A 144179-nucleotide genomic window follows, 5' to 3' on the forward strand; every position below is an offset into this window, starting at 1 on the left:
CCTTTAAAGCAGTCATTTGGTAATAACTGTTTGTTTAGTTACAATGTAGGCCAGAAAGCCGGTAAAACGATACACATAACACAAAGATAACTGCTCCATGTCCGTATTTTTGTAGTAGATGATTTTTTAGCACCACCTGGCCGCTGGGGTCGCTGTGGGCTCACGTGGCTCTCCGAGGCGCTCCGGAAATAGTCTATAAGACCCGGAAGTAGTACACAATGGCCGTTGCAAACAGCATGTAGCAGAAGTCATCCACAGCAAGTCTCGTGTTTTAATTCAGCTATTTTATCAGTTTCGTACGAGTTCACATTTTATATAAGCTAAAAGAGAAATAACTATTCACCGGAGATGGGAGTTCCGGCGTTTTTCCGTTGGCTTAGCCGAAAATATCCGTCAATTATTGTGCATTGTGTTGAGGAGAAGGTAAGTGAATAGCATGTTAGCTAGCAGCCTGCACGGTAAACGTTAGCTGGGAGATTTGAACGCATTTACATCTGAATTCATCTTTTTTAGCGGCCAGTCAAGTGTCTGTTTAACCGTGGAAGTCTCGTCGACCTTTGGATTTTTCTAAGGTTTTTGTTCTTAACGCACCAATTGACACGAGCAATGTTGAAAACAACGGAACTCTGTGTTTACTTCTCATCAGACTGTAAACAAAACAGCGCGCGTTTTCCGTAACTTCAGTCTGCAAACTAAACACTCCAACTCCAGGGCATTTTTACTTTTGCAAAACACGCGTTTCACCGTTAACGACTAAAAACGAGTTTGGAGTTCACATTGTAGTTAAAATGAGTTCCATTGTGATTTCCATTTCTTATCTTCCTATATCTTATGTGAATATTGTAATTTTTATATTTTGTGCAAACTCTGCACATCGGCTCAGTGGTCGTTACTGTCGCCTTTCAGCTAGAATATCATCGGTTCGCGGCCTGGCCTGGTATCTGTCTGCATGGAGTTTGCATGTTCATCTTGTGCATGCGTGGTTTTTTTTTAGGTGTCCCGGCTTCCTCCCACAGTACAAAAATGTACCTCTAAATTGTTTATAGGTGTGAATGTGAGTGTGATTGTTTGTCTCTATATGTAGCCCTATGATAGACTGGTGACCTGTCTTCACCCTAAGTCAGCTGGGATAGACTCCAGTCCCTGCGACCATAATGAGGATTAAGTGGTGTGATGGATGGAATACTCAAACTACGTTAAAAAAAAAAACTTTTACACTATAGCCTAATACAATGTATCCTTTTGTGTTTTCAGTGTTTTTCTTATGTCTTGGTCTGCATCAGTTTCCCAAATGATATTTAATCATTCTGTCCATTTGTCAGAAACTTGTAATGTGCTTTGAACTGTGTTCTATTTGCTCCAAGAGTAAAGTTTGATTTAATGAAGATGTAAAACGTAATGTACTATTCTAAAATTATTACCTCCGCCAAGGAGGTTATGTGACACCTGGCGTATGTCTGTTAACAAGATAACTCAAAAACGCCTGGGCAGATTCACATGAAATTTTGAGGGGATGTAGACTATGGTCAGAGGAAGAGCTGATTTAATTTTAGTGGCAATCCGGAAAGGATTCTGGATCACTTTGAATTTTTTAGTATGTTTTAGTATGTGGTCCAAAATATGACAAAAAAAACATCATAGGTTAGTATGTCGTCCAACAAATTGGAGCAAGGTGTCCAGACAGCTCAACTGGTTAAGAAGGTGATTTGTAAACAGAACTGTGTCAGAGATGCAGGTTTGATTCCAGCTCATGATCCTTTACTGCATGGGTTTCCTGTTTTCCTCTCTATCCTTGGCAGAGGTCTGCACTCTCTGAGTGCTTTTCTAGCTCTAAAATTAGAGTACTGAAAGAGTAGAGGTGTTGTGATTTTAGTAATTTGCCACAGATGCGTCTTCGTACGGCTTGTTTTGCTTATATACAGTTTAAAACCCAGACAATAAATTTACTGTCATGTATGACCAAGGAAAGCAAGCTCTGAACAGCAAGAAATCGAATGCGTGTGCTTAGAAATAACTTCAAACGGTTAGGGGATTGCCAAAAATAATTAGTCGATGGACTCACAGCTTTAATACAGTGTCTTCAAACAAAGTGATTTTTTTGTGCTCTGTTTTGTTTTCACAGGGCAAAGAGTGTAATGGAGTACGTATTCCTGTTGACACAACCAAACCAAACCCCAACGAGGTGGAATTTGACAATTTGTACTTGGACATGAATGGGATCATTCACCCTTGTACACATCCAGAAGACAAGTAAGAAGCCTTGAGTTTGGACAATCAAGACATTGTCTTCTGTTTTTTCAGCCATGACTGATTCTTTGTTTACAGCTCAGTAGTGTGTCTCAGGCTTCTGTTAAAGCAGAGGTGCTGTTTTCTCTTTCGTGCAAAGAAACCCAGCACAAATTCCGTTTAGAAATGGGCTGTTTTTTACTGGCTAACCCTCTCTGTACGTTAACTTAAATTTTCTGTCAATGTCAGAAATTTGATGTATGATTAAACATCCCGACAGTTTCAATGAAGTTTCAAATTGAATGTGTAATTTTACACTGGTTACGTTAATTCTTTAGATTCACTTAAGCGTCCCAGAACTTTTAAATTGAATTTTCCATGACATATTCTCATACAGGGTGACACAAAAAAACGGAACTTTTTAACAATCCAATAAAACCAAGAGTGATGGAAGAAAAATATTTTATTCATAGTAATTGAAACCTTAAAACACATTCGTACATTTAAGAAACAATGATGAAATTTTCATTTTTTTAAAGTTGCTTCCTGTAGATGGGGTCCTCCTGTACGAATGCATTCTTGAAATTTACATGGGGCTATCTCAAGAGTAAAGTGTACACGACTCGACCAAGAACTCTGGATGAGTTAAAACAGAGAAATCAGGATGAAATTCACAGTATCCTAGCTGAGATGTTGCAGCGATCAATGAGGAATCTCAACAGCAGATGTCAAGAATGCATTCGTACAGGAGGACGCCATCTCCAGGAAGTAATTTTAAAAAAATGAAAATTCCATCATTGTTTTTTAAATGGCATGTTTTAAGGTTTCAATTACTATGAATGAAATATTTTTCTTCCATCACTCTTGGTTTTATTGGATTGTTAAAAAGTTCCATTTTTTTGTGTCGCCCCGTGTATAACAGCAAAATGAATCGATGCTTTAAACAATTAAACCTCTGTAATCCCACCCTCCCTCTTCCACTGCAGACCTGCTCCCAAAAATGAAGATGAGATGATGGTCGCCATTTTTGAGTACATCGACCGCCTGTACAACATTGTGCGCCCCAGAAAAGTTCTCTACATGGCTATCGATGGTGTGGTAAGTTGCTGTCATTAGCAGAAAAATACAATCTAACCAAAGTTTGAGTTCAGCAACATTTACGGTGCATTTAAATGACTGTTTATGTAATCAGCCAAAATCTGTATCTAGCTCAAATGTAGCAGTAGCTTTTTTTTTGTCAGCCATTATTCTTCAATGTTTTTAGTGTTGCTTTTGATGTAACTGATATTTTATTCGTCTGTTAATCTGTAGATTTTTTTAAAAATAAATTGTTAGTGTCATCAAATCTGTCCTAACAATATTCCAAAATCCAAAGATATTAATCCTAAAATCGTGCAAGAAAAAGCGTCATATCTGCAAATGACAAGAAAGAAGAAGAAGCATGTCTCGCTTTCTGGCAAAATACTATTTGGCATTTATCTGAATCATGATATTTAAAGTAAGTGCCAGGTGATTTTTCTGTCAATTCATTAATTGACTGATTTTTTTTGTGTCTCTAAAATGGCAACGTAGTTTTAAATGTATTAATCAGCCTCTGACTAAGTGCTGATTTCCTATTTATGTTTTAATTCTGTTTAACTGAGTGTAAAGCTGTCTAGCCTTGTATCATGTTTACACCGGTAGAGAATGAAGCTGTTTTCATGCTGTTGTGTTCACAATAACACAGCGTCTTAAAGTTATAATAGATTTGACAGTAATTGTGATGCATAATGTTTGACAAACATGTTTGCCTTTGCCCAGGCTCCTCGTGCCAAAATGAACCAACAGCGCTCTCGGCGGTTTCGCGCCTCCAAAGAAGGAGTAGAGCTGACTGAAGAGAAGCAGCGCATAAGGGAGGAGATCATCCAGAGAGGTGTGTGATTGTAGAAGCTAAGCCGATGCTTGAAGCCCCTGAGATGCTTCACCAGGACTTAAATAATTGACATGTTGAGTAACTTTACCACATCTGATAAAGAGAGCCCGAGACAATACCTTGCGTTTCAATAATATGTGTATTTTTTGCTCCAAAGCAATTGCAATCCAACATTCTTCATCTCAAACAAACAATTCACCATGACCGGCTTCTTCAGCAGACAGATCTCTTTTTACCTTCCAGGCGGAACACCTGCCCAGATGTTCAAAGATTGGTTCCTATTTATAACGTAGCACCCATTGGCTCCTGCAGTGATGTTTACCTCTTTACACTGCTGGATGTATATTCATGTTTATTTCCATATTCTTCACATTTCAGTGTTTACAAACCTCACATGGTACAGAAACTTATGAGACATTTTCCTCCCGTCAGGACAGCATCGTGTCTGTGTTGTTATGCCTCCTTAGCTGTGGCCAGAGGCATTCCATTTTTGCGTAGTTCATGCAACGCATTCTCATGAACTCCTTACCTTGAACATCCTAAAGGTTTTTTTTTAATAATTTGACAATAAATGTTCAGTTGGACTTTTGTTGGTCAAAGGTTAAGATCATTTTGATCTCATGCCCATCCCATACATGTGAATGTGATACGTCAGGAACGTGTGAAGACAGTTTCATTACATCTGGCACAAATGTTCACTTGGACTCGAGACTGAACTGACTAGCAGGGGATGATCAAAGAGCGCTGACCTCACAAAATATGTTTCTGGCCACAGCTTCAGAATTTATAAATATGAAGTTTACAAATAGAAAAATGTAAATATTATGCATTAGTGAAATGACAAGAAAATCTGGACCGACGTGGACAATAAACCACAGCCTGTCTGGTTTGTTGAGATGAAGTGTTTTTTTTGCAAATCTCCTTTTGCCTGATTGTGTTTCATGTATCTGAAGTATAGTTTACACACACTGAGACACAGGACTACAGTCAGTGGCAAGTGGATGGAAAGTCCTGAAGTAGCCAGTTTATACAGTGACAGTTGTGTCAGTGTGTCTTTTTTCTACACTAAAATTCATTCATTTCCCCTACAGGAGGTTATCTTCCACCTGAGGAGATTAAAGAGAGGTTCGACAGCAACTGTATCACTCCGGTAAGTGTTGCTGCATTCATTGAAGTTTTAGTCAGTTCTAGATCACTTTGACTTGGAACAACAGAATTATAAGATTTGTCTTTCAGTAAATGATTTGACGCTCTATGAATAACGGTGACTTGACTTTTTTTCTGTAGGGAACAGAGTTCATGGACAACCTGGCACAGTGTCTTCGATACTACGTGGCAGACAGACTGAGCAACGATCCAGGATGGAAGAATGTTGTTGTGAGTGTAGCTCTGCTGCTTATAGACAAATATACCCAGCTTTTCTTTTAACTTTCTATATTAAAGCTGCTGTCCGGACACTGTTGGTCCCTCCCTCTGATTTCGCCCCTTTATTTGTGCATGCGCGCAGTACATGAGAGAAGTGCCCGGAGTGCTGCAGCATCTCGCCTGTTTTGCTGTTTTCCACTCTTCTACATTTAGTACATTTAGTAAATAATAAAGGAATTACGTTAGAATGCTGTATTGAGTCTAACTTGTCCTAATACCAAAATAACATGAATCTGCTAGGACGAACGAGTAAAGTTTCAATATGTGATTACACTCGTGTATCCCTCTCAATGACGTTGTTTATCAAACTTAGTGCATTTACGCGTGTATATGTGTTACATTGTTTATTTATTTCTATCTAGAGTTCACAATTGCATGACTCCTCTGACGAAGAGTATGTCCCAGACGCCCCAACATCTTCCTCCAGAGGTCGGGCATCTAAACGAAGCCGTCAGGCGGGCTATGGAGGGCCGTGGTCGGGGAGCGACGCGAGCACCCCGAGCCAAAAAACGTCCTGCAGTCTCTTGGCCTGACAAGCCGTGGGATTGGTAACTTTTCTGGAAGTTGCTGATCCCTGATGCTCTCTCCTCCACAAGCAAAACAAATGTGCGCGCGGTTGCGTAGTGCGTAGCTCGCCCACCTCTGCATGGGCTTGCTTGCTGTGCGAGTAAACGGTGATTGACAGCATGACAAAGCTGAAGCTCGAACTTGATTGGTCGGCAGCGACCGGCGCTTTTTGGAAAAACATGGGGGTCTATGAGAGGAAGGCGGAGCTCAGGAATAAATTTTCATATCGCGTTATACTAACTTTATATTATAGTATCGAACTAGACTAACACATTTAAGCTTTGTTAAAAAATGATACATAAATTGAAAACAAACGGAAACTCTGGACAGCAGCTTTAACTGAAAAAACATCACAATTTCTTCCTTTTTACTCCACACTACATTTTGTAATTCAGCTCTCGCCAGTTGACATATTTGGTATTCAGAGTCAGTAATCTTTATTTTTTGGTTTATCCAAAGGTCTTTCTGTCTGATGCCAGTGTTCCAGGTGAAGGTGAACACAAGATTATGGACTTCATCAGGAGACAGAGAGGTACAGCTGCTACACACTGTTTAACTTCAGCAGTATTTGCAGCACAAAAGATTTTCTTAAAGCACTCACTTCTAAAGGACACATGGCATTCGATGCTTCATAACAGACTAAACATTCAAAGGACAACAAAATATAGGTTTACAAGCAAATAAGAGATGTGTGTACCATGCACAGAAATAATGCAAAGTGGGTACATATAAAGTACACAAGATCGCTTCTGATGTGTATGACACACAGTTCAGTCAGATTTGATTGGCTGAACACAGAAAACCAGAAGTGCTGTTGAATGTCATGTTGATTCTAATCTTCAGGTCAGACTAATGATTTGTCACCTTTGATGAACACAAGTCAAGTATAAACCTTCACTATTCACAAACACACCGTCTGATATTTTGTTGACTCACTGTTAACGCTCTGCTCTGACAGCTCAACCCAACCATGACCCCAACACACATCACTGTCTGTGCGGAGCCGACGGTAAGCCTTTAAATCCTCCGTCTGAAATCGAGAATAGGAATCCAATAAGTGCACTCGATGGAAACCACTCACTTCATTTCACCTGATCATCAGTAACCTTGTTTTGCTGTCTGATGGACTCATTTGCATCTTACAAAGCCGACATCACTTTCAGCCCTAACGTGTTTCCTTTTTGTGCCAGCTGACCTGATCATGCTGGGCCTGGCGACACACGAGCCAAACTTCACCATCATCAGAGAAGAGTTTAAGCCCAACAAGCCCCGACCCTGCGCTCTCTGTGGACAGATGGGTCATGAAATCAAAGACTGTCAGGGAGTGGCCAGAGAGAAGAAGGGCCAGGTTAGAAACCTTTCTTGTATTTTGGGAATTTAGGTTCCTTTATAGTGTAAAATTTGTTGCATGGCTTTTGCATTTGGTAAACCATCATAAACTACTGCAGGAAGGACTGCCAGAATTATGGTTTAAATATTAAGTTTAATTATACATCAATTATCTAAAAATCACTTTTCAATACTGTAATGAAAACACAAAGCAAATATGAGAACCTTGACAACACCACTAACATAATTTTATGTGTTTATTTACATTTACCTGAAGCATTTTGCGATCATGCTGCTCACAGTGACAAGCAAGAATTTTAACTTATCGTGACACAAATTTCACTGTGGCTCATTTATTGACCTTATCTTGTGATATTTAAAGACATTATGTATTTAAAGTGTGGGTCTGACTCTTTCTAAGCATAAGAGTGCTTATGTTTTAACCCTCTGACTGTTTTCTTCTTCACTTTTAGCATGACGAGTTTGCGGACACGGTTCCCGTATCTGAGCAGGAGTTCATATTCATCAGACTCTGTGTCCTGCGGGAGGTTGGTTCTTCGTGTTCACTTTGTTAAATTTCTGTTCCTGTGAACAGAAGCTTGTCTTATTACTCATTTTCCCATCAAAAAAAAAGTAAAAACTGTTGAGTTGGTTGTGAAGTAATTTAAGTTTACAAAACTCCGATACAATTAGTGTGAATTTAGAAAATGACAGTTGTTGGATTGAGACCACTGAAATTTCAGTGTTCTTTTACACTTACTCAGAATGGTCAATCAACTGTCTCAAAAACCCTTGTGGAAATATAAGAAGAGATATAAAAGCTTTTGTGAATGCTACTTTTCTTACAAGTTGTACAGAAGTTCTTTATTTTTTTTTCTTTCTGTATAAAATAATTCAAACAAAGGACCATCCTTGAACTGAAATAACTACAGAAGTCAGTTTCGGCTTTAGTTCCAAACTTACTGAATAATCCCCATTATTTTGCTGTCTTTACATGCTTTCAGTACCTTGCACGGGAGCTGACTATGGCCAGCCTGCCATTTCCCTTCGACTTTGAAAGGAGCGTCGACGACTGGGTCTTCATGTGCTTCTTTGTTGGGAATGACTTCCTTCCACATCTTCCGTCCTTAGAAATCAGGTGAGCTTCAATTCATCCATCAAAAGCTGCTTCTATTGTTGAAAGTTTTTTCAGCAAAATAGTGGATCATTTATAAAGACATTCAGGATTTTAAAAGGTCCTTTTAAAAACACTGAAGCAGCGCTGTTAAATTCATTCAAAAAGTTCTAAACTCCACAAAAGCGTTATAAGTTTACTGATCAACTTTCATTTTTACATCGTATATCTGACACTTCTGTCACTTCACATCAAGAAAAGTAAGTATCTGTTTCAGTGGGACAGTCCAAAGCTTTTTTTCAAGCTAGTCTCCATTCAACAGCTTTGATTAATGGCTGTTATTATCTTTTATTAATTGGCTGAATACTGAATTTTTTAACCATTCAGTTTATATCAGGGCTTCTCAAAGTCTGACTTCAACAACAAATCAATCCAGACAAAGATGCAAGTATTGTTATGAACACAATACATTACGTCATTAAATTGTTAATGACGTTAAAAGCACGATGTAGATGGAAAATAATGGCACCAACTTTACCCCAGATCAATGGGGTTTTAGTGTAGCTATATGTCCTCATCACTGTTATGGTGACATTAACTGCTGGAAAGGATGGCTAGCCTGAATGTAAGAATTTGTCTGAGTCTGAAATGAAAGTGGACTGACGTGTGCTTCGTACCGGCCCAATCAGAAGAGATGTGACATTTGTGGTGAATCACAGACTCAGGGGTCACACTGATGCAACTGTTTGCAGCCGAGCATGCTGTTTCTCTCACTGTGCTGGAATGTATTTGACTAACTTTACTGTCTTGAACTTGAATGTTTGTTGCTTCAAATTGTTCAGTGAGTTTGTCACAGACCTTTAAATAGAAGTCAAATGTGGCTCTTAAAGTGATACGTTTGAGAGATCCAGGTCTATATAATGTCAGAATAGAGTTCAAAATTCCTGACACATTACCAGAGGCAACATTTGGTCCTTTAAAGTGCTCATGTCTAATTTACAAGTCATAACCCAGAGTTGACTTTATGATCTTACATCACTTGAGAGACTGAAACCAGGAAAGATTTGGCATTTTTCCTACAATTGTTCAATAATTAAGGAATTAGGAAAAGTAATTGGATATAAAATTTTCAGCTGATTAGCCAGTTAATCAACTCACTTTCAGTTTTGCTCCAATCCATTACATATCCCTTAGCAGCATGTTTCAGTTTATGAAAAAGACTGATGACAGAAATGCACTTTTTATCCCCCGCCGGCCGTATGCACGGAGGGGGGTATTGGCCTGGGTACGTACGTACGTCCGCATTTCGTTTCCGGAGCATATGTCAGAAACTACTTGAGGGATTTCATTCATATTGCACCCAGGCCATCTCTATGTAGTATAGATGTGCCTTTTGGGGTGCATGACCTTGACCTGATTTTCAAGGTCATAGTGAGGCACTCCAAATCCTTTTTTGTTTCCGGATCATAGCTCAGAAACTACTTGAGGGATTTCATTCATATTGCGCACACTAAGCCTGTTGGTAATGTAGATGTGCCTTTTGGGGTGTATGACCTTGACCTTTTTTTTTTATTGTAGTGAAGATGTATCATTTTGTAGGTGTATCGTCCAGGATATAATATTATGTCTTGCACTTAGCGGTACTATATATAAGGCGGGGGATGTTTTAAGCAGAGCGTGTTTATTATCTGAGTGATATCAGTATATTACACATAACTGCAGCATCTGTTGACTTCTTTCATTTTCCTTGTTTTCTATCTGTCTTCAATAAGTGTTCAAAAAAAGCAGAAAATCTTTACGAAAGTGAACAAAAAATAAAATAAACAGAGGTTTTGCTGTTTATAAGCTAAAATATGGCCATTTTCAGGACTCTGCAGATACCTCTCTCCATATTAGCTGTAGCTGTGCCGCTACCCCAATTTAGCCTCCAGCACTGGTCAGCCTACAAACTGCTGGAAAAGCTCAGACTTGTCCTCTTCTGTTTTGCTACTCATTAGTCTTTTTTTTTTTTTTTTTTGCACACAAGATAAAGCAGGAGTAATTATGTTGTTTGGTGAGAGCAGTCACACATGATGAAATATTTGGTGAGATTTGTCTAATGTCCCTTCCAGATTGTTATTGAAATCAATGTGAATAGCTAATTTTCGACTCATTATCAACTTGTTCTGTGTCTGTTTTCTTTTAGAGAGGGAGCGATAGATCGACTGGTCAACATCTACAAAGACGTTGTGCACAAAACTGGAGTGAGTATCGTCAATCATCTGATCACTGCCAGAAACACACACACGGAGACAATGAATTCTGGGAAATGCCCTTCATGCGTACACCTCAAAAATAGGTTGCTTGACGTGCTGAAAATCAGTGTTTCCTGTTATTTTTGCCTTTGAAACTGCGTTGAGTTGACGAGATCTGTCCTGTGTTTCTCTGTAGGGCTACCTGACGCAGAACGGCTTCGTCAACCTGGAGAGAGTTGAGATGATCATGCAAGCTGTGGGCGTGGCTGAGGACAACATCTTCAAGAAACGAAAAGAGGATGATGTAAGATTTCGCTGTTTCCACAGAAATCTTTACAGTTAGTCATGTTAAGGGCACATGCAACCAACCTAGTTTAGATGAACAGCAATGAAAACTTTTAATGCTTTTGCCATTAATACATTTTGCAATCATAATGTCACATTTCCCTTCTTGTAGGAAAACTTCAAGAGGAGAAATAAAGAGAAAAGAAGAAGGTTGAAAGTGAGTAAAGCAAATGGATGACGATACTGACATCTTTTCCTGGTACACTTTTTTTCGTTGGCATGTCCCAACAGTCCAACTGATCCTGTTCCAGATTTGCCGTTGTTTTGTTTTTGAGTTGTGGATACAGCGGCTGAAGATCACAGTGACAAATTGTCCCAGTCATGATGCCGTCCACTGAGCTTTGTTTTTTTGTCTCTGTGTTACTGCAGGCGGAGCAGCAGGGTCCAGCCTACCTGACCACGGGCCAGTTCGCCCCTCATGCCCTGGGTAGAAGAGACCGACCTGACGTCGTCCACAATGCTCGCCACCAGGCCTACGACATGAGGATGCAGCACAATAAGGTACCAGTAGTTATTTACAGTTAAATAGAGGATTCCAGATGTGAAAAATTTTGCATTTAGTGAGGAAGTGTAAAACTGAGGATGCTTTGATGTCATAGTTCTGCAGTGCTCTCAAAAATGTCTGAAACTTTGGGAAATACCGTAAAAAGAAGTTTATAGTCATACTTTTTAGATACGCTTTTAAAATGATCTGTCTAAAGAGAGAGCAGTCATGATGAAGTATTGTTTTTTCTTTTTTATTCTCCAGGATGCTGCTCAGTCCCTGAAAGCCATGATGAAGAATGGTGGCAATGTAAGTTGTGACAGTTGTGTTTTTTTTTCTGCATGCAAGCGAATGTGAAAGAAAGTTGTAGCTTACATGTAAAGTGGCTAAGGTCCAAAATATAAACCTTTTATAACATATATTTTCTGTACCATTCTAGACCTCTACTTGATAAACACGGTATAAATACATTTCAGTAACTAGGTTCTTGTGTAGTTTTCTGTCTGATTTTCAAGATCAAAAAAAGAAAATCGCGCAGTATGAAGCTAAAACATTTTGATCAGTGTAATATGTCCAAACTTTAATGCAACTGTTCTTAAGCAGTAAATCTTTCCATCAGCAAACCATAAAAAAAATGATTGTTTTCTTGGACAAAAATCCCTAGATTGTTTAAATGTCAGACTGTCAGCCAATCTGAAGCAGTGTCACTCTTTCATTTGGATATTTCCTCCTCGATATTATCTCTGCTAGGAATGAACAGCAGTCTGCTTTGAACATGGATATGCTGCCTTTGGTTGAGTTCACGGCTGGGTTTCTGTTTAAAGTGTTTCTCAGGCTGTTAAATTTCCTGTCCTTGTGCAGCAATAAAATTTATTAACTTACAATAGCTGGCCATACATTAGCACATGAATGAAAATAGTACAAAAGACCCAGAAAAACAGGAAGGCTAAGTAGCTATGGTAGTGATTTTTTTTTTCCTCTCTGCATCAGCGTCCTTCACACAGCTCAGAAAATACACATATTTATGTACAGCGCCTTTACCAGCATTGCTGCAGATAGTTTACATAACTCATTATCAGGAAAAGTTTTATCCCCTTTGTGCCCTCCAAGTTGTGTCCTTTTCTACAGTGTTAGCTGATCTGTTCCAACCCACAGTGTTTGGAATAGCATCCATGTGACGTTGACATAACAATACATTTGTTAGTAACTTTTAAAATGCACATTCCACTGAAAAAACATTCTTGAATTCAGGCATTTATTTAATGTGCTTTGAAATTTCTCCTTCATATATTATATTTGCCACAAATCAGGTTCATTATGAATTTAAATCTAGTAACATTCAGTAACTATTATCTGTCTTTATGGCAACGTGTAATCAAGTTTTTAGTTGTCATTATTAACAAGTAGCCAAATCATCACTCTTCAGTCTAATTAGCATCAGTTTTGACAAATTATTCCAGCTTCAGTGTTGGTAGGTTTTACTGCATTTATTGACGTAGACTGAGCTAAAACTAAATATTGCATCACAAGGTACATGGACAAAATTAGACATTAAAGGATATTTTGAGAATTAAGACACATTAGTGCTATTACCTGAATAAGGCTGTATTTTCACATATATGTCCTTCAAATGACCTAGCCAATCAGACTGATTCTTTTTTCTCTAAAAATAATCTCTGCAATGTTATATGTACTATTTTGAAACGTGATGTAAATGAAATACCAATAGCCAAAATGGCAAGAGAGATTTGAATTATAATCCATATTGATAGTTGAACTAAAAGAGACATTCACTTTTTAATTATTTGTTGGATCATTGCCTAATGAAGCACATCTCAGAAAGCTGGTGTAATTTGTTGTATACATTGTAAAACCCTCTGAATGTTATATTTGAAATACTGTGTTTTTTCCAACCACACAGGCCTTTAAAAAGAAGATGTTGCAGTTTTTTGTTCAGTGAATTTGAAGCTGTTTGTCCTTACAGGCGAAACGGTCGAAGCTTTTCACAGCTTTTTGTCAGTTTAAACACCACATTACTGCTGCTGCTCAAAGAGCTCAGCCTGTCATGTACAGCTGAGGTTTACAGTCTCTGAAAATGCTACAGCGCACAGTTTTATCCGCTCATGCTGAAATGGGAAAGTCTATGTTTAGTCATGTTTCCTTTTACGCCTGATATAGTGGAAGTCAATTTAAATCCTTAAACGAAGGCCCTTGAAGTTTATTAGATCAGACGTTGCACTGATAAAAAACTAATGAAAACCTTTGCGATTTATTTTCCTCCTTTGGGTATATTCTGATATTTCCCTCGTGTTTTTCTATTTTATTTATTCGTTATTTATTTTTGTCTCGTCAGTCATCAGCAGGCCCCAGTGACAGCACAGAAAGCCGGGGAGTGAAGAGGAAAGCCGAGGACAGTGACAGCGAGCCGGAGCCTGAAGACAACGTGAGGTAAACCTTCACAAGCCGGGGCAGAAGGGCCTGTACAGAGGGCGGACTGCTGCAGTAGTGTGGACACTTCTAGAGTTTCGATTTTCATTTGATACAAGTCATCGTCTGAGGAAGCAACTATGGAAACTCATGGTTATGTTTGTTTTTCAGTGGTGATTACAAGATGCACCTGAACAAAATTAGACCCCTTAATGTCTCCATATTAAAATAGTATTGATGAATTGTGGAAGTAGGTTCAGACAAGTGGCTGATAAGTACCCCATAAACTGTCTCTTTAACTTGGGCTCCCACGATATTGTCAGGACATTTGCTAAAATTTGCAATTGCAAAACGGATCAAAATCGATGCACCAGAACTGAATTTCTTTACACAACGCATTCTGTTTTCCAGTCAAAACATGACCGTCTGCATTAAACACAATGCAGCTTTTCTACAGACAGTTCAGTCACAGATTCAGGTCGTCTTCACACCCAAGTAAGGCTTAACATAAAATATATCAAAGTAGTTTTCCATAAAGAGTAAGAATTAAATTAAATATCGCCCAGAAATAGTTCTTTTTCTGAGTCTGAAATTAACCGCAGCAGCACATAGAGAAAAATTAAATCTGTTTTGTTCTGCTGCTTTAAGAACACTACTGTGAACTTGGCATTCAGTAATCAAGAAACTTAAATCTATTTAATGATGCACAATACACACAGTCAGTGTAAAATTTTCAATTGAAGAGATAATTCTTATTTTAGTCAGTTTTTTCACATTACGGTAAGATGCTGAAGAGGGAAGCAAACTAGACATTGCAAGTCTATAACAAAAGATTAATAGATGCATTGGTAGCATCACTATTGAACCGCCTGCTGCATTGAAGGCCTCAGCAACACAGTATTTAAGTAGTTGGAAATCTTCTCGTTACTGACCACCATAAGCCAACCAAATGAAAAAAAAATTGTTGGATCAGAGAGGCTACTGATTAGCTGCCTTCTCTACACACAATTATAATAAGGTTGTGTGGTTAACAGCTCCACTGTCACTACATTATAAATACAGAAAACGGGCAAAAACAAAAATTTGTGTTTGAAATTTATCAGTTTTAACAGTAATATCCCAAATATGCGGTCATGTTCTGAGATACTATGAAACCATTTATCATAACACTTCACCGGCTTTTCCATCTTAGCCAGAAATAACCTTTAAATTAAGTGCCAAGTTTGCATGTAGTCAGTAAAATACCTTTAAAATAAATCTACACAGATAAGCCTCCTTCAGCAAAAGTTGTGTTAACAAACAGAACTAGAGAGATGCACTCATTAATGCCATCGTACTGCAACACACACACACACACACACACACACACACACACACACACACACACACACACACACACACACACACACACACACACACACACACACAGAGTCCTCTGCTGAGCAGCTCCCACTTCCCTCTGCACGTGATTAATATGGAAAGCAGGAACGTTCGAGTGAATTCCTCTGTGACGCACTCGTCAAAGCTGCTAAATCCATTGGGCTAAATTGGTATTCATGGAGGCTTTCCTCTCAGGAGTCGGCGCTCCCTGCGGGCCGCTCTGAGGATCCACAGCACAGATGCTAGACAACCTTGATTATGTGTGCAGAACGGCATCACCGGCCCAAATCTACCAAGAAGTCAAAGCCATTAAACTATTCCTGGAGCTTTTTTAGCCTATAGATGAACAGAGGAGCATCCTGAAAACCATTTGCTTTAATGTGTTGCTTAGATTGACTTGTATTGCAAACATCTGATTGTGTCATCCAATAACCAACAAAGGATTTACAATTCTTGGCCACCAACTGCGTTAACAATGAGGAAAGATAGTGGTGTTTCTTGAGCGACAGCATCCAGACGGTTTATTTCCAACAATATTAACACATATTATCAGTCAAGGAGGGAGCAATTTTTAACAAATAGTTGGTTATTGAAGACACTTGGATTCAGATAGAAATTGTACTAGATTATAGTAATGTGGTCACTCAGAATTTAACTTGTGTCCAAATGTGTGTTTAACATCTGGAATATTGAGCTGTGGCCATCAGTCTGTACAGATCAGTCTAGATCTCAACCCTGCTTTGGTCGCATGCAATAAACTTCTGACTCGGACAGAATTTCTCCTGCCGTTGTGTGATGGACCATATTGAGGTGTCTTTATGTATTATTAATTCCACATCGAGTGTTGTGTAGCAAAGATGATCAGCTGTCTGATTGCAGTAGTAAAACAGATTGTCTGAATGATCAAACTGTACAGTGTCAGTCAGTGTAATATACAGGGCTAACAGAGTTCTACAGTGTCTACAGTTCATGTATTTCTTCATCAGTAATTGAATACTAGTCCACTCATCTCAGAGACTATAACTACACCTGTGTGCTGCAGGTTGTGGGAGGAGGGCTGGAAACAGAGATACTACAAGACCAAGTTTGACGTGGACGCGATGGATGACGTTTTCAGACGGAAGGTAGTTCAGTCGTATGTGGAGGGTCTCTGCTGGGTGCTGCGCTACTATTACCAGGTAAAACTGAAATCACACCATGAACTCACAAGTCTGTACACATAAAATGTATGTATGTGTTTTCTTGCTAATGGTTTTCATTGACACAGTGTGACGAAGGTTCTCCCATGAACTACCAAATACCAGCATCATCAACTTTTAAATGGCTTTGTTTGGACATTTCACTCTTCGTTGTAGTAACATCTCCCAATCCTACCAAAATGTTTTAGTTTACTTGAGAAAATGAAGCACCACACATTTGATGCACCTTTCCAGCATATTTATTCTGTGTTTCCACAGCACCACTGAGGCTTTTATTTTGCTGCTGGTATTTATTTACCATCAAGGTCTCACCTTCAACATGGAAAAAAGATGAATCATTATGTATAATAAGTTTGCACTTCAAAGGTTAACAGTAGCTCCAGGAAAAGCGAGGCCCGTCACGATTTATACATAATTTCCTGCCCTCAGTTATTGGATCATTTTGTGTAATGATTACAGTCTTTTACACTCAGCTGTAAAAAAAACAGGTGGATGAAACTGACAGAGAATTTCATATTTTAATACATTATAGACATCGTTTGGTCCCTCTTCTTCCGCTCTTGTTAAATGTTGAGGTGCTTAAATTCTAATATTTGACTGACCGTTGTTTCAATGAGCATTTGCTGACATCAACATGGATTTAGCTGCAAAGGAAAACACCACACCACTGCTGTGGGCGGATTTTGGGTTTAAGCCAAATGAAAAAGGGAAGCTGCAACTTTGGAAGTAATTTGTAAGATTTGCTGCAAAAATCAGTGTTCAAACTTGCCAATGCCACTAATCTAAAACTAGTGCAGACAAATAAATCAAATATAGGCTTCTTCATCCGAGTAATTTAAGCTGAACTTGTAGGTAATGGGCGTAGCTTTCACGGCGACAAGTAAAAATCCAAGTTGAAAAGCAATATAGAGCCATAATGAACCTGCTTGAAATCAACCAACTACTCACAGTTGCACAAGTTGTTTGGTAAAAACTCTATTCCAGGGTGTTGTGGTGGCTTTGTGGTTAAGATGCTTGCACTGTTCTTGTAATTAGCCTCATTCCATAACCCTCTCCGTCTGTACTTTCTATACAGCTGCTGTTCTATTAACTAGTTTAAAATAATCTTATCACACAAGATATATTGTCAGACAGTTTGTGCCATCCAAACTTTTGGCTGATTGGTAAGGACATAGACAAGAAACAGTGGTTGCCGTTGAGATGGAATTAAGAGAAAAGCTAAAATACTTACACAGAACACCTTTAAAAGTTTGATACAAGGTCCTTATTTGTACTTCAGAAACTTCACAGTACATAATTGTGACCCTTTTCTTGATTAACCCTCCAAGTTAGACTTTTGGTGTCATTTTTAATCACATTTGGACGTAAATGGGACTGACAGGACAAACATTCATTTTGAAAACAAGCATAAAAGACATAAACAAAAATGGAGAATCCCAGTGACTCCCAACAATTTTTCGCCGAATTGTAGCAGATGCTCTTCAGAATTGAGGCAGCAGCAAAACGCTCTTCAATCTTCACCTTCCAAAGAAGTGATGCAGAGCAGATTTTAAGTAAAAGCCATAATGAGAAGTTGGACCACTTGTCCTTCCTGAGCAAACATGCCTCACACCTCAAGAACATGCTTTGCTTTCCAAAGTCTGCTTCTGACAAAACAGCATTCACTGAGGAATCCACTGGTCCTCATATCTCAGCCAGCCTCTCTTCAACTCTCTGAACCTCAAGTAGTTTCTGGGCAATTTTTGGTCCCGACGCATTTTTGCTCGTCGTGGGTTCATTCTTCACTGCTCCTGTATGGTAACAGCACAGCCATGACGGAGAAAAGAGAGCTTTAAACAGTTTGATGAGCAGCATGAGCCTTTATTATGCCATAAATAATCATTTTAAAAATCAACAGCATAAAGTTGAATTTCTTGAACTATTTATTTTTCAAAAACTGAATCAGCATGTGTAACATTTGTCCCACAGCTGTTACCAACAATGGAAAACATGGCGCTACATGTTCTATTGAAGCTGTTTGTCATGGCTTATTTACATTTTTACAACCTCTACAAACTTGATGGTTTTCACACTGTGCACAACAGCTCTAGAAACATATCCCACCATGCTGAATGTTTCTTCCAACAACTTGCTCTACCGCATGCTGTTTTTGATAGTTTTGCTTCCCCAATTTGTTTGTTCTTGTCATCTCCTGTCTGCCCCGTGTAAACAGCATGCAGTGCTACCAGATAGTCCCTGAATTTTTCCTCAGGTGATCGTTGGTTGTCGTTGAGTTATTCATGACGTCTCGGTTGTGCAGAAGAGCACAGATTCATTTATTTTTTTTGACACAATCTAGTGTAAACTGCTTACTTCTGGCAGTTTAAAAAAAAAGACAGAATGAATAAAGCAATTTTGATTCATTATCAGAATTTTATGGTTGGATTTATTGATTTTTTTTGGAACCACATGTCACTTGATACATTTGTGGAATAGTTGAAAATGTGATCTGTTTTTTTTTTGTTTTTGTTTTGTGGGATTAGACTTTCAAACCTGCCGGTGAGTTTTGAGGTCAGAGTTAAAGCCCACCACTTGAAAGCTCAATCAGAAAGTTGAATTGACAAGGCACTCCATGAACTACTGAAAAATGTGCCCATCACTGTTCTTGTAATTAAAAAGATTGATGAATCTAATACTAATATAGATGATTTCTTTTCAAAGATTTAGTTCATAGCAAAGACCTGTAATGGGTGATCAGTGTTTTTAGTAGCACAGCAGTTCTTTTAGTCGTTTTTAAAACCAAGAACAATAACCCCTCATACAGCAGTCTCTCACATCTCCAGGTGTTGTTTGCAGTGTGATTATACACTACATTATTTTACTATTGTAAAATATTAATCTTTATCTCGAAATGAAATAATCAGCTGTGGGCCCTCTCCAGAATAGACGGGGCGCTTCAGGCTGAGCCGGGGGGGATTTGTCCGAGCTGATTGTGCTCTCTGTGTGCGCACACTGTGTTGACTCCACATGCTCGCCAATCCAAAGCCCGTCTCAGGAGGCCGTTCTGAATGAATTCATTAGCGGGCCCTCAGCGGACGTGGACGTGTCTGCTCTCTGCTGCCACACATTCACGGTTCTGTACACAGAGTTATGATCACGCACACCCCGCCAAATGATCGGGGGAAGACGGAGCTGGGTTTATCCAAAACACAAAAGACGAGATTCACACTTTGTTCTGTGTTTCGGTTTTCCGCAGCCGTTGCGTTTTCAGAGGGGTAGCTCTCCTGCAGGCAGCGTTTCTCATGCAGACAGTTTATCTATACATTATTTCCTTCAAATATCAAATAGATGTACAAGTAAACAAGTACCCTTTGTCATAAATTATTTTATTTTCGACAGTTTGCCACAAGGCAGAGCTTTCTAACCCAGTAGAAATCGAGAAATTATTTTAATTGACTTGATCCAAAACTGAATCTTCACGTCCCACCCCCCGTCATTCTCTTTGTGAATTTTCTCTATGAATATGCCAGCTGCGGCTCCTTGCTAGCAATGGTACACTTTTATTTCCTTGATTTCCTGTGACCAATTTCACAAAACACTGAAATGTCTTTATGGACTTGGTTGCCAGTTTATCGGCTCCACTTAGCAAAACCTCGTTTGTAGTTCAGCAGCTCTGCTCTCAAAGTTATCAGTTTCAGTTTTATGTTGAGGTTTTGTTGAAAGAGAACTTTTGATTCATTTTAACAGTCATGTTGAAGTCTGTGGTACCTGTAATGCGTTACTCAGACAATCGTAGTATTTAGCCCAGCCTCACTGCCGTTAATGGCCTGGACAAAATATCAACGATTTCATGGTTGTTAGTGAGATGTACCTAAAACACTGGCAGCTAATGCTCTCAGAACACAATCTTTAAAATGTTTTCATTTCTCTACAGCTTTTGTCTACATCTGGTTTACTTGAATGTTAAAGAATTCAATCTAATTTGATCAAACCAAGTTTAATCAGGATTATATCTTTGTAATTGAATATAATTGATAAGATCAATTCCCTAACAAGTTTAAATCTAGTTTAATGGATATCCTAGATTTTGGTTATTAATGACAGTAGAAGAAGCATTTACGGTACCTTTTTTTTTTTTTTCAATTATTTTTTATTAAAGGCAGTTTGATTTCATTTTAAACAGAAATAATCACCCATAAAAGTTCCAAATCTTCTAATTTTCATAATAGTTAGACGGGCAAACATTTCAGAGTGATTATTGTCGTGTTCCTGCTTAATTTCTTCTACGTGTAACTAGAAGTTGTCAAATTTGGCTAAGCTCAATATGAGGTTACTGGTTTATAATATTTAAAGTTAATCTTCTGTTCTGTATTTGCAACACAAAGTATAATTTAACCTGTAAAGAATATTCAGGACACTAAATGTTTTCACTACTGTTTTATGGAACTCCGTATCGACAGAAACTAAATTGACAAAAATCTGAATTAATCATTTTAGTCCTCTATCAAGATATGCTGTTTTTTATTGTTGTCATAATTTGACATAAAACTGGGCTTTGTACATTATTTTAAATACAAATTTGTAGATTAGTCAGTTTTTACAAGTGTTAAACTAATTTTATCTTTTTTTAATAATTGCAGTGATGTCATAAATAGTTCAGATATATTTACTCTGAAAGCCAAGAAATGGCATTTAATCACTGTCTGCTCTTTACCTTACATCTTTATTTTCTTTGACAAAACGGTGGTTTAACTTTTATTTCTTTTTATCGGTTGCTCAGAAACAGGACAGTATATGATTTTTTTTCTTGCTCGTTGTTGTGGTTTGTGGTCTTTGACCCTGCCAGCTTCAGTCACAAATGAATTTCTCCTCGAGACAAAACATTTTGTCATATTACCATAAATGATCTGTGCGATTATTTGAAAGTGGAGATCGGAGCCTCCTCTGCCTTTTATTATGGTAAAGGCCCATATTATCATTTGAATGACCATCTTTAATAATAGAGTGGTGGGCTTTAAAGCGAGATTGGCTGAGATGTGAGGATTGGTGGATTTATCAGAGGACCTCGTTTTCTCAGAGGTGGATTGTGGGAAGTGAAGGTCGTTCTTTGGTGTGAGGCGTGTTTGCTCAGGAAGGATAAGTGGTCCAAATGCTAGATCTGCAGGATTAGATTTTTTTTGCTCGCCTCCGTCGTCTTTGTCCATAAACATTTCTAAAACACAGAGCTGAGGAAGGGAATTATTTTTGAGTTTCGAGACTCCCACAGCAGGTGTGGGAGAATACTTTGTCTCCTGAGGGCTTCAGGGTTCACGGTACAGTCTGTTTTTCCAACAGCTGGAAGGAATTTTGCTCTACTGTACTTCAAAAAACTACAGTCAGCCCCTACAAACCAATGTAGCGACAATGAATGGAAATTTAATTCTGGGAGTTGGAGCCCCGGAGCAGACATTACACATGAATAAAAGACATACTCTCTGATCAGGATTCAGACTCGTGAAGGTTTTTAAATGTCATCTCAGCCATCTTAGTCTGGTCAGATTGGATTTTAAGCTTTTTGCCGCTGTGAAACTTTTATGGAAAAAGGGCAAAGAAAAGCTTTTTCGCTCTATTTTCTAGACCTGCTGCTTTTTTTCCCCCCTCTCATTTTGTCCTGCCAAGACTTTACCTCAAGTCTAACACCTTTGCAGCCAAAAGAAGAACGACGAATCAGCATCAGCCAACAATTAAACAGAAAATGGATCAACTGTTTCGAGAACTCCTGATTTATTAAAACTTTTTCTGGTTTCAGCTCCTCAGATGCGATGATTTCCAGCTTTTGCTTTTTTTGTGTCATTGCCACCTAAACGTGAATTGGATTTTGGGCTGCTATTGAATTGTAAAGGCTATTTCCCTCTATTTTGTCACGTGATTTGATTTTAAGTGATTTACTCCTCTGGGTAGAATGTGCACTCCAATATCAGGTCAAGATTTAGAGATTGTCATTTATTCTAAACCCGGAGAAAAAGCACAGCACAGTCAAACAACTTTTAAAGTGTGGATTCTGGTTTATAAATCATCTTGCAGCTTAGAGCAAAAAAAAAAAAAGTTTCTATCTGCTTACAGAATATAAACCCAGCAGGTTTCTTCAGATCTTTAGCACCTCAGTTGATAATACTGTGAATCAGAATTTAACATCTGGAAACTGCTTTTAGCTGCGATGCTGCTCAAACCAAACAAGCTATGGAGTTATGTTTTGGCTGCTATCTTTGTGTGCCGTACCAGACAAACTTTTAGAGGTTGTGCTGTTTATTTGATAAAATATGAGCAGCACTTAACCTTTATGTAGCAGATGTGTAATTTCATCTGAAATATAAACTCTTATTAAAGTCTGTTTGTTTGCATGTTGATTTTCAGGGCTGTGCCTCCTGGAAGTGGTACTTCCCGTTCCACTATGCCCCGTTCGCCTCAGACTTCAAAGACATCAAAGGGATGTTCACCGAGTTTGAGAAGGAAACCAAACCAGTGAGATGGATCTTATTTCTCTTCTCTTTGTTGTCTCAGATTTTCGTGGTTTGGTTTTCAGTGAGCGCTGTAACAAAGTACATTTGTTTTTTGGCAGTTGAATCATGTTAAATATGTCTCTAAAATCAAATCCTAATACGCTCACCACTGCTTCAGGTCATTGCCATCTACATCAGATTGAATTATTATATAAGTTCCTTTAAATGCCCGACAGTTTTAGATTTCTTATATTTATAAAGATGATCAGATGGAGTTAGAGCTTGTTTTTCGTATCAGTACTTAGTTTTTAATAGAAACTTAGCTCCTGGCACACAAAACATCCTGAGCTCAATTATGTTCCATTTCATGTTTTAGAATAAGCAAAAGGGTTGCAAACATGTAAACATCTAGTCATTTGATCCCCTGCTTTTTACCTATCTGTGTAAATAATCTGCAGTAGACCGAAATTCAGTAAAAGCTTAATAGTTTCATATACTGCAAAGTAAACATGAGTGTGTAAATAACTTTTATGTTGGATGTTCTGTGCAGTTTAAACCACTGGAGCAGCTGATGGGAGTATTTCCTGCTGCCAGCGGCAACTTCCTGCCAACAACATGGAGGAACCTCATGAGCAATCCGGTAAGTTTTAGAGACCTGAACGAGGTGCAGAGAAACAACAAAACAGCTCAGCAGTCTTTAGTCTGCAACAGAGTGAAGACTTTGTGTCAATTTACATTTAATCTGAAATTAAAATTCACTGCAGTCATCTTTTTACAAGTTGTTATAGTTGTGCTTTTGTGCTCAGTTTCTTTCAAACTCTTTCTTTGATGCAGGACTCTTCCATCATTGATTTTTATCCCGATGACTTCGCCATCGATCTCAACGGCAAGAAGTATGCCTGGCAGGGTGAGTCTGTCCCTTTAAATTATGTAGATTTGAAGTGGAGATGATTTTGACAATATCATTCCAGCAGTCATTGTTTGCTTCTATAAGGGCATACAGTTGCATTACATTTATATTAAGATATTCCTTCCCACTGCTGAAATGATAGTAAAACAGGTGGTTTATTTAAAGGTTGTTTCCAGTGGATGCGTTGAATTTGTTGAATGAGAAGTCAGGATGAGCAACTACTACCCACAGTGCTGGATGTTAAGCTATTGGGCTCGACATAAATGTTGAAAAAAATAACAGAAAAACGTGGATTGTTGGTTGCACTCACTCCATGTCTGTCCCTCTAAGGTGTTGCCTTGCTGCCTTTTGTGGATGAACGTCGGCTGAGAGCAGCTCTGGCTGACGTTTACCCAGACCTCACGCCCGAGGAAGGTGAGCAAAAGCCCACAGTGTGAAACTTGACGATTCATTTTCTTTTTCTGTGAACCGATATTTGACATTGATCAATCTTCTATATTTCAAATTTCTATATTTCTGATTGTCACCGATATATCAACACAATTCTGAGTCATTAAATGTGGCATTAAAACATAGCAGTGGAACAGGAATGATATGAGAGGCCTCACTGACAGAAAGAAAATTATATTACAAGTTGGCCTTTTTCATATTACAATGATTTTGCTTTATATAAATCAAAAGAGATTGTTCTCATCGGTGTTATTTCATCTGCAAAAACTATGAGTAAAATATTTGTTGATGTCCTGTTTTTTTTTTACTACAAAATCACAGTTGCATTTAAATAATTACTTATTTCAAGACAAGATCTGTGACTACATGGTGTAAAAAAATTTCAGCCAAATCAAATTAAGTGAAAATGTTCATTATAGACGTACCAACAAATAAACTAAATGCTTGTTTATGTGAAGTCTTACAGACTGCAACATCTGTAAAATCTACACTGCAGTTACTCCTCACATCAGTAACGTTATGGGTCTGTCAGTAATGCTGTCTGACGTTAGTGGTTCTTGGAAGGAATGAATTTATCAGAAGTAGAGGAGACAAACTGAACATTTATGCAGCCACTGAGGTAATCCAATGCAAAATGATCAGGTGATGTGAATGTAATAGTTTCAGGATTAAGTTTCTTTCAAATATTCGCTAAAGAAATACTGTTGTCCAACCATTCAAGGTCTATTTCCAAGCTGAAGTCAAGACAGTAAAAATGATTTTTAGGAGCAAGTGAAGGAATCATCTACTGAAAGATGTTGCTGCTCGAAAGTAGTGAGAAGCAATACCTTTGGAAATGTTTATACCTTAAGCTGCGTTTTCTATCTAGATACAAACCTCAACACTAAATTCTGGCAAAATGGAGAGAAAACAATTCTGCCTTTTAGTTTTTTTGTGTGTGATGAATGAATAGAGAAAGGTTACATGGGTCAAACTCAAAAGAGCTCACCATTAAAATATTTAATGTACTTTTATTGTACCAGCTGCTGTTAGCAGTTTAGTTCACAGGAATCCTGATTATCCAAACAGAATACATTTTTCTCTCTGTTTTTGAATATCCTCATCATCCAGCTAACAAATTTTTCAGGATGCTCCGTGTTCCATTTTCTTCATCGTTCCTTCTCCTCCTGACATCCAGTCCATTATTGTTTTCTTGCGTCTTTATTTTTCAGTGTTTTCCTTTTCCATTTGTCAGCCCTCTTATCCCCTCATTTTACCCTTTTACCATCTAGTCCAGTACAGTCAGAGCAGTGAGCACTTTGTTTTTCCTCCCTGACCACAGTGTCTGTTTGTTCTCTATTTCAGTGAAAAGAAACAGCCTGGGGAGCGACTTGTTGTTTCTCTCGAGATCTCACCCGCTCTTTGACTTCATCCATGAACTCTACCGTACTGAATCTCACGAGGTAACAAAACTAATGTCACTGATAACAACCCATTAGCTTTTTTTTTTTTTTTTTAGCAGCCTTTGTTTGTACCTATAAACAGACAAAATGTGTGAACACATGAAGCATCTGAGAAGTTTAACTGTAAACTTTAGAATTCGATAATTATCTCATAGTCTTGCTTTGTAAAAGATCCTAACTGTAGGATGAGACACACACACACACATTCAGCTGCTCTTTGTCTGTAATAAGAGTCGTCTTCTGTGAATCAAACTATGATATGTGCTTCGTCATTCTGCTGCAGATGTGCCATGAAGCTGTGCAGGTGCCGCCTGCATTGGGTTTGCTCTAGTTGATTATTTGTAAACTGAAGCAGTTGTTTTTTAGACTTATAGTTTAGTCGGTTTGTGAATACTTCTTAATGGGCATGTCTGAATAATGAAGCGAATGCAACAAAAGTACAGCAGAATGTAAAACTGCACACATTGACCTGAGTTCCAGTTTGGTTCAGGCAACATGAGATCAGATACATTAGTGAACCTTTTTATTGACTGTCTCTAGTCTCTCAGAAATTTTATATTCAAAGGCATTTTTTAATAGAAAGCATAGTCTGTCTTTTAGTAAAGTGTAGTTCTAAAAAAGATAAAAATCAGAAGCGGTTTAGCCAACTGCTCAATGGTAATTACTGCATTGACTTGAATGTATGATAACAGTTTTTCCTTCACTTGAATTATGTTCATTTTGTCGTGTATAAGGTAGCGTTGTCTTTTTCTACACCAACAAATCAGTAAAAAACCATTTCAGCAAGGTGAAGCATCTTTTTTTTCTGATTTGTCGGTGTAGAAAAACAGCGTTCCCTTATAGTTTTTCCTTCAGATTATTGTTTTAGGCAGTTCTTGTGTTTTGCATTACCACAATATGCAGTTACATTAACCTAGGAACATTAACACCAGCTTTAATGTCGCTCCCTAGTTTTCTATTCATGGCTGGTTGGCATAGTTTACCCTGCAGGACTTTCTGAAGGCTTCTGTATTATTGCTGTCACTGAGGAAATACATTCATGACAAATAGAAATTTCTCCCAGCGTCTTTCAGAAAAGGATTCAGAGCTTTGAGAGCCTGCCTGGAGAAAGTTTGCGTCTGTAAATGATGGAGGAATGTGTAAAACCCACATTAGTGCATCTTTTCTATTTTCATGTTGCACTTATAAAGGCTTCAGTGATGAGGACTCTCTTCTCCTTGGATTAATGGTATCTCACAGAAACGCTTGCAGTGAAACATGAGGCGTTGGACGGCCTGTCTAGACGACAGTATTGATTCAAATAAAAGTGTATCTGTTATGTCAGATAAAGGCGGGACAAACTTCTGAAAAACACTTTAGAAACACCTCCTGTGTAGACGCATATTATTGCTATTTTCTGTGCAAAGCTGACACATTGTTGAGAGGAGAAATATGTATATCTTTTGGAAAAGATAAATGTGATCACTAAACTTCATGGCCATTTTGCACATGTTCCCTTCAACAACATTTTGACATTATTACGTTCAGCCATGAAGTTCTGAGGGTTCTAAGTGTTGCAGTAAATATGCTTAGTTATTTGACAGATCAGTAAATGCTGTTGCTCCATGCCTGCTGCATTGACACTTTGAATCGATCACTGTTAATACCGAATAAAAACCACAACTTTGTCTCTTTCAGAGCACTGAGATCCCTGCAGAGCTATGCCATGGAATCCAAGGTGCAATAAATCTCGATGACGACCCTATTCTACCAGATAAGTAAGGAACGCCTGCTTTGCTTTCACTTCTCTACATTTTGTCCCGTGTTTCAGTCTAACCCAATAGAGAAGAACTGGTCAGGTGTGACGACTGCTTCATTTATTCATTTTTGTTTGACGTTTTTCCTTCAGGACAGTGAAGTCGCCTATTCCAATGCTGCGTGACATTTCACAGAACATCTCCATCGGGTAAGTCTCTCATCAACACAAACTGACTAATAACAGAAGGAGGAAACACTAAGAGTGGATCGTTTGTTGTGGTTGTACCTACATGCTTAAGCTGCATATCTCCATCTGTAAGGCTCAGTTGATGAGGTGGACAAAATAAATGGAACACCTGGACTTTAATGCAATCAAATTAGGTAGCCTAGCAGCAAATCTTTCCCATTTAAATCCTATAATTAGGTTTACAATTAATGATTAGAGCAGTCATGTAATCTTTGCACTGTTCATTTTTGAAAACAATCGTCCCAGTGTGCTTGAGCCCGAGATGATTTTTCCTTTCTGACCAGCTGTCCAAACCCCCACAATTTTAGATGAAACTGAGAAAAATGATAAATGCTCAGATTGGAACCTAATAATGTGACATTTTTTGCTTGACTAATGACTGAAATGACACTTTGTTGTTCAAATAATTATTTGTTCAGGAGTCACTGAAAATATAGTTTTGTTGAGTGTGCCGTTGATTGTTCAGCTCTTTAGTTATTTCTTGGCTGTAATTTGCAGTGAAGGTATATCTAATTATATTTGGTTAGCTGCTCCTGTATTTTGTTCAGTAAGAGACCTGCAGTTTGGACACAATTGTAGCATCACAACGTCTTGCACGCTGTTCAAAATCACAGTAGCATGCCCAGTATTCTGTCTAAATATACGATCTCAGACAAATATATTTCTTTCCTGTATGTTTAGTCTGTCTCAGAGATTTGCTGATGTACTTGCGTCCCATCATTTCCAGTTCAGCTCCAAAACGATTTGAAACCGATTCTTTTTAGACACATCACAGTTTTGAGCTGTGTGTACCGGTACTCCTCCCTTTCATTGCTGTGATAAAGTGTTCAGCCATGCTGTGAGGGTGAAAAGACGGTCAGGAACATGTTGAAAATGACAGTGACGTAGACGAGTCAGGTTGAGAAGAAAATTACAACACTTGACATGAACATCACAAACTCAGGTCTCTGTTCTGAAGGGGAGATATTTTTTCTTTGAAAAATTTCTTTTTTAAAAAGTATGAGCTAATGGAACCCTTCTTGTCCTCAATTGAAAAATGGTTTTCTTCTACTTTCCAGAGTGAAGTTCAAGGATCCTCAGTATGCAGATGGATTTGTGTTCAAGGCGGTCCTCCTGCCTGATGCAAAGTGAGGATTTTTCTTTTTTTAGATTTATTTTATATCATAAATTCTTTACAGAACATTAAAGACTTTCATTTCAGGTGTGAAAGTATTTTTTTTTTTCATTTTGCCCTCGTCATTAATACAATATATGACGGGTATACTCTTATGTTATTTTATGTATCAGTCATCCTTTGAGAAGACCCAAACCAGCAGTGAGTTAGTCTGTCTCACAAAGCTTTGTGACGTTCTGCTGTGTCTGTCACTCTCTGCTTCTAACCAGTTTGTTCCAACTAATGGCAGAAGTCCTGAACACTGGTTCACGAACATATTTTTGGTTTTACAAAATACTCGGAAATTTCCTGAAACATTTGGTAGCTACATGTTTTAGCAAATGTTGCTCAAAAAGCAAGAAATGGAGCATTTCTTGGACTGCTTTGAGCACCGGACTAAATCCGCATTTAGTGCTGTATTTATGAGTTATTTGGGGCATCAGGATGTTCTGTGTGGCTGATCAAAAATAAGCTTCATAAAATTGACCAAAGCCCATAGTGATGTCTTTAAAATGCTCATTTTGTTAAATCTCCCCGAAATGCCCATAGTCTACTTTTTACGTCTTATAAAAAACACAAGTAATTCTTTTGTGGGGCGGAATTATTTTTCTCTTTCAATTATTTATATGTGAATGAAGAAACAACTAAACCAAACCAGAGGTTCTGGTGAGTTTTATGTAGACATGATTGTACTTTTTGCTCAGTTATGTCAACAAAAGTCTAAAATATTTTACATAAACTCTTTAGCTGAAGCAACTTTAACTGGGATTGCTTTTTTTTTTTTTTAAAGGATTCCCAGTAAGGTCTTAAAACCAGGGGACTGGGAGAAAGGGAACAGGGAACCATGGAGACCCCAGCTGGGCTTCAACCCAAACAGGCAGCAGGCTCACCTGGACCAGTCTGGCTTCAGGGCCCTGGGGTAAGTTTCTGTTTTCATTTCAGCTGTAATAGCCAGTGCCAGAATTTTAAAAATCACATCTGTCCTTCTCAAGAACTTTCCCCCTACGTATAAGAAAATACACAAAATGGAGATAATTTGTATAAAAACTTTTTCTAACCAGTCCGTGTGTCAAGATTTGATGATCCTGTAGGCTGAGTTACTACAATACATTTCTCTATAGGTCTCTAATTCACCCAACATTTATGTAGAAATGTGTCCCGAAATATCAGATTTTTAAGCGTAATTCTGATCAGTCTGCTTAAAGTAGTCGCACATTTAAGTCTAACAGGTCACTACACTGTTTAAGGCTTATTCATCCTTTTGAGTACAGAAAAATATCCACCAGAAGCACAACAAAGCTTTTACATCCGTAGCTTCAAATTAAAATCACGGTTTGTAAAATCCTCTGGTCTTTCTCAGTTCTTTTTTCATTTTCAAACACCTTGAAAAAACTCTACAAGCACACACCTGCCTCTAAAGCATCTTGTACGGTGTGATGATATTTCATAGCATCAAACAATGACTGCTGATTCTGCAGTGACTCAGTACAGTATTTTAAAATGAAAAATGTGTTTAAATGTTTGTATCCCCTCTAACGGTCCCCATTAACCAGCCGTCCTTGATTATGATCTAAGCTCTCTTCTCCACACATTGATATTATCATTAAGGAAATGTGAATAATTGAACATCTGGCTCGGTCCGACTGTAGCGTGTTTGGGAATTAATTATGCACAGATTTGAAGAAACAAAATGCAATCCCTTTTTTTCTCTCTTTTGCCCACTAAACTAAGTCATTAATTCAGTAATTTAGGCAGTTATGTGCCTTGATGGGGCCAAACGGGCAGGTGCTCAGAGGATGGTGAGCAGAAAAACCAGGAGAAAATTGTAGGAAAAAAAAAGAATTTTGTGTTGCTGTGATTTTAAATCATTGACTGTTCTGTGTTCAGTTCAGTCTGAGGCAAGAGGCCAGTGCTGGACTTAATCCAGTCAGTGTTACATATCTGTGATGTGGCAGAGGCTCCTGTGTGAGAACAGATAAAGATAAATAAAACAGTAAGGAGAGACCGGGTGTTCCTTAATAAATCAGACATTCCTCGTGAGACAGCTGCTTTTGGACCGTTTCTTTTTCCTGTGAGATGTGATGTGCCGTAATTAGTGACTGTGCTTGTCTTTATCTCTGTCTATATCTGTATCACCATGCCTTATATGCCTCTATATATATGCTTCTACCCTTTCATCCTTAAGCAGGTGCTAAACCTAAAAATAGTTTCAGTGATACTGTTACAGCTGTTACAGCAACAAAACAGGGAGACAACAGTGTGGTGGCTAAAAAATGGTTTTACTATGACAGAAAACAACCCAAAAGATGCACTACAGACCACAAGCTGTAACTCAAAACCATGCTGCTGGAGCTCCAGAAAGAAGCAGCTTCTGTCAGAGAGAGAGACTGACTGGAGTGAGGGAGGTTTTATTCATTTGAGCCACTTGATCCTTGGTGTGACTCAATCAGCTGATGACCCTCACTCAGCTCTGGAGGATAAAACAGGGACACCTGGTGTCCAGGTGGAGGGTCGTCACAGAACAGATCTAGAGGCTTTCTATCCTGAAATGACAAGAATTTCAGACAAACTCTAAATACCTGGAATGTCAGAGCATTTTAGAATGGTTGTTTGTAGAGATTATTGTGCTTTTTTCAGTTGTTTTTTTACAGCACAACCTCTTCTCTTCCTTCAGTCACAGTATGAACAGAAACCGTGGCGGGGGACAGTACAGCAGCGCCCCACCGCCAAGCAACTACCACCAAGGAAGCTACCGTCCTCCACATGCTGGCAGCCACCAACCTTTCCAACGTAAGATACACATATACACGTTTACATCTTTCTGAGGGTTATGACTGACATTAGGCTTCCTGCAGCTGAGTCTAACCTCAGCCCTGATATGAGAGAGAGAGAGAGAGAGAGACAGAGACAGAGACAGAGAGAGAGAGAGAGAGAGAGATTTCATTGATTTCACATGGATCATGATGAAAATCATCCTTGAAAGAAAATTTTCTCTATAAACAGCTGTGTTTGACTGGTGAAAACAAACACAGGCAAGGCTTCAGTTTTTTTTACATTGATTGCTCAGGTGCATCTAACTTTGTCATTTAGGTGCACACAAACTTTGTCATCACACCTTCTGGCGTAACACTAACCACACTATGAGCTGTAATTATTCTGACAGCAGCAAGTGATAAAGAAAAACATCACCATCTAATAAACTGCTCATTCACAGCAGGACAGTACAAAAGGGCTGACAGTGTGCTTGGCAGTGGGTGTGAGGTTAACAACAGGGACTACTAGTGGGTTTATTCCTGACAGATAACAATGTATTACAGAGGACTAGTTGCCCACCTCTCACAATGAAGACATTTGGTCACCCTCTGGACCCCTGTGAGGGTAACATGACACTGTTATGTCTCGCTGTGATATCTGTCAGCTACTGGCGTTTGCAGAACATATGGACACGTGACAAATTCTTAAAGAAAATAATATTGCAAATTTGATTTCAAATACAGCTTTGATCCAGAGTGCTGAATACAGTCAACTGGCCTGAAACAGAACTATTTTCTTTGATATAGATATAATATTGTATCGCCCAGCTACAGCAGTGTCACACTGGTACAGTTTCAGCACCACACAAAAGAGAGTTTTAAAAATGTTGTTTTTTTCATAGTTAAGATACATGGCGTGTGTCATCTTCCCTCTTTATATTAACGGTCTTTAACTCTGTCGCTATCAAAATCCATCAAAGGATGACGGTAAACGATAAACTTTCACTTGAAAAACTTAAATTTTTGAGACTGCGTGACCTTGTTAGTCTGAGTGGTGTATATAACTGAAATATAACAGAAAAATGCTGGCATTATCTCAGTTCGTCAGACAGACAATCCAACAAACTAGATGAAAGTTTTGTAAAAAAGTAACTGGACCTCTTCATATTACTGTCTCCAGGGTCATGAATGAACTTTAAAATTGGATGATTTGTTACATTCACTGCTGTAACCTTGGATTGAACAATGTAGGATGATTTTTCATATTATTGGACCCCTAACCATAATACCAGCTCCTTTCAATTCGACTAAAGTTTTCTTTTGGCCCACAATTTCTTCTCTGGGCTTTTTTCCTTTTCTCTTCACTTCACAAAGACTTCTTTGTGAGTCTGTGGCCATTGTGAGGCTGACATGTGCATTGGACGTATTTTGCCTCCTTAAGCAGAGTAAGAAATGGTAAAATGTGAGACTGATTTGATTGGATAGAGTGCTTTCTACTAATTCTGTGTCATCCCTGTCAATAATTTTCCCATTAACTGCTGAAGTCTGATGTACAACTGAAACTCTTGTAGTGAAATGACATTTTATGTCCCTTTTTGAGTGTCCCATTCTCACACTGAGTTTTTGCATAAATGCATTATCTTTTAAACTCTTCTGTTCCACGATGTTCCATAAAAGAAGTATATACGTGCAGTAAACCTAGTTTAAGATCTCAAGTTTCTTTATGAATTGTAGAACTCCAGCTGAGTGAGAAGTCTTCTGTGCTGCTTGTTGCAACAAATCACTTTTCAAATCACATTTTTTTTCTAAAACCACAAAGACTAATGGAGAAAAGTAGTTGTGAATACAGTTAGCATTTCACTTTTTTGCTTTAAAATGTACTAAAATAGTTCATCTATTATGAAAATGGCCGACATTTTCTCTTCATATTTTTATTGATTATTGTTTAGTCACTTCACATCTAAAACAGTTATTGTGACGAAGGGGAAATTGGAGCCTGTATAAACCCAGCTGCCAAACTGAGGCACAAATAATTGTGTTACATGATTATGTTTGTCACATGAGGGACAGTCGAACAACTCATCACATATGGAGGCAGAATCTCTTTCCCAGCTCCTAATCACGATCTGTGCTCGGCCCCGGCCTCAGCCCCACGGTCCTCTGCCAGCTCTTCTCCAGTTTGACTTTGATGTGCCAATTTGCAAATAGATGAATAATCTCATCTGCCCACTGATAGCATGCGGGGGAGTCGCAGCTATTCTGGTGGCACTTGATGCAAATGGGGGCTTTTGGCTTCTCCGGATTGCGGTAGCACCTCCCCTGGCCTCTGCTGCTCGTTCTTCGTGTTAAACTTGCCAATTAGCGGTCCAGGACATTCTTTTTTTAATTTCAGTCGCCTGTATTTTTTCCGTCGTTCATGGAGAAATTGTTGTTTTAATAAAAGGGGATTATTGTAAGTCTTCAGCATGGTTCTTCTGTGATTCCTGGCCTGTTTCTGGTGATTTTTATCACATCAGCTGAAGTACCTGGAACAGAAATGTGTCATTGTTGAAAGCGGCATTTTTATATTATTTGATTTTCACTGTTTTTTCCTGAAGTGCCAAACCTTTGACTTTTTTATTTAGCAATGACATTTTGCTGCTCAGTTTTGGTGTAAAATTAGAATAATTTATGAACTATTGAAATAATTTAACATTTTTAAATGACAAAGGGAAATTGTGTGATTCTGTGTATAAATAATGATAAAAACTGGACTGAATGTGGAGCAGCTATAATATTGGCGACTCCAGGAATGTGATTATCCACACAAGTAGGCCTTATTCTGCAGCAGGAGGCCAGAGGCTTGCTTTTGTCCAGATAACACTTTCTCAGGACCAACCCTCTGCTTCGCCAGTAATCACTGTAGGCTTTCCTGCACTGGGCTTTTGTGAGTTCTTTTTTTTATTATTTATTTTTGGAAGGGGGGGTTGCCTGCTGATTAGCGTTGTGGGAGACCGGGGCCAGTAATGAGACTGTCGAGTGGCTGCGCTGGACACAGTGGCCCCCTCTGATAAAAGCATCCGGGAGGATCCCGTTTGATTGGGTGTGTGATGCGCTCTGAAGAGGGTTGAAACCAAAGTTAACTTCCCCCTTTGACGGTGCTGCTACCTCCTGCGGTGATGTGTCAACACGCTGCCTCTGAAACATGCTGCCGGGCTTTGTGCAGTGCAGCCGGACCAGCTGGTGTTTAATAAGCAGCCGGGGAGTCTCTGCTGGTGGCCATTATTGTCTTGACACACAGTGACACCAAATTTTAACCAGGGCAGCAAAGTAACATTTGATCCAGCAGCCACAGTGGCTGATAAGCCTGCAAACTCTCCTTCCACTTCAGAGTTACAACTGCACATAATAGCTGCTCACACTGACTTCTGGACCAACTTCTGTTTCAATAAATTCACATAGCGTTGGTCATTATGACATTTTCTTGTTTATATTCTCACAAATGTTTCTATGATATCGCAGAAAGGTTTGTAAAATGTATTTTTAATGAAAATAGCATTTTTCCTTAAGGGCTTCTTCATACTTGAACACTGCTGTAGATGGTACAGGGCGTTGTTGTAGTAGTCTGCAGTAGTCGAAACCTCGCTCGAAGATAGATCGGTTTGGTCTTGATGTTTATGTTCATTTAACCTTTACAGCCTCGGATGTAACCAGAAGCATCGAGCGTCATATCTTAGAAGCTGTCGGAGGAATAAGACATTATCATTAATCACCTTTTAGTGGATTTATTTGCAATCATGGCCTCATCTTGTTTTATCATTTCAGACATTTCCAGTTCTGTTTATTCTATTGAAATTACTGGGAAATTGGGTGTGATTTTAGCATTCATTTTGGCAATAGTCCAGGCCTTGTGATTCTTCATATATGTCAATTTCAGGAAAAAAAATCTTATTTTAATTTAAGCCATGTCCCTCTCAGACATCTGTTGTTTGGGTTTTTTTTCTTTTGAAATTAATTCTTGGTTTGCGAAGCAGCAGCAGCAGCAGGAGGGACTGCTGAAGTTTTGGAAGTCTGTCAGCGTGCTTTGTTCAGCGGATAGGAAAGTTACTGTCCTGCTTCTGTTGTTAGAGCTGAGCCTGCTGGACGGGATCTGAGTCAAATAGTCGCTGAACTAATTGAAAAGAGGTGGAGAGAGACGTTTAGTTGTGTAGCACGGTTGTAATCCCTGCATTAATACAGTGGACACAGCGTGTTTTAAGGATTTAAAGCGTAATCCTTTGTTGGCCTTTGTCTGGCGCAGACTGGAGGTCTATACACTTTCAGATCATTGTTAATTAAGGAGATTGACAGGTGTCCACTTGTAATTCTCTCTTTTGAGTCATCGGTGGTGATGAGAAAAAGAAAACCAGAGCGTTGTGGAGTTATAATTGGAGCCCAACTGGGTGGTCCACTTAAAGTTTGTTGGCCAAGCAGATAATCAAACATGAAAACTGAACGACAAAAACAAAATGATAACGTTCCAACAGCAGTCTGCCTGCTGGCTGGTAATTGTGCGTTTCACTACTTTTTGCAGTGGTCAGCAGAAAACTGATGTAGTATTTCCCACTTGACTTTCCTTTAATTTATTTGGTAATACAGAATGTATGTTAGCTTTTTTATCCATCTGTTGGTGAGGTGCTTTTCAGCAGCCTGTGAATGCACCACAGTTTTACCCTTTTTCCTTTGGGCTTCAAATCACACATCAGTCATCAGATGGTTCCTCTTTCAGCATGATCAGGGTTCCCTTATAGACAAATGATCCTCTATCCTACAACCTGTTCTTATTATTGTTTTTAATTCAGTTTCTGATTGATTTGAGTTGTAAATGTATGGTAGGACACTGGGTTTTACTTTGAGTATGTGATATTGGTAGATTTTTCAAAATCAGACACAAAATGAACAGCTCTTGTCCAAATGTTAATCATCACACTAACATGCTCATCCTCATCATAGTGCTACCTGTGTCATGTTAGCCATCTTAGCTTAGCATATTAGCATGTTTTCTTTTGCTTATTTCCACCAAACACAAAGTATAGCACAGGCTGATGGGAATGCCACTTGTTTTTAATATATTTAGTTACAGACTAAAATTTAAACCAGTATGACTGCATCTAGATGTTTTATTTAAAGCTGATCCAGTCGCACTTGAAGTTAGCAGGCCTCCAATTCTGACGTTATCAGCGCATTAAATTGCCCATTATCAGCCCACGTTATTCTCATACATGTGTGTCAGTAAGGATCTCCTCCACCTTCTAGTGAGCTCAGCATTGGAGTTGTCCTCCATCCAGATCATTAATAAACATAAAGTAGCCCTAGTCGTCTCAATAAGTGCATGTAAAATCACAGATGTGCAATTTATATGCACTGAAAAAAATGGAGCTTTGTAGTATGTGGTAAATGTAACGTCGGTGTGTTTTATACCAAAGCAAGATCCTTTTCTTAACCCAACAAAATGGTTTTGATGCCTCAACTTAATCAACTGAACATGAGTAAAAGTTAAAACAAGACTTAAGTCCAAAAAAATTATATATATAATTATGATCCAAAATGGGACTCAGACTCAATAAATCTGATTGCTTACCTCCCCTCCATCTTTCAAATATGGACTTTTGTTCCTCTTAGTAAAATGCTACTCTGCCATTAAAGCTGGAAGATGGAGGAGGTCCCTACCTGCCAATATGTACGGGAATCACGATAATTGTTGTGGAGTGGTATACTATCAGGTGGCAAGGTGAGAAGAAGTGAAATCCTTTACTTAATTTAGGGAGTATCATTTACAGACAGGAGGGTACAGCTGCAGATATCAAAGCAAGAATAGGCGAAACATGGAAAGCCAGGGCGTCCCGGTAGCTCCACTGGTTGAGCGGCGACCCATAAACAGGAGCTATAATCCCAGACGCAGCGGCCTGGGTTCAGTTCCAGCTCAAGGCCATTTGCTGCAGGTCTCCCTCCGTTCTTCTCCCTACTTTCCTGTCTGACTCTCAACTTACTTGTCAAATGAAGCCAAAAAATAACTTGAAACAAAATTTGAAAAGCCTTTTTACAGCTCAAGACCTTCTGACGCCTGAGTAATGCAGCAACAAACAGCAAAAAGGAATTGTCAACTCCAGTGTGAAATGAATGCTCCTTTATGGCCCTGAGATGTGAAGAATGACAAGTACTACAATCAAGAAGGATTATTAAAGTGCAACGTTTGAAGAACTGCCAAAGAAAAATTGTTAATCACTGCTGACCAAACAAGATCTGCAATAACGATTTGGAGATGAGGACATGACAATTGGTGACGCACACTGCTAGAACCACTGTGAAACACCGGCAGCTAAGCTTTAACATGACAAGACTCAGATCTGCTATCGATATAAAAGCATGCGCTCGGCAGAACTCTTTGTCGAAGGCCTCTACTCCAGGTTAGGTGTTAGGCACAAGTAAACAAGTCTTACACCATCGCTGTGTCCCACATACAACACACCATTAGCAAAAGACTTAGAAGAAGCCAGCAAGGTGGGGAAGTGGAAGACTCATGAAAAATACTGGTTATCTTTCACAGGGAGCAATTGTGAGCCTATGTGCCAGAAAAGTTTCAAACTGGGGTTGTCTAGACTTCAAAAATTGAGTGGCATGTAAAATCTGAGAAGCACAGACGCTGTGCTGGCAAAATTTGGGAAATATGGCAGTGTCACGGAGTGCTATGAGTGCCAGCATGTTGTTCTGCGTGTCGAAACACTTAATACAAGTCAAACAATGAAATTCACACACTTTCCAAGTGGGTGTTCCCTTGCTCAGAATGTTTGCTTGAAGGAAATATGAAGCATTACACAAAAAAAGTCACCTGATTACCAAAGTAAACGCCATAATGTTAACCAAAAGCACAGCTACGACCGAATAAACAAATAAAAGAACATACCTTTACTTTATACTAAATTATGTCATTGTATTTTATCTTCCAACAAAACTAATTTCCTTCAGCTTTTTATCTTATTTTGGTTTTATTTAGGTCTTTGAAAAAGTCTTGAAGGTGATTTAAGTGTACAACAACCCTGAATTTGAGATCAGATCTGCAAAGGTGCATAACTAACCAAGGTCCAGCACTACAAAAGCACATACTTTACAAATATGTAGAAGTGAAAATGGCATTTGTTAGTTGAATCCTAAACAGATACAATATTGTATTGTTTGCTACTTTAAGGTATTTCAGTTTGAGATCAAAACACTGAGACTAAAATAGAGACAGGATTTTGAGTCATTCCATCTCATTTCAACAAATCTGAGGAAATTTTGTTGCATGACCTCCTCTGATCATCTCCAAACTTTTTTTTTAACTATCCCAACATAAGAATAGATTACTTGCAAAGTTTTAACATCATATGATTGCTATTTGCTAAGTTATAAAATATTTAAATCCCTATTTTTCCACTCGGAAATTGATATGTTAGGTAGAAAGGCTTGATTTAGGAAGATAATACTGGGAACTGACTGATGATATAGACTTACAAGTGATCTGAAGGGTTCAAACACCTTAACAATAGAGCAGGAAAAAAAAATTTGGAATGAATATACCCATTTCTCTGTGGTACAGGGCAATTTAAAAATTTGGCGAAAATGGCATTTTTCAAGAATTTAGGCATTTTTTTCACAAATTTTAATAAGTAACAAGGTTCATATGTTATAAAAATCTCAAAGTACCTTAAAAGTTCTCTCTAACCTAAAAATATCCAAGAGCTAGCTAGTCTCCTTAGACCTCAAAACGATGCCTATTTATGAAACAGACTGAAAAACACCATACATATATTGGCACAGAAACCAATGTGGGACATGGAGTAGAAACATGAAACTTTGTCTGTATAACAATAAACATCCGAATAATTGATATCTGAAGTATCAACATTGTTTCTTGAATCCTTCATGGCCAATTTAACCAAGAAATGCACTATGTTTTATAGGCGTTTTTTTAGGAATTCTAACTAATATATTGCAGTTAAAATGAGTTATATTGCCTTAGGTCCCATGTAAAACATGTAATTTGTCCCCAACTTATCACACCACTATTTCTGTCCTTTGAACTGCTTGAATTTCTCTGAAATCAGGCCATCATCTGCACCAGATATGTGGTACTGTCCACCACGGCGTGTTGAAGGAGCAGTGATTGGACAGAGGATGTGGGCTGTAGGCACCCACACTACGTCATCCTTTCTAGGCCATGTGAACTTCTTGCTGGGACCTTTTGGGTGCATGAATTTCACTTGCAAATCTTCAAATTCAGCTGATAAGTCAAATACGATACCGAGGCTGTCCTGAGAATGCAGTCTGGGAGTGATGCCATTTCTTCTTATTCAGTTACTGTATGAAAGAAAAAACAATGTCTATATAATAATTAACTTCAGATATGCCCTTTGTAACTTATACTACGATGCTGATGCTTCAGATTCATCTTTCATCTTTAGTTGGTCATGTAAATGGTTCCTAAAAACAAAAACGAGGATCAAAATGTATAGTAAATTGATTCAGCAGTTGCTCATCTTTGGCACAAGAAACAAATATGAAAGTAAGTTCACACATACTTCACACATACTAGTTCCTCCAAAAAAAATTTGAACCGCGTACCATGTATCCCACATGCACTTTTTAATGCCTAAAGTTAGGCTATTTTGGGTCTACACCTGAGTTCAACAGCCTATAAATCAATAAATAAGCTTTATTTTAATGTTTTAAAACTTTTACCTTATGCAACTTTCATTAGTAAAGAAGAAAATTCATTCTTTCAATGTCTTTTCACAAGAATAAGTCCTAAAATAGAGGCATGAAAAACCCAAAATAAAGTCGCCCATGAAATAATAAGGATATTTTGGGAAATTCCACAGTCCAGTATTTTTTTATTTTCATTCATTTCTATACTTTTCTCACCAGAAGGGTAAAAGTTTTGGAAGGGGAAAAAATTCTGACCATGTAAAAGGAGTATAAATTGCTTTTTTTAGTAGTTTAAAACCCTAAAATCATAGGCGAGGATTAAGTTTGGACTGACTATGGGTATTAGATTAGATCATTACTGCTTATACTGTATGTTTATAACCATAATACTTTGCATTTGTTCATAAAATTACCCAAATAAAGCCCAAAAAAAATTTTGGGAGGATCTGAGAAAGTGGTGCAACAAGCATTTGTTGAATTGACATGGAATGACTCTTTTACTTTATGCTGTTTATGTAATTATAACTTTTATACAGCATATATGTGTGTGTGTGTTATATAAGTTTGTAAGTGCCGTCTGCAGCTCCAGGTGTAAATATGTAAAACTGTTGTGATCCCTATTTGCCATCACAACGCTCAGCTCATTCATAAACAAACATTATTATCCTGCCCACATCTAGTGTCCACACAGTGTTTGTTTTCACCATCTCTGATCCAGACACATCCCTACTGGCTTCTGTAAACTCGTAGCGGTGTATCATTTTTATAGCGGCTCCTTCCAGGTTTGTAAATTTGAGCCTCTAGGTCCTTTTCACAGCACCCTTCACCCACCCCGGGCTGAGCCACTCAGCAGGCCTGCCCCTATAAACAAACAAGTCCGCGGCTCACAGCTCGTCATCGCCTTGGCAACAGTGAATCTGGAAGAAGCCCTTTGCTTCTTTTTTTTTTAAGTGTGTCTTTGTGAAGGGCTTGCAGCGATGGAACCAGGGTACTTGAGGCGTCCACAATGCTGCCGGCTGAATGCTTATTTCATTTTCTGAACAAAAAATGCAAATGTGGCGCTCCTCGTCTGCATTCCCCCCCGCCCTCCACCACCACAGCCCGGTGCGATTCCACGTTTGAAATATCTTAATTTTATCATGACAACTGATTCGTTCTGTGTCCGTGACCAAAAAAAAGAAGTCGTTGGCATTTTTCTTTCTTTATATTTAATCTTTGAGGTTGAAGCTGACATGAGGTGGGTTAATTAGCGTCCGTGTTTAATGTCAAATTGTTCTGCATTTGGCCTCTAAACAGTCAAACTGGAGGGTTTTCTCAGGTTTCACCACAGTTTGACACAGTGAGAGTCGACTGTTGATGTAAATGTGACACATTTTGCTGGTTTTTATGTTACTGAAGCTGTTTATTTCAACTGAAGCACTTGTCAACACAAAGGAATGACAAATATCAACTACTGGCCTCTCACTCATGAGCTGTGTTATGCTAACAGCCTTCAGATGCAGGTAGAAATTCCTCTGCTTGTGGCAAAACTTCAAACTTATCTCTGTAGAGCTCACCTCTGAACATGCCTTTTGTTCTCTGCAGATTCCAGGCAGAACAGTTTGCTGGGAGCGCCTCCCTCCTTCCACCAGCCACAGTTTCCAAGGTGAGTGTCAGCTTTTAGTAAACCTGCATTAGCCGCTTGTTGTGGGGAGTACAGTTCACACTAAACATGCCAGCTGTTCCTGTAGAGATAGGTTAGGTAGTTGGGTATAAACACTTTTGCACTTTCTCCACCATGGTTTTCATTTTGGGCCTTTTCTAAGGTCAGAAATGTGATTTAGCAGGACAACTCTTTTCCTCAAAGTTGTGTTTGTGGTTCATTGGTATCAATTGTAGGTGAACTGGTGTGAACGAAGCGTGTCAGGGCCGGTGTGGTCTGTGGTTATTGTCACTTGTGTCTGTCTAAATCCCCACACAGATTTCCAGCCTTTCCACACCAGTGCTCTGCCTTCCCTCCATCGGGGGGCTTTGCTGCTGCTGAATTAAGATTTTTTCCCGTCGCTCTAAAACAAATTTCTCTCGAGGAGGTTTGTGCAACTTAATGAGGCATCACTAATGCTGTTGGTGGCTGCGTCGTTCCCTGCACCGCGGCCGGCGAGTCCGCACAGACCGCCTATTGATTCTGGCTCTAGACCTCTCCAAAGTCCTAATCAGGTTCTCTGGTTCAACTTTTCAGGCCCATTGTGGCTCTGTGTCACCTCAGGTCAGTAGTTATTAGCGGCGACTGAAAACAGTTTCTTTAACTACTCAGGACCGGACCAAATGAAATGCAGGAGGAACTTGGAGAGAGGGGATTATGGATTCCAGCGCTCGGTTAAGTCCGGCGCTGGCCAGAGTGTGACATGGTTCAGTAATGAGGGATGGGGCTTCTGCTCTTAGTTTCTTCTCTCCTCATTGTTCCTCAGAAGAGACTTTAATATCACTGCTGGATTGACACATTGTCCGGTGGCCGTTTTGGAGGGCCGCGGTGTGCCAGCTCTGCACTCAGTCCCACGGACGCAATGTGGCCGCCTCATTTCAGGGATGAGGGCGATTCAGCCATATGTGAATATGCTTCATTTCATTTCATGTTCATCGATGCTCCTCTTCTCTGAAGAGAGGTTGGTTTTGTCCCTTTGACAGCTCGATCCTTCAGCAAACGCCAGTCGATGGGGATTTCAGGAACGTCACTTCAAAGCACAATTAAAACGGTGCTTCATTTTGAATCGATTGGCGGTCAGATCCCCAAACATTACTCATTAGGAACTTCTAAAGTTTATAAAGTTGTAAAATAAAAGTTTGTTTTATTTTAAAATAATGAGTATAATATTAAGCCACCAGGCAGCTACTAAAAACTATTTTTATTATTACTTAATAAAAAAAAGTAAAACTGTTAAGTGAAATAAAAGTCTGGAAAAAGGTTAAAAAAAATTACATCTTTAAACGTCTTTTTTCTGATCGACAAACCAAACCCCCAAATATTCAGTTTCCACTCAAATAAGAGAGAAATCCAAAAAGTCTCACATTGAAAAAATTGCTTTTTGTGTGGAAAAAATACAAAGCAGATTAATCAGTTGTCAAAAAACTAGTATGTTTTTGTCTATTCTAATGATTAATTTCTAGAGTTTTATGTTTTGTTTTCAGATCTGTTTTTATCATTATTAAATACAAAATTGAAGTGTCTATTTTACGTGAAAATATGTATAAAAAAAGACCAAAAAGTATCACCAGACCAACCTAATAGTGTCACTGGTTTTGATTATTTTCATTGCGGTCATTTCATCCAGTTCAGAAACGTTTAACTTTAGAGTGAATGTTCACATTCATCAGAAATCAATTAAAAGGTGATCATGTGGACCTGCTCTGACAGTTATAATGGACTTCCTGTCATGAATTGACCTGTTTTAACCTGTAAAACTGTCTTTCCAACTTTCCACAGTGATTACCTCCAAGTATTACTTCCTAACCACTGATGAAGTGATTTAACTGCATTAACGGTTCAGGGATGTTTCGCGTCATGTTGAGCTCAGGTGCCTCTCGTTGCTCGGTCGCTGGACCCACTTCATACGAAAACACAACTTGGAGCTCTGCATGTTCCTGAAATATCTGCTTCAAAGTAAGACCTGCTCAGTGATCCTAACAGATCTGATGTGTCTCCAGGCAGCAGCAGCAGCAGCAGTACAGAGGCGGAGGTCACGGCTGGGATCGGGCCATGCAGTCGCAGCAGTCGGCGTACCAGCAGAACATGAACCGTGACCGAGGAGGGGCGGGACCAGGAGGCTACCAGCAGCGCTACGATCAGCGCAGAGACGACTGGCACGACCGCCGGGACGACCGCCGGGACAACCGGGGGCCGCAGCACCAGGTAAACACTTTACATGTGCAAGCTGGCTGCAGACGCTGCTTTGTTCAAGCTGTGGGTGGAGCTGAGACTTCCAAAAGAAAGTTTAGTAAAGTGGCTTGAAAACTTCATGTTATGACTTTAAAAGTGACATAACTGAAGTTTCATCAGCCTGGATTTAAGTTCTGGTGCTTTTTTTGTCAGATCCATGAAACAAATGGGAAGTTAGTTGAACATTGATCTTCACAGTCGGTTCTACAGAACTCTGAAAACTGAATTTTAAGAAACTGTGTTGTTTGTGATCTTACAAGTGGATTTGCTTTTGTTTGGCCACATTTAAGTCATGATTTATTGTCTTCTGTGTGTTTAAAATCTTTAGGTCCAGTTGGTATTAAGTACTTTTAGATGTTCGGTCTTCTTTTGTTATGTACGCTACATCTATTTATGTTTTTTTATTTTTATACAGATCAATAAAATGCAAACAATACTGTAGACACATGATCATAATTTTTAGACTGATTTAATCAATGATCAGAAACGGATCATTTTGTTGTTTGAGGAATCAGTGAATCGGCTACGTTTGAGCATGTTGGGTTTTCTAGGTTTTTCTTTTCCGTTCCTCTGAAAGCTGATCAGATGAGGACAGAATCCAACAGCAGACCCGTTGATCTAAACATTCTGAGTTAACATCCATTCATTGTCACTGACGACTTTAAACAGATTTACTGCAGGTTGTTTTCCAGCCACATGCTTCAGTAAAAGGTTCCTATTAGGAAACTGATGCATCAAATCATTTGTGTCAGGAGGCTTTTATTCTCTAATGAAATAAAACGCTGCAGTCATTCAGACTACAGGAATATAAAAACGTGCATATTCTCTTCAAATCACATGGAAGTTCAGTGTTTGCACTATAAAAAACTAAATGTAATGATCAGGTTTGTGGGTTTTCTGCGACTCCAACTTAATCTATTTGATTTTTTTGCTTGTTTGTTGCAGAGCTGTAATTTGAACTTACTGTATCAAAGTGTCGCTTCATATATTTCCACAAATGATGTGTTTTTTCGGTAACTTTTGGTTTCATCTGTTCATGCAGACAGTTTCTGTTCAAAGAGTTACATGTCTTTGTAGAAGAGATTTCCATTTTCCACTAAATGATAGTAGAATTATTCTTCTATAGAAAATATCTTCACTGACAGTTTTTTGTTTGGACATTCCTGGTGGGTTGTTTAGTAAATTTAGTGTGTGTTTAGAGAACTTATTGACATATTTTGAATTTTTTTAAAACCTGTGATTTAACAAATGTTATTGACGACAAAAAATTAGATAAAAATAAAACTCCTGAATTTTCTAATTTATTTTCTCGCCCATATCTGAGCAGAAACAGTAAATTCAAGTTCTTAATCGTTTGGCAAACTGACTGCATTTAACTGTTTAGTCCGTAAAGATAAAAGTTTCCAGTGACAGAAGAAGCTTCTCAGATTCGGGTAAAAATGAAATCACTTCTCTGATCATAGAACATGTGTGTTTTATTGTATTGTTGGTGCTTTTCATGGTTTCAGTCGAGCCTAGAGTGTCTAAAACCTCTTCATGTTTATTTTTGTCTTTCAGGGCTACAGCTCTGGCAGAGGCTACCCTCCTCCTCCTCCATCCAGAAGATATAACTGGAATTAAACTCAAAGTAATGTTGGACTTTGGGATTTTATTGGACGGGCAACTATTTTTAGGGGAACCATGTCATCAGCTGACATCTTTTTCATTTTATTGTCTTCTTGTATAATGATTTATTTTTTCCCTTTTGTCCTACTTCAACAAAATATGTAATCTGTGATTTTTATGATGAAGCGCCTGTTAAACTTGTCAAATACAAGTGAGTCAAGGACAAAGTGTCCCGCTGTGTTTATTTTGGAGAGAAATCTCTTCAGTGTGGTTCATGTTTTGTTTTGTTTTTTTAAAGAAGGAAAAAAAAACAGATGGAATAGAAGACCATGTGATTCTGGTATTGTTCTTCTCAATATCAATTTAAATCCTGTTTTGGTTTGTTTTTCCAACTTCAAAGGATTAAAACAGTATTTTAAATTTGAATACATTCACCAACAAAATGCGAAGTGTTCAGTTTGCTAATTTTACTGCGGATTAATTGAGATTTTTTGGTTCATTCAGATGTATTTAATGTTGCCAAAAAAACGTAGTGATTCTATTGCTATTGCCGTCTTTGTTTTAAATACTATTTAAAACCACTGAAATCTCTTACATGTTTGCTTCAGGATTCACAGAAAAATAAAGAAGAATGTCCAAAATGAAAATATCATTTATTCAAAACTGGAAACAAATTAAAATCAGCTGTAACAAAGGATTTTTAATGACTTTCTTCCAGTGGAAATACCGGTCATTCCGTTGACTTCCGAGCTGTAGAGAGACTGTTTGTGTTTCAGACCTGCTTCTATTGCTTCACTTTGTTAAACCTGTAATAATTTAATTCGTAGCGGAAGTGAAAAGGAAGCACGGGCAGCGTGCCTCATCCTGAATCTCCTTAAATTAGATTTTTGTGGTTTTGTTTCTTGAGCTTCAAAGCAGCAGCAATCTGTCATTTACAAAACAAAACAGGAAAAAAGACTAACAAATATTTCGTTTAGAAGCGAGAGAAAATACATTATTATTATCAACATTCAGTCCGTGTTCGAGGCTCTAATATACAGTTTATTTTTGCACCGTGTTGCTCAAAACCACCGAGTGTCTTTTGAGTCCCTGCGTGCGTAAAGGAACCAGAACTTTACGCACGGAAAGAGGAAAAAAAAATGTGGTGCGCGTTTTTGTCCAGCAGCCGGTTCTCCAAAAACCAAAAAAAAAAAGCATCCATCCCGGGACAGATGCCCCGCAGGCCGGATCCTGGTCCCTTCAGCTCGGCATCCCTACCAAGTTCTCCCGTACAGTAAATTGGAGCCGATCATGCTGTTGGTGTACTCAATGAGTGCCGCGTCCGTCTGCGTCATGTTGATCTGACCATGCAGTCCGAGCGGCGGACTGGGCGACAAATCCTCCAGCTCCTCTGTGGACGACAGCTGGTTCACCTGCTGCTGCTGCGGGGTCGCCGTCATGGCCTCACCCGAGCTGCTCTGTCGGTTCCCGTTATGATTGGAGCTGCTGGAATCGGTCCGGCAGCTTTTCCCGTTCTTGGAGAGCACCGGCGACACAGAGGAAGACCGGCGAGTTGTTGCGCACAGGCCTCCTCCTCCTCCGCCACCGCCGCTACCGTCCTGCTGCAGCTGCTGCGCGGCCTTGTCCTTGGCCTGCCGCTTCAGCTTGTACCGGTGATTCTGGAACCAGATCTTGACCTGGTTCGGGGTGAGGTGGATGAGTCCGGCCAGGTGCTCCCTCTCTGGGGCGGACAGGTATTTCTGCTGCTTGAAGCGCCGCTCCAGCTCGTACACCTGCGCCTGCGAGAAGAGAACCCGCCGCTTCCTGCGCGGCGCGGCATGAAGCGTCACCATGGACTTAGCCGTGGAGTCCATCCCGGCCAGGCTGCCCACCATCCCGGGCATGTTCATCCCGGCGGAGGGACCCATGAATCTGGAAACTTCAAGAAACTACAATCAACGTTTGACTAAAAAAAAAAAAAAAAAAAAAAAAAAAAGGCATCTAAAATTCAAATCCAAAATTCAATCTGTTGAATTTTTCCATTAATAAAACACTCAAACATCAATTATTCACATCCACAAATCACGATCCTCTAAATGCACATTAATATATACACTTATTCATTTAAAAAATATATTGGATTAAAAAATTCCAATAAGAGTTTAACAGCAAATTCACTTTTGCGTAAAAAACACCATAATTTTGGGACTTTGATATGTTTAATAATATAAAAGAGTTTGCATGAATATTAATTTAACTGATTAAATTAATTAAGGCCACTGTGGAGAATCACAAACGCATTAAAGTCAACATAATAGCATCAATAATGCAGTTATTTGCAGTAAAGTTATTTAAAAAATAGTTTTGGGCGCAACGAACACTCAAACAAGTACAATAAATTCAATCAAACTGTTTTAAAGTGAATTCTGAGAAGTTAGGTCTGTACTAAACAAACAAAAAAGGCATTCTAGAATCTTGCAACAGCATTCTAGAATACTATAGGACAACATTGTAGAATAGTTTACTTTGAATAGTTTACTACTAGAAAGACATTCTAGAATAATAAATACAGTCTAGACAAAAATATCAGTCTTGAGAAACATCCCAGTGTGTGCAGCTGATATGTTCTCTTTTTTCTTTAACTTTTGCATTTAAAAGTAGAAGAAACAAAAACTTTCCAGTGAAGCTGCTCTTACTTGTCGGGTACCGGGGCTCCGGGTTGCTGTACCACGCCGCCGCCGCCCCTCCGCCCCTCACCGTCTCCTGGTAGGACGGCAGGTCTCCCACGTTCCCGATCCCTCCGTTGCAGAAGCCCCCGACTGCCCCGGAGAACTGCGGCACCCCGTGGGACACATGGTAGGGCCCGCCGGGTCCCAGAGCGGCGGCTGCTGCTGCGGTGGCCGAGGCTGAGGAAGAGGAGGAGGAGGAGGATGAAGAGGAGGACAGGTGGTGATGATGGTGGTGGTGGTGATGGTGGTGGAGGTGAGGCGGCTGATGCTGCTGCTGCTGCTGCTGCTGCTGATGCTGCATACCGGGCTGGGAGACTTGCGGCTGCCGGTAGGCGCCCAGCGGGGATCCGAGGCTCCCCGCCGGGGGCTCCATCCCTCCGAACCTGCGGTAGCTGTCCTCCATGGGGCTCAAGATGTCTGTGACTGAGAAGGGAGTGGAGTGCTTTGGGCTCAAGGACATGGTGCGGCCACCCCCGTGCCCTCCGGTCCGCTCCGCTCTGCCTCTGGCTGGATGTGCTGTCTCTGCCTGCGTCCCCCTCCCTCCCTCCGGCTTCTTGCTTCTGGCGTGTCGCTGGGAAGAAGTCCAGCTGATCGGCTGCAGGAGGAGACCAGTTGCCCTTATCCCGCCGGACCCACATGGAGGGGCGGAGCGACGCGGACACAGCAGCCAACAATGGCAATTGACATTACAGAGGTAAGTAGAGAAAATGGTTTGGACCGACTTTCTCCTGCTGCGGAGGATGTTTGGCTGAAGATGAGAGTCAAACCCAGAGTTCCTCTGAAGGCACAGGCCAGGGCCACTGCCTGCTTTACTTCATGACTGAAACGTTTAGTTGATATGATGAATAATAATCACCAAACCAATTACTGATCACCTGTCAGGTCATTAATGATGATTATCAGTAGCATCTACTAAAATCACGTTTCTCTTCTATTTACTTTGTAGGAGCTTCAGTGTTGGAAACTCATCTTTTACTTTTATGTTTTCAGTGTTAAACTGCAGAATTTTCCCTCTACTCTGTGACTCCTGCCTGTATTAAGACTTTTATTACTTTACCAGTTACTCTCCGACTGGCAGCTGCAGGTTTCTATCTGAAGGTTCAACATTTAGTGACTTTCATTAGGTTTCAACATGTTTCTTCCTGCGCTGCAAACTGAGACTAACCCTAATAGCTGGTGCAGTTATTTAACAGGAGGCTGAAACAAACAGTTCAAATAGACTTTAAATCTGAGCCAAAGTTCATTTTCTGCAAATTAACTTTTATCACAATGATTTTGAACAATATCATTGTTTTGCTTTTTGCACATTATAAAGTTAAATTATTATAAAGACAATAAAAAAGCTCAATACTGACAATGGAAATTAATAGTTTATTTAATCTGTCCCCTCTGAGTGTTACTAGAACTTATATTTGGAACATTTTATAATTTATGACAGTTCTAAAACTCACATAATATTTATTTATCCTGTATTTATTGGTGACGGTGCACAGATGTCAATAATTGTTTACACCTTTTTAAAATATTAAATTGAACAATTTGCTGCCATTCATGTAGGTTTTATTTACTTGATCATGCAGATAAATCACGAACTTATATGAATTTATTAGTTAATTTTAAAATGAGTAGTTTTTCATGCCAACATGTGTGTCTAAAAATAACGAATATTTAACTTCAAATTAATCAAAAATAAAAATACAGAAGAGGAATTTCTCTACTTTTAGAAATTATTAGATTTTTTTTTTAATTTAAACCAAAATACTTTGAGGTTGCAGTTTGGTAAGTCACAGAAGAAATAACGAAATTATATTTTAAAACTACACTATTCTAAAAAGAAAACAGACCAAAAAAAACCCCTCGGATTTTCTCTGATTTCTGATTTGAATGTGTGAATTAATTCAGACCACTTTATTCTCCAGAAATGTGACTTTGTGCTGTATTTTTTTCTTTTTTTTTTTAACTTCACTCTAACGTTTTCCCTCCTGCTGCTGTTGACCTTTTCTTCTCTCTGCAGGTTCCTCATTAACCAACAACAATCCACCTTTCAGCCTGTAAACAGTCCGAGCAGCCAATCACCTGCTGACCTGCGGCATCGCGTCACTTGTCGTCCTCTCCGCGGTTTGGTCACATCTCGGCTGCTGCTGCTCTTCTCCGGTGATCCGCTGCAGGAGACCGGCAGAGAGAGGCGGGAGGACCGGGACCGGAGCTGGAGCTGCATCCCGACGGTCAGAGGAAACCGGAGAGAAAGTCCTGCTTCCAGATGTTTCCAGCTGCTGCTCCGCCTCATAACGGTGAATGAATTATTGTAATTATTAGTGATTATGATATCACTGTAATATTTATGTCTCACTGCGTTATTAAACAGGTTTATCTGCTGATATTTAGTGACTTTATGGTTACTTAAAGGTTGCTCTACTGCAACAAAGTGTCTGCGACCATTTATTATCAGATTTAGTTGAATTAATCATTTATCTTTTATCCTTTCATAAGACTATTATATTGCAGGCATTGATTTATTATGTATTGTTCAATAGTTCATTGAATTACAGTGCATTAAAGGTCAATATAACAGGCTTTTTCAACTCTTATAATATCCATTTCAAGGTGAGTTTCACACCCTTAAATTTATCATTTAATCACTGCATTAAACAGAGCCATGGTGTGTCTGTTTAATTACTTTAGAGCAATTTAAAAAGTGTTTATTTCTAAAAGTAGTATAACAACATAAAGTTCCCGGTTATTTAGAATGACATTAACATGCATGCTTTCTATTTAAATGGTGGTTTCGTTTAAATTCAGCTATTTATTGACAAAAATGTGAGCCTCAACAACCTTTACATACCTATAATATCGTAATATTCCAACAGAGACTCTTAATATCTGTGTGGTTTTAGGGTCAATTTAACATGTAAATATGCTGAAAAGTGTTTTAAAGTCTTCATAGTAATATCTTAGCAAATAAAGATGCCGCAGTAGTCAATCCTCCATTTAGTTTTTCTGTTTATTGCTTTAAAAAGAGATATTTCCAAATACTATAACGTCAAAATCTGGAGTAAACTAGCTGTTTTAACCCTTATATATATTAGTATATCGCTATAATATTACAGGCCTCTGGTGCTCTCATTTCTGACTGTTTTTAACTTCATGGAAACATAGAAGAGCTTTTTTTTTTTTAAATGTTACAATATCATAATCTTCCGACATGGACTTTTAATGTGTTTAAGATGGTTAACGATGCATTCAGGGTCAAAATAAAATGCTTTAAAGACATTTTGATCTCATAATATCTTCAAACATGTCAGGGTGAGTTTAGTGTTCTTAAGTTGGAGACTTTCAGTGCTTCTGTTCGACTGTCCAGCTGCTTTATAACTATTTAAATGTCATTTTTAAAACACTGCGTTGCCATGGGGATTTCCAATGTGTCTGTGGTTGAATAATTCATACTCAGAGGGTGTTTTATAACTCTTGTTTCTATTCTACTATTGACTGATTTTATTGCAGCCTTAAAGCATTTTTTTTCTTAACGTTATAATATTCTAGCATTCCAACAGGGACTATTAATGTGTCTGAGGTGGTTTATGATGCATTTAAGCTCAATACAACTCTTAACGTCTTCTTAATAATAATAATATCTTAATATATGAGGAAATCATGGGACTAACTACAGTATTCTACAGACTTTTATCAATTCTCTGCTACTTGAATGGCCTTTTAAGAGCAGTTTTAAATAAGGTTTTGCTGGTTTTGATGCTCCTATTCTACAGTTTATAGACTATATGGAGCCCTAAAAGAGGCCTTTTGAACAATATTCCTCCAGGCACTGCTAAAATGTCTGAGGTGGTTTCTGACGCATTTAAGGTCAGTATATTGTATGTAAATACAGTGAATGTTTTCACTTATAACATCCAAGGAGTTTGTGTTGATTTATTACTGTTAAGTGTTTTAATTCTTCAACTTTAATTCCCACAGGCATTTCAAATGAAGCAGTTTTTAATGAGTTCAATGCCAATAAATGGCTCCTAATTACACTGATGGGTATATTTTATAATCTAAAGATTTCATGCACTAACCTCTATAGTATGATATCAGACTGACACTGTTAAAGAACATCATGATGGGATAATTGCACTAAAAGGCATTTAAAGTCTCTTTTTTATACACATGATGTTACTTTAGTTTCTAATGCAAACACTGCAGTGGGTGATGGAGCCTCAATCTACTGAATCATGTTACTGTCTGTTAATTGATAATATGTCTGTTAGAATATATTAAAACATTCAGTCATTGGTGAAAAAGTAAATAGAAGTGCAGAATTTTCATAATAGTCAAGTACAGATAAAAATCCTGCATCCAAATGAGTAAAAGTACAGAAGTATTACCAGCAACATTTATGTAAAGCTGAAAAAGAAAAGTAGTCATTTTTGGAGATGGCCCCTAAACTGATATATTATTTTGTTCCAACAAAATCACAGATAAATCTGAGCAGTTGTGAGCAGAATACAGCAGGAGGAGCATTTTATTTGAGGCAAAATTTAGCATAATTGCTGTTACTTAAAAGAAGCCCTCGTCCAGCTTTCGGGGTTTAGTCATTCATCTCATCCATATCTGAGACTATGGGCCCCAACTGTGTTTTATTTTAAACAAGGAGTTGTATTTTATGAGCTTATGATGTGTTTAATAAAAAATTGAAATGTTAAATAATTAATCTAAAGTATCTCGAACCTGACAAATAAAGTAATCAGAGTAAAAACTGAAAGCAATTTCCTCAAAACTGTGGAGCCACTCCAGCTGGTTTTTCTCTTTTGTTACTGGTGAAGTAGATGAGAGAGAGGCTGGGGTTGTGTGGGGAAAGTTTGCACTTTTCTGTATTTAAATTCCTGTAGCATCATCGCAAAAAAATGTCTTAGAGCAGCTGATAAACTCTGACATATTATAAAACGGCATTACATTAAGTGTCTGAAAATAATTCAAAAATGAGAATATATTTAGATTGCACTTCTTGTCTATCTGTTGATTCTGTAGCTTATGGAGACTTTATTGCCCAAAATGTTTTAGTGTTATAATATTTCTGACTTTCCAATTTTCTCAGGATTCAGGACATCAAGGGGACGTTTTCTGTCATCTTACTTTTGTTCTGGGTTTGTGGTGAATTTAGGGATTTGACAGAGCTGCAGCGTGTGTACTTGTAATTCAAAACCATCCACATTGCATAGAAATTACATTTCTATTCAATTAAATCTTTATTTCAGTATAATCACTGGCTGGACCGTGATCAGAGTGAATGGTTTTGGCAGGAGGATGTCGGGGTGGATGGAGGACACACAAACCTCGCACTCCTCACATCAGAAACCAGGGTTACATGTAAAAAAAATTATTTTTGTTATTTTTATATGTGAAATTCTGGCCGCTATGGTTGCCTGAGCGCTACTGTAAGATTACAGTAAAACATTTTCTACATTTATGCTAAAGTAATGTATTGATATTGTTAATTTTATTGTGAAAAAATGTGCTTCATTAATATTTTTCTAAAAAAAAAGTTCTAGCCTTTAAAAACTTGTCCATGTAACTTATTATAAATATTATAGCGTTTTCCATTATTAGCACAACAGTTGCTGCATTTAACATTTAATATATGTATTTTAAGCAAAAATTGCAGTTCTAGCTGTCATAGATATTAATGCATATGTTATTAACACAAAAGGACATTAATTTGAAAGGTACAAACTTTATTTTACATGTAATAAATGCAACAGTTGCGGGTTACTTGTTATAAAAACTACAGCATGTTTACATTATCAGTACAACCATATGTACATTTAACTGCAAAAGTTACAGTATTGATGTATATAAAAAGTAAAATAAAAACTATGCAGGAGTCAGGAAATGTAGTTTTTCAAGATAATTTTTGAAACTTATTTATGGTGATTCAGTAGTTATATAAACAACATCAAACTGTTTTAGAGTTTACAGATTTTTATATGTCCATTTTTTACAGTGTAATTTCCACGCTCTTATTGTGGTTTTAGTAACAAAGGACATTGGTTAAGGTTGATAGGAGGTAAATGAAGAGCTCAATCCAGACTTTTTCTTTATTAAAGCAACTTTATAAACAGAAATGCTTTTATGCAAACAAAATAATACACTAATAAAATAATTCACAGAAAAAAACAACAAATAAACAACCTGAACCTCCACTTGTCCCTTTGGAGCCAAGTATTTTACCCTGCAGTCTGGTTTTATTTAAAAAAAAAAAAAAAAAGAGATAAAAACTGCAAATAAGAAACAGATTGTGAACAAAGGAGTGAAATCTTTGTCTGTTTGCAGACAAACATTTGTGTCTTTCTTCCCTCTCAGTGGCTCCGAGTTCTGATTTGCATCAGCCTGAAGCTACTTAACTCGACTCTGCAGAGATTATTGTCATCAGTCTCTGAAGGTGAGTGAACTCCTTTCTAATCATTTAAAACAGTCTTCCCACAAATCAAAAAGGAAAAAAAAGCTTCTTCATGTCTGTTTTTCTCTGCGATAAAGCGCCCTCGACCTCAGACTGTCTTCTGAATAAGATAATTTAAGAAAAAACACGAGAGAGTAACTTCACCAAGCCCTTCAAAGTATTTAAGTGGGTTAATTTCCAGCTGAATCGAGAAGAAAACAGCAGGCATCAGTGAGGACACTGCGTTGATGCCTCCCTCAGTTAAAACTTACCTATAAAGTAGATATTCCATTTTACTTCAATATTCCAGCTTTTAAAAACTTGTGTCCAAAATCTGAAAACCACAAAGAAATATTTTGAATTTGGTTTTGTTTCTGAGTGTGCAGCCCAACACAAAGGATGTGCAGATCTCAAACCTGCACTAGTTCATGTGTTAAAATTTCACTCCGTTCATATTTCCATAACACACAGATTTACACGTTTTTGAGATTGATAAAGTTGCTTAACAATAAAATGTCATTTTGGGTCATAGTAAGCTGCTACACAATCATTAACCGTGTAACTCGTTCATCCATACTCTAGATATGACCTCTCAGAGCATAAATAGCTCAGATATTTTCCACTCTGATTGAAAAACAAGAACAGGTTGAAGGAAATTTCAGATTTGAAGTAAAATAGATGACATTTGTTATCACGGCCGCACTTTCAAACACACGGTAAAGGTCTTGTAATTGGGGAAATGACCATTTCATCCACCCCGACCTCCTCCTCAGGCTGCCTTTGCAGACAACAAAGTTAGAAATTAGTTTCATTTAACATTTTACTGTCAAATGTGACGGATGACAGTAGTCATATTTCTATAACATATTTGTAGTGTCACATGAACAAAGTTAATGGAAAAAAGTCACAAAATGTTTTTCAAGGAGTTAATCCACTTAATGGGAGATGGAAACATGTTTTACAAATAAATTCTGACAGATTTATGTCACATGACTGATCGGCTGTTAGCTCAAAACTGCATGAAACAAGAAAACAATTCCTGGAGGCTTCTCTACATTCCCCCCATAACGAGCCAGAGTTTCGTTTGTCTGTTCTTCTTCTTTGTTTTTTATCTAACAGTTGGTTTTGTGTCTGACCTCTTCTACTCTGTTTCTCACAGTCATGTGTAATGTAGCGTTCACTGACATCTAGTTAACCAGCCTATTTCACATTTTCTTGTTTCACTTTTTGAGACTTTCCAAAAGTTTGCTTGGCAATTCTGTGAAAACACAGCTATGGACATTTGTCACCTTTTTATCTACACTTACAAAACAAGAAAATAAGCATAAAAAAAAGACAGGCTGGACGTTGGTGACTCTTGTTATTTTACAATCGCACTGAACTTCCCAAAGAGAAGGAAGTGAAGTCAGTTCACAGTCAGAACAAGTTGCATCCTGTTTCACATGGACATGAAAGGAAAGCGAATGTTGGTCAGGCTGCAAACAGCACTTCATCTTTACCACTCTGTCAGCATGTACAGTGTACTGATCATCAGCAAACACCGAGTAAACACACAACCTTCTCCAACAACTGACAGTGACACTCTGCTGAACATTGTAGCGGTTTTGTTAGTCTATGTGAGTGTGAGGGCAGGCACATAGAAAAGACTAGTCATGATTCTTCTTCTCCACATTCATCCACAGCAGGTGAAGACTTAAAAGTGTTCATGACCCTCTCATAGTGTGCCTGACTCCGACAGAGATGTGACAAACCAACCATCTGGTCTTTATCCTACAACTGTTTCTCTTGTGTTATTGAAAAATCTGTTTCATCTGTTCATACGTTCAGTGAACAGCTGTGGCCTTGAAGTCATAACAGCAGACTTGCAAACGCCTCTCTACGTTCTACATTTGACATTATGTGTCCATGGACGTGTCCCACAGATGTGCACCTGAAAACGTGGTGACTCCTGACAGCAAGAAGAACAGCTGATTAGTGTAGTGGGTTTAACTGGACAAAACAAGAAAACTGTAGAACACATGAGGTGTGCAGAACAGTTTTGCTGTGTGGATGGTTTCGCATCTGGGCTGTACATGGACAGAGGGGCTGGTATGGATGCATGACGAAATGGACATCATGAGGATGGGAGAACCATTAATCAGCCTAGACTGGTTGGTTTGGCAGATGTAGGTCAAGTTAGCTTTCCTTACATTTCCTTACAGTGCACAACTATCTCAGTCAATATTTGTGCTTTACTTCCTGCAGCTGGAAGTATGTGAGGATCCACAAAAGTCTAAGTGGCATAAATTTTGTCATGAGAGAGTGTACATGAGGCCCTGTGCAGACATTAATGTACCCTTTATTTTTTTAAGAGCCTCTGAAATGGCACAAATGGCACAGACACTGGAATACATCGATGATTCCAGTCTACTCCTACACATGTATGAAACGTGTCCTCCAAGCAGACAAGAAAGAAGAAATACAAGTCTGTGGTGTGCAAAGGAGTATAACTGAACCATAAACCTGACTCATTTGATGTAGACTGTGGGTATAAGCCCTGTCATTGGCCGCATATTTCACACAGCTTTCGCCATATGTTACGTTAGCTGTGTGTTAGCTTTTCTCAAAACGCCCTTCGCAACAGCCGAGCATTCAAACTGTTTCCATAAAGATTTTGACTCTGGCAGTAGTATGTACCAGTGACACTGACTTGACAAACATAGCGATCTGTTCCACTTTAGCCAAGCTTCTGTGATTTTTGGTTTAAGATTAATACATTTTTGAAAGAGTTGCAGACAGTTTAAAAAGTCTTCGGTGTTTTTTTCGGTCCAATGAGCTCCTGCAAGACTAAAGCTTTCATAAAATTATAAAATTGTTCCACCAAACCAACTCCCCCGATGCTATTTTGCAGGGGCACCATCACTACATTCTGGGCTTAGCACCACCTAAGATGACTGTGATTGCTTTAAAGAAATGCAAACAAGCCAGTGAGTTTTTCCATGATGACGAGGTGCAGTCAGACCATTCTCCAGCGCTGACACAATGTGCAGATACTGTAATAGCGGCTATGTGAGACCAGGAAAGACTAAACTCACTGACTAAACAGCTGCATATCGTCATTGTCTAAATGTTGGATAAAAGTCAGTGTAACCTGCAGGTGAATTTCATGCTTAGTTATTTGCAATGTGATGAAAAAAAACCTGTCCTTTGTTTGTGCTGTTGGTCACTAGACTAACACCAGAATGACTGGTTCTGGTGATTCAAAGCTCTGGAACAAGATGAGGACTTTTTTTTGTATGTGTCTTCCATGAATGTTTTTGTTTAAAAAAAAAAAAAAAACAGAAAGAAATTGCGTGGACTCTGGCTTCTACTTTACTTCTCTAGAAAATTCTCAACCAGCATACTTGACAAGTCATGACTACAACACACTGATTCATACGTTTCTCTTCTCCATGTTTTTCTTGAACATAAGGAAATGTTCTGGAGGAAGATGACAGTGAAACTTTACCAACTGTCATTTACTTTCTAATTCTTTGTTTCTCTGCAGACCTGGTCCTCGGCGCTGCTCGGAGCCAAACCACCTGTGGTGTCGACTCATGTCTCTGACCGAGGCTGAAGGTGGGGGCGACACTTAACTACAACCTCTATTTGTACCAATCTTTTTTTCTCTCCCCTCCACCCCCCCCCCCCCCCCTCCTTTTTTTTTTAAAACATTTCCTGCCTCATCGTTTCCTTTCATTTCCCCTCTGCAGACTCTGCCTGCCTCTCTGTCCGTCTCCCCTCAGTTTAATCCTCGGCTCTCTGGAGGAGCATTAGGCCAAGCAGCTGGGGCCCCTGAACGCCTCTTGAAAAGGCAGCCCACTCCATCCTGGAGGGTGAGGAGGGGAGGCAGAGGGGGGATCAGACCACCTGGCTCCTGAAACACAGAAAAACCCACCAACCAATAACTCCACACAGAGGAGGAGGTGGAGGACTCACCCTCTGACCGCCACGTCTGGACTCATCTTCTTTCTTTCTGTCTTGGAAATAAAAGAAAAGGCTTCTGTTCTTCTGTGATATTACACATTTAAAGATTTCATTAATACAAAACCAGCATGTGTCGGTGTGTCTAAATACTTTCAGATTTCTCTGCTCTGTCCGTGACTCTCGGCTTCCAGACTACTGGTCCCCACTGAAGACTCTTATTTAATTTTTAAAAAGCTCTTTCTTTAAAGGGGCTCCACAGTGGCGAGGTGGTTTCGCCTTGCAGCTAGAAGATCCCTGGTTACTTGTCTGAAAAAAATCCAAAAACTCAACCAAAAATTCCCCAAATTTCTGAAATTTGCAAAACCTCCAGAAGAAAATTCTAATAATTACTTAAAAGTTTTATTCTCATAAAATCCCCCAAATTTGGCAAGAAAATATTTTCAAAAAATGAGTACAAGTCTTCTAAAAAAAATCCAAAAAATATCTAAAGTGGTTAGTAAAACTTCTAATATTTTCTTTTAAGAACATTCACATAAAAATGAACCAAAATCCAGCGAAATTCGCTGGATTTTGGTTCATTTTTATGTGAATGTTCTTTAGAAACATTTTTAACATTTCTTTTTTTCCACCAAAAGATTTCCCAAAAATGTTGAAAATGTGGACATCAGAAGTTTCACTGTGAAAATATTTTCACAGGTCAATTTTGACCCGCAGGACGACACAAGGGTTAAAGAAAATAAAACAATCATGTGGGTACTATTCTCAGTGGTGTAATAATACAGTGATGTAATGTAGTGATCTAGCAAGTGTTTGGGGCATCAGGACACATTGATGGTTAGTTTGGGTCTTTTTTTATGGGATTTTAAATAAAAAAACAAACATACAGACAGACAGATTAGAGCCAGTATAGCTCGTATAACCACACAAGTACACAATCAGTAAACAGCATATATAAATCATGGTGAACATGGAAGTGGAGAATGACTGAAGAGAAAAACAGTTCGAGTAGCATGATAAGGACGGCGTTGATGTTCTTTCATACAGCAGGTGAGAAATAGTTTTCATTTTTTCTTTCACAGATGTTACGCCCACATGTTTCAGGCTGTTACCAGGCGGGACAAAAGTCCTCATCTTGACCTGGTTACAGTGTGCAGGCAGGTGTCAGAGGTCATGCATCCACAAGTGGTCTTCAGAAATCATGCAGTGTGTCTCAGTGCAGGTCGATGCAGGTCAAGGCGCCGCTGCTGAACCACTTGGCAGTTAAAGACGCATTAACAAACATGAGAAACTCACATCTCCAGCCGTGTGTGTGTGTGTGTCGGCTCATCTGTCTTTATGAGGACCACGTACAGACCTTATGTGTGAGGACGTTTGGTCGTCTCTTTGGGAAACACCTTTAAAACACTGATCAGATTTGATTTTAGGGTTCAGGTGGAACCAGGTTCAGGTTAAGGGTTGGACTTTTAATACTCTGCATTCATATCAAATTAACTATTAATTCAACAGTTGTATGAATACAACATAACCGACTATGAACACACACACACACAAACACACACACATTAATACATGTACATATATTTAATTTTCTAGTTAATTAGTTTTATGTAAATTCAACTAAAATTAAATTTCCCTTCAGGGACTCATAAAGTTATTGTATTGTGAAATGTTAAAACAAGTGTGTATATAGACCCATTTACTGTAGGTAAATAACGAGGGCTGCGCACGCACCCTGGCAACGGAAGTATGGCGGCAGGCAGTGGCTTGTCAAGCCATGCGGGTGCATTATCAGTAAAAGATCGCGAAAAATACTTTAAAAAGATCACTTTAACAAATGGCAAGAGGCTCCCAGATCCCTGTACACTTTCCGAATGGGACTATGACGTTAGTAAGTGGCCCAATATTCAGTGGCCTGATATTTATTTGTATTTAGTTGAAAAACCTAGAGTGTACACTAGAGAGAAGCTGTGAGCATACAAATCTATATATGATTATGCAATTTGCGGACAGGTACAGGTGAGATACAAGGACACTGACAAAGAGTTTTGTGTTTTGATGTCTGAAATCCTACCCAGCCAAAGGCAAGGGCAGAAGACTACGATGTATGAGGCATGGGTGATCATCAACAAAGTGGAGAACTACATACACACAGCAAACTGCACCTTTATGGCGGCGATTCCAACCGCTTTATTTTTTATGTCCCCCTGTCACAACAGTCAACAAGGTTTGTATTAGTGGCTCTAATCGTGTGGGAACCGACAGCTCATCAGTATATTTTGCAATGATTTCACTTTATTTGCCACAACAGAGCACACGCGTGCATTGTTGATGGTATCCTCTGTCCAATCCGCTGGCTTGATAGCCTGGAGCCACAGCCGCCTTCGGTTGCTCTGAAACGGCTGAGAGCCCATTGGCATGCGGTAGAACTTATGTCCCTCTTGAGTATTTCGGTTCGTACAACCAAAAACACAACAGCCTGACATTATGATGCCGACAGTTCAGCGTTAGCTTTTAGTTTTGCTACTACGTGTGGTGCGAACAATGCCAGGTAAATGATATGAAGCGGTACTTCTGTTGCCTTGATGCACGCAGCTTGTTGATGATGTAGTGTCTGATGGGATCTATGAATGTGTATACTGTATATGGACATGAATATATGCAATATGTGTATATACATTACTGTTCAAAAGTTTGGGGTCACCCAAGGCAATTTTATGTTTTTCATGAAAACTCACACTTTTATTCATGTATAACATAACTACACAAAGGTTTTCTAATCATCAGTTATCCTTTCAGCAGCATTAGCTAACACAGTGTAGCATTAGAACACAGGAGTGATGGTTGCTGCTTGTCATTTTTATTTTGATCTGGTGTCAGTTTTTTTTTTTTTTTACTTGAACTCAAATGTGTTTTTCACCCTAAACTGTCACGAGTCTCTCCTGCACCGATGAAGTTCTGAGGCTCAGAAAGTGAAAGTAAAATATTCACAGTATGAAGGTAAAACTTTGTGTAGATAAAGACTCAGGTGAGATGCTTTGATGGATTCTTCATGGATCGACCCCCAGAGAAGACGGAAGCGATGTCAACTTTCCAGCTCAGACGGACCTTCTCCTCCTCCATCCAGTTTTCAATGCTGCTTTTAAATGTGTGGCTAAAGTGTGACATCTCTCTCTCAGCCTCTGTACCTCCATGTAGATATTCCATTAAAAATCAGCTGTTTCCAGATCGAATAGTCATTTATCACATTAACAATGTCTAGACTGTATTTCTGACTCATTTACGGTTATATTTATTGAAAAAAATTATTTTCTTTTAGAAAATAAGGACATTTTTAAGTGACCTCAAACCTTTGAACATTAGTGTATGTATATATACTGTGTATACACACACACACACACACACACACACACACACACACACACACACACACACACACACACACACACACACACACATATATATATATATATATATATATATATATGGACACGTCATTGCATTTATTTATTTATTTTAGAAAAGTACTAAATTAAAGCTTATATTAAAAAAGGATTTAAAACAATCTTTTCTTTGTGTGTTTCCCTAAAACATCTTTACTAGACAGGACCAGAGGACCTGACTGAGTTTCTTTACAGTTCTGCTGCTGGAGGTTTGGGATGCGTTATTCCATTGAGGGTCCTCACAAAGACAGAAGAACAAAGATGTGTGCACGTGAAGAGCTTTCTGCTGAGACACTGGAGCACTGCAGCACCACCATGAGGTTGGTTGTTTTTTTTAAACACATTTTTAAAATATATATGAAGTGTTTTGTCCTTCATGGTTAGAATACTGTTTCTAAATTTAATTTTCTGATGGTTTGATGTGAATTCTTTCCACTCTGAAACCAGCTGTGATGAAGAGTACTAACTTTGTATTTCCGGTTTCATGATTCCTCAGAAAAAGGCTCCCTCTGAACTTTTCAGGTGACTTAATTAACTAACAGGTTATATTAGCAATCTTTTGCATGAAATGGAGAATGGAAAATACTGGAGCAGAATGTAGTTTTTCTGAGTAATAAACCACTCAGATTTATGTTGTGACCCTTTAGAGGAGCCGGATTTTTCCTTCTAATGAAGGATCTTTAGACTGTTTTACATTTAAGTTCTCCCATCACTGAGAAACCACAGCCTTTGGTCCCTTCAGCCCAAACTTGTCTTTGCTGTTCTTTAATCTGCACACAGTTTTTCTATCTTAGTCGTTTCTACCACAGGGTTTCAGTGTATATTGTGCATATTTTATTTATTTATTTTTTTGCTCTGCAGAGGTGCAATTCTGCTTTTCTTTCCACTGTTATTTTTAGTCTTTTAGTCTTGATTAACTCATGTATATATCTCATGTGTATATATATATATATATATGAAGACATAATAGCACATTGTTGGTTTTAGTGGGATTTGTTGACAAAGAGAAAAATAAAGCATAAAGCCAGACTTATCCTTGAATGGTCCTTATTGGCGACATAGAACTAATTCTGTTCAAAATCTTAATCTGAACTGAAAAGTACAAAAACACTGAAACGTTTCCCTTCTTTATCCAATGTAATGAACATACGCCTGACATTCAAGTATAACATCTGGCATATAACTGAAAGATTTATTTTTACGTTCGACTTTAGTAGAAATGTGTAACTGTTATAGAATATTCAGTCTGGTCCTAGACTCTACTATTCTCTTGGAATAATAAATTATTCTCAGAGATCCTGAGAAACAGTTGGATTTAAAACAAGAACTATGACCACATCATTAGTGGTTGTGTCTTGCTTTAAAACAGTGAAGAAGTTTTTTGAATAAAGATATTTTGCATATCATTCCTCTTGGATACACTCAGTCTCTGAATAATATCCTTAATTGAGCCATGTAACTGTGTCGGCCTGAAGTAAATATCTGCAAGACAGTAAAAGCTTGAGGGCAACAGCATGATCCAGCATCTTGCTGGGTTTGCTCGCGCTTTGGTTCACTGGGTGTCACTCTGAGTCTGCATCTATAGAAACCACATCGTTTTTATGGGAAAAAAAGTAGTGAGTGAAACTCTACAACCAACAACTGTGCCTTAAATAAAGCTTGATTTTGTTACACTGTTAAACATACAGTAAAACTAGATCTGAGTCAATCATTTAAGATGTTCTGAGAATAAACCATTAGTACAGTTTCAATCTGTCCTGAAACACACGTAGGACCTCTTGAGGAACAATGTACATAACAAAGGAGACTGTGTCTTTGTCTGTGCAAGTTTATCTGAGTGAGGACCAGTTTAAGTTTCACATTTTGTGACTGATGACATTTCATCTGATCCACTTGTTCAAACAGCTCAAAGCCATCCATCCATTATCTATGCACTGTTTAATCTTCTATACACCGCTTTATCATCACTAGGGTCTCGGGGGGGGGGGGGGGGGGGGGGGGGGGGGGGGGCTGGAGCTTATCCCAGCTGACTTAAGGTGAAGACAGGGGACACCTGGACAGGTCACCAGTCTATCACAGGGCTACATATAGAGACAAACAATCACACTCACTTTCACACCTACGGACAATTTAGAGTTACCAGTTAACCTAAGCATGTTTTTGGACTGTGGGAGGAAGCCAGAGAACCTTGAGAAAACCAGGAGAGAACATACAAACTCCACATAGAAAGATCCCAGACCCAGGCAAGGAAGCAGACTAGGAATCTTCTAGCTTGCAAGGCGAGCCACTCTGCAGGCTCATATCCAAATATAATGAAGAGAACTGATGTCGTTTCACAAGAAAATCCTTAGATTGAAACAGGAGCCTCATAAATTGTTCGTACAGCAGCTTATCAAGACCCATTTTATTGTTAGATGACCTCTAACAGTCATATGAAACACTGGAAAACCACGTATACGTTCCAGCTACACTCCCTCTAGTGGCTGTAGTAATTATGACGGCAGCAAAGGTGCCAAAAAGTCAATATAAGGGAGGACGTTGGGGTGGATGGATGGGTCATCAAAACACTGTTTCATTTAACTATCACATTTTCAGAACTTTATTGCCTTTATTATTGGAACTTTGGCAACAAACATCCTCTAACTTTGGCAAATTGCTTAATCATCTTGAATGATCTCTTCCTAAATCTAACAAACCTTCACCTTGGAACAGCCCCATCATAAAATAATTTTTAATTGTACTTCTGCTGTCGGTACACTGTTGGTTTCAACAGAGATTCGGGACAAACCTCATACATGGCTGTTCAGACTGCAGGAGTTATAGCTGCAAGACAGCAGTGCTAACCAGCGAGTCACTGAGCAGCCCTACCACAGCTGAGCACTTCATCAAAAAAAAAAAAATGTCACAGTAAAGCCAGTATCCAAATGACAGGAGCTGCAGTTTACCCATGAAGGTAACCTATGTCACAACATACTATTATAAATAAAGCATTGTGGTGCTGCAGAGATGTCCCAGCCTACAAATCAAATCCTCCAGACAAAAGGGAATTTGTTTGGTTCAATCACAGCAAAAATCACATCATCCTTTCTATATGTTTTCAGTGGAAGAGGAATAATCATTTTCTATAAAAATAAAAAGATCATTCTGTTACTCTTTATCAAAATAATTTCAAAATAAATGTGTTTTGCATACTTCTCAGCCCTAGTTCAGACTTGTTCTCAGGATTAAAGTTAGTACCAGGTTTAGATTCACTGAAGAGTAGTGTTTGGGCTGTGTACAGTGTAAAAACTGAAAAGCTGACAACAAACATCAGCTTAAATATGATTTGGGTTCAGTTAGTAAATTTGCATTCAGATCTAAGGCTCCCTCTAAACATACACAGCTACAAGCACATGTTGCATCAGGCCTTCATGGATTCATTTATTCTGAGTGACACGAACTAAAGTCTTTGTGATGTGAATTTCCTGGTTTCCAAATGAGCTTTAAATCCTTAGAATTTATTGATACACAGTGGTTTCAGTTGTGTAGTGTTAATTTATTTCTTCATAAAATATGTTTTTTGGTATAAATTAACATGAGATTTTACAGAATGAAGAACAAACTAAACACAGAATGAAACCTGGTTTCTGTTTTTCCCAGATAAACTTTCAATATGATCAGGACTCCTTCTCACTGTAATGAGGAACAAGCTTCATTTGTCAGATTTTACCTTCAATTTAGATCATTTATTACCAGCTTGAGATTGTTGTCTGCGCCAGAGGAACATGATGTTTAAGGTTTTGAGATGAGAGAACAGATCACAGAGTCCTCAGAAGTATAGAAGTCTGTGTGCCAAAGCCTGTTTTGCTCAAGCTTTTGCTGCCACCTGCTGGCTAAATGTAGAACAACAAGGCTGACAGCAACTACACTTCAGTTTGTAATTTAAAAAAAAAAACGTTTTGACTTCTCAGAGACAAAACAAAGAAGTACAGGACTGATGTTGAACTCAAAGTAAAAAAAGCAGAAATAAACAGAATTAGGATAGAAAGAGATGGAAAATGTAGAAAATTAAACGAGACAACATGAAAAATAAAATTGGTGACAAAGGAGCTCAGTGAGTCGTAATATTCTTCAATGTCCAAAATAACATTTTATTAACGTGCAATCAAAGTGATTACAGAGGAAATAAGTAAGAAAACAGAAAAAATCACAATGAAATCCTTTCAAACATGCAGGTAAAAACACTTAGGAAAAAAGTTTAATGAATGAAGAAAGGAGCTGTGTATTTTTGTACTACTGTGCTACTTTGCGTCGATGGCAAAATGAAACTAGTGTCACTTCCAACATACATGTGGAACCAGACTGAGCAATCTGAAGGTAAACATTAGCTGCTCAAACTGTGCGCAGAACTGATTTCAGACACAGAGTCATTACTTTTGCAGGTAAAACATAAAACTGTTCAGCTAATCAAGTTGAGCAATTTTTGTTAGATCAGACTTAAAAAATATTAATTAAATCAGCTACGAAGCCTACATTTCAAAAGATAACTAGCAAGTGGATTAATCAGGGAGGTTTGAATGGACCATACATATAAATTAAAGTTGTAAACATTTAGTTTGATGTAACGGATGAATGACTGAAACAGCTCAAAAATGGCTAAATGAGTCAGCCACAAGTAATGCATAAAGCTGGTCTGACATACACATCTCAGACTGCAGCTAAGATTTGCAGTTTTTGTTTTTTATTTTTGGTTTAAATCAGTGTAAACTTAATATGCTGAAATGGGCATTTTCTTTATTTTCTGACTAATTAATATTATGATTAAAGCAGAATAATCTATAATGGAAATAATTGCCAGATTAGGTCTAAATTAAACATAATTAATGAACCAGTGAATGATTTTATGTGGATGAAACCTTTTAATCAGTCTGTAGTGCTGAGAGTGTGATTGACAAGTTGTGTAGTGTCCTCAGAGTTCTCAATCTGATTCACCTCTCACTCATCATATCTGGTTCTAAAACAAACCTGCACGCTTGATTCCAAACTCAGTCCTTTAAAACATAAAATATTAGTCCACAAACCAGAGGATGACACCCTTGGCCACATCCATCTTTATTTGCAGTCTGTGGCTTCAGTATTCTTGCTTCTCATTTGCATGAACTTGGGTGATGTATTGCGCCACTGTCATCTTCTATTCAGAAACACAGGCAGCACATTTTGTCTGATTATTATCAGTTATTTATTGACGTTATTGTGTTTTGCAACTTTATGGGTGAAGTTTTTCTCCTCTACAGCATCTGCATGTCTGCAAAGTCACCCAAAAATATTGAAGCAAACATTTCCAAGGCACAGCTTTACATGATTACAGCTGTGAATCATTATAAATAAGATTAATTCTAAGGGACACAGTCTGAGAGCCACTGGCGTAGCTGCCTGTACTCACTGTAAAGGACAATGACGAGACTTTACTTTGTTTAGAGCACAATGTGTCACATTTTAGATTGATTTTACTGTGAAATGACTTGAAAATGCTCAAATTATAAGGTTTAAATCTAAATTCTGCTGGGCTGACACCTCTTGTCGAGATTTCAACACCACTTCTGGTTAAAAAGTAATGCAGAAATTAGGGCCGTCTCTGGCAACAGCAGTTTGTCCAATTAGACTTACCGTCGCGCATGCGCAAATGGGCAGCTAAGTCGGTAGTGTCAGTGTCAGAACCAAGCAATTTGAAATGGAGGTATGGCCTGACTGATTTATTATTATATTGGCCGATTCTAGCCCTTTTCGAAATAATCATCAGCGGCCGGAGTTTTGCCGAATAAACGCCGATGTATTCTTAATTTCTCGTTAAACAGTAAATGCTGTTAAGTACCGGAGAATGACCTTACGCCTGTCCAACACATGTAGCTCTGACTCCATTCAGTCCTCACCGCTGTCTTCTCAGTAATGTACAGGAGTAAGCTACAGCCAGACAACATTACAGGAGTGGGCTGAGCCGACAGGTAAGTTTATAACGATGCTGTGAAATTAACAATGACTCAACATGTCCCTTTGCCATGTGCCACTTACGTTTCACTGCTAAAGTTGTGCTAGCCTAGCTTAAGTTACTCCCTCTCTGTTTATGTTAGCAATGACATCACTGTAGCTATGCCAGCCTAGCATAGCATTAGCTAGCAGCTTAAAAGACATTGAGTAACTGCAGAAATAATGCAAGTGTACAAAATATTTAGAGTACAGAATGATTCATTACTCCATCAGCTGGGTGTTGAAGTCCATTTAAGGAGGAGCGATGTGCACATTTAAGGAGGCCTGAAAAGTTAAAATGATCAACATGACTGTCTCTCTTCAGCAACCATTGTGATGTCAGATCAGTCTTAGTTTTACTTCGTCAGAAAATACTATAATGTGACACAGGCTCTATCAGCAACTCATTGTGTGTTGTTATGGAGTAACATTAGTGCCAGACTATTTGTGACCATTATGTATTTAAAATGCAACTCTGTCAAAGGTGAGATGTTCTGACATCTGAGAAAGGCAGCTCTGATTTTAATTTTTGGTTCATATGAGTCCTGACTTCACAGCAACAAAAGTAATGGAGTAGAGAAAATTTGATTTAATGTTAAAGGGCATCAGAGGGCTGCAGAAATAAGGTTTTACCAATAACTTCACTCATTATGTTGCTTGTATACAGTATATACATATAGCCTACCTCTAATTTACGGCTGCACAAAGTGCAAGACCAGACGTATTTCATAACTCATTTATAGATTGACTCTTTTAAGGTTAAATTATTTCCCAGATTGAATGCTTTGTTGAATGTTTTTGTACTTGGAAATTTCACTTCGTTGTAAAGTTAAACAAATTCTAAGGACAAATTATTGTCCAACAGTAAAATATTCTGCCTGTAATTCTTATCTTTGTCATTGTAAGGGACCAAAACAAAAGATATCTCATTCATTTATGTATTTTTTTAAAATTAATCGGTCGATTAATCAGTTATCAGGATTTTTTTCTGCCAGATAGGGGAATCAGCATCGGCCTCAATAAATCCATATTGGTCGGGCCGTAATAAACAGCATGTTGGTCCTCTCAGTGGGAAATTTAAATACAAAAAACCCAAGACGAACCGTCAACCAACATACAGTAATATGCACGCTCTACAGGAAGAAGTTGTTTTCTTCCCACTAAAGCATTTCCAGCTTAAAGTACCACATTAATGCAAAACATTTGTTAGTCTGGGATTCTAACATGAACGTTTAAAGGTGTTTAATAAACACCTTAAGTACATATATATTCTCTTATTTTGGGCAACCAAAATGAAATGCGATTCATAGTTTAAAAATGAATGATATTTCATTTTGATTAATCAGAATTAATCCACAGCACCCTTGTGATTAGTCTGATTACAAATTTTAATCGTTTGACAGCACTAATATAAATGGTTGGAATAGCTAAAAGTAACAGGTTATTAGCTAAACGTGATTCGGAAGTGGTCAAAACATGGCTGCAAACTCGACTAAAAAGAGCCAAAGCTTGACAGTTGAGCTGCTTTTTTAAAAGTCAGTAAACATGACATCTATATAAAACATCCAGTGTAGGAACTATTTCATCAGTGCGTCTTTTATCAGTTTTTGAACAACAGTGTAGCTGTGTGGCTCAGAGCACTCAGGCTTTGATAAACACACTTCTTGTTTGCAGAATCAGATGTTGGTTCTGATCTTTTCAAGGGATTTGTTGACATAAATAAGTGTACAGTGTTACCAGACTTGTCTTTCACTCTCCAAAATGTGCACCAGCACAAAATAGGAAGCACCAGACTGTTCCTTTAAACTCCAAAGGTTGGTTCCTCCCCCTCTTCTTCCTCTTCTCCTTCTTGGCTTTTATGGCAGCAGGTGACACATTATAACTGTCTCAAAGCGCTGACCCCCCCCACCCCCCACCCTCCACCCCCGTGACATCATCCCTGTGAGATGAGCTCACCTCTGACCCCCACACAAACACACACCCTGTAGGGGGGTCTTTCTTTTGCTTTGTCCCAACACAGTAAATAGCTGCTTTTCTGCCACTGAATGAAGTCGTCTGCTGCAGTAATCCTGTCAAAACAAAGATATTCGGGCCCGGAGGAGCTAAAACCAAGATCCGATCTGAGCTACATTTTACTGAGGTCCAATATTTCGTTGTGTTTTCTTCACCACACGGATGAAAACATTCAAGTGTGAAGCAGCTTTATTGCAGAGAGTTAGATTAACGCCACCGTCTTTGTGGGAAATATGAAAGTGGTGCCAGTTAGCTTAGCATAAATGCTAAAAATTCAGTCTTACTGGTTTAGTTTGTATGGAATCAAATAGTTCAGATCACGTGTTGTGGTTTTGCTGCAGGTTTTGTGTTGGACTTTCTTTTCCTTTTACCTTTAAACAGAGTCAGGTTGTTTCTTCCTGTTTGCACCTTAATGCTAAGCTACGCTAAAAGGCTGGATTAGGCATGAGAGTGGTATCAGGCTTAGATCTGAATGAAGATGAGCCTGGTTGGATTGTGCATTGTGCTGATCTGTTATGCAGAAATGAAAAGTTATTATCACTGTTATCACCTCAAACCAACTGAGAACTGAAGCATTTTCTCTTTGGTTGTGCAGTTTTACAGTTGTAAAGGACTAAATTTGTGCTTGGGAGTCTTTACGTGATGCCTCAGTGGGTTGTTCTCTTTGTGACAGACTGTTGTCAGGATATTGTTTCATTCATTGTATGTTCTTACATATGAGTTATTCAGGTTTGTAACTATACAGGTTTTTACAGAATAAGTAAGACAATCTAAATTTCCCCTTTCAGTCATTTTGGGATCCATCAGATTAGTCCTGGGACTCCCTGTGGGGTCCTAATCCCCAGTTTGGGAACCACTGTCCTAAATGCTGCTTATGATCCTCTGCCTGCTCTGATGTTTATGATTCAGGAGAAAGAAAAAGGTCACAAGGGATCATCATCATCACTAAGATGCTGTAAAAATCACATTTTAGCTGTTCTGAAATAGACCAGACCCCATTCAAAAAATGACGATTTTTGCAAAACTTTTTGGAAAACATTTTTTGAAATATATGTCTTATAAATGTATCTTTAATTAACAAACACCTATTCTTAAAATACCACGACTGAAAACATGACTTCTGTTTGTTTTTCCCCCTGTCACAATAAAATAATAAAAAAATTATCTGCACAAATTCACCATAATTGAAACATATTTATATTGACACTTTCTAGACACTTTTCTGCTTTTGATTGAAATGTCATTGGAAAGTAGGAATTTTAGAAGTCAATTTAACAACCAAAGTGTCCAAAACTTCAATCAATTTATTAAAGATTTTTGACTTAAGGTTATTTATTTACAGCATAAAAGAGAGAAAGGCTCTGATAATGCGCAACAGTCAGTTTAAAAAATAGATCATATCCTCATCTTCCTCAGTCCAGGCTGGAATCAAACCACTCAGACCTGCGCCAACCTTTATTTACCATCATAAATACTGAGTTTATTAAAAACCCACTCACCGGTCAACATTATAAATAGATTTTAAAAAACACAGTGAAGAGACAAAAAAAAACTATCTTGCGGTAAAAGTGACATTTTGCAGCAAACACGGCGTAAACAACAAAACAAATCTCACAAACTAGCAAAAACCAATAAAACATTTGGTTTGGTCTGTTTTTTCTTTGTCAGTTGGACTTCCCGCTCGTGGAAACAGTAGTTTTAGACGTGTTGCGCGTCTGAACGAGGATTAAAGTCTGTTTTTGTCTGCGTGAAGGAGAGAAATTAAAAACAGGGTGCATTTTTTCAAGCCGGTTTGAAACAGGAAAACGGGGTATTTGTTGGAGAAGTTTGTCTTTACATTAATTACTGTCTTAAGAAGGGTTTTTTGAACTATTTTAACTTTACATCTTTCGTTTTAATCTGTTTTGTTTCCAGACTCAGTCCCTCTGGAGAATTAAATTTGTCCTGATACGCGCCAAACTCAATTTTAAAAAAGACAGAATCTTCTCACTCCTCCAAATGTGCTCTTTATCATTTAACAGTAGTTTCTCTGCGGGGAACATTAATCAAAAACTCTAATTTTAAGGCCAAATACGAGCGCATAAAGTGGACCTGTCCATATTTTTGTCTCCTTCAGTTAAAGTCTTGTCTTCACCAGCTCCAGTGGTACATGTGCGCCAGCTGCTGCACCCCTGGGTGCTGCTGCGGCAGGCCGCCGTGCTCCGGCCCGTATGCGGGGTGCAGCAGCGGGGAGTAGGCGCACAGAGGCAGGCTGAGGCCGGACCGGAGCGTCGCCTCCAGGTCGTGCGCTGTGATCCGGTCGCAGGGCTTCCCGTCCCGGACCAGGACCGGGATGGCGACCCGGCGAGCCGGCAGCAGCTGCAACGCGTCCAGGGTGCGCTCGGCCCGGGCGCGCTTCATCTTGTAGCGGTGGTTCTGAAACCAGATCTTCACCTGGTTCGGCGTGAGGCGGATCAGTCCGGCCAGGTGCTCCCTCTCCGGGGCGGACAGGTAGCGCTGTTGCCTGAAGCGCCGTTCCAACTCCAGGGTTTGCGCCTTGGAGAAGAGGACGCGCCGCTTCCTGCCGCGGCTCTTCTGTGTCTCTCCGCACGGCTGCTCCCGATCTGCGTCCGGGGACTCATCCATGGAGAGTTCGGGGGACTTGGGATCGGTGCGGGGCTCTAAGGACATACCATGTACTGCAGGGGGAAATGAAGAGTAATCTGATTACTCTGTGGAACTCAAAGAAACTTCCATCATCATTCACTTCTTTAAGAAGAATGAAATAATTCACTTCCTTTCCCACAGAAATCGGTAAATATTAGACATGCAGACAAACAGCTCAGATTATGTTCTACTCTTTAGACTTGACACCACTCCACCTGCTGTCCTCCTTATGAAAGAGAGAAACTGATCGTCAGCAACAATTTGGAATACAGGACTGAGTTTAACTGATCTGATAAATAATAGGGGGGTTATTTAATCATTATGAAATCATCTGGTAAACTGTAGCGATTAAACAGAAACAAAGACAAAAGGCGCAATTACGCACGGGTATTTGCTGCTGTTCCATCAGAAAAAAGATTAAATCATAATCTGAGGTCATTTTTAGAAACTTGCTGATAAAACTGAACCGTTATTTAACAAATATTTGCAACATAAATCCCTAGTTTACTATGTTACTACTATTTTTTTCATGTGATTTGGAAATTACGCACAAGCAGGAGATACAGATTATACCTAAACGTACAGTCATACATGAGAATAAATGCACTGAAATTCTTTAGTTATTATTGTTATTTATTTCCTGTTAAAAGCAATGATCCTCACATGAAAAATGCAGGTTACCGGATGCGCAGCTCCACCTCTCGAAGCCTCCACCGCTGCGCTCACACAAACTCCGGCGGCTAAATCCCAGTTTCTGCGCGTTTTCCGACTCCGGAGCCTCCGCTGAGGCCTCTTCAGCATCATCCTCCTCGGTCTCCTCGGTCCCGGACCCGCATCTCCCGGACCGGTCTGGAAGATCAAGGATATCCCGCACAGAGAATCCTATTTTTGCGCTGGTGCCAAATGACATGACGCGAAAGGAGGCACAGGGAGAGACAGAAGCGGGAGAAGTTCCAGGTTTGTGTCCTCACGGAGGATTCGGCGGCTGCAGCCCGTTAAAGCGAAGCGGACAGCGGAGGGTTTGGGTCCATGAATGCCGTTAGAAGGGAGCTGGAGCCCGGAGCTGCTCGGGCCGACCGGCGAGGGTTCAACAGCATGAAAAATACATGAGGACGGACATTGAGAGAGTGTGTCCTCCGTCCTGAACAAGGCCGTTAAAAGGGACGGAGGCGGGTCCCAGAGTCAAGTGGTTGAGGGTGTGAAAAGCAGCGGAGCGGCGCGTTAAGAGAGAAGTCGGAGCTTCAGGGAGGAGATGAATGTTTAATGATGGAGGATTAGACAGAAAGAAGCCACACATTTACATTTATTAGAGACACTGATCCGCCTCCGGTTTACCAAAGAGAAACAGCCTGCAGTGTGTCCAAAACTGCCCAAAAATACCATTCTGGATGAGTAAACATATAGGATCTACAGGAAAAAATAGAATATTAGCATAATTTTGGGACTATTTTTGCAAGATGAGACGTCATGCAGGATAAATATGATTTACAACATGTAAAGAAAATAGTAAAATAAACAGAAAACCAAGACGAAGTTGTTTGATTTCACAAAAAAATCAATTGCATAATTTTGGTAAATATAAATCAAAAGTTGGCTTGAATGAAAAATAACAAATGGAAATATATAAAAATGAATGTGAAAACTATTTCATTTTAGTGGGATTTGTGCAGAGTTACAGGTCTCTGCAGGACTTGGGGGGGGAAAAAAACCCACAGCTTGTCAAGTTTTTCTTTATATGTACAGAATAGTAGTATTTTTGGTATTTTTCAGGAATACAATTACAGTAAAATTTATTTTCCAACTAGAAAATCTGCATATTTTTGCTTTCTGACATCAGTACAATTCTGTGGAGCAAATATTGAAACTTTTATTTGAATTAATTTTTCAATTTGTTGATATAAAACCAATCAATTTTTAAAGTCTGCCGAAAAACACTGAATCAGTTTCTAAAATGTCAAAAGTGTGAAATAGTTCAACCGTAAAAAGTCCAAGCCTTCTTAAATCTCTGCAAAATTCAACTTAGAATAAAGAAATGAATGCAATTTAAAATAAAATCCAGAGGAGTCAGTGTCTTGTAGCATTTAGTTAGATTTCTAATAGTAAATCTAGAGGCTTATTTAAATGTACACAGCAGTGTGTGTACCAAAGTGCACTGAGAAATTGTTGCATTTAAGATGATTATCAAATGTCTGAGTGTTTCTGCTGTTTGTTGTTGGGATCAAGTGAAGCAGCAGGTGAAGAGTCCCATGTTTACTCAGCAGCTGATGGACTCACTGATACAAACACATGGCTCTCATTAGTCTGCTTTAATACATGTAATCCTTCACTCTTCTAATAATCCTCTTTCATTCTTATTTCACTCAAATGTTTTGTATAGCGTTGTATATGTAATGGATGGATGCATATAGAAGGTGAAACGTAACACACCAGGTTCATTTGCATTCAGCGGCTTTTCATTTCATGTACACACACACGTTTGCACACTTTTTATTCTGTCCGTTTGTCCTCATTCTGTTCATCAGCTCATGTGTTTGGCCGTTCAGATGTTAAAGCGTAGTTTCAGCTAAAAAAATAAGAAATAATACCCACTCCATTTTGTTCCACTGGTTATTTCTATGTAACAATGTTTATCTGTGATCCCTGTTAGAGAAACTGATAAATAAATAGTCCACTGGAGGCAGGAAACGGTTAGCTCTGCTCTGCTCCAAGGTAACAGAATCCATCTACATGTATTAAAGCAGAGATGTGAAGATGACAGTTTGTGTTTTCATGAGGAGCTCAGTGCTGGAATATTTCTCTACATACAACAATTTATCTGTTCATCCATCCAGTGTGGCAGATTCACTGTATACACTGTAGCAGAAATGATTTCTTTGTAGTCCTCAGAAATATGCTTTGCTTAGATTTTGTGCCGCTGTGTCCATCGGTGTGTTCCGACCACAAGAATGACGTTTATACTTTCATCTGCTGCAGAAGGTCCTCTGAAATTGCCCAAAAATTCATTCCAAGGCAGTTTTTTAACATCTTTGAAATCTTCTGCCATCTAATAAACAACCTGAAGAATTTTAATATGCAGATTTTTACATCTAGCTCAAGTAAAATACAAGCAGGTTCAATTTTAAAATCCTTACTTTTATCAATCAGAGCAGGAAAGGTTGCTGTGGTGTTTCGAAACTTTTAGCTTTTTGTGGGAAAACATACTAAATGCTACTTAAATATAGTTTAATGTAATTAAATTTCATCTGCAATATTTCATTATCATGTATAATATTACTTTTCTAGCTCAGAATTACTGCCTGTATGAATTCTTACTTTTCTATCCAATTACCGTCATTTTCAGCTGTTTAGTGTACTCATGTCTTATTGCTTCTTTTATTAGGCAATAAATGATTTTCATTTTCTTTAGTTTAGAAAATACAACATATTTGAAGTATACAAAGTGCAGTAAACAGAAAAACTAAATCAAAACTCCTGCAGTCTAAACAGCCATTTGCCCTGAATCTCTGTTGAAACCAACAGGAATTACAATTAAGAATTGTTTTATGATGGGGCTGTTCTAAGGTGAAAGTTTGTTAGGTTTAGGAAAAGATCATTCAGGTTGATTTAGCAATTTGCCAAAGTTAGAGGTTTTTTTGCGATGGTTCCAATAATAAAGGCAATAAAGTTCTGAATATGTGATCGTTAAATGAAACCGTTTTGATGACCCATCCATCCACCCCAACCTCCTTCCTTATATTGACTTTTTGACACCTTTGCTGCCGCCATAACTACTACAGCCACTAGAGGGAGTATAGCTGGAACGTAAACGTGGTTTTTCAGTGTTTCATATGACTGTTAGAGGTCATCTAACAATAAAATGGGTCTTGATAAGCTGCTGCACGAACAATCTATGGGGTGTCCTGGACTTTCTTTTGAAACGACGTCAGCTCCCTTCATTAGATTTGCATACAGGGCTGCACAGTAGCTCACCTTGCAAGCTAGAAGATCCCCGGTTTGTGTCCCAGCCTTCCCGAGATCTTTCTGCATGGAGTTTGCCTGTTCTCCCTGTACATACGTGTGTTTTCTCTGGGTACTCCAGCTTCATCCCACAGTCCAAAAACATGCTGAGGTTAATTGGTGATTCTAAGTTGTCAATAGGTGTGAATGTGAGAGTGATTGTTTGTCTTTATGTGTAGCCTTGTGATAGACTGGTGACCTGTCCAGGGTGTCCCCTGCCTTCACCTTAAGTCAGTTGGGATAGACTCTAGTTGCCCCATCACCCCAATGAGGATTAAGCAGTGTATAAATAACGGATGGATCGATGGGTAGATGGATATTTGGATACCATTTTTGAGATACTTGGAAAGATGGTTGTTTCAGATGTCCTGATATCTTCTGTCTCTTCATGTAATCACAGTCAGGATGTTGAGATCAGGACTCAGGGGGCTTTGAACCATGTCTTGTAGGACCCCTGGTTCTTTTTGTGGATGAAATATAGTTTGTTATGATTATTGCTGGATGTCTAAGCTCATTGATCAGACCCCTCCCTTTAATGCTGGCCACACCTCCAACTCCACTGCATTGAAAGAAGTGCAGAGGACACCCCTTCAGACACTCATCCTTCCACTCATATCTTCTATTGGAATCCAATAGTTCAAAGTTGGACTCTTCAGTCCAGATCACCTGTGGTTTTGGTACGTAGGTGAGTCACTTGGCTTTGCTTCAGCATCAGAAAAATGCCTGTTTGACTCTGAGTTTTTTAAAAACACTCCTTCTGGCCCAACTCCTCCAGGCTGTAGATGGGTCCCACTGGTTTGAGCCTGCTCTGAGCTAACGGCACCACTGGGCTTCTTCTGATTTTATGTCTTTTATCTGCTGCCCTCATTTTGGGCATTTCAACGCTTTAACCTTTCTTGTTTGTGCACATGTGTAAACACCGGTCTGTGTGAAGCCTACTGATGTCCTGCCATGGTGTATGATCTTTACTGTCACTTCTTCAGCATCCTCAGCTTCAGAGTGCAGCTGTCCACCACTCACGTTTTATTCCCCAACACTGTCCTTTAAATTTTGTTCCAACTCTGTGTTGTTGTGCACTGACCAGCATGCCTACAAATGCCTTTGGTTGTTTTTTATCTGGAAATGAGTCTTATTACGTTCTTTAATAGCATACAAACATCTCCCTGGAATATAGTAGAAACAGACTTCTTTGTCCATCTTCCAGCAAATGCAGCCAAAACAGGAGCCTCTCAGCTTGAGGATTGTGAATTTCCAGAGTGCAAAAATGGGCCTGAGGCAAACTTTACTTTACAGCCTTTCTCGCTGGAATGGTTCAGTATTTGGACATCAGAGCTGGAGGATAGGAAATGACTATCAAACTGCACTATGCTGTACATGTTGTTTTCTACCTCAGTATCCTGACAGACACGTGTCTTTGCCCCAGATTCAAGCTCAGAGAAACAGCTAAGCAGGAAATGATAGAAAACAGCATGTTCCACCCACTTTAATAAGTCTAAAACCAACTAACAATAGGTTGCATGGACAAAAAGGACCAGCACCGACAATGAGGCTGTATGTCATTTGTATGTCTACAGCTACATAAATGCATAATTTTCACAGTTTGAACCTGCCTGGTGGCTTCTTTCCAATAGATCCTGTGTTTTCTCATTTTGTGGAATGTCAGAGTGGTCCAAGAACCTGTGGAGCCGAGTAGATAAAAGCTCACATAATGTGCAGAAAAAAAGTACTGACTGCTGCTGAGAGTAGACAGGATGGATGAGAATCAGAAACATGATGCCTGGCAAATAACACACTGAATAAAACACCAGAGTAAGTGGTAACCAGCTTGTTTGTCCTGCCTGTATACTTTTTTCTTTAGTTCTGCAGTAACTACAGCAGCTGAGTTCTTTGCACACTGAAACACCAAAATGGCATCAATTAACAGAGCAAGAAACTGAAGGAAGAATTGGATCTTCAGCTTTCTGACAGTCTCTAAACAAATCAAGTGCAACGTGCAGTATGATTTTGAAAATCATTTACAGCTAAGTTTTAATATTTCGTCAAGGTCCCTTTATTCTACATGTTCCTACTGTTTGCATCAGATCCCTAAAGAAGCTAAAAGTTCTGCACTTCTTGCTGCAGTTAAGAAACCATGACTGACTCATCTGTGACTAGCAGTCCCATGACAAAAATCCAGGGACTTAAAAGATGGATAGTTTCATTTATTGCTCTATAAGAGTCCTGACCGTTGTTTGTGAGATGAAATTAGCTAAAAGATGCAAGATGAACATTTTAAAACAGAGCAGACCTTCCAAACCAAACTACTTTAAAATAATTGTTGGTTTTGGGACGTCTCTGGAAGGCAGCGTTTGTATGTTTGATTGAGTGTCGGCCCTCAGTTTTCTGTGTGTGTGTGATGCGTGTGACAATGAGGGGTGTGTGTGTGTGTGTGTGTGTGTGTGTGTGTGTGTGTGTGTGTGTGTGTGTGTGTGTGTGTGTGTGTGTGTGTGTGTGTGTGTGTGTGTGTGTGTGTGTGTGTGTGTGTGTGTGTGTGTGTGTGTGTGTGTGTGTGTGTGTGACAATGAGGTGTGTGTGTGTGTGTGTGTGTTGGATCCTGCTGGGTGGTCGAACTCTGCAAACAAACACACGACGAGCCGACGGCCACAAAGACCGCACAGCCTCCACATTTATCCCATTTATTCCCCCTGAACACTTTATAATGGAGACACACACACACACACACACACACACACACACACACTGCTGGGAATACATGTGAGGCTGCTGGGAGTTGTCATGGTATTCAGCTGCCTTCAATAGACCATCCTCTATATTCATGACCACACACACACATCCAGCAGTTTAACCCTTTTCCGCTGGTCAGCACATACAATTACCCTCAGTTTATTTTAACTGGATTATTGAAGCAAAAAAATTCTAATAATAGTATTAAATGTGATTGGAAAAAATATTAATAAATTGTAGTCAAATCATTTTTCTTACGTTACGGTAACATTGTACATACATTGTAACAATAATAAAATAACACGGGTTGTAATAAAAATGCAAGTCAAATAAAATTGAAAAAATTCAAATAAAATGACAAGATTGCGATATTGATTTAGAACAAAATAACTGAAAAAATTCAAATAATATTACATTTGATCGTAAAAATATTGATAAATTGAAGTCAAACAGTTTTTCTTACAATACAATAACAATGTAAATAACTTGAGTAATAATAACAAAAACAACATGAATTCTAATAAAAAATACAATTCAAATAAAATGACAATATTATAATAAATTAAAACAAAATAAATGAAAATAACATTGACAAAAGCACAGTAAAATACAATGTAGTAAACAAATAAATTTACAAATTGGAATAAATAAAATAAATTTGACTTCATGAAAATGCAAGTTTGGGGGGAAAAAATGTGATTTAAAAGCCATAACTAATACAAATAATTCAAATAACACATAAAAGGAAAATAAAATAAAATTTCTCATTTTTGTGCAGTTTTCACAAATTTTACTTTATCTTATACCACCAACAAGAGGCAATATGATCAAATATGAATAAAATCTAATTTTAAAAATTAATCTAAAAATATGTAATATGCATATAAATAAAAACTGACTCAAAGTTCTACTGATGGGGCTACGGTTTAGGTGTGTTAGCTTGTTCAAGTTGATCTGATGAAAATTTGAGTTTATGAATCCAAACAAACACAGTAAACGTTTTTAAATTACCAGTGTGGAACTTATTACAGCCTCGAAAATGATTTTAAACTTCCTTAAAAAACAAAATTCTCACTGTTATTTGCCCCCGTAATGCTGGAAACTCTTATTCACACATGAAAAGAGCAGCTGAGACACTGGATTGGGATGAATGTGTGGAGAGAAAGGTGTAAAAAAAAAAAAAAAAGCATCTTTAGAGCATCCTCAGTAGATCAGAGCTCTGGCTCCTAAACCTTTCTGTCTTAAACTCATTTTTTGATGCATAAATAGACTGATTAGCTGGAAGGAACCCAAATAAAAACAAAAGCATTTTGTCTAAATAAAATTGCCAATAACATGAGCCAAGTGGTACCTTAATGTATGTTTCCATTTCATTTCTGTTTGGCAAATAAAAGAGTTAAACTTTGCGGTAAGACACAGATTTTCACAAATTTCACATTTTGTTCCAGTAATTTTTCGTGATATTTGGATTTTTGTGCCACACTCACTGCAAATTATCAGTGAAGATAAACCCAGGTGATCCTAAATATCCAAAACACACAAAATAAAATCAGAAATCCCATACTATAACCTTATAAATCGACCTTATTAGAGACAGAATGAGCCAAAAGCAGCTTTAAAGGGACTTAAATGTGTCCAGCTGTCAGCCCTCCTCTGCTCACCCTGAGCTCAGTCTGCCCCCTGCTGTCTGGTGGCGGAACTGCTGCTCTACAGACACAGCTGGATTACTGTCTGACATGCACCTACCCAAGGGCCCCAAGACCCCCAGGGGGCCCTATAGAGTCACAGATTTGCTTCAGATGATAAAATGATTATTGAATATCAACAATGACAAATCCTCCATCTTTTGGCCCCTCCATTGTAGACTTTTATTCTCTCACTTTGCATTGTATTTTACATTCAAACCACACTGGTTTGTTTTGGTTTTTCCCCTAAATCAGTGTATTTAAAACATATTGTCCATAAAGTGGTACAACCAAAGAATATAATTCTTTTTCTTCAATCCTCACTGGCACTAAAACCGATTTATATAAGGACTCTCTTTAAATTCTGTCCTGCTTTGCACCATTTTTGCTCTTACAACCAACCATCACTTGCAGTTAGAACGCATTCCGATGCTTTTTTCCATCATTGAACTACTGCGGCATTTTTAGTTACTATTGTAAATTTAATTAATGACTTTAATTATCTGACATTCACCATAAATTTACTTTTCTGGTGTTCTCGGGCTTTGTTTATTTGTTTGTTTAGTTATCTAAGGCCTGGAGCTACAAATTCGATCAAAATATCGTCAATTTTATTGCACTTTGTTCTCTTTTGGCTTCATGGTGTGTTGGAAATACCCATTGGAGTTGCAGCAACTCACTTAGATAAGTTGAGCTAAAACCACTGCCATCATTTACCCGTTTGTATCTCTCAGAATTTAATTTATGACTTTATTTTTATACAGTTATAGACCCAAAACAGCAGCGCCATGGAAACAGTAGAAGAGACCCCAGCGGATTCAATTGATTTTTCAGCGTAGAAAATATCAGTAAGTGGCCAAAATATAAATATGTTGAGTTTACTCTCACAGAAAACTGGTGAACTCCCAAATATTCCCATTTAAATTTTGGACATTTTCACAGAATTGTTCTCCAGATTACTGTTTGGTTGTTGGGCATCCGTCAAAAACCATTTAATGTGTAGTTTTACAGTTATACAGCTTTCCTGCACCTAAGAAACTCATGAAAGAAATCTGACACAGCGTACAGATTGAAAAATAACATGATGTCAGATGAGATTCATGTCATTTATGTGTTATATTTAGAGCATTTATGGTGTCATGATTTTTTATTTGCGCAAAGAAAATGCGATACTATGACACTCTCTCTGGATTTAGGAGTCCGTTACTCACAAGTAATAGCTTCAGTTTGGTTCCAGTTCTAATTCTGACTCGTGAATGACTGTTGTGTGAAAAACTGTAATACATAAAGTTGTCCAAAAGGAGGCGCCACTGCATTAGAAATAAAAGGTCACAGGAGGACTTACAGTTTATTACTGTGTATGGCGGCTTAAATTCAGAAGAAAAAAATTTCATATCTCACATTTACAACCTTCCTGAAACCTATTTAGAATTAACAAACTCAAAGATCACATTCACTTGTGTTTGATCCGGTTTCAACTGGATGTTATTTTATTCCGTGACACCAAAGGCCTTCCACAGTTTTTACCTTTGACGCCTACTAGTTTTCAACAATGCAACTTTTCCACACAAGGAAATTTAAATTTAAAATATAACGCCAAAAAAAATCCATATAGTGCGACTCCTTTTTATATTGTAGTTCTCCTACACACTACTATAACACCTGGTAATGAGTAAAACTACAATTTTTAATTTACAGGACTAAAGAATAGAAGGAAAAAAATGATGCAGAACACAGATAAGACCAACTGAAAATGAAAGCACAGTTAGAGCCGAAATCAGGAGCTAAAGAATGAGCCGCAGTACCACCGGCTGTGGCCTGCAATGATGCCACATAAAGGGAGCTCTGCCTCTGAGAAACACACATGAGAACGTGAGACTCGCCACACGAATTATCAAAAGGAAATCAGTGTTTTAGTTAAGCACAGAAGTGGGAATGTAAAGATGTCGAGAGCTGAAATGTATAGATGAACCCTGAACACCGGAGTATTTCAGAAATACTGGCTGAAAAGATCCAACAGGGTGCGATTCCAAGTCTGCATATGTTTGTCAGAAGAGGAATATTTCAGCATCCAAAACACAAAATCGCACAAGAAAAGAAAACGTATGGTTGTTCTGGTCTTGTTCTGCTTTGTAGACCAGAGTTGTTGTTTTTTTTAGTTCATATCAAACTCTTTCATTGCACAATTTCATCAAACTGCTTTATTTTTTATGATCAATAGGCAGAAAGAGGAGGTTAAAGCTACTGTTTCTTTAACCAACAATTATTTCATTGTTAATATATCTGATGACATTTTTAAAAAATCATTTAATGTATAGAAAATACTTGGGGGAAAAAAGTCAAATATGTGCATAATTCCTCCCTGAAGGTCAAGTTAACATATTTGAATGTTCTGTTTTGTTTAAGAACAGTCCAAAATTCAAATGTCCTGAGTCTACTTCTGTGAAAAGAAGGTGTAAATGTTGCATTCTAGAAGCTCGTACCACAGAATTATTTGGCGATTTTGGTTCATAACACAACTCAAATGTTTACTTTGTTGAAAACGCATTTAATTTTCTCTGGAAGCTGACTGATTGTTGGTTTAACTTCGACCTGCTCTGCTCCTGTGCTCCGTGGGATTCAAACCCTCATTTCAGGTGCATTCACTTTCACGTTTCGATCCAAATCAAGGCTAAAAGTGGTTTCAATTTGCTGCTTCTTAACCTTAGTAAAAGTTAGTGGTTATAGCCAACAGAAATTGTAGCCAGAATTATAGAAACAAGTTCCAAGTTTCAATAAATCATAATGAGGAAGTTCATTTATGGATGTAATGTAGTGACTTTCTGAAACTCTACTCAGCTCCTTCATCTTATTGTACATTGTGCTGTTTATTTGTCTGTATGTTATTGTTTAATGTGCACAATAAGTTGCCAAACACTTCTTGTGTGTTAGGAAGGCCATTTGTACTGTGTTCTATTGTTGTTTCAACTGGCCTTCTTGTCCTCTGGATTTGAGGAAACTGAGGAGTGAGATGGGGCTGATGCGTTCAGTGTCAACATGTGGAGCTAGGAGAAATGAAAACACAGCTTTGAATTCCGAAAAGAGCCCTTCAGGAACCCTTGTTCTTCCGGGTGCTAAAAACAAGCGAACCTCCTTCAGGAGGAGGAGGAGGATGAACGTTTCAGATCAGCTCGGATCTGTGCAGTCGGACGGTCGGATGGTGAAGCAGTGAGACGCTGTGGACGGCAGCTGATGGGTGAGTCTGAGCAAAACTTCACTTTTACACAAAACAGGTGAAGATGACAGAGAGAGCGCATTCAGGTTCAGATTTACTCTCGATTTGGGCTCTTTTGTTGTGGAAAGCTGCTTTGCTGAGGCTTGATCGGCTTTGAAAACACCATCAGGAAGTCAAATGAACAAGTCAGTGACATACATTTACTCCAGTGAACTGCTTCTTAAAGTTTGCGTATTAAATGTTTTTCAAATGTAGGATGTCTGACTCACGTGCAAGTCAGCACACTTTGAGCTGCTTATACTCACATATGCAAGAATCCAAAGGAAACACGAGCTGGAAGGCAACAATTGTGTTCAGTAGCAGGCAACAAAAAGAAAACTACTTTAATGTATTCTGTCTTTGCAACACTATAACTGAGACATTATCAGATTTGTTTTCCATTCTATTTTACACATTTTGCTGAGGTGCAACACACAGTCCAGATAAACTCTTTAATTTAACAATAATGCTTCAATCATTGCTGATTAATTCTGTTATACTTTAGATGTATTATGTTTGCCTTCTTTCAGTAGACAAACCTCAGTAAGATTCATCTCTTTTTCAAAAGTGTCGTGATGAAGATCAGCAGCAACAAGAAGGACTACAGATTAAAGAAAATGAATCATGTAAAATATCTGTTCCAGAAACGCATCAAAGATTCTAAATCACAGATGATCTTATGAGCAACAGTTAACATTCCTTAATGCAAGTGAGCTACAGTACTTGAATTAAATGATGATGTAAAACAATAAAAGTGACAGATTAGGCCGATTGAATGACGCTAAAAACATAAAGAGTCAGTTTTAATGAGCTGAAGGAATAAAGACAGATTGCTCAGATGTGCTGTGTTTAGTGGTTTATTTAAGAAAATAGGACTTATCATGAAACAAATTAATAACAAAAAACAAATCTCTTCCATGTCCACACACCAAAAAACAAACAAATGAAATAAAATAAACTTGTGAAAATTCATCAGTGTGGTACTAATGTTCTGTTTGACTTTTTCAACGTTCTCATTGGTATTTCTGTTTTATCTTTGTGGTGTGATGGGAGCCGGATAGTAATAACAATTATTATTATTATAAATCTGTTATACTGTCATTTTTACTTGCTACCAGATTCATCATGAAAACAAAACTGAAAAGAATAAACTTAAATATTATCATACATCAATATTTAATATGCGGATTAACATTATAAAGAAATTATTTATGGTTATGTGAGGTTAAAGTTTCGCTGTTTTACTGCCAAATTGATGAAAAAAACACAGGATTTTTTTTAAATGGTGCATTTGAATTCAAACATTTAGTCAGAGAAGTGAAAAGGGCTGTAAGTGTTTGAAACGAATTAGTTTTATTTAAAATGAGAATTTGTCACCTTGAAGCCACAGATAACAAAATCCATGATCATTATTAATATGGTTGCTGCAATCTGTTCTGTACTTTTTAAGAAAAATCTTTAAATTATGTGAGAAATAATCAGCCTTTTTAAAGTCATGGCCCGTTTAAGCTTTCATTCATTCGCCTTTAAATGCATAAAAATGAAGAAGTGCTGCTGATTTTGTTGAATTATTCTATAAATGAAGTGAAGAAAAGCTGCGATTATTGAGTAAAATATGTGATGAATAGTACATGTCCCTCGGTGCTGACTGGCCGGTGTGTGCAGAGCAGAGCTACGGGGAGGTGAACCAGCTCGGCGGGGTGTTCGTTAACGGCCGCCCGCTGCCGAACCCGGTGCGGCTGCAGATCGTGGAGCTGGCCCAGCTCGGCATGAGGCCCTGCGACATCAGCCGCCAGCTGCGGGTCTCCCACGGCTGCGTGTCCAAGATCCTGGCCCGGTACAACGAGACCGGATCCATCCTACCTGGAGCCATCGGAGGCAGCAAGCCCCGGGTCACCACGCCGGCGGTGGTGCGCAGCATCCGGGACTACAAGCAGGGAGACCCGGGCATCTTCGCCTGGGAGATCCGGGACCGGCTGCTGTCTGACGGGGTGTGCGACAAGTACAACGTGCCGTCCGTCAGCTCCATCAGCCGCATCCTCCGGAACAAGATCGGTTCTCAATCTCCGCAGTATGAGAGCATCAAACCGGGCCCGGCCCCGCTGCAGTACGGACACGTCTATCCGTACTCCTCCTACAGCGGCCCCGGGGCTCCCACCGGCTCCAGGACCGCCCTGCCCCGGAGCTGGCACAACATCCTGGGCCTCCGAGCCTTCATGGAGCCGCCAGGTGGGTTCGGATACTCTACTGTCACTATACAGCTCCTCAGCATTGAAACAGCAAGTTCAGGGTTCAAATTCAGATTTATTAAAGATCTTAACAGAATGATTATAGTTGGAGATGTTTTTTAACATCAAAAAACTTTTTATCAATACATTTTAAACTTCTGATTTATACAGGAAAAACGATTTATAGAAGAAAATACATAAAAGCTGTATTTTTTTTATAGACAAAGCTATTGACAGCCTACATTAAAGCACCAGATTGATTTTTTTTTCTTTTTAAAAAAGCATATATAAGGTACATAATTAAAAGCTCCTGATGTATAAATCAAAGGGTTTAATAATGCATTAAAACTTTTGATTTGCACCTCAGATTTATAGTAGAAACTGATTTATTGCCTGATTTAAAATCTTCCTGTCTTATTATTCGAAATGTTTGATTTGAACAAAAACCTTCAGATTTGTACATTTAAACTCTGGATTAATACCTTAAACTCATAGTAAAAACTAAATGATCAAAAATGCATTGAATTTCTGACTTGTAATTAAATAAATTTGATTTATAACTGCTTTAAAAACGTTTGATTTCCACATTAAAACTCCCAGTGGAGCTTATTCCTTAAGAATGATGGATCTGTACAAACTCCTGATTTCTGCATTACAACCATGCTGATTTATACCTTCAGAACCGTAAAAGCTCACAACTTCAACATTTTGCTAAAGTTTTACAGACAACAGAATTCACTCTATGCCTTCTAAAAATCTGTATCTGCATTTAAAATCAGTTTTTCTGAAATTCAGTCTCGCACATTTCATATCTTTGGCAAGTCAGAACATTAAACGCTCCAGGCTCAGACTTCTACTTATCAATGGGGCACAAGAAATAATTATTCACTTCCTTTCTGTTGTTTGATTCATTTCTTGGCATTTAAATCACCTCTCTATTTAAACTTGTCTGCCCTTTAGTCACTATAATCTAATTTAAGACCCATATTTTAGTAGTTAGAGTCAGTCAGAAGTCACTGATGATGTTTGATGTTAAATCTGGCAAATGAGATCAGCTGCTGCTCTTTCTGCCGGAGAAGAATCTTGTTTCTTGCTTTTATTCTCTTCCCTTAAACCTTCAGAGCTCTTCCATCGCGTATTTTTGTCCTCGGTGTTTACTCAGTCCACCAACCGCAACACGACACCAAACAGTGTACGGAGTTCAACATTTATTTAGCAGAAAATAAAGCTAAAGAAAAGCAGGTTTTATTAACCCTAAACTGATCAAATCTTTTGAATATACATTCAATTAAAGCATTAAACGCATATTAAAAGGAGTCATTTTGGACGCTGGTTGTTGTTTGACATTGTTCAAAGTATAAATATCACTGCAGATGAATAGTTTTCATACATTTTAATGTCTTTAAATACCGTTAACCAGCTCAGCAGCTCAGTTAATATCTTCAGATTTGAACCTGATAACTGCATAATTTTTACATTACTGCCAGGTGAAAATCATTATAAAATGTGAGGCAAATCCGTCATGCTCCACATGAATATCTCAGCCTACAAAGACCAACAATGTGCCTTGGTTTTATTTTTATTTATATGACTTACTGCTAAATGCGTGTATTGGAAAAAATAGTTTTCGTAAAGTGTATTTAACTGTAATCTGGGTGTCTGACCCTTTAATTAATCCAGGAGAGGAGATGTAGGCGATAGTGAGGAGAGAAAGTTCACCCATAAAGTCACAAAAACACAATAACTCAAATCATAGACCATATAATAACATGTTTTATTGCTGCTTTTCTACTTGTTGTCATATGTCTTAGCTTTAATGATGAAACGTTCTGTATGAGAACAACCCATGAGAACAACTACTGCTGCAAATATCCTGCAGTGAGACACAATTTACACTTGATCAGACGGAAGAATATTTTTAATTGAGCAATTAAGTCAGATTTTTAAAAATAGCAGAATAATCTCCTTACGATGTACGCTACTGTTCAAAAGTTTGGAGTCACTCAGACAATTTCATGTTTTCCATGAAAACACACTTTTATTCATGTGCTAACATAATTACACAAGGGTTTTCTATGCATCAATTAGTCTGTCAACACCATTAGCTAACACAATGTAGCATTAGAACACAGGAGTGATGGTGGCTGGAAATATTCCTCTGCTTCACCTGTTTTTAGTTCTTCAACTCATTACTTCAAGTTTAAATTGCGTTTAGATTTGCGTTCTGAATCAGTTTTCTGCACTTATACTTGATGATTATGGCCTGTGTGCATTCGATGTCTTTGTAAAGCATTTTAGTGTAAAACCTGTTCTTCCTTTTAAGGTGCTATATATTAAATAAACATGAAACTTCAATATAAACATTATTTTCAAAATCTTCCTCACTTTTAGAACTTGTGCACCGCCTTGTATATCGTACTGGAAACAAGCTTTAGATCTCTTGGGCTGACACTTTTTTGGGTTTCAAAGATACGTTTCTGCTGCTTGCATTAGGAAGGGGAGTATTTCATGGGGCACCTTTACAGGCTCAGTGGAAATACTCCCACTGCAGTCGGCCTTTTGAAAGCTCGGGCTTCACGATTCGAACAGTCTAAACCAGCTTCAGACGCACCAAGAGCTTTTGATTGTGTGTAAAGCACGTGTATACAAGAAAATGGTAGAAGACCAGACTATCACCAGATGCTGCGCTCTGTTTTCAAAGCTTCCAAGCTTTATTTTCTAAGAAAAGAGTACATGTTCGAGTGTTGGTGTAGCTTTTATCCCCCAGAATAACCCGAAACTAATTATGAGGCCATAAAAACTGTTTCATGCCAAATATAAATGTGCTACAGGCTGCATGTCAAAGGCTCTATAATACATTTCTTATTCAATTTTAAACACTTTGGGTCCTTAAGTGGCACAAAGGTGAACAGGTTGTCAAGCACTGAAATTTTATGTTTTTTTCACATAAATCAGGGAATAGCAAAGCTAGCTAACTTCTTACACATAATGACACGCAAACCTTCTGCACAAACAAACTGTTGCATTATTAACAACTCTGCAGTCAGAAGGCAGCAGACTGGTTGTTTAAAAGTTCATCGTGCAGCAAAAGCATCAGAAGAAAGGAACCGGAAGCTTTCAGTAATTAAAGAGCAGCTCCAGACTCAGACCTCTTACAGACTGAAGGGTGAAAACAAAACAACCTGAACTGCCGCAGTGTCGGGACAAACTTTAAGTGAAATATTCTTAAGGATAAATGTAGAATTTAACTTATAATTGCAAATAATTTATGTTCTTTATGCTTTAGTGTCAGAGTTCACCGAGGCTTTACAGTAAATTTCAGGAAATATGGAAGAGTTCTGAAAATACTGACTCTGCAGGTCCTCTGCATCCTGTAAACTATACGATGCTACAGCCCTGGATATAAATCATTATTATAACTACTAATTACAAAAAAGGAATATGCAGTACCGTTTAAAAGTTTGGGGTTATTTAGAAATGTCCTTATTTTGAAAGAAAGGCATTTTTTTTCCCCAATGGAAACGGCTGATTTTAATGGAATATCTGCATATGTAGTTTTAAAGTGCTTCTTATAAACATCATATTAATTAACTTCATAAAAAAGTGCACAAAACTAAATCAAATTAGTATGTTTAATAGATTTCCTCAGCTTTTAAGATATTTGGCACGCAGGCTTATCCAAGTATCTTCTTCTGTGCTTTCAGTGTGTCTCCGTGTCATCCAGACTGACTCCATGTTCAAATCTTTCTGTTTTTGTGGCTGATTCCGCTTCTTTCCGACCCTGGCTGGATGTTTAAACTCGTTCTGCTTCAGGATGAATCTGGTGTGGATCAGAAGCGTCCCTGGCTTCTAATTTTAATGCCGCTTAAACTGAAAAATAAAAATGTAACCTCATATTTGGACAAAAAGGCGCTGCAGAACAGTGTTTTTTGAATTTGGTTTTAGCCGTTGTTGTTGCAGAAGTTTAAAAACCCACAGGGGAAATGGACCTCTTAAATGGAGCAGTGAAGCTGTTTCTAATGAAACTGTGGTCCACACAGAAAAATAAACCGTCTCCTGCTCTGTGTGGAGGCCTAAAACTTGACTTTTCTAAACAGGAAAACTGTAGTCGTTTAATTTTTATCATTACTTTCATGGATATTGTTTAGTAAATGGACATTTTCAGTGAAATGAATCTTGTTTGTTCTCGTTTTGCTGTGAAAGTAAGCAGTTTGACTTCATTTCTTCTCAATCCTTCTGGAGTCAAACACAAAGCAAATGTTCTTTTTAACTCTATTATTATTTTCCCATGTAACACACTTTGGTTTTTTTTTAACAAAATGCTTCTCAATAGTTTATCTAATGGCATTATTCTTATTTTTAATGTGGTCTTATTATACGTTTGGTTAAAAATGTCTCCCAGCTAACACCTGCTGATTCAGTGTGAGTTTCCACAGCAGTGTAAGTTCATCTGTTAAATTTGTGTTTTTTAAAAAGTGAACTCTGTCTTTCCAGCTCTGCCTGGATCTGATGGACACGCAGCCAAAGTGGAGGACTGGACCAGTGTGACCAGTATGTCCAGTATGAGCAGCAGACCGTTTCCTTCTGGAATCAACGCAGCAGAGAAAACCAATGAACTGAACCTCAAATACCCACAGCAGGTAAAAAAACAAAAACAAAACATGTGAACATTATCTATAAATTAAAATTATGTTATATATTGTGGACATTTATTTTGACGAGTGATACAGACTTTGACAATGAATCAGTTTTACTGAATACTAAATATATAAATGCAGGATTGTTTAATTGCTGGTATTTTTCCTTTTGCCTGCTCTTATTTGATGTTCTAGCAGCTCTGGATCTAAGCAGAGCTCTGATTGGCCAGCGGTCATCCAGACACTCCTGATGTTTTTCTGTTTGCTCAGGAGGAAACTACCAACAGCTGTAGTGCTGTTGATGTTGTTGTTGTTGTTGTTGTTGTTGTTGTGAAGAATTGCTCTTCATCTTAACATATCAGAGAGCCTGGATTATATTAAAGAGTAAAAAAGAATCGGTGTTCTCTCAGCTGCAGCCTCATCAGTGAACATGGATATTTATGGAAAAATGGAATTTTTCTTTTCTGGTTTATGAGATTTGTGGAGCAGGAACATTTATGAAATGAGCTCATCTACACATAGAAAGTGGGACTTTTTTTTAAGGATAGACACAGACACACACACATACATATACATACATACACATACATACATATATATATATATATAAAATGAAGCTAAGAGGATATTTCATTTAATGTGAACATTGTCAGAATGTACTTTTTTGCACTAAAACAAAGGGAAAAGTTTAGAGTTGTTGTTTGGTTGTGATTTCAATGGTGCGGCCCACTTAAGATGAACTTGGGCTGCATGTGGCCCCTGAACTAAGATGAGTTTGAGCATCACATATTTGTCTGATTTCAGTGACCGTTCATGGTCCCCAGAGGATGAATCCTGGTGATTCTGGTGGCAGTTTCTATTTAAGCATCAGCAGCAAGTCATATTCAGGCTTTTAAAATGTACTGTGAATGTTCATAACCCTTATCACTGAATGTGCTCCTGTTTCATTTTTCATTAGTTCAGTTTAGATGAGGTGCTTTAAAAGTTCTCATGTTTTTAATCCTATTTTGTCGTCCTTTTCCTCAGCACTCCTCCGGTCTGCCTGGTTACGTCTCAGCTTGTGCATATTCTCCTCCAAACCAGTACAGTGTGTACGGAGCTCCTACAACCAACTACATGAGCCCTGGACACCACTGGCAGCCCCAGTCCTCCAGTCTGACTCCCAGTCTGACTCCCAGTATGACTGCTGGTTTGAGTCACTCCAGTCCTGCAGCACCACTGGAGACTGCAGATTTCCACCCTGCAACATCTCTGAAACCTTCACAAAGAGAAGGTGAGACCGATTCAAACGTCGTCTTTACACAGATTTTGTGTTTAGAAGATCTAATCCAGATATTTTGTCACAGTAATGATAATCTGCCAGTTGCCCGTATTATTCGGATGAAACTAAATACCATTTTAGACTCTAAATATCCACAAATTGAGGACCTAAACGCCACATTTCTGTGTCCTGAAATCCACAATTTATCTTCCATTGCATTGTTGATATTCAGTTGTATTTCAGGCGTTTGGAGGATGGAAACTAAAGCGGAAGTTGACTTTTGTGGCCTGGCTGAAAAGTGCAAATCTCAAAAATGGTCCCCTAAAAAGTGGCAGTCCTGTGTTTGAAGCTATAAAAACACATCGGAGGGGATTTATTTTTTGCAAAATGCTGCGTTTCTCCCCTCAGTGACCACTGGTGTGTTTTTTTTAAGGAGCACGGATGGCCGAGTTCAGATTTAAATGGTCCCAAATTACACAGGAGAAATAGCTCCTGGTTTTGATAGGAAAAAGAATAATTTTTAGTATTTATTTAGTGGGCTGCCTTGTTCAAAAATACAGTACAAATTACATAATGCACCATATTTACTGTGTTTTGTTTATTTTAAAAATTGCTCCAAAAGCAGGCTACTTTGTTTGGTTACTTAATAAAATGATTTTTAAAAAAAAACATTTTAGTGGGAATTTGTTAAGAAATTTGACACATAAAAAATGGTAGTGTTGGTTATTTACCTTAACACTTTAATTACGTTTTTACTAAAATGTTTACATTTTTTTTGTAACTAAAGAACAAAACTCACATAAAATGTGCCATTTAATGTCTGCAATAGTGAGGCCAAATCTGATTTCCAACCAGCATGCAGCTTCAAGCCTCGTTACAGCTGCTCAAAAACACACAGGACCCGTTCCTGATACGGATCTACAAACATCATTTTTATTCAACCTCCCACTGAGCTTCACAACCTGATTTTCAAGGAAGACGTGGCCGAATGGCAGCGGGAAGCTTCCAACAGAACAGAACAGCACAAATATAATAATGCTGAAAACAACAGGAGACGATGTAAGAAAGCTAAAGGAAAAGATGAGTCACAAGATAATTAGTAGTATTTAGAAAGATAAAGTCTGAGACACAGAGTTGTTTTCCTTCTTTGTTAGGATTTCTTTCTCATCTCCGTGCATTTGAACTGACGGGTTTGTTTCTTGTTTTGTAAAGAAACAGGAGTCACTGTAACACATTTTACACAATATTTCACTGCACACTGCTACATATCATCAATAAATACTATAATCACTGTAACCTTTCTATAGTTAAAAAACAAGCAAATATAGACTTTACAGTGGTAATACAAAAATAGAAAAATTAAAAATACTTGTCATTTTGTATCATGAACTCACAGCTCTTAATTCCAGTTGATTTTCCGGATAAGCAGGAAGGCCGAGGAAGATGACATTTCCTGCTCATGATGAATTTGTGTTTTCATTCCACAAATATGATTTTAGTAAAACCAGACAAGTTTCAGTCACAGTTGGTGTGGAAAGCATTCTTTTTTCCCTGAGAGTTAAGGCTCACATTTGTTGCTTTGCCTTGATTTTGCTGGTGTTTGGAAAATCCCTTCTGTGTCTCAACTTCAGATGTAATACTTTTGTATGCTTTGCCTGTCATCTTTTTGCCTTTCTTACCTCATAAGCATGAGTATCTGAGTCGTTTTTGCAGTGGTTTCTGGATTTGGACGTCTAATCTGCTTTAAAGGAAAAAACAGGTCTGCAAATATATAAATTCTGACTACAAAGGTTGGATTATATTAATCCATCCACCGTCCTTCATCTATACACCGCTTAATCCTCACTAGGGGGGTGGGGGGACACCATGGACAGGTCACCAGTCTACCACAGGGCTACATAGAGACAAACAATCACACTCTCACAATTACAGACAATTTAGAGTTACCAAATAACCTGAGCATGCTTTTGGACTATTGGAGGGAACTGGAGAAAACCCACACATGCTCAGGGAGAACATGCAAACTCCACGCAGAAAAATCCAGAGAATCCCGGGATCTTCTCGCTGCGAGGCGACAGTGCTAACCATCAAGCTATTGTGCAGCCTGGATTATAGGAATATATAATGAAAGTCTTCAAGATATAGGGAGGAAATAATTGTGTTAAGCAATCTCTTGTCAGTTATGAATCACACCAACAGTTGATTTGTTGTAAATACGCTTAGATATCGTCCTCATGAAGGGAGGATGAAAACACTGTGAAATACCAGTTGAAGAAGAATTCTGTTTGATTTTGATTAAATGATTTGGATGCTGACTTGAGAAAGTTGATCCTGATGGTGATCTTTTTTTTTTCTTCTGTTTTCTCTGCAGAGCAACAGAAGCTTCCTCTCAACAAACATCATTATGCTGCTCACAGATTATCTTCAGCCTCGTGACGACATGGAGGAAAAAAAATAAGCTTCACTTTTCCCGTGTTGGAACTGCGTGAAGGAAAACTCTCCAGACCTTGACTTGATTTAGTGAAGAAGAGGTGAAGGACGGACAAAAAAAACACGCAATTAAACAGGATCAGCTTTTTTATTTTGGCTCTGATTTCATAGACTGTACATTAAAGATGGCCGTTGCCGGTGTGACGTCTCCGATTGGTTTATGGACTGCAGCTTTGAGGCCACAAGTTTGATTCTTGTCATCGCCATCTTGTTATCTGGAAACCAGATGTAATGAGTGAGCTGAGGATCTGACTAAGAACTTGGTGAGACGGTGACAGTCTTCCAATCACAAACTGGCCTCGCTCCAAAACGTACCCTATTTTAACGTCTGTTTTCTCTAAATGGAACCATAAGTTACAAAATGAACGTTACATTATTGAAGGAGACTCGAAACAAGTGGTTGAAGCCATAAACATATCAGGAAAACGTTTTACATTGTAATAATTTAAGTGAAAAGTAGGGTCATAGTCTTATATGCAGTCAGAGTCGCCTCCTGCTGGCTGTTAGAGGAAATGCAGGTTTAAAACGTTTCCTGATGGCTTCACTTTTCTGACCCTGAAGCTACATCTGTCTTTGATACAAAGTCTTTACCCTGACCTGAAATAATCTGGTTCCATGGTTTAAAGAAATGAATAAATTGCATTGAAGTTGTATCATCTTGTAAAATATAATCTGTATAATAATAAGCTGCAAGTATATTTTTCTATAAATGTGCTTAATAAAGACTTAATCCTGCAACATAAAATGTATCTCAGAGGTAATTAAAGCATGTAGGAGAAAGATTTTTTTTTTTTCCAGATGTCCACATGAGGCAGAGATGGCAATCAGTTTAATAATTAAAAAAAATGTTTCTAGTTAAATATAGAGCTTTTATGGAGTTGTATGTGACATAAACAGACATGCTTATGAACTGGATGGGTTTTACAGAATCATCTCATTTTTTCTAATCAGTCATTTTTACCCTCCTGCCACTGAGGGTTAATATCAGTAATTATCTGCCTCCATATTAATTTTGGAAGCTAACTGTTTAACTCCCACCTGCACAGTCAAATGTACAGATAACCTGACATGCTAGCTCTGGTTTTCTTTGGTCGTATACTATCACCTGCTCTTGGCAGTGAAAGTCTAACTCCGGATCATCTGCATTTACATAATCTGATTAATTGGAAATTAGTTGGAAAATTTTCTCCACTGTAGGAGGACTTGTCTGATCATCTCTCTTGTGACCTTGTTCTGTACAGAGACTCTGCCACAATTTACATTTTTGTTTTTATTGAACCCATTTTTTGAAATGTCTGTTTAGTTAAACAGCTTTAATGTTTTCTATTTCACTCATTGACACACATAGAGGCTGTAATAATCCAGGGGTCTGCAAATCGTTCAAATCGTAGTTTATTTCGAGGAAGCCTGTGTGTTCCAGGTGTGGTGCTGGTGTTGGATGTTTGCAATTGAAATTTTCTGTTTGTTAATGCTTTTGTTTCATAAAACAGTTTGTTACAGGATCACATCTGAAGGAAAATGTCATGGTTACCAGAGTTACACATCATTTTTTGGCTTAAAAAAACACTCAGGTATTTTCTTTCTTGCACTATGAGACTAGAGAGTAGAGACAAAGAATAAGGTGAATCTCTCCATGTACCCGCTGTATTGATCCATCATAGAAGGCTTTCTAAAAAAAACTTTTATTGTGTTAAGTGTCAGAAAATACTGAAAAATTATGTTTCCAAAAAGTTGAGTCAAGTTGAGTTTACAGTCATAAAAAAGAGAAACTAGCAACAATCGACATTTGACATTGAACAGGACATTGTTGGCAGCTTTGCTTTAAATAAATAACTTGAACAACAAATTATCAGCTCATCATTTCAGCTGTGGGACATTAGAGTAAACACATTTTAGAGAGAAGTTTATATGCTTTTTGGAACTGTGAGTGCACATGCTCATGATCTCACAATCTATATTATATTGTAATTTGAAATTAGGGTTTTCACGGTTGAAGTATCCTTAATAAAATAAAAGAAAAATTGGAAACAAGTTGTGTAAAATGGTGCTAAATGTGTAAAGAATCGATGCGATTAATTCAGTTGTAAGTATAGCTTTGGTAAATATAAATTATGTTTCTGCAGCAGTGTGAATTCAACCAAAAACCAACCAAACCCGTCAAACTGAGTCCAGTTTCATGCTGTTGACTCTCCAGGTCAGAAAAGGTTTCCTGCAGGTAAACAACAGGAAAAGTCTGATGGTGTCAGATGATCCGTCAGCAAACAGCTCAAAGCAAACAGAAGCTGCCCATTAATACCTGAACAATCAGAGTGCTGCTGAGACGCAGAGTGACGGAGCAAACACCCGCTCATTGTTTCAAAAGTCTCTTTAGGAGGCGTTTGAGTCCTTTAGGAAGCCAGTTAAGTCCCAGTTCTCTTTTCCATTACCTGCTTTGTGCTGCTCAGCAGATCAGCAGCTTTCTGTCTGACAAACATCCACCTGGAGTCACTTCCAGCACGTCAGGAAAGTTCTGGTGTCTGGATCCAACTTTTTGGATGTTTTTCCTCATTGTCTGAACTTATTTTATTTGTAGATTATCTTAATTTATTTGGTCAAAGTAATCTCTAAGGAATTAGTCTGACTTCAGATATATAAAACAGATGTTAACAGCAGGCTTCTGATTGCGTTTGACTCCTAGAGTAAAAAAAGATTTGATCAGAAAACGTCCCAGCTGGCACCAACTTTGAAAGCATTGCAGTAATATCTGATCATGAGGTTCATTTTCTGAGAAATGATGGACAGATTTAATATTGAATTTAGAAAAATCAACAAAACGGGTGTATTAAATTACATTACTGCACAACCCCTCCTTGTGTTTACAGCTGCAGCCGTCTATGGTTTTGATTTGCAGGTGAATCCCGCTTTGTGAATTCCTCACAGAGATTCGTGACTGAACGCCGGTTGATTCTGACTGAACGCTCGGCTGCCAGTGTACCGTAGCCTCGCACAAAGCCCATCTCAGGCTAATTATTGCACAACAACAACTACGCTTCATGTTGTGAGCATTGGGCATCAATTACGACGGCTTAACCCGTCAGACAGAGAATCTCCTCTTTTCTCTCAGGTGATGGCAGTTTTCTCCTCGTCTGAACACAAAATAATCCATGTGTTTGCAGTGCAAGAAGCGCCTCTGTTTTGTTTGTTTTATCATAGTTGCAACCCTGTGTCAAAAGCTGAATCACAAATCAGTTTCAAGAAAAGCCATGTTTGACAGTTAAACTATTTTCAGACATAAACAGCGTGACAGCATTCTGTCGCTCAGGGCTTGTGTCACTTTTACTCTTTCAGACAAACCCTCCACAGTGGCTCAAAAAGCGACAGCATGCCAATGATATTTGAGATTCGAAATACACAACAGTGCACTAATGAAAAAGAAAATATACGTAAACTAATTGAAGGTTTATCAAACTGTCCAAATAACTAACAACCTGGTTTATTTGTGAGTACTTGAACACTCAAAATTGTCTCTATGTGTGATGATAGTGGAATTTCTCCTTTATTAACAGTAAAATAAAAATATCTCCCCGAAAGAGCTCATAACTCAACCTGAGACAGCTGTGACCTCACAAATGATTTAACCCTCGTGTCAAAATTGACCTGTTTTAAAGTGTAAAAATTGAAATATATATATATATATATATATATATATATATATATATATATATATATTTTTTTTTTTTTTATTATTATTTTTTTTTCACAGTAAAATTTCTGATGTCCATATTTTCAACATTTTTCAAAAATTTTTGAACATTTTCCGGTGGCAAAAAAGAAATGTTAAAAATGTTTTTTAAGAACATTGACAAAAAAAATCAACCAAAATCCAGCATGCTTGATTTTTTTTGTCAATGTTATTAAGCAAATATTAGAAATTTAGCCGATATAGTTGTAATCACTTTAATTTTTTTTACTCATTTTTTGGAAGATTTTTACTCGTTTTTTGAAAATATTCACAAGAATTTTCTTGTCAAATTTGGGGGATTTTTTAAATACAAATTTTAAGGGAAACTTTTAAGGAATTATTGGAATTTTCTTTCTGAAGATTTTACAAGTTTTCAGAAATTTGTCAAAGTTTTTTGCAGAATTTTTGTTTTTTTTTCAGACTACGAAACTATATTTTTGGTGCCTGTAAATGAGGACAACAGGAGGGTTAACTGAGGCTGATAAACTGTGACTCTGTGTGAAAGCTCACCTGTCTGAGGTGAAGGGAAGTATAAAGTGTGACCTGCTGTTAGAGCCTGATCCATCCTGTCTCCATGTCAGGGACAATTTATAAGCAGTTTATGAAAATACTGCTGCTGTTCCACATGTGTTAATGCTACAAATCTCCTGTTTTGTAGAAGCTCGCATGGATCCTTTTGCTGTCAAATGCTGCAGGTGTTTATTAAATTCAAAGTAAAGATTCCTACAAACAGATGGAAGCAACAAACTAAACTTCAGTTAAAGTTGGATTATATTTATTAAAATGAGTCTCAAATAATCTGACCTGGCACAAATAAAGGAAACAGAGTTCATGTCTGAAAGGGTCTTTAGTAACAACTAGAGTTGAAGCATCTTCCCCAGATGGCCTCCAGGAGCATCGGCAAGCTCATTCTAGAGAAGAAAGCTTTCGGCAGAACTAGGCTCAGGGAAGGCGGCCATCTGCCTCGACCGGTTGGAGTGAGAGTAGGTATAAGGGGAGCAGAGGATAGCAGATGAAATCTATAATGATTACAATCAGCACGAACATTTTGGGAAAGTTTTTTTAAAAAAGTGTTTACTTACTCTGATTAAAGATGTAATTCAGGTGTCATTTCTATTGAGATTGAACCGATATCTGTTAAAGCGTGAAAAACGTGCATGTCTCAAAATGACTGTTCTTTTCACGCATCAGATTTTGAAATGCTATTACACGGCTGCTGTTCACGGCTGTTGCATGAGAAAATGTAACAGGAACCTGGAGAACCTGTTCAAAAAGCGTTAGATATTTTTTTAAAGATAACTTCAAATGCATTTCTATTGTGGGACTGAGAGAAGCCACAGAATGCAGATATCACACTGAAAAAATTCAAAAGCCAAACAAGCATTCCTTCTGCGGACACGCAGCACGACATGCGACGTTCGTCTGATAAGGCGGCCACATGAAGGACAATGACTTTACAAAATCTCCAACATAACTGGCACATAGGGTCAGATTTGAGATGGTTCCCACAAAGTTCACCAGGATATCTTCCTTCTAGAAAAACCCTGCTTGTCTTTTGCCATCTGATAGCGTCTGATGAATAGCTGCTTGTACTGCAGGGTGCTGACAGACAGACATAACAGAGCGGCGAGGGAACAGGTTCATGCTGTGTGGGCAATCACAAATCCATCTTAACTATCTGACTGTCATCCATGATGCCTCACACCCAGGGGCCATGCCATCTTTAACCTCAAACACTCCCACAGAACAGCTCATAGCTGCCACCCACGCTTTTCTGGCCAACACTTTCCTTGTCTTTGTGTTACTGTGAATGTTGTGTGTTGAGGCTGATGGCGGCTGGTGATAGCGCCACATGGGTAGCTTCATGCAGATCTCAATCAGGTTCGTCTACCTGGTGGTGTGAATTTCAGTGGTGTTCAAATGCAAAAGTACATTTCCCAGCAGAACGGTATGGAGAAGACTGGTGGGAAACAAATAACTGAAACTCTTGCCTAAGACCGTCATGTGGCAACTTGAAGCTTTTGGAGTTTTCACTAACAGCTCATGACCTATAAATTGTAAAAGGTTTTTTTTGTTTTACGTATCTCTTGCAGCCCTGCAGTGTACTGATGATCAGTCCAGGGTGTAGTCTGCCTCTCGCCCATTATGTCATCACTCATTATCAACAGGGACAGTACCCTTCAATCCGCTGCAGCAGGGGTGTCAAACATGCGACCTGCGGGCCAAAACCGGCCCTCCAGAAGGTCCAATCCGGCCCGTGGGATGACTTTGTAAAGAGTAAAAATTACAGAGAAGACATTAACTGCAGATCGTAAATGTGTTTAACCTATTTCCAGACCATGACAAGTTGTTTTGATCAGAAAGTAAAGTACTAGATTGTTTATTGTTCTGTCATTTTGTGTCTCATTTTTGTAACATTTGTCTTGTTTTTGTTGTTTTTGTCTCCTTAGTAAGTGTGATGTTTGTTATTTGTCTCATGTTTTTCTCGTTTTGTTTCTCAATTTTGTCATTTTGCATTTATTGGTCTCGCTTGTGTTGTTTGTCTACTTTCTGTTGTATTGTTTCTAGCTTTTGTAATTTTTGGTCTCATTTGATTAATTTGTGTAATTGTTTGTCTCGTTTTTGTTGTTTGTCCATTTTTTGTCGTTTCTCTCATTTTTTTGTCATTTTGTTTTTCGTTTTTGTCATTTTGTATCTCATTCTTCTAATATTTTGTCTTGTTTTTTGTCTTTTTTTGTCTGACATTAGTCTTTTTGATCGTAAAGGATCCAGCAAACAAATGCCTGGAAGGACAATGTTCCTCAACATTTCCAAAAATGGCTCTCTGTAAATACAATTATATAAGTATCGAACACAAGACTTTATATCAACCAAATTAACATTGTGTGCCAACATAAGGCCTCTGAGCAACATTAGAAAATGTCATTAAATTCCACCACCATATAGCACCACAACAAACATAAATACTGATGTGACTTTGTTCAGATATTTTTAACCACTCACCAGATTTGGAGCATATCCTGTCTGGAGGACCCAACAAGCAGCAGTTTAAATGGTTTTCTGATCATTCTGACCGAAGTTGAAAAGCCAAGTTTAGGTTACATGTGCACATAAGGCCACAGGGCAATCCTGTAAAATGTCATTAGATGTTTGCCTACAGGTGGCATTATACCAAGGATGTAAATGTTAAAGATTATAAAGATTAATGTGTTTTCTCCATCATATTCAATGTTTTTCTGCAATTTTCCTCAAAATTTGGACAGAAGACCTCAATATTTGACATTTTAATTCTGAGAGTTGGCTACCAAACTGGAATAGCTGATTGGTAACGGTTCGTTTGAATGGAAGTGATGCATTCACACAAATGGTAGTGGAGCAACCCTGCAACAGTTTGTGGAATTTTGTGACCAGTTGTCACCACAACAAACATATAACGATAAAAACATTTTTTTTTGTAATTGATTACCTAAAAATGAGGCTTTGACACTTTGTTGATTCAAGTTGTTTTACTTGATTCACTCCAGAGACTCAAGGGCAATAACGATAAAATTTCTTCCTTCACAACAAACTCAACTAAAGACAATGTTAGAATAACTAAGACTGCAGGTTGTCATCTCTGCCTATCACCACATCGTTTACCTGCACTGCTGATCTGTTAATTCCCCCCTTTAGATCTAAAGGGAGGCTCTGGGCTTAGAAACATCAACAGAAAGTCTCACAGTATTTGACCTGTGGGTTAACATTGAAAGGCTTTTAAAATAGTTGAGCGGAGGTGGAGGTGAAGGGGGAGATGAAGTGGTTCTTCCGGCTAAATGAAGATCTCAGGTTTCACAGTAAAGTGGAGGTGACGGACCTTTTTCTCTGCATCCTAAAGGTGCCATGCTGCTTACATGTTATAAACTATGACCTGGGCTCCTTTAAGCCTTCAGCATCTCAGCTGTTTATAGTGTAGTTCAACTAATTACTTCTGTATGTACAGCAGGAGACAGTGTGTTCTTCTGTCTTGTGTCCTGATTTGCGTTTTTTTTTTCAACTTTAGTATACTCTTGGAACATGTTTTTTGCCTGCAATTTTCCTCTTTAAAGGCCCAGTGAAGCGTGCTGAGCAGCCGCTCTGCTCCGATTCTCTGCAGGCGTGTTGCAGCTGGTCTGGACACCGAGAAAAAGAAGGAAACACATTTATGCATCTTACAACTGAGTAGATGTATGGTACTTAGTATTTAGTTGGAATTTAAGTTTAAGTTTCAAAGTCTGAGTTGTGATCAGTTCTCCAAAAGCATTAGATGTTAGCCCTATTGCCATGCAATTGCCATGCAAATATGAAGCACACTCTTAAAACATTTGTGCACGAAAATGCTAATTATTCTTGTTTGATCAATGCCTGCTTTGAAACAAATAAACTACACTATATTGCCAAAAGTCTTCACTCACCCATCCAAATAATTAGAATCAGGTGTTCCAATCACTTCCATGGCCACAGGTGTATAAAATCAAGCACCTAGGCATGCAGACTACTTTTACAAACATTAGTGAAAGAATGGGTCGCTCTCAGGAGCTCAGTGAATTCCAGCGTGGAACTGTGATAGGATGCCACCTGTGCAACAAATCCAGTCGTGACATTTCCTCGCTCCTCAATATTCCACAGTCAACTGTCAGCTGTATTATAAGAAAGTGGAAGTGTGTGGGAACGACAGCAATGTTGCTGCCAATCAAACCACTGGCAGCGAGGTTTCATTGTATTGTTCTGCCATTAAGAAGGCTCACGACGAACTGTTGTGTTCTATCGTTACTTCCTTACTCAGCTATCCAGTACGTTTCCTTCCAGTTTGCATTAAAAAAAAAAACTATCAACAAAGCACTCAGATTCCTGCTGACACATGTGCGGTCACAGTGTGAGAGAGATTACAGTACTTCCACCAACCTCAACAGACCTGAATGGACTGAGGAAAAGCCATGAGGTAAAACAATTTGTAGCTGAATGAGGGTCCACTGGAATCCTACAGGGATTAAACACCTGGGTGGTGCAGAGAAAGCAAGAGTAAGCATGAGGGCCAATTCATGCTTTCTCTGTCTGTATGGGCAGGCTGATAAGCAGACAGCAGACATAGCTCTGTTTATGCTACAGTAGATCCGCAGTGGTATGCACAGACAGTCACATTTCAGCTCATACTGAACACAAAAAAAAAAAACACCTGGGGGAGATATTACAAGATATAGCAGTTTCTTACAGATTTGGCTGTAGCACCGTGTCAGTGAATGTTCCTGGGGTATGTTGAACACAGTGTGTGGACACAGCACAGGATTTCTGGAGAATTAAGAAGTCACTTTATTGTTTGTGCTCTGCTGAAGGAAAGTATGTACAAATCAAATCACATCTGAAGTCCTACAGCAACTAATTTCATTACAACTCTGGTAAAGGTAAATTCTACACCAGGCGTTACAAGCTGTAAAGCCAGCTACAAGTCCACTTTTTTCCTAATGACTAGTTGATAAATGGATTCACGTGGACAAAAAAAAGCCTCCTGAAGTAAATGTCTGTGGTCAGAGGAGACAAATATTTAGCCACTTGGTCACAGCGACCAGAAATATGTTTGGAGAAGAGACAAAGACAAAAACATCAAACCTTCCATCGGCATGGTGGTGGTAGTATTATGCTCTCAATTATGAGGAAGAGGTATTACCGTCACATTCTTCAGGAACCCTTAAAACCATCATCCAGAAGGTTTGATCTTGGATGTAGTTGTGTGTTCCAACAAATCAAAGACCCTAAGCAAACATCAAAAGTGATAAAGAAATGGCTAAATAAAGCCAACACATTTAGTTTAACTGCATCAACTCTATCAAGAGGAGTTAAAGATACAACCATGAGCTTGTGAATGACTATAAAAAAGTGCATTGTTGAGGTGAAAATGGTCAAAGGACATTTAACCAAATATGAGCATTTCTGTATGTATAATTTTGACCCAGCAGATATATCCAGAAAAACCTTTAATAAATCTATAATAGAAACAAAATGCATGCCAAACATGCATAGGTTTCAATAATACCATCATAAGTTAACAGCTGTAGGATTCACTGGATAGATAGATAGATAGATAGATAGATAGATAGATAGATAGATAGATAGATAGATAGATAGATAGATAGATAGATAGATAGATAGATAGATAGATAGATAGATATTATATTAATACCTTTGGGTGTCCAGTAATGTTTGTGCTATTAGGTGTCAATCCTTCCAACATACACATTTATTATGGTAAATAATACTGATCAGAAAAGTGAGAATTTCAACAAATATAAAACACAGCAAGCAAAAATGCATTGTAGGTGTACTTGGACTCATGTCCCGTTTGCTAAAATAGGCTACGGTTATACTGCAACCAGCCATCTGGGGGTGTTCCACATATTTTGTCATGTCGTCCATCTTCACATACAGTCTGAGGTACCAACACATTGGCCCTTTTGAAATGTTACATTTGTTTTCTCCATGCAGCAGCGCTCGATTTAGACGGTCGCCAGGTCGCCATTTGCGACGTTTTTAGTCGCAAATGGCGATCTGGCGACCGTCTAAATCGAGCGCTCGATCGAGCTGAACCGCCTATCATGTTTTCTTTATGGAGGCAGCCACTTTGTATGATGTCATCAACCTCCCATGATTCCCGGCGCTCGCGGCGACGTGGTGACCGTCTAAATCGAGCGCTGTGCAGGGCTGTTGTTTATCCGAACACGGCCGCATTTTCTTCCCAAGCAGGATTTCTCAACAGAAAAAACAGAGCCACCTATAGAAACTACAATAAAGGAAAAAAAGTATCATTCTAAGCATCTGCGCAACATAAAAATTAGGAAAGGAAACCAAAACTTGACAGAGCAACACTTTAACATGTGAAGTAATTTTTAAAAACCTGGTCTTTGCATCAAGCCCTCGAATAGGAGGTCCACCACTGGCTACTGTTGGCAAAGTTTCACTCTGTGTGACCTCTGCTGGGGCTCCTGACCCCACTTTGACCTCCCGGAGGTCACCAGGGGAAGGAAACACATGTCACAGGCTTCCTTTATGAGATTCTTCATGTACAGAGTCCCTTAGCCCCCGTTTAACATCGGCTGTTTGTTTTCAGAAGCTTCTGCTTCCGAGCTCTTAAGACATCAGTTAAGGAAAAGTGGTTTGTTTACAGAAGAGAAAAGAAACTGCAACACTTTCATTAAATCTGAGCAGTTTAAAAACATACAAAACAAAAATGACTTACTGAAATATATTATATTAACAGTGAAATAAATAATATGTCAAATTTTTTGACTCATTGATTAGAAAACAGTATATCTACTCTCTAGTCGTTAACGTTGTTTAATGACTGATTCACATATTGTAGTACGTATTCCTGCAGTGTAGACTGGAAAAATAAACTCCCAGAATATGTCCAAAGTAATGATGAACACTACAGTTATTACATTTAAGAAAGAGACTGAATGGAGGACATCCTCAGTAAACCACTTCCTGTTTAGCTTTCACTTCCAGAAGGACAGACCAACTGTTTCAGCAGTTTATTATTCTCTGTTCAGCAGACAGGTGCTCTGCTTTGGAGTGTGACGATGGCGAGACTGAAGTTTCCGTTTCACCCACAGCATGCTTTAGAGCAACCGGGTCAGACGTGATGTTTGAAATACTGACCGACAGCTCAGATTTAACTGTCTGCAGTTCTTTTTTAATGGATGTTAAATTTTCACTCAAAGCCGCCAGGAGCTGGGTCTTTAAAATAACCGCCGTCTTGTTACAGAGTGAAAGTAACAGTTCCTCCTTAAGGTCAGAGATTGCAGCATCTGAGGGCCTCTTCAAAAGAAGACGTAGTTGATGAAGATGTTCTGGAGAAGGACCAGAAAGACCATGACCAAGCAGCCTGGAGATCTTAGGCAGTGTCTCCCTCAGGTGGGTGTCAACGGTGTTCACGGTCAGGTCTGTGGTAATCCCATCAAAAAACAAAACAGAAAAAAATCTAGATTATAAATCAACATGTAACCAAAGCACTCTGTGTGTATAATGCCATAGTATAGGATGTAGTTCAGAAAATGTCAAAGTATAGTATACTTTTCAAGAATAACAAAGTATGGCCTGTAGTTCATAGTACAGCATATCGGCAAAAAAAAACAACCCACAGATTATTACGTGGTTCGGATGTTCCCTAAATTTGTCATGTATGACATTTGGTTCAAAAAAATGTCAAAGTGCTGCATATTGTCAAAATAGTGTGTTATTCAAGAAAACAGTATAATATGTGGTGTAAGAAATGCCATAGACTAATATTTCATTGTGCAAGTAAAAGTACAGTAGTTTTTAAAACTGTTCAATTTCTTATAGTATGTTGCTAAAAAACAAAAAAATAAAAACAAAAAAAGCCGATAGTATGACGTGTGGCTCTAAAGACGTCATAGTATAGCACGTTGCTCTACAAACATCATAGTATGGCATGTTGCCAAAAAAGTCATGATATGTCAATTAAAAAAGCCGATAGTATAGCGTGTCGCCCAACAAACATCATAGTATAGCATGTCACTAAGAAAACGTTATAGTATAGCATGTCGCTCTAAAAACTTTATAGCATGATGCTCTTGAAATGTCATAGTATAGCATGTCGCTCAGAGAACGTCATAGTATAGCATATCCCTCTGAAAACGTCATATTATAGTATGTCCCTCTAAAAACGTCATAGTATAGCATGTCGCTCCTAAAACATCATAGTCTAACATGTCCCTCTGAAAACGTCATAGTATAGCATGTTGCTCTAAAAACGTCATAGTATAGCATGTCGCTCTTAAAACGTCATGGCATAGCATGTCGCTCTTAAAACGTCATGGTACAGTATGTCCCTCTAAAAACGTCATAGTATAGCATGTCGCTCTTAAAACGTCACAGTATAGCATGTCTTTCTTAAAACGTCATAGTATAGCATGTCCCTCTAAAAACGTCATAGTATAGCATGTCCTTCTTAAAACGTAATAGTATAGCATATCCCTCTGAAAACGTCATATTATAGTATGTCCCTCTAAAAACGTCATAGTATAGCATGTCGCTCCTAAAACATCATAGTCTAACATGTCCCTCTGAAAACGTCATAGTATAGCATGTTGCTCTAAAAACGTCATAGTATAGCATGTCGCTCTTAAAACGTCATGGTATAGCATGTCGCTCTTAAAACGTCATGGTACAGTATGTCCCTCTAAAAACATCATAGTATAGCATGTCGCTCTTAAAACGTCACAGTATAGCATGTCTTTCTTAAAACGTCATAGTATAGCATGTCCCTCTAAAAACGTCATAGTATAGCATGTCCTTCTTAAAACGTAATAGTATAGCATGTCCCTCTGAAAACGTCATAGTATAGCATGTCCTTCTTAAAACGTCATAGTATAGGATGTCCCTCTAAAAACGTCATAGTATAGCATGTCGCTCTTAAAACGTCATGGTATAGCATGTCGCTCTTAAAACGTCATGGTACAGTATGTCCCTCTAAAAACGTCATAGTATAGCATGTCGCTCTTAAAACGTCACAGTATAGCATGTCTTTCTTAAAACGTCATAGTATAGCATGTCCCTCTAAAAACGTCATAGTATAGTATGTCGCTCTTAAAACGTCATAGTATAGCATGTCCTTCTTAAAACGTAATAGTATAGCATGTCCCTCTGAAAACGTCATAGTATAGCATGTCCTTCTTAAAACGTCATAGTATAGGATGTCCCTCTAAAAACGTCATAGTATAGCATGTCGCTCTTAAAACGTCATGGTACAGTATGTCCCTCTAAAAACGTCATAGTATAGCATGTCGCTCTTAAAACGTCACAGTATAGCATGTCTTTCTTAAAACGTCATAGTATAGCATGTCCCTCTAAAAACGTCATAGTATAGCATGTCGCTCTGAAAACGTCATAGTATAGCATGTCCCTCTAAAAACGTCATAGTATAGCATGTCGCTCTTAAAACATCATAGTCTAACATGTCGCTCTTAAAACGTCATGGTATAGCATGTCGCTCTTAAAACGTCATGGTACAGTATGTCCCTCTAAAAACGTCATAGTATAGTATGTCGCTCTTAAAACGTCATAGTATAGCATGTCCTTCTTAAAACATAATAGTATAGCATGTCCCTCTGAAAACGTCATAGTACAGCATGTCCTTCTTAAAACGTCATAGTATAGCATGTCGCTCTTTAAACATCATAGTATAGCATGTCCCTCTAAAAACGTCATAGTATAGCATGTCCCTCTGAAAACGTCATAGTATAGCATGTCGCTCTTTAAACATCATAGTATAGCATGTCCCTCTAAAAACGTCATAGTATAGCATGTCCCTCTGAAAACGTCATAGTATAGCATGTCCCTCTGAAAACGTCATAGTATAGCATGTCCTTCTTAAAACGTCATAGTATAGGATGTCCCTCTAAAAACGTCATAGTATAGCATGTCGCTCTTAAAACGTCATGGTATAGCATGTCGCTCTTAAAACGTCATGGTACAGTATGTCCCTCTAAAAACGTCATAGTATAGCATGTCGCTCTTAAAACGTCACAGTATAGCATGTCTTTCTTAAAACGTCATAGTATAGCATGTCCCTCTAAAAACGTCATAGTATAGTATGTCGCTCTTAAAACGTCATAGTATAGCATGTCCTTCTTAAAACGTAATAGTATAGCATGTCCCTCTGAAAACGTCATAGTATAGCATGTCCTTCTTAAAACGTCATAGTATAGGATGTCCCTCTAAAAACGTCATAGTATAGCATGTCGCTCTTAAAACGTCATGGTACAGTATGTCCCTCTAAAAACGTCATAGTATAGCATGTCGCTCTTAAAACGTCACAGTATAGCATGTCTTTCTTAAAACGTCATAGTATAGCATGTCCCTCTAAAAACGTCATAGTATAGCATGTCGCTCTGAAAACGTCATAGTATAGCATGTCCCTCTAAAAACGTCATAGTATAGCATGTCGCTCTTAAAACATCATAGTCTAACATGTCGCTCTTAAAACGTCATGGTATAGCATGTCGCTCTTAAAACGTCATGGTACAGTATGTCCCTCTAAAAACGTCATAGTATAGTATGTCGCTCTTAAAACGTCATAGTATAGCATGTCCTTCTTAAAACATAATAGTATAGCATGTCCCTCTGAAAACGTCATAGTACAGCATGTCCTTCTTAAAACGTCATAGTATAGCATGTCGCTCTTTAAACATCATAGTATAGCATGTCCCTCTAAAAACGTCATAGTATAGCATGTCCCTCCGAAAACGTCATAGTATAGCATGTCGCTCTTTAAACATCATAGTATAGCATGTCCCTCTAAAAACGTCATAGTATAGCATGTCCCTCTGAAAACGTCATAGTATAGCATGTCGCTCTAAAAATGTCATAGTATAGCATGTCCCTCTAAAAACGTCATAGTATAGCATGTCCCTCTGAAAACGTCATAGTATAGCATGTCGCTCTTAAAACGTCATAGTATAGCATGTCCCTCTAAAAACGTCATAGTATAGCATGTCCCTCTGAAAACGTCATAGTATAGCATGTCCTTCTTAAAACGTCATAGTATAGCATGTCCCTCTAAAAACGTCATAGTATAGCATGTCGCTCTAAAAACGTCATAGTATAGCATGTCGCTCTAAAAACGTCATAGTATAGCATGTCCCTCTGAAAACGTCATAGTATAGCATGTCGCTCTTAAAACGTCATAGTATAGCATGTCCCTCTAAAAACGTCATAGTATAGCATGTCCTTCTTAAAACGTCATAGTATAGCATGTCCCTCTAAAAACGTCATAGTATAGCATGTCCTTCTTAAAACGTCATAGTATAGCATGTCCCTCTAAAAACGTCATAGTATAGCATGTCCCTCTGAAAACGTCATAGTATAGCATGCCGCTCTTAAAACGTCATAGTATAGCATGTCCCTCTGAAAACGTCATAGTATAGCATGTCCTTCTTAAAACGTCATAGTATAGCATGTCCCTCTAAAAACGTCATAGTATAGCATGTCGCTCTGAAAACGTCATAGTATAGCATGTCCCTCTAAAAACGTCATAGTATAGCATGTCGCTCTGAAAACGTCATAGTATAGCATGTCCCTCTGAAAACGTCATAATATAGCATGTCGCTCTAAAAACGTCATAGTATAGCATGTCCCTCTAAAAACGTCAAAGTATAGCATGTCCCTCTAAAAACGTCATAGTATAGTATGTCCCTCTGAAAACGTCATAGTATAGCATGTCCCTCTAAAAACGTCATAGTATAGCATGTCGCTCTGAAAACGTCATAGTATAGCATGTCCCTCTAAAAACGTCAAAGTATAGCATGTCCCTCTAAAAACGTCATAGTATAGCATGTCCCTCTGAAAACGTCATAGTATAGCATGTCCCTCTAAAAACGTCATAGTATAGCATGTCCCTCTGAAAACGTCATAGTATAGCATGTCGCTCTTACAACGTCATAGTATAGCATGTCCTTCTTAAAACGTAATAGTATAGTATGTCCCTCTTAAAATGTCATAGTATAGCATGTCCCTCTAAAAACGTCATAGTATAGCATGTCCCTCTAAAAACGTCATAATATAGTATGTCCCTCTGAAAACGTCATAGTTTAGTATGTCGCTCTTAAAACGTCATAGTATAGCATGTCCCTCTAAAAACGTCATAGTATAGCATGTCGCTCTAAAAACGTCATAGTATAGCATGTCCCTCTGAAAACATCATAGTATAGCATGTCGCTCTAAAAACGTCATAGTATAGCATGTCCCTCTAAAAACGTCATAGTGTAGCATGTCGTTCTTAAAACGTCATAGTATAGCATGTCCCTCTAAAAACGTCATAGTATAGCATGTCCCTCTAAAAACGTCATAGTATAGCATGTCCCTCTGAAAACGTCATAATATAGCATGTCGCTCTAAAAACGTCATAGTATAGCATGTCCCTCTAAAAACGTCATAGTATAGCATGTCCTTCTTAAAACGTCATAGTATAGCATGTCCCTCTGAAAACGTCATAGTATAGCATGTCCCTCTAAAAACGTCATAGTATAGTATGTCGCTCTTAAAACGTCATAGTATAGCATGTCCCTCTAAAAACGTCAAAGTATAGCATGTCCCTCTAAAAACGTCATAGTATAGTATGTCGCTCTTAAAACATCATAGTATAGCATGTCCCTCTGAAAACGTCATAGTATAGCATGTCGCTCTTACAACGTCATAGTATAGCATGTCCTTCTTAAAACGTAATAGTATAGTATGTCCCTCTTAAAATGTCATAGTATAGCATGTCCCTCTAAAAACTTCATAGTATAGCATGTCCCTCTATAAACGTCATAGTATAGTATGTCCCTCTGAAAACGCCATAGTTTAGTATGTCGCTCTTAAAACGTCATAGTATAGCATGTCCCTCTGAAAACGTCATAGTATAGCATGTCGCTCTAAATACGTCATAGTATAGCATGTCCCTCTGAAAACATCATAGTATAGCATGTCGCTCTAAAAACGTCATAGTATACCATGTCCCTCTTAAAACGTCATAGTGTAGCATGTCGTTCTTAAAACGTCATAGTATAGCATGTCCCTCTAAAAACGTCATAGTATAGCATGTCCCTCTAAAAACGTCATAGTATAGCATGTCCCTCTGAAAACGTCATAATATAGCATGTCGCTCTAAAAACGTCATAGTATAGCATGTCCCTCTAAAAACGTCATAGTATAGCATGTCCTTCTTAAAACGTCATAGTATAGCATGTCCCTCTAAAAATGTCAAAGTATAGCATGTCCCTCTAAAAACGTCATAGTATAGTATGTCGCTCTTAAAACGTCATAGTATAGTATGTCGCTCTTAAAACGTCATAGTATAGTATGTCCCTCTAAAAACGTCATAGTATAGTATGTCACTCTAAAAACGTCATAGTATAGTATGTCGCTCTTAAAACGTCATAGTATAGTATGTCCCTCTAAAAACGTCATAGTATAGTATGTCACTCTAAAAACGTCATAGTATAGCATGTCCCTCTAAAAACGTCAAAGTATAGTATGTCCCTCTGAAAACATCATAGCATAGTGTGTCGCTCTTAAAACGTCATAGTATAGTATGTTGTTCTTAAAACGTCATAGTATAGCATGCCGCTCTTAAAACGTCATAGTATAGTATGTCGCTCTTAAAACGTCATAGTATAGTATGTCCCTCTAAAAACGTCATAGTATAGTATGTCACTCTAAAAACGTCATAGTATAGCATGTTCGTCTAAAAACGTCAAAGTATAGTATGTCCCTCTAAAAACGTCATAGTATAGTATGTCGCTCTTAAAACGTCATAGTATAGTATGTCCCTCTAAAAACGTCATAGTATAGCATGTTCGTCTAAAAACGTCAAAGTATAGTATGTCCCTCTGAAAACGTCATAGTATAGTATGTCGCTCTTAAAACGTCATAGTATAGTATGTCCCTCTAAAAACGTCATAGTATAGTATGTCACTCTAAAAACGTCATAGTATAGCATGTCCCTCTAAAAACGTCAAAGTATAGTATGTCCCTCTGAAAACATCATAGCATAGTGTGTCGCTCTTAAAACGTCATAGTATAGTATGTTGTTCTTAAAACGTCATAGTATAGCATGCCTCTCTTAAAACGTCATAGTATAGTATGTCGCTCTTAAAACGTCATAGTATAGTATGTCCCTCTAAAAACGTCATAGTATAGTATGTCACTCTAAAAACGTCATAGTATAGCATGTTCGTCTAAAAACGTCAAAGTATAGTATGTCCCTCTGAAAACATCATAGCATAGTGTGTCGCTCTTAAAACGTCATAGTATAGCATGTCGCTCTAAAAACGTCATAGTATAGCATGTTGTTCTTAAAATGTCATAGTATAGCATGTCGCTCTAAAAACATCATAGTATAGCATGTCGCTCTGAAAACATCATATTATAGCGTCTTCCTCTAAAAACGTCATAGTATAGTATGTCACTCTTAAAACGTCAGTGTTTGATTGTAGACAGATTTACTTAGAGCTCATTTCAGAAAACTGCTTTTCAGATAAAATCTACTCGTAGTTGATGGCATCGATCAAACTAATGTTACCTTCTGATCTCCACAAACTTTACTGTTCACTGAAGAGAATCAAAGTTTGTTCAGGATTTCTAAAGAACCCACAGGTGAAGGTCTGAGAAGAGCTCAGATGGATGGTCTAAATGTGAAATCAAGACTCATGGTCACAAGTTTTAAGGTTTCTGTTAACCAGAAAGTTCAAACTAACACAGAAGTACTGAGAAACTTTTAAAACTTCAGCACTCAGACTGTCAAAAGGTTCAAACTAACAGGTATCTACTCAGGAACTTAGAAGATATCAGTCCTTGGACTGTCTGAAAGTTTAATCTAACAGAGATCTACTGTGGGACTTAGAAAATTTCAGCCCTCAGACTGTGTGAAAGCTCAGGTCCTGAGGACTCGGAAGGTCTGGAGGCTTTGGAAAGTCTTGGAACTGAGGGTTCAACCCTCCAGCACAAAGGCTGAAGTCCAACCTCCTGAGAAAAACGGTCAAGTAGAGACTCAAGTTAAAAAAAACAAACTCGAAAACGGCAAAAAATAGATGATAAATGCACAAAAAAAAGAAAAATTAGTATCTGAGTGAGTAGCTCAGGGGGTAAGAAGAGAAATTACCTAGTGGAAGGTAGCAGGTTCAAGACCTACCACTGGCATTTTTCTTTCTTTGCCTGGTTTAAGTTTTTCAAAAAATTAAATAAGGGTCTGGTCTTGAACTAGTGACCGACAGTTCCATAGACAAACCCTTAACTCACTGAGCTACAGATCAGTTAAAATAAAGTAAACTTGTCGTCCCTTTGACATCATAGTTTCCAAGTGACCACATGGGTGGAGCCAAGGTGGAGTCTGGGTGGAGTCAGGGCAGAGAGTAGGAGGGGAGGTGGGTGGCGGCCTCCCCCCTCTACCTCCGCCTCCACTGCCCACCACACCTTCCCCCGCCCGATGAGTTTTTCGAAAATCCGAGTCATGACGAGTTTTCTCGAGTTTCCACCAGGTTGACGGCAGAACAAGTTGTCATGAAGAGGTGTTGAATTTGGTGAGGATGGAGTGACTTTTTACAGCGACTTGAAGGAAGACGGCTTTTATCAGCCTCCATCCAGATGTTCAACTTGATATCTTTACTTTGAGATTTTTAGCACCACAAACGTTTAGTATCACACTTTTTCATTTATTAGAACTTTAATGGAATCCATCAGCAGATTTAGTTTTTGTTAAAAAACTTTATTCTTGTCGTCGTGGAACTGCAGTGTTTAAAACTCTCCCTTCTATTTGACATTTGAACATTTTGTGTTTATTAATTTTAGTGGAGAAAGTTATCTTAATTGTTGATTAGTCTCTTAAAAACCAAATAATAAATTGGATTAGTTAAGAGGTTTAAATTTCTTACTTTGTCATATTTCAATGACCAAAATATATAAAAACAAAGCATCCTGAGACAATTTGACCTGTAATTGGTGTTATATAAATAAAACTGAATTTAAATTGTATGTATCTTGTAATGTTGGAGTAATTCAGCCATATATGTTGGAAAACATATTTTCTTTGTCCATTAATCTGTTGATTGTTTTCTCCAGTAATTCATTTCTTGTTTTGGTTTATAAAATGTCAAACCCTAAATATATTCAGTTTACGGTCATAAAAACCAAAAGGACTTGCATTCAGGCAGTTTTTCACTTTTTATCTTAGTTTAGTCTGAAAGATAGTTGATAATGTGTGAATTGTTGCAGCTTGTGAGCCATAAAAGGTTTTAATCTTTTGGGCAGAGAGTCAAAAAACATTTAGAAACCAACATCAACAAAACACTCAAAGATTTTAACATCATGAAAAGGAAATCCAATTTTTTCATCACAATGTCTAATTAAAGGACATTTATTTCCAACGTAAATGTGTGATATTCATCTTCTTGAGTTTTTCTTCACATTGTCTTCTACCTGGACTGGTTTGGTTGGGAGCATGTGCAACAAACATCTGAAAAACTGCATTTTAACATCAATGAATGACACTGAAGTTTAATCTCTACATAAATGAGACTGAGTGTGGATGTGCTGCTCTGTCATTAACTCCTAAGTTTAGGGAAAGTTTAAACTAAAGAGGACAGTTCAGATAAGACTTGAGAATGAGCTTATTTTGAACAAACATCTCAGACATTCTGAGCTTCAGCACCTCTAGCAAGATATTTTAACAACCAGCAACTCAAGAGATCCAGAAGTTGGAGTTATTTAATGACAGAGCTACACATCTGAACTCAGTCTCATTAAAACAGACTAATTCAGTGTCATTCATCCATATTGAAGTGCAGTTACCCAAAATGTTTGCTGCATGAGCTCCAACAAAACCTGTCCAGCTAGAAGGCCACTTTGACAAACAGGAAGTGGAAGATTTCAAGCAGATTTATAGAAGGGGGAACCGGACTGTACTAAGTGTGGTCAAGTATAGAGGGGTGTTTTGTGAGTTTTTAAGGCTGATAATGATTATTAGTGAGACATTTGGAGGAGATATTCATTTGTAGTAAATGAAAGTATTTAAAATCTTGGAGTTAAACTTAGAAGAACACAAACTCTAACAGAAAACTTTGCTGATATGTTTTTGTTTTGTTTACAGATGTTAAGTTAAAGGAGTTTTATTCGTGGCGTATAACCAATCAAATCACTCCAGAAGACAGAGCGACCATAGCTTGATAAAGGTTCAGAGCCAAAGTAGCGCCATTTTTAAATTAATTTATTACTGTAAAACAAGAAAAATTTTAAATACTGATAATCAGTAAATCAGTCAGCACACAATTCTACAATGTACGCCTCTTTCCTTTGACTTATTTGTACAATATACGATGTATATGATGGCTTTTTGTCATACCAAAGGCTATACTATGATGTTTCCTAAGAGACATACTCTGCTACTCTGTTTGTTCTGGCCCTGGGCCACTGCACTCCTTTGTTGTTTTCTGGATTGTACTCAGTTGCACGCCTTCGTCCACCCGGCCTCCGTTGACTCGTCCCGCCTGCTGTCTCTGGAGCTGAAGCTGGATTGGAACAGACCAAAGTACTGTCCAATCACGATGACAGCTGCCTCTCAAAAGGCTCCTTCATCTGGCGGCACTTCTTCTGAGGGAAAGCTGAGCTTCAGCAGAACTTTGGAGATGTGTTCCAGTGGTTGGTGGATGTGTGGGGAGACAGAGAGGGACCTTTGAACTGTTCAGAAAGGAAAACAGAGAACCCATTGTTTCGTTTAAGTGGCTACCACGGTGTGTTTTAGGGTTTTAGAGGTAAACAGGAAGAGGTTTTGTTCGTATTGATTTTCTTTTACTTTGTTCCTGGTTCAAATGCCGTTCAATGTCAACGTGAAGTTCACTTTTAGTTCTGTTTATTTATTTCTATTTTACTAACACCCATTTGCTTTTAACCTCCTCACATGTTGTGTTTTTGTAAACTTACTCTTTCAAATAAATACTCATCTAACACCGTGAAAACCAGCGTTTGGACTGTCTTTGTGTTGCTCCTCACTTTTTCAGACAGCCGAGACAAGACAACGTTTTGTGGACGAAAGGCTATACTATGACGTTTTTAGAGCGACATGCTATACTATGTTTTTAGAGCAACATGCTTAAAATATGACATTTTTAGAGGGACATGCTATACTATGACGTTTTTAGAGGGACATGCTATATTATGACATTTTTAGAGCGACATGCTATACTATGACGTTTTTAGAGCGACATGCTTATAATATGACGTTTTTAGAGGGACATGCTATACTATGACGTTTTTAGAGCGACATGCTATACTATGACGTTTTTAGAGGGACATGCTATACTATGACGTTTTTAGAGCGACATGCTATACTATGACGTTTTTAGAGCGACATGCTATACTATGACGTTTTTAGAGGGACATGCTATACTGTGACGTTTTTAGAGGGACATGCTATACTATGACGTTTTTAGAGGGACATGCTATACTATGACGTTTTTAGAGCGACATGCTATACTATGACGTTTTTAGAGGGACATGCTATACTATGACGTTTTAAGAGCGACATACTATACTATGACGTTTTTAGAGCGACATGCTATACTATGACGTTTTTAGAGCGACATGCTATACTATGACGTTTTTAGAGGGACATGCTATACTATGACGTTTTAGAGCGACATGCTATACTATGACGTTTTTAGAGGGACATACTATACTATGACGTTTTTAGAGGGACATGCTATACTGTGACGTTTTTAGAGCGACATGCTATACTATGACGTTTTTAGAGCGACATGCTATACTATGACGTTTTTAGAGGGACATGCTATACTATGACGTTTTTAGAGGGACATGCTATACTATGACGTTTTTAGAGCGACATGCTATACTATGACGTTTTTAGAGGGACATGCTATACTATGACGTTTTTAGAGCGACATGCTATACTATGACGTTTTTAGAGGGACATGCTATACTATGACGTTTTTAGAGCGACATGCTATACTATGACGTTTTTAGAGGGACATGCTATGCTATGACGTTTTTAGAGCGACATACTATACTATGACGTTTTTAGAGCGACATGCTATACTATGTTTTTAGAGCAACATGCTTAAAATATGACATTTTTAGAGCGACATGCTATACTATGACGTTTTTAGAGGGACATGCTATACTATGACGTTTTTAGAGGGACATGCTATATTATGACATTTTTAGAGCGACATACTATACTATGACGTTTTTAGAGCGACATGCTTATAATATGACGTTTTTAGAGGGACATGCTATACTATGACGTTTTTAGAGGGACATGCTATGCTATGACGTTTTTAGAGGGACATACTATACTATGACGTTTTTAGAGCGACATGCTATAATATGACGTTTTCAGAGGGACATACTATACTATGACGTTTTTAGAGGGACATGCTATACTATGACGTTTTTAGAGCGACATGCTATACTATGACGTTTTTAGAGGGACATGCTATGCTATGACATTTTTAGAGCGACATACTATACTATGATGTTTTTAGAGCGACATGCTATACTATGACGTTTTTAGAGGGACATGCTATACTATGTTTTTAGAGCAACATGCTTAAAATATGACATTTTTAGAGCGACATGCTATACTATGACGTTTTTAGAGGGACATGCTATATTATGACATTTTTAGAGCGACATACTATACTATGACGTTTTTAGAGCGACATGCTTATAATATGACGTTTTTAGAGGGACATGCTATACTATGACGTTTTTAGAGCGACATGCTATAATATGACGTTTTTAGAGGGACATGCTATGCTATGACGTTTTTAGAGGGACATACTATACTATGACGTTTTTAGAGCGACATGCTATAATATGACGTTTTCAGAGGGACATGCTATAATATGACGTTTTTAGAGGGACATGCTATACTATGACGTTTTCAGAGCGACATGCTATACTATGATGTAGTCAGTGTTGACTTTGAACCACAGTGACTGGCCGCCATCAGGTGGACTGGCTTGTCCTTGTAGGACTCCTCCTGTAGCCTTGAGGGGACCACAGGAACATTCAGCAGCTGTTGGGAGTTCTTCCTGTCAGGCTCGTGGTGGAACAGCTCTGAAGAATCTTGTACTCTGGAACAATCTAACCGCCTAAACTGTTAACAGCGGTGTAAAGAATCAAACACACAGGCATAGTTTAGGACTAAAACTAGATTTATTTTAGAAAACAAATCAACTTAGAGGCATTTGTTGTCACATGTGGCTGAATAGGAGGCCATCCAATCAGGTTAGAGCTCTTCACTCTGTAGGTTGTTTGTTTGGTGAGACTCTTGGACCTCCATCAGCTGACGTAGATGTTTGATGGTTTTCCTCTCTAGTGCCAGATGATTCATGCATGAATTCAGCAGCTACAGACTGAAATGAAGCTCATGCTGCCGTTATTGAATTCCTGTTCCAGATCAAATGTTCAGAGCTCACCCTGAATGCTGCCATCTGCTGTCTGATAGTTTTTCTCATTGTCGTCTTCAATAAAGTCTTTTTTCTTGTGTCAGGATGTGGTGACTCTTTCTCAGTCGCTGCAGACGTCCCTCATTGTGCATCTCAAGAGAAGAAACAGAAAAACTGGTCACTGCTTCAGCATCACACTCTCCAGCATTGAGTGTGTTTCAGGAATAAATTCATTGTGTTGTGAACTTTGAAGGAGCAGAAATTTTACAGCTGACAAAGATATGAGCTCCAATTCTGGATCTTTTAGGAAATTAAGTTCATCAAATGAACCCTTGATTTTTGCTGATAACTCTGATTAAATTACTGAAGAAATCTAACATAAAAACCTGTAAACTCTCAGGCAGCTTTTGTTAAAGTTTGTCTATAATTCTATCATCATGATCTGGATCCAGGACTCTGCAGAAGTTCCTTCAATCAGATACTTGTGTGTTTCTATTGAAGGCCTCTGGTTTGAATGTACAGCAGAGGATGAGAAAGGAGTGATTTTAATATTTAAATCATTCCAGTAAAAGTTTAGAGTAAAAATGCTGAAAATTTGGATTTAGATAGATTTGCGTCAAATAATATTGTAGAGTCTCAAATATATCCAAATTAGTTCAGTGTATTTACATTTTATAGAACATTTGATTTCTTAATCTCAGTACTGTAAAGTCTGACCCTAAACATTATAATAATGATGTAAATTTAAATAATATTTAGTCCAGAGTCATAAACTTTAATCAGCTAAGCTTACATAAATATCACTGCACAATCTTAACCTGAACATTCACATTATTGAGGTAAATTTACAGAAATCATGATATTCTTGAGTCTTAACCGGAATATTTGACAATCTTTTTGTATTGTGCTGATAAACAACAATAACCCGACTTTCACATAATATTTATTGTCTGTGATTGTGAGACTTCTTACCAAAGTTCACAACACAAGTAAAGATTTTTTTTTCATGTAAAACTTCAGGGATGACGGCTAACCACAAGTATTCTGATCAATACTTCATGATCAATATCAGGACAGATGTTACAACTCCAGCTGTTCCACCAGACTGCAGTTATTCACAGAGAAATTACAACATCACATTCCTCATAAAAACTAAGTGGGACTTTTATGAAATAAAGTGTTGGTGAATAAACAGTGTATTTAAATGAGGAGATGTGAGACTTCCACAGCATGGATCACCATCAACTGGATCTGCTGTTGATTCAGAGCTGAATGTCAGAATGAAGCAAGATAGAAAAGCTGCTTTGAGCTGCAACATTACGGTCTGACAATCCAACACCATCACACTTTTCATCTGCTTGTTTTGCTCCAACATGCTGTGAAGTTCAGTTTTTACCTGAATCAATACAGAGATTCTATTTCCAACCAGGACTGGAATAAAAATTAGAATGTTATGAGGTTATTAATGCAACTAGATCCTTTCAGATGGAAGGATTTACTTCTAAGTTCTAGTTCAAGTTTCAGTTGGAGCACTTTGCATTCAGAAAGAAAAGCAGCAACATTGAATAAACCTAAAGCTTCCCTGTTGGCTCATTGGTAGAGTTTGTTCCTGAGCATCTGAACCTTAAATCCAGTGAGAGGACCATCTTCAGAGAACTTCAAGACCTTCCATTGGCTGGACCAGATGTGGCATCATTTCCCTCTGAACATCTGGATGACAGGAGAAAAGACAATATATCGTTGTGTTTTATGATGAGTGTGGCCCGGAAGCGCATGTTAACCCGGACTCCGTTGTCTATTAAGGCTTGACACATGTCGTTGAAGGTGTGGCGTTTCTCTCTAATCGCGGGAGATAGATTCTGGTGAATGAAGATCTGCCTTCCTTCATGTTTCAGATCAGTCTTCAGTGAGGTGTTTTTTTGTTGTTTTTGAAATTATGACGTCAAAGGCTACAATTAAAGAATATCATCTCCAAATGTAGTCTTTTTTTTCAGTTCAGGAACAAAGATCAGATTTTGTAAGACTTTACCAACAGCTGCGCTGAAAAGTTTCAAATTCCTACAACTCTGATAGGCCCTCAACGAGATACAACAGCTGAGGCTCATGGGTATTGTAGTGTTTAGAGCCACCTGCCACACAGGAGGCTGAAATGGTTGCAGCTGATGGTTGTAGCTCATGTGCAGCATCGTCAAATCATTTAGGAGGCTCCTGGGGAAACTACAACATCACTGAATGAAAAAATATACAGTATTGACATGACTCTTGTAACATAAGTGCTGCTGAATGGAAACAATAAAAAAAAAAAACAGGGAAGATGAGCGTGCAGTAAACCTCCCTCTCAGGTAACTGCATTAAAATGCACGTCCTGCTCTCCTTGGCTATGAAAATAATGTCACCCTGATCTTAAGTCTGGAAAAACAATAAAAATTCCTGACCCGGAGCAAAGCGGTGTAGTAGCACTCATTAGCAGGAATAAAAGTGAAGTACTGGATGTCACTTGGACTAATGGCAGCTTTTTGTTCTCCACTAGTATTACCGTCATGTCTGATGATAGAAAACTGCCTTCAATCAACTGTTCACAGGTGGAAATGTGCCTTTTTGGCTTCTATAACACACTACTAATAGACAAAATAACATATGTCACAGTGTTTCCTTCAATAATTTGCTGCTACGTAATGGTAGTTTCATTAACTGATTTAATGCAAGCATAAAAAAACAGAATTTCCCTGCAAATGCTCACAGAATTAACAGTTTTAATGTTTCCTTTGTTGCTTTTTTTTTTTTTTTTTTTTTTAAATACAAGCTCTGTCCTCCTAGGCTGTCTTTATTTTTACATCTCCATAGATGCAGTCTGAACCTGACTCCTGGAGGCTCTACAGGGAGGAGACCAGCAGTAAAAGCTCCGGTCTGATGTTGAAAGGCTCGACTGATCAATAGCAGATGAGGTCGGTGATCTGACGTCTCACGTCACTGGTTTTAAAAAGGCGAGTGAACCCCAGAGACATGGCGCCATTTATCTCATTAATCAGCAGGACAGTAAGAAAACACTGGAGCTGTGGATGGATGTCATGGCTGACCAATAACTGCTACCTGGCATTAAACATGAAGCTGCATACAGTCAGATCGCTTAAAAATCTTGACATTTTTGGATGAATACAAGGTTTGACAGTAATTTATGTGGGATTTAGCTGATGTTGGACAATGCATGTCAAATATGGGATTTTCCAATCTAGTCCTGATGTCTTCCATTATTTACTATGGGTTGAATAATACAAATCTCTTTGCACAAATAAAAAAAATTCTGAAGAATCCTGGCGAGAGCAGCTACAATAACGGATTTAACCAGTCATTCAATCAAAGGTCGCGTCTAGAATCTCAGCAATTGACCGACACAAGAGGATAAGACACTCTAACCATATAAATTAAATCCAAACTATACTTACCAAGCAAGAAACTGTGAGATGTAGTTTTATGTCTGTATGATCTGTATTCACAAGAAAATTTGTCATTAATCGTTTTTTAAACCAAAAACAACACCCTGCTAGAAAGATAAAGTTGCTAAATTTCCGAAAAGCCAAGAAAAGACAACAATAAAATATAGATTTTTGTAACCAGTTCTTTACTATTGGGTAGAAAAAATTATATCATAGTTCTGAGTGACATAGTTTAGTGCAGAATCTGTAGGTATTTCTCAGTCTGATCTTATACCATGACTCTATTCATTTTTAAAAGTAATGCTACAGTATTATTCCATTGCAGTGGATGCTCTGTGTTTGTCAGTGTTCCATGGCTACCATATTTTTAGTAGTACTTGTCAAAGACAGTTTCTTTTTTTAGAACACACCTGGTAGCTGCATCTGAATGCTGATATTTCCAGGCCTTATTGAAGTAAATGTATTCTCTTTTTTTGTCCAATTTCAATATGAGATCAGTTTGCCATTTTTTTTGCACTTGTATACTGACAGTCAATAGAAACTTTGAGGTAGAAATGTACACAGAATTCTACTTGTAGGGGGGTTGTAATTATTCATTGTGGATTTACTGATGATCTAGTGCCCTGGTAGTTGAGATAAAGATGAGTTGTCATTTTGTCATGATTCACTGCACATGGGTTGGTCACTTTGCAAAAGTGAACCAAATACACACCAAGCAATACTCAGTGAGTATCTGCACAATTTGAGAATGGGTTGTGAAGGCCTATATAAAGGCCCAAAAAAGGCCACCGTTGTTAGTCCAGTGAACAGCATCATGCTGCGTCTATCACATGAACAACGTCTCCGGGCACTGGGTATGGTGGAGGCCGGTTTGAGCTACAGTGATGTAGCCAGGCGTATGGGCTGTTCCCAACCCACAATCAGAAGCCTGGTCCAAAGCATGCGCCGACGGATTGCTGCCTGCATCGAAGCAAATGGAGGCCATACTCGGTATTGACTGTTGTGACTTTGTGTTTGGCAGGTGCTGTTTTCTTTTGTGAAATTCTTTATTTTGAAATCATTCTTGAAACTTTAGGTTTTTGTTTCTGTATGCCAATATGCTAAACAAATGATTCATATGAAGAAAATCCAGTTTCGGGCTTCAAAATAAAAATTACGTTGAAAAATATGGTCTCAAAGTTTCTATTGACTGTCAGTGTACATGTCAGCACAGCTCAGGTCCAAGTTCAACAGTCGTCCTGCTCCTCTCTGTGCGCCGTAAACAGCTCTGCAGAGCTGAAACACATCAGATATGTTGTAGCCAGAAACTCAGGCAGCCGTCTGAACCAAGTGTAGTCAGCAGGGTCTTTATTTCTGGATGTCTGCGCAAAATCAAAGCAGCAAGCTTTCTCTTACACCCCACCAGCGTATTTCCTATACTGCTAAAACCTATTTGCGTTTACTCACTTCTGCACACTGCAACAGCAGATTTTTTTATTCTTTTTCTGCTTTTACCTCAAATCTGACTTTGACTTGGCAGAAATGATACAGCACCCTCACAAACACCCAATTAAACAGGCCTAACAGACAGCATTATGAACTCTGGATTCTCAGAAAATAAAACAGAAACAGCCAAAAAAAAAGGTTTCACACATGAGGAATTTGGTGTTTTGGTGCAATACAGTAAATACTAGCATGCAGAAAATTTCTAAAGAAGGGTAAAAATATTTTTACAAATTCAAATGTTGCTAGTCATAGACATTCCCTACTTAAAAATGTATATATGTATAATTACAACTTAACCTGTAAAAGAAATTCAACTGACCTACACTAGCAGTCAAAAGTTTGGACCCACCTTCTCATTCAGTGGTTTTTATTTAATTATTTTACACATTGTAGATTAATACTAAAGAAATCAAAACTATGAAAGGATACATATGGAATTATCTTGTAAACAAAAAAGTGTTCATCTGCAATATTAATCTAGAATGTAGAAAATAATGCAAATAAATAAAAAGCATTGAATTAGAAGGTGTGTTCAAATTTGTGACCGGCAGTGTATACAAAAAACTAAACTGTAAGATTTGCAGGACATTTAATAGATAATTTTGCAAATATTAGTCAAATGCTCATCCATACAAAAACTGATAGAGCTTGAGTGAGATATATTTGCGCACAAAAGACACAGTGATATAGCAAAGCTGTAACATAACATTTACAGACACATTTTAATTAAAACAAAAATGTATTTAATCAAAGCAATCACAGGGTAACAATCCAAGGTAACTTTGGGTAGAATTTGCTGCATTCTGAGATGTCAGTGTCTGTTAACAGGAGCTTCTAGCACCTATTCATAAAACCTGAACTAAATGTGCAGCATCACTTTAGTGCACCTCTCTGGTCTGTCATGACTCATCACCACCAAACACTGAGCCACTTTCAGGTTATTACGATGCTGAATTATAGCAGTGAGAACAGTGATTCATCAGGACACCACGGCTCTAAAATATGCGTGGAAAAAAAAGCACATAAAAACAACTTTCACATTAAACCTCAGCAGCAGTCTTCAGGTCAGACCCGTCTGCAGATATCTGTCTTCATTTATCAAACTCGCTGCAGTCATAAAGGGATGTGTGATGGGGAAATGTGCACGGACCACCCACCCTGCCGGGCCTGAAACAGGGTCCACTGAGGGCTGTTACAATGTTTCCACAGGTCGCTCGTGTCCGACTTGTTAAATTTGTGAACCAGGAACAACACAGTGTATGTATGCATGTGTGTGTGTGTGTGTGTGTGTGTGTGTGTGTGTGTGTGTGTGTGTGTGTGTGTGTGTGTGTGTGTGTGTGTGTGTGTGTGTGTATTCAAACTGCAGCAGCTGGACAAAGACATCTGCTGTACAGAAGGAACACAGGGTTCAAACTCAAAGCTTGACTCAGGCAAGCATCTTCTGAGTCCTTATAACCAACCAAGTTTCAGCACGTTTCCAAAAAACTGTGACTGTGGACCGACAGCAGAAGGTCATAAATCTCCTCTGAGATGAGTTACTGCAGCTCGGGGACACCCGGGTGCTTTGGACGGGGGGCTGGCATGTGAAAATAGCCAACATAATCACGCCATCGCTCATGGAAAATATCCAACCACGCAAAGAAATGGCTCCACAGAGGATATTCTGACATTTGCAGCCACCTGATGTGAGCTTCACTTTATGAGAGAAGTTTTCCTGCTAAAGACAAGAGGCTGATCTCAGCAGAAAGAAGCAGTCATGTATAGATTTTGTTCCTGTAAGACTCACATCTGATGTTTCCTAAACAATGCTCCGTGCATTTACATTCCTACTCTACTTCTTTGGATTTGAGGCAAAGGATCTTGATGTATATAAGCTCGGGCCTTTTGTTGGCTTTTTTTAGGTAGCTTAGCAGAGGCAGACAGGAAAGTAGGGAGAAGAATGGGGGAAGAACTGCAGCAAAGGACCATGAGCTGGAATCAAACCCAGGCCACTGTGTCAGGGGCTATAGCCCCTGTTTTTGGGTCTCCCACTCAGCCAGCTGAGCTGTCTGGGCACCCACAATTTTTAAAATCTTAAGGCAAAGTCAAAACACATACATGAAATTTATACACATGTGTAGACGCATTCATATAGTACAATTCTACAATTTCATTTAGCAGACGCTTTTGTCCAAAGCGACGTACAACACAAGCAAGAATTCAGACATAAGGAAAAACCTGTAGTAAGTGCAAAAAGTGCAAAAAGTGCGATTGGTCAAAGGTGTTGCCATCAAGTTGCAGAAGAATTGCCAACCCCCCCCCCCCCAATTTTTTTTTAACTTTGTCAGCGCTAAATAAGTGCTGGGTTTTGGACCACCTGACTTATTCTACCCCTAAGGTGGAGTCAGATTATGTGCCAAGGTGTTCTCTAAACAATTGAGTCTTCAATTGCCTCTTAAAAGTAGAAAGGGACTTTATATAGTAAAGAATTAAACTATTAGAGTTGTCTTCCAAGGTTTTGTCTACATGTTCTTCAGTGGAAAAACTCTTTTTTTGGTTTCATTTCAACACAGAAACTCAGTTATAGAGCTGATTTTGCTAACGATTTGCTTATGTGCACCAACTCCCAGTCAAATATTTGCAAGATCTGGCCATGTTTGACTTTGTTATTCAAAGTTAAAAAACAAAACAAAAAATTAACATGCTAACTGAAATAAGAGGCCAGAATCAGAATTTTAAAAGCTCTAATATGAGATCAAATTCAGCCGTCTTGTTAGGTTTGCAAAGGCTATGGTTTAGAATAGAAGAACATTATGAAGACTAGAGGACCTACATCATCATGGTTTAAAACAATGAAAAAACATTTAAAACAAATATGATCATGATTTTGGAAGAGTTATGGTGAAAAATAATCAACAATAACTATTGTTTGAAAATCTAAACAAACAGCAGGCTGCTGTGTTACATGCTGCATGTTTTGCTGACACATCCATCCGCCCCGACCTCCTCCCTACATTGTGGCTCTGTGCTTAATTACTAGCCAATGTGTAACAGTGGAAAAGAAAAGTAAATCAAGCATCCATCATTTGTTCATTCAAACATAATACCAAGCAATTTGTCAAGGTTTTTGAAAGTGAGGAATTGCTGCTTTTCTCAGCACTGTAAATCAAATATCTTTGGCATTTGGGCTGTTGGTTGAACAAAACAGAACTGACACATTTTTACACTAAACATTTGGTTTCATCTGAAATACTCAACAAATTAGAAAATAAGGAAGAGAAAAAATGTTTTGTCTTTTTGAAATAAAAAAGAAGCTTGGGCATGATTTTGGAAGTCAACTTGCAATAAAGTAGAATATATTTTAACACTGAACTCAAAACACAGTTTGCAGATAGTCTGCACCTGGTGTTAGTTTAGTTGTTGTGTCCTCATTCTCTGCTTTGTCTGCTCGCTTGTGTAAGACTCGATGCAGTAAATCCACCCTGCTATGCATCTGTAGGTGTTATTCATGTGCACTCAGCTTAGTATCGGTTTCAGTCTGTTTGCTGTGATGGCTGTGTGTTGATCATAGAGCTATAAATTCCTGCCATGAATTGAAAGAGACCAATCACAGCTTGCTATCATTTACGACCTGCATGACGTCATCATGAAGGAGGTATCTGGAGAAAAAAAATCTGAGAAATTCTTCTTTTTGTCAGGATGTTGTGAGGCGTTCAAGGTGCTGCATCAGTTGTCTTTTGCTGTCACTGTATTCGTCCTGGTTTTGTCTGTTGGGTCGGGCTGTTTACTGTTATCATGCAGTCTGAACTCCAGCCGAGCACATGGAGAGGCTGCAAAAACAAGATGGCTGCCAAGCTTGCTGCATCAGTGGATGTGGTCCTCTGTGAGCTGTGTCCAGACCCAGAGGTGGAGCAGGACAGTCGATGACAGACATTAAGGAGACTTTCCTCCCCTCTGTTTGGTCTGCGGTCCTCTCTATGTACACTGACGGCGGAGCGGTCGGTCTGGGTTTGACGTCAGAGGGCGGAGGTGCGGTTCCAGGCCTCCAGGACCAGTGCAACCGAGATCAAAGACAGTCAGTGGTTGGCTGAGCTACTACACAACAGACAGAAGTAATAACACACATGGGTGGAACTGACTTCATGACATCATGGTGGAATAATGGACATGTGGGTCGATCTCTTTTTTCTTCTTCAATGCTGCAAAAACAATAGAGAGGCTCATAAAGAGGAGAGCAGAGTGAGGTTTATATTTCTGAGGCACAAATACAGTACTGCAGTCTCTCTTATTGAGTTTCATTTTAATGGATAAGTCAAGTTTATTACTCCAAAAACATGTATCTACCTCATTGCCATATTGCACCTACTTTCATTCATATTTGTACTATGTATGACATTTACACTAGTATGTTATTAAGCTGCGTTTTTGTGTCTTATTTCTCTCTTTTGATTTTTATTCTCATTATTACTTGCTCTAGACTTGTACATATATTTATCCCTTTGCACTGACTGCTCCATGTGCCATTTTAATTGCCCCCTGGGGACAAATAAAGTTTTCTGAATATGAATCAGAACTATTAATTGATGATATTTGGGAATACAGTGAATAACCAGAAGACAAATTAGATAATAAGATGACAAATACACGAGAAAATAAACAGGGTAGCCATGCTTATTTGGAAGAGAGAATGAAGGACAATAAAGAGTAAAAGTCAGTAAAATTATTACTCTAACTTTCTATAGTAAACATCTCAGTTTACTGAACAACCTCTGGTTCAGCTTCGACCTGTTGTATTTAATGGAGCTGAGTGCATACAATTTATATTATATTATAGGAGCACATTTTACAAACAGCTTTCTACTGTCATAGAAAGTGGTTTAGATCAGAGGTAGAACACAAAGCCTGTGTCTGTATCTGCTAACTTCACAGTACGCTATCTGTAATACAACCCTAACAATTACCTTTCTAAACCAAGTTTAATTCCATCCCCATCCACTTTAGCTTCAACATAATATCTGGCAGGAGTAGACTACTGAGAAACTAAAATCTGATTCTGACATCTCTTTTTTTGTGTGTGTTTTAAAACGAATACAAATATTTCTAGAGCAAGAAGTTTCTCAGACCACAGAAGTTACGTAAAGGATCCTTCCATTATGTTTTTATGGGGAAACAAAGTATTTATATTCAAATATATACTGGATTTAAAGTGCCTGATGTGAAAAATATTAAAAAGTGTACAAACACACACAGCAGGAGAGAGCCTGAGCTTCTAAAAGTTACATAAACAGCATGATGGATACCTTGTTTAAAGGCACACAGTGGAAGAATTGCCTGCAGAGTGCTGCCATCTAGTGCCACAACACACACACACACACACACACACACACACACACACACACACACACACACACACACACACACACACACACACACACACACACACACACACACACACACACACACAGAGAGAGAGAGAGAGAGAAAGTGGGTCGACACAGCACCACTGCAAAACTGTGCAACCTTAACTGGTTACCACTTGGGTTTTGACCCATGTTTGTAGCTTATTGTGTTTATTTAACCTTTAAAATGTCGTGAATTCATTGGCAGTTGTACAAAATCATGACAGTGAAAAGGACATGGATGTTAAATGTAGTTAAAATGACAGCATGCTAGCTGTAAGGAAGTTAGTAGATGTTAAAACAGTTCATAGCCAGCCCCAATCCAACAGTAACGTAAAGAAATACCACTGCAAAAAATGTAATTCACATGCTTTCATTCATAATATTTTAATTAAGTTTGATTTCATTTATTTTTTCTCTTCTTCTCCTATAAAGCAAGACATGAATCCCTGTCTTCTTTTGTCTAGGAGATATTTTCAGTGTAATTTTCAGCTTAAAAAACATGTCTGACCAGTGCGGTAATCTAGTTTTAAATATCTTCAACTTGAATTTCTGACAGTTTATTGTGTAAATATGAGCCTTTTATTAGTGTTGAGGCTTTTTAGTTCTTGTAGTGGCCAGATTACATGCTAGTTTTAAGTCATTTTTGCAAACCTCTGTTTATTTTTTTTGTTGTAAATTTTTAACTTACCTATTAACTTCCCCAAAAAATAATCCAGAAATGAATTCATCAACCTTTTTTTTGTTTGTTTAAACCGTATGCATTTTCTTTTTTCTTTGAATTCACTAATTCCTTTTGCAACCACAATATTTTGTGATTCTAATGATGGAGTATTTGTGTGCCTTTAAAGATCCTACTTCTGAGACAGCTAATATCTGGGAGTATTTACAAAATTTGAAATGTTAAACTGCATGTAGCACTGCTGGTTAAAAGTAATGATGAAATGTAGAGGTCTCTGTGTGTTAAGTTTTGAGTTGAACAGTGTTTATTTTTTCATATGATCAGTGTCCAACAACTGTTACAGCGTGGTTTAGAATTAAATATCTTTGACATCTGCTGGCTGGATTTCCAGGTAAATTACTGCGGATGCTGTTTTAAGAATCATATCCGCTTTGCTCGAATTGCGGACCTACTGTGGGACATATGAAAAGTTATGAAGGCGGTTTGGATAATTGTGAGAAACGCAAAGTGAACTGAGGAGAAAATCAATGATACAGAACAGTTTTTTACTGCTTGATCATTTTTATGTAATTTTGGTTTAGATTTCAGTCCAAAAATCCCAGTGTAAATATGTAGTACGTACACTCATAACCAGGGAAATTATTTATTGCAGCTGCAACGTAAGAAGTGCAGGGAAAATTACAGAGATAAAATAAATTACATCAACATGACTATATCAATTAGAGCACTTTCACAATAGCTGTCATGAAAAGGTGTCATATGACACTTTTTAAAATGTGAAATAAAACTTTTAAACTTTTTGTAAACGTAAATACCTCTGTGTGCGATTTTTGTTAACTGTGTGTAAAATAATACTGTCTAATAAACTACAATAAGTTTGTATGGAAGTAATATGACAATATGTACTCAGCTCCATCAGACAGAACATTAAAGTTATTCTGGTGTAACTATCTGATGGATCCAGTGTAGGTTCTTCACAGTGCTTTACTATTATTATTTAAATAAAAAATATGTGCATATATTATCCCTAGATTTTTGTTCCCCAGCAGAAAATATAATCAACACAATATAAATATTGAAAAAGCATTCCATATTTTTAACAATGTAATTTCCCATTTCCCTGCACTGTTACCCTGTTTTAATGAGTTTTGCTGTCTTATTATTAATCAAAATTACTGCAGTAGCTATAAAAAATTGTAATAAAAAAATACAAAATGCCTTTATTTTTTGTATACAGAACAGTCATGATATAAATCCTACATTTGATTAAAGATATAGTGTTCTGTTTTTATTGAAACACTAAAAAAAATCTTTCAGAATGTAATTTACAATAAGGATGAGCATTTACACAACTGCACTACTCTTTCTTCACAATGCTCCCAAACACGCTGATTTGAAACTTTTAACTCATGGCTTTTACACTTTAGTCAAATTTTGCATCTTGTGAGGGCCGAACGCTGATCTTTCTTCACATTCAGCCGAAACGATCCAACTGGGAGTCAGATGGAGGCAAAAAAAAACAGTTGAAAAGAAAAAAGCTCCTTCTGCAGTTCCCTCCAGACGGATCGCCCACAGCTGAAAATGTCGACTGTGTTTATGCTTGGAGGGACAGTTTCACATCTATCATCTGCCTGAGACAGCTTAGGCCTGTCGGTGAGCTGACGGACCAAAAATACACGGCAGAAGTCACTTTGGAAACTTTTAGTTTTAGAGTTCAGGCATTTTCTGCAGCCAGAATGATAGCAGACAACAGAAAAGCTTTAAAGTACGCAGTAAGATAGAGGATAGAAATATATAGTCTAGAGCTTAAACTGGTACCTTTTTATTCCTTGTCAGACCTTATTAAATTTCCTTCCTGAAGATTTTTGAAGATTTTGAAATAGGCTGTGATGATTTGAAGTCCTGTTTACTTTACCTTAAGTTTCACTTAAGAAGAGACACTTAATGGTTGGAAAAAGAAATATACTTATCCAACATAATTCCTCTATCTAGAGGAAGCTTTACTCGGAGCATCTTCTTTAATCCTGGAGCTGACTCCTTCCTTCTTACAGCAACATGAAAGACATTCTTTCTGTTGTTCCTGGCAGGAAAATTAAAATGTGTTCTGCATGTAGTAATTTGCAAATTATTATTATAGCCTCTCTGCAATTATATAGGAAAAAGCCTAGATGAAGGGTAATATATTTATTGGGGAATTTAAATTGATAATTGCTTCTAATTATTGTCTTGACTTCAGTTTCATCATCCCCTCTGTAAACTCCATTTACTGTAAAAAACAATCTACTTTTTGACATTTGGAATTGAATTTTCAACCATACGATCTGTAAGTAAAAGCAAGGTTTCTCTGTTTACGTCATTCTCAAAACAGATAGAATGTCATTGTTTACATTCATTATCTAAAAAGAAAGAACAAATACTGTTGATTAGGCGAAAATACACAGAAAAGTAGTCAACTACCATTAATTTGTTATGATGTGATATTCGTTTTAACTTATTACAATCATTCCCAAGTTATTGATCGATTGAGGGTAACTTCTTGTTCGGTGTCTTTTCCAAGGACACGTCAACACATGGGAGCAGGCAGTGATCAAACTGCCAACCTTTAATAGACAACTCACTCGACCACCTGAACCACCTCAACTGAGGTAAAAGACAACGAGAGTCCACTTCTCAGAGGTTCTTCTCAGAAATTTCGAGTCTGCACTTATAGCATAACATTAACTGTAGACAGCATCTATGTAGTATCCAATCTTTGACTCTGTCAGTGAACTGATTGACATTGTTGGATGCCATCCAATCACAAACATCTTCCTTTGACTACACTGACAAGCAAACATAATTTCTGAATGATTAATTGACCAATTTTGTGATTCACACAATGATTGATGTGAATTCCACGTGTTATGAACAAAGCCTGTCACTGCACTGAATGACTTTTGTCTAGATGGAAAAACGGATGCCTGGCTGTGGTACCTGTCTGGCTGGTTGTTCCACTGAGTGTTCACCTAACTACATGGAAAATACTGTGCAAACAATGAAACAAATAGGTAAATACATTGTTGAAAGACAATCACAGACTGTGAATACATAGATACATTTTTCTCCAAATGACAGTGAACAGTCATCAAATGAAACAAATGTTTCATAACAGCAGGGATGTATCATATGAACATTGCGGTTTTACAGAGACCAGAGAAAACTGTTGGCCAATTTTGGGAATATACTTCATTCTGGTTTGATTAGTTAAGCACAGAAATAAAACTGCCACAAGTGAGCCTGTGCTAGTCGTTGAACTAAAACTTTAATGTTCTCCAACTTCAGAAAAATAATGTTAGTTAATTATCGGAGGATTAATTTCGACAGATGTTGAAATTAGGTATGCTTACTGTCAATACCATTAACAGATTAACAGTAGCCAGCTATGTCTTATCAATGCTATTTAGCGAACACTACCTTTCCTGATGATAAAAAAGATAAAAATCTTTTTGGTAATGCGTTCAGTGTGGTTTAAGCTCACGTAAGCTAACCTTTCATTAAATATTTTTTTTAAAACTAGCTAACATTTGTTAGATAGCTCACATTAGCTTGCTGATGTAACTTAAAATATACAATAAAATGACTATTTGTATACAAACACAGCTGGCCTCACAACACTGATATCACAACATTAAATTGTACAACTTGCTATCAAGACTTCACCCTTACTTCTTCACTTAAACTTTATGTTCAGTTTGTAACCTACAATTTGTCTTTGCTTTCTTTTATAGCTGAAGATGTCATTTTACTTTTGAAATTTAGACCTCTAGAATTAGCGAGATTGCAAAGTACTTTAAAGAAAAATGCAAAACAATAATGATAATAAAAATGGCAAAATATAAAGGCAAGAGGATACCAAATTCTAACTTAATGGACTTGTCTATGCATCAGTCTATTAAATGCATCATTTCATAATCCTTCCCTCTTAAATTTGGTCACTATTATTTGATAAACTTTGTGATCCCAGGCAGATACTGAAACACAGTTTTCATGATGATAAAAAAAACAAAAACAAGCTGAGGCCACTTCATGAATAATATCTGCCGGACATCTGCTCTTCTAGCTGACGCTTCAGCTTCTTGTCCGGACATGAATCTGTGATGACGGCTTGTCAGGAAAATACTGGACTTGGCCAGAACCAGACCGCATAGTCATCTACACAAATATCTTCGCCTCAGACCCACGAGGCAACGCCACCCACTATATGTTTTTCTTGGGTGTTGAGTGTGCCGAGGGTGCAATACGTCACTCATTCCCTCTGGTTGTATTTAATATATTGTCTCCAAAGCTCACAAATGCAGTAACCAAGATGAACGTTCCAAACCAAAAAATGGACAGTCAAACGGAGACGTATATCTTCTCTGTGCACATGCTGACCTCAACAGACCTCAGCAGGTTTTTATTCCTGCTTGAGTCACTGCTTGTGTCAGTGTGTGGCCCATTATTTTTGCATAACTTTAGATATATTATCATGATCTCAGAGGAAATTTGGTTTGCACACAGGTGTTTACTAAGAACAGACAGGATCAATGTAAGAACAGCAAAAATGGACTGAAAAGCTATAAAATGTCGTGAGAATATAATCTTGGCCATAAAAGATAAGATTAAGATTAAGACTAAGCCTGCAAACTGTAAATAGAGCTAAATAAAGTGCAGGGCCCGGTAAGATAGAGTACAGTTTCAATAGTCTTGACTGTATTAGGAGATTTAGACTTGATATAAGACTCTAAACTGCTATGTCTCGTGGACATGTTCTCACTGCATGCGTCATTTGTCACATATAATCACAGATAACTTAGAAGCTACTGCAGAGTGTCACCATGTGTAACTTGAAACAGTGTTGCCTTTTTGGAAAGAACGTCAATTTTCAGCAGCTCTCGAAGGTGAAGAGTTGTTCATAATCAGTAAGTTGTATCATGTGTAGGATTACAACAGCATGTCTGCATTGAAAGTAATATGGCGGCCCGACTACTGGTTACTGTTTCATACACTGCAGCTTTGTAAGTGGTGTTATGCCCCTAAAAGTTGGTCTTTGTTGGAGGCAGTGCTGGACAATAGACTGCATAAAGATGGAATGTTACTTCTCACATTAGTTTCCTGAAGAGTGCTTGAAGCTGAGGATAATGACACCAGCTATCACCATCTCAGCATCACCTCATTTTCCTAACTTCTGGAAGAGGTTAGTGGACCTGAGGCAGGCCATGGACTGTCCTGAGATGGTATCCACCTGTGACTCAAAGCCTTGAATTATGCCAAACTTTAAGAAATTTAAACAGATGAGTTACCAAAAAAATGTACCTTGTGCAGTTGTCACAGACAGCAAAATTAGTTATAGAGAACTAAACTACTTTTTGCACCAGGCTATAAGCATAAGTTGGACTTTTAACATTGGGGTTTGTTGGGATTGATTTATTCTTGGGTCAGCCTCAAGTGACCATTTGAGGAACTGCAGTTTTTGGTACCTCTACATTGGCTTCATTTTCAGCCCCAGAGTTTGCTGCTTGTACTGAACTTGCTTTAAAATGAACTCTTCATTTTTGTCAGTTGCAAAAAGTGATGTAATCAAAGCATATATTTCGTGCCGCCTTCGGTGTGAACATATTTGGAGAATTGCGTCAAGAGATGCAACATCACTGATCTCATTCCCTGTGATGCCTGCAGGTCACCACTGATGACCTCCACACAGTAAGTGTCTTGCTGCATCTCAGTGGCTTCACTGCCATCTTAACTGTTATTTCTAATGAGACTGAGGTAACCAAATCAGTCTATACCAAAGTGGGTAAGAACAGATTCATTTGAACAAAGTCATGACCATTGCACACGTAATGTTCATTTATCTTAGAAAGTATAAACGCTGTTGGACCTTTTGACATGTGCTAGCATACATGCTGCTAAGAAAAGCATTTGGCAGCTTGGTGGTTTCCCCCTCAAGGTCTCTGCACTGGGACAAGGCTGTATCTGGTATTAAACGCAACCTGCCTCCATTTTTGTTGTTAATCAAGGCAAATTCCATGAGGTTTATTGGCACTATTATGGTTGAAATGGATGTAACATTCATGTCCTTTAAGTCTGTTGTGTCAGATCTGGTAGAGCTGTAGTTGAGACTTTTTTTTCAGAACAGATTCAAAAACATCAATGTCACTGCCTTACCTGGTGCAGGACACAAAGAGTCTCTGACTGAATTTGGGTGGGAATTTTAGACAGGCCGTTAAGGAATTAACCTGTTCTCAGTCACACCAGTATTTAGAGATAACTGTAGGAGTTTGTGGAAATTCATTCCCTAAATTTGCTTTTTAAAAAAATCACATTTTTCTTCAGCTGTAACAAACTTTAAGTTCAGATTTTGGCAGTTGACTAACTGTAAACTGACTTGTCATTGCTCATCTTTGCATGAATGAAGAACATAAAATAAAGGAAGCCATTATAGCCCATTAGCTTTTTCATACTGTCCATTTTTAACCTCCTATTGGAGTATAAACTCTTACTAAAAATGGTTTGTGGATAGTTAGACTGCAATAGTATTCAATATTCTATTAGTGCAGATACAGCTTCTAAATAACCTTATTCTTCCATTAGCATAGAAGCTAGAAGACTGACACCTGACAGTCATCGTAATTTTGGTAGCTTTGGGAGGTTTTATTTCGATTTATTAAGAGAATTTAGCATCCAATGGAAGTTTCCACATTACTTTTTACAAAACATTGTGTGCTCATCCATCCATTATTATATACCACGTATGTCTTGAGGCTGGATCACATGGAGAAAACCGACACAGGCACAGTAAACACGCAAACTCCACACAGAATGCCTCAAGCAACCCACAACCTTCTTGCTGTGAGTCGACAGAACTATCCACTGTATTCAGAGTTAACTTAAGCAGAATCATCCCAAGGTCTTCAACTATTCCAGTTCTGAAGAGCCTAAGTGAAGCTTTACAGGTGACTCAGGCAAAACTGTGCCAGTGCTGCTGATGTCAGGCTCCATATATATGTTTAGTTTGTTGGCGTTGCACATATGGTCATGGCAGCTTAGCATAGCGAGCAGAGCGGAGGCTGACGGCTTTACAGAAGCTTTACTCTCTCTGGCAGAGAATGACTCCCAGGCTTTTGAACATTAAGACTCGATTTGGAAGTCTGACACAGCAGCTGGTCGTCGTAACGAGCCATCTCACCCGCGATCACTTCTCAGGGTTACTGACTTAAAGGGATTTCTCTCCCAGATTCCCATTTGGAAGGCAGACAGAGGCACCGTGCTGCTGAATGCAGAATGAGACAACAGGAAGCTGAGTGATGACGAGATCCGTTTACCCTTAATGATTCCTTGTTTCCTTCATTCTTTCACTTTTTCAAAATTACCAGTAGGAGAAGATTTAAAGGACAGTCAAGCTAAATTTTCCCTCTCCGCCATTGTAGTAGAAATTTGGCAAAACAAGGAATCATAGTAAACAACACATCGGGACAAACTTCCCACAGCTTTCCAAATGAACATGATTTTTGGTATCATTCATCTCATCAGGACATGTGGTTGTCAACCAGCCAAAAACAGTACCTGTCACACCACTGTTCAGATCTCTTCACTAGCTTCCAGTTGCTGCCTGCATACAATTCAGTACATGACACTTGCATGCAAAACTACAATGAAAACGACTCCCTAACTGAACTCTCTCATTCAGGTCTACACTCCCTCCCGCTCAATGCGCTTGGACAACAAAAGACGCCTCATCTAACCACCACACCAGGGCTGGTCCATAGCTAGACTCTTCTCTTCTGTGGTGGAACGAGTCACCAAACTCTGATCAATCTGCAGAGTCTCAGTCTTTGAGAAAAGAATAAAAACCTAGCACTTCACTGATCACCTTTGACAAACTGCCAAAAAATATACATATCCTTTTACACCTGCACTGCCTTCAGGCACCACGGTCCTATAATCATACTTGAACTTTTTTAGGGCTCTTATCCAGACTTTGAATGCACCTGTCATAAATTAGTTAGCTTTACCATAAGGGTTCATGAACATCTTCGGTTTATATGTGTTTTTATTGTAACACGGCATAGTGGAGAATTATAAAATTTCTAGATGAACTTGATCTTAACACTGGTGTAAACAAAGAGGCTTGTACATGTGAATATCCAGGGTGATTAGGTCATCCGGCAACTTGCTTTGGATGTAGATCAACAATGTAGTTGCAGTACATTCGACACATTCAACTCGTGTACACTGAATATCTCCTCACTGAATTCAGCTCATCAGTTTCATCTTTTGTTTCACTGCTCTGCTTTTCAAAATATACAAAAATAGACATACAAATGTATTGAAAGTGAAATAAAGCTTTTCAGAAACTTTTTTCGGAATTTTTTGTGACGACAAAATCATTAAAGAATAGTTACAGTTCTATTCATTTCTTCTTTCTTCCTCTTTAACCAGTGTTTTCAAAACATGCAACAATTTCTGCAAACTTTCTATTATTATTCAATTATATATAGCAAAGAAACAGTGATGTTGCAGTTGCATAATGACACTGGAGCTACTGCTGTGTTTTCTGCACTATCTCAGTTCTTGAAATTGTGTTTTTGTATGTTGACCTTTAGATGGAGCCACCAGTCTGTTCCTCAGCTCACTGCAGCTTTTTTTTAAAGCCTGTTTGCTCACATGAAGCACTTTATCTGCTGCTGTAACTGTGATATGCACCAACTTCAAGTATGTTTTAATCTATCAAGACATTTTCCACTTACAGGTATTTTTAATGTTAATTGAAAAATCTGTGAAGAATCTGAGAAGAGGACAATTGAACCATCAAACCATTTAAAAGAAGCATTAATCATATTCTGATCAACAAAACAATAAATAAAAAAAAAATCTAAGTTTTGTTAGCTGGTCAAAACTAATGATTCTTCAGGGAAATCCAAACTGAAGCTGAGCTAACAGGGAATATTTGAGCTGTAAATTTGTCCCAAATGTCCTTCAGAAAACAAAGTAATTTATTATATTGGCCATAGTTCTCCTGTCCTTATGAATATAAATAGTATTTTTTTTCATGCACACGAGATTGCAGAGCAACAGCAATAATTGGCCTGTATTTATTTTTTATCTTTGCCGCTTGTTTGAATAAACGAAAAGAGAGGTAAAAAGAAAAAGTAAAAACAGAGACTGAGATTAATTACTAATATTATACGCATCAACAGTAACTAAATTCAAACAAACCCAGCTATCACTGACTTTGAACCAGTTATTTATATTTTATTATGTAGTTAAGGGTATCAGTTTATAGACAAAGCAGGAAAACAAACATTTTCATTCATGATTAGATGAGAAGAAAAACTGATTTAGTTTTAATTTACGAGTATTTTTCTTTTTATTTAACCAGGCAAAGCTGTGAGAACATCTCCTCTCTTACAGAACCGCCACACAGCTGTGAGAAGGATTACAGAATGTCAATAAAACATATTTAATCAGTGGATGTAAATATTAATAAAAAAAAGAGACAGTAGGGTTGTTTAATGTTTTGGTGAAGTGTGGTGAATATACTAACATTGTAGTCAAAATGTGAAAACCCTAAGAATTACAGGGTCAAGCAAATGATGACAGGGACACATATATTTGTGTTTGTGGTTGTATTACTCGTGTTGTGGGGACATAAACCTGTTAACACAGTCACATTGTGGGGAGTCGTGTATCATTATATCAATATATTTTGATGCTGAGGCCTGGCTAAAGGTGAGAGCAGGTTATTAAAGAGAGCTGAGGTTTGGGGTGAGGCTCAGGGATATTAATGTAAGTCTATGTAATGTGGACACATGACACAGACTTTGTGTGCGTACTCTGAACGTGTTCCAGCAGCAGCAGATAAACAGACTGTTTGTTGTGGCTCAGCGAGCTGCCGCTCATCTGGAAATCCACTTTTTCTTCTTCTTCTGTCACATTTTGTGTCTCTTCAGCAAACAGCAGGATTGCCTCAGTCCACACTGCTGATACTAACCAATATCTGTTCAAGTTTCAGCTAAAAAAAACAGTCATTACAGGTTTTATTTACTATTTAATTTATTCCCTTGAGAGCACTGACAGCTAAGTCATCAAGCTAAAGTTAGCTTTTAGCACATTGTACAGCTATGCTAATTACACCGGAGACTCTCCACTGTCCTTTACCCTCCACAGCCATCCTTAAAGTTAAATCAGCATCATCTGGAGTCTTACTCGCATGTTATCTGCTCGAATTACAAAAGTCTTTGGGGAAATTGTATATAAAGCAAGGTTTCCTGTCATTTAAGGAAACAGCTGGATGGATTTTCCCTTCAGGGATCCTTTGAAGACTTTGGATTTTGAAGGTTAAACCTGAGAAGATGCGCAACAACGTTTCCCTCCAACCCAAGATCAGTCTGCATGAATCTCACCGTCCGATATAATGATGTACAATCTATCATTTTTATCTTTAAGGTTTGATTGAGATGAAATATGACCAATTTTTTTGCTTGCATAGGATCAGCTAGTCTGTAACTATTTCCTGAGAAATTTTTGCCCACAATACTTTGGACATCTAGATAGAATAGAAAAATACTTTATTGATCCTTTACATGAAATTACTTTGTAAACAGCAGCATGGTTAGACGCAGACTACCCACAAATCAACAGAACACCAACACCAATAGCAATAGTATGATCTTTTACAATTTACAATTTTGTTTAGTGGACGCCGTTATCCAAAGCGACTTATATCTGAGATACAACTTGAGGTAGGTAGGTGGGACAGCACTAAGGACCTTACCTAAGGGTCCTCACTAGACAACTGTGTCCTGACTGGGATCTTTTACAAGACAATCTCGTCATAGTGGAAAGCTTGCTGGACAAAACCATTTCCAGCTCTCCAGGAAATGTCTATAAATTATCTTTTCTCCAGAATAGATTCTGTCAGTGTCATTATTTCCTGGAAAAAATGTCAAATTCAATTCACTGTCAGGTTAACATTATCATTTTGTCTTGAATAATACTGTTCTCGATGGAAAATTACCACAAAACCCCATTTAAAAAATGCTCATTGATAGATAACAGGGTAACACTCGTAGTCTGTAGTCTCATTTGGTACAGAAAAGTGTTAAGCTTCCTGCTCTTTAAGGACACAAACTGATTGATTTCTTTAATATTTAACCCCAAAGGATGCAGCTTCATCCCCTGCGCTCTCAGATTCTTTGTTCAGGACTTTTCATAGCTCGCTCAGTGTTTGCAGCCTCCTTAACAAAGAGCCACTAATCTGCTGATAGCATAGAACAACAGATGTGTTTATCACTCTGCTATGTGCTTTACATTGAATGACCTGTTTGTGGGTTTTAAGTGGAGGTCAGAAACATGGCAGCAGGGAGTTTAGCACGAGGTAGTCGTGATGTGAAGATCTTTGCGTGTAGAATCAGATCTTAATCTTTGCGACTGTTGAAGAAGTTTGAGACGTGACTGAGGTGAAGAGAAGGAAAAAGTTCTGTTTCGCTTTTGGGGTTTTCCAAGTTAAACTACAAAATCTGTGGTTTTCTTGTTGCCTCTAAAACAACAGGTAGAAGCAGTTTCTGATGTGATGACACTATGAGTTGGTCAATCTGTTTCAAGATGTGACAACACTCTGCTTGTGTACTGTAATTGTGGATTGAGTTACAACTGCTCCGTCTTCAAGGTCGGGGAACATTAGTCCTCACAGTCACAATGATTTAGTTAATGTTAAAGGCTGGGATTAAAAATAGAAGCACGCGGTTTCCGTTTACCAGATAGGTCCGACCTAGAAATCACATTTTTGCACAACTATATCCTGCCCAGAAGACTGGACAAAACCAGTCAGTATCAGTAAATTATTCACTGACGTAATATTTAACTTGCTTTTTTAGAAAAATCAGGGGTCTTGTGCTCCAGTTTTGATTGGAAAATTAAATTTGGTAACTCTTATATGGTTCACTCATGGCTGGGGTAATCTCGAAAAAGTTTGCAGTGATCTGACACTTTACAGTAAAAGTCCAATGTTTTATACGCCCGCTAATGACCCTAACATCCTCCCATTTGCAATTTCACTGTATATTAATGCAGCGTTCAGTCACTTGAAAACAATATTGAATCAGCACATAAAATACACAGCAATTACGTTTGTCATCACAGCATAACTTCGAAAACAATTCTGCACAACATAGCGAAGAGATGTTGTCCAGCTGTATTGTGTAAAGTGTAGGAACCAATATTTAGGAGTTTCACTCATGTCAAGGTCAGGATATCTCGGCCTTTGCTGCTTTGATTTGAACATTGTTATTTCATTTAAATCCCAAAGTGATCTAATTTCAGGAATGCTATGTTCCCAAAGTCCCTTTTAGGCTGTTGTTAACCCTGCAGTGCCACAATAGGCAACCTATCTTCAGATTGAAATGAAAGGAAATAAAAGGCTTCTTGTACTAGTAATGGTGCTCCTGTATGCTAAGACATTAGTGTGGTCCTTTGCCAACCATGTTCATTTCCTCGTGTACCTGCTGGTCTCTGGAGTAAAGCCACAGCTAAAATAATCTTTAGACATAAGCCTTAAAAACTCTTCAAAAAGAGTGATCAAAACATCCAGTTTTACTTTGAAATGCTTAAAAACTATAAATAAAAGGCTGAAAACAGAGTTGGACTCTCCCTGCTGCCCAATATTTGTGGACCTTGTGTATCGAGAAAGCTTTAATAATCTCCAATAAAACATTTCGGGCGACGTTTGGTGATGGGTGGCCCGCCCCTTTGACTTAAAGCAATTAATTCAGCTTTCTGACATCAAACTCTCGGCTCAGCGTGACAGCTTGGAGCTCAAATAAAAAAATAAAAAAGGCAAGTTCTCCTGGGAACAGAGTAAAGATGGCAGGCTCCTTTCTCCACTGTTTGCTCAGTGGCTCTGAGAGCAATCTTCCCCCCCAGCCTGAATGAAATGCGAGGGCACAAACAATGTGCCGGAGGAGAGAAAGGGCCGGCGGGGAATGAACAGTTTGGAGTATTTGCTCAGTGGAG

At 38.3% G+C, this 144179-nt stretch overlaps 4 protein-coding genes across 5 annotated transcripts; 2 read left to right on the forward strand and 2 right to left on the reverse strand.

The window, feature by feature from the left end:
- Positions 1-209: 209 nt before the first annotated feature.
- Positions 210-46240, forward strand: xrn2 (5'-3' exoribonuclease 2). Its single transcript, XM_022194793.2, has 31 exons — positions 210-423; positions 2123-2250; positions 3213-3324; positions 4027-4138; positions 5230-5288; positions 5426-5515; positions 6590-6662; positions 7089-7139; positions 7321-7478; positions 7933-8007; positions 8464-8597; positions 10759-10816; positions 11004-11111; positions 11265-11309; positions 11522-11653; positions 11901-11945; positions 13990-14084; positions 16486-16621; positions 23015-23122; positions 23651-23740; positions 23935-24007; positions 24341-24424; positions 25805-25902; positions 27580-27659; positions 27791-27847; positions 28945-29013; positions 29830-29958; positions 31714-31829; positions 42080-42140; positions 44177-44381; positions 45966-46240. Exons 1-31 carry the CDS (start codon positions 349-351, stop codon positions 46026-46028), a joined length of 2919 nt encoding a protein of 972 aa, XP_022050485.1. The 5' UTR covers positions 210-348; the 3' UTR covers positions 46029-46240.
- Positions 46241-46647: 407 nt separating this feature from the next.
- nkx2.4b (NK2 homeobox 4b) lies at positions 46648-49414 on the reverse strand. Its single transcript, XM_022194794.2, is given in 3 exon segments — positions 46648-47931; positions 48689-49193; positions 49195-49414. Coding segments are annotated over 3 exon segments (1335 nt in total). The 5' UTR covers positions 49360-49414; the 3' UTR covers positions 46648-47266.
- A 22424-nt stretch (positions 49415-71838) lies between these two features.
- On the reverse strand, positions 71839-74413 carry nkx2.2b (NK2 homeobox 2b). 2 transcript variants are annotated; one of them, XM_022194780.2, is made up of 2 exons: positions 73880-74413; positions 71839-73230 (listed from the first exon to the last, which is right to left on the reverse strand). In XM_022194780.2, the coding sequence occupies exons 1-2, from the start codon at positions 74106-74108 to the stop codon at positions 72683-72685; spliced, it is 777 nt and encodes a 258-aa protein (XP_022050472.1). In that variant the 5' UTR covers positions 74109-74413; the 3' UTR covers positions 71839-72682. The 2 variants fall into 2 exon arrangements, with proteins under 2 accessions (XP_022050472.1, XP_022050471.1); XM_022194779.2 differs by having other exon boundaries at positions 73862-74409.
- A 12074-nt stretch (positions 74414-86487) lies between these two features.
- Positions 86488-95418, forward strand: pax1b (paired box 1b). The gene is made up of 4 exons (XM_022194776.2): positions 86488-87085; positions 91579-91724; positions 92748-92994; positions 95354-95418. Exons 1-4 carry the CDS (start codon positions 86488-86490, stop codon positions 95416-95418), a joined length of 1056 nt encoding a protein of 351 aa, XP_022050468.2.
- The last annotated feature ends 48761 nt before the right edge of the window (positions 95419-144179 follow it).

This window comes from Acanthochromis polyacanthus, chromosome 16 (assembly GCF_021347895.1).
Source record: "Acanthochromis polyacanthus isolate Apoly-LR-REF ecotype Palm Island chromosome 16, KAUST_Apoly_ChrSc, whole genome shotgun sequence".
Classification (NCBI taxonomy): Eukaryota; Metazoa; Chordata; class Actinopteri; family Pomacentridae; genus Acanthochromis; species Acanthochromis polyacanthus.

Excerpts from the sequence above, each read along its gene's own strand:
- xrn2 (XM_022194793.2), top strand. The coding sequence starts at position 349 with ATGGGAGTTCCGGCGTTTTTCCGTTGGCTTAGCCGAAAATATCCGTCA. Across the intron at positions 7,479-7,932 it reads CCAGAGAGAAGAAGGGCCAG|CATGACGAGTTTGCGGACAC; the intron begins GTTAGAAACCTT and ends CTTCACTTTTAG. Across the intron at positions 25,903-27,579 it reads ACCGTACTGAATCTCACGAG|AGCACTGAGATCCCTGCAGA; the intron begins GTAACAAAACTA and ends TGTCTCTTTCAG.
- nkx2.2b (XM_022194779.2), bottom strand. The coding sequence starts at position 74,108 with ATGTCATTTGGCACCAGCGCAAAAATAGGATTCTCTGTGCGGGATATC. Across the intron at positions 73,231-73,861 it reads CGGTAACCTGCATTTTTCAT|TACATGGTATGTCCTTAGAG; the intron begins GTGAGGATCATT and ends TTCCCCCTGCAG.
- pax1b (XM_022194776.2), top strand. The coding sequence starts at position 86,488 with ATGTCCCTCGGTGCTGACTGGCCGGTGTGTGCAGAGCAGAGCTACGGG. Across the intron at positions 91,725-92,747 it reads ACCTCAAATACCCACAGCAG|CACTCCTCCGGTCTGCCTGG; the intron begins GTAAAAAAACAA and ends CCTTTTCCTCAG. Across the intron at positions 92,995-95,353 it reads GAAACCTTCACAAAGAGAAG|AGCAACAGAAGCTTCCTCTC; the intron begins GTGAGACCGATT and ends TTTTCTCTGCAG.